This window comes from Carlito syrichta, unplaced genomic scaffold (genome assembly GCF_000164805.1).
Source record: "Carlito syrichta isolate Samal-C Ts95f unplaced genomic scaffold, Tarsius_syrichta-2.0.1 Scaffold302225, whole genome shotgun sequence".
In the NCBI taxonomy this organism is placed as follows: Eukaryota; Metazoa; Chordata; class Mammalia; order Primates; family Tarsiidae; genus Carlito; species Carlito syrichta.
Genome location: NW_007246321.1, coordinates 117,619 through 261,797, shown reverse-complemented (window position 1 = coordinate 261,797; position 144,179 = coordinate 117,619). Strand labels below are relative to the sequence as shown.

Below are 144,179 nucleotides of genomic sequence, written 5' to 3'. Positions count from 1 at the left end.
GGCGGGTCTCGAACCCGCGGGCTCAGGCAATCCATTCACTTCAGCCTCCCAAAGCGCGGGATTACAGGCTGAGCCACTGAACCTGGCTATTTCTTATTTTTTAATAGCAACTTTTAGTTCATACATTCCTCAAGAGCAAAAAAAAAATTTTTTTTAAAGTGTGTTTTGCTTCCAAATATATTTTATACAAAAATTGAACTCCAAAGTCTATGTATAGGAGGATATTGTTTATATCATGCCCTACTTGATATAACATATGTGCCCAGTTGTATGTCTTTGTATTTGAATCAGGAAGTAGTGGAAATGAAAGAGAGGAGACTGAAAAGCTACCAGACTATGTGAGTTGAATCAGTAAAGTTATTTCATTTACAAAATATGAGTTGATACTTTTTCTTTAGATATAGTTCATTAAATTTATAAAGCGTGATGGACCTGTTTGTTATTTGGAACTCCATGGGAATTCAGTTTCATGTCTAATTATTACTACCCCTTGTACCTTAGCCATTTCACCTGCTAATTGGTTAATATTATGATGCATAATTATGGGGTAGTGAATGATGCACTAGAAATTCCAGTTTAGTGAAGCCATGAAAGCAGAAATTATCTTGGCAGTTAATATTGCAATCTGTTCATCTTTCAATTCTCATCAATTTATCCTCAAAGAAGTTGACTTGGAATATTTATTATTATGGATGTCTTCCTCCAAGATGTGTTATATCTCACCTATAAAACACTGATTTATAAATGGTTGCTTTCTGCCAAATCACATGTGACCTGACATCATCTGAGTTTCAGATTAGGAAGGAAAACACATCAATGAAAATGCATGTTAGATAATAGACAGTATTTGTATGCTGTGTACCATTAGAATAATTTTTTTCAAAATAAAACTAAGCCATTTGTTGTTATTTTCATTGCTTCTCTCTGGAAAGGGGATTTGTGAATTCAACTTGGTTTCCCAGTGGATTAACTGTTTAATCTTCTCAGAGTGTTAAAATAGTTTTCCTGTGGCTTGGGCATGGGTTGAAGCAAATGACAGCCAACCCAAAGGGACAGTTTTCGTGACACCACACAATTATTATGAGATCTTTCTAAATGTTTAAGAATTATGTTTGGTTCTTTTTCCTTTTGGTTTTACAATTATTAAAAATGTGTGAAGTTGGTGTAGTAGCATATGCCTGTAGTTCCAGCTACTTGGAAGGCTCAGATGAGGGGTGAGGGAGATCACCTGAAGCCAGGAATTTGAGGCTGTAGTGTGCTACAATTATGTCTGTGAATAGCCACTGCACTCTAGCCTGGGTAACATAGTGAGACCCCATTTCTAAAAAAATTAAAACCCAAAAAATTGCATGTTAAACATAATTTCTAGAACCCCTGTAATTATTGACAAAATAGATTTTAAAGTTTAAAGGGACCTTGGAGGGATGAGCTGGTTGAGGCCTCTTTTTTGAAATAGTTGTGGCAATAGGGACCCAGAGAAGTTGAAAGTATTGCTTGAGATCACATCGCTAGTAGCTCAAATCTTCTATTAATTAGTGCTGTGGATTTTCTAGGACTTCATGTCTTGCTAGCAGACATTTCAGAAATATTTTTTAAAAAAATAGTTTTAATCATGTATAGAAGTTTAGTTTCACATTTAGTTGAGATTCCCCCACCCCCAACCCATTGTTTTGACTTTATTCTAGTATCTTAATTCTAGGATCTAGACCAATGACTCTAACAAGGACCTCTCAGAGGAAAAGAGAGAAGGACCCTAGAAGTAGAAACCCAAGTCCACATTTTGAGGTTTCTGTTATATTAAAATACAAAGAACTGTCAGGACTGAGTTGTAAAAATAATGTAGGCTGTTTACAGCATTTACATATAACATTAATGTTTCTACAACAACCACAGAAATGCAGTTTATATGTAGGCTGATTTGAAAATAATTTTAAATGGGTAAATATAAATTTTGTTTTGGTCAATTCTAGACCTGGGGCATGTACCTTCCCTGTTCCTTTCCACTTTGGCTCTTAACTTTTTTTTTTAAACTCCAACAGACTAAAGGATTATAGCACATTCCATTAATAACAGCTTCACTACAGGGAAGGTGGCTGGATTGTGAGGTGGGGGTGTTGTGTGGTGAGGCATATTTATTGGGATCTGGAATGCAAGATGGAAGTAGAAATATGAGCAATTAAACAATACCCCCTTTTGAGTGTTACATCATTAGATAAGTGGTTTTTAAGTTTTTAAATGATGTTTAACCCTTCACATCCTTATTTCAGAAGAAAATAAAGAGTACAACACATTTTGATTGTAATGGAGGCCTATCATCCAAAAAGTATCCTAAATCCTATCTCCACACAAAGCTTTTCTAGATTACTGTTATGTAGAGAAATTTCTGCCTTTTGGGCCTTAAACCTTCCTTTTTTTTTTTTTAAGAAGACACTGATGTATTGACAGCATTATTACAATGGAACATTTGAAAGACATTGGGGGTTATTAGCTTGAAACAAGTAGATATCTAAATACCCAGATTGAAATGAAAGTCATTCAGGATTTAACCTTGGGGTCAATCTACTTGGGTTACTATTCACCTCCATCTACTTCTTCAGTAAGAGGAAAGAACCAAGAAAAATGTTCAAACTGACTGTGGAGAGGTAGGGATCATGGACCCATCAAGGGGCTCAAAAATCAAGAACTCAAGGTTTATTTCTCACTCTTTGAATCTATTAGTATGTGGTAAGGTTTTAGTTTTTAAAATTGTATTTGAATTATTCTCAACTTTGGAGAGTTGTGTCTGTCATGAAGGCATAATAATCTCATAGATCTCTGAATATAAATGAAGGAATTCTATTTTTTCAGAGTAGACATTCACATTCTTTGGTATAGCTACAAAGTCAGCAAGGAGTTGTGCTGAATGGGACTTTATCTTTCAACAACCTGGAACAAGAGACTTTGAAGAGAGTCAAGCTGTAGTTTATTATGATGTGGCATATTGATCACATGGTATATTAATAAGGCATAATTCATCTGTAACCACAGTTGTATTCCTTCTAATCTTATTTACATTTTTGGATTAAAGTTAATTCATTTATTACATAATTATTGAGTGCCAACTGTATATTGGAATCATATACTCGTAAACTGGAGGCATGAATGCAATTGAAGACAATGTGACGTAGTAGAATGTGCATTGGATGTTTGGAAAATTTTTGGTCTGGATGCTTATGCCTGATACACTCAGTCTTCCCTAGGCATTTCTCTACATCAGTGGATTTGGGAAAGTATCAAAAGAGGCAACCATGTGAAAGCAGTTGAAAAATGGCTTTTACACAAATACAGGTAGTAATATCATTAGGTGAATTTGGTATAACCATCTGTTATGGTTTGAATGTGGCCCCCAAAGTTCATTTGTTGAAAACTTAATCCTCAGTGCAACAGTATTGGGAGGTGGGGCCTAATAAAAGGTGACTGATTCAAAAGGCCTCTTTCCTCAAGAATGAATTAATGTCTTTATCAAGAAAGCAAGTTAGTTATCTCGAGAGTTACTTTGTTATGACAAGTTCAGTCCCCTTTTGCTCTTGTGAGCATGTTCTCTTGCCCTTCCACCTTCCACCTTTCAGTGATGCAGCAAGAAAGACCTTGCCAGATGCAGGCTCCTTGACTTTGGACTTCCCAGCCTCCAGGTCTGTAAGAAATAAATCTCTGTTCATTATAAATTACCCAGTTTGAGGTAGTCTGTTATAGCAACATTGATTGGACTAAGACCAGACATGAGAATGTTGGTCATATTTCAAACTCTAGCAATTGAGTTAGTTTTTCTCTGAGGTATAACCAATAACTTGAATTTGCCAAGTGCTTCTTGGTGTTTGTATCTGTTCTTTTGCTTCTTGAGTGTCTATAACTTACAGCACTATAAATTATATAGAAGTATATATAAATACTTCCAAAAACCTTACCCTACCTAGCCTCCTAGTTTTCGTTTTGCTTTCAGTATATAAATCACATGCAAATCCTGCTCTATGCTACTAAACTCTTCCTTTTATAATTAGCAGAACCTACCATTTTTCTTTCTTTTTCCACACAGGCTTTCAAAATGATATAGGTTTAGTGTTTCTTAAAGTTACTATCAGCACTTTGTGAGAGTAACAATAATTTTGAGTTCTACTTTCTATAAGGTGGTAATGTAAGAGGATGGTGACTAAATTGGATAATGAAAATGTGACTTTTCCTAATACCATAAGAGAGGGATCAGCAGTAGCGGGACTCTGCCAGGGTGGGGGTTAGGTAGGGTTGGGGGGTGAGTTGGCATGGGGCACATAACACCACTAAGGGACCTGATCCTAAACCAGGAGAAGTGAGGACCAGTTGGAGGCCCAAACTTCACCTGTGTGCAGACTACTTATACACTTAGTCCTGACTTGTACCCCATATCTTTATAATAAAGTTAAAATATTTTTAAAATGTGAATTTTCCTTCTGAATTAGATTGCACCAGATTTTTAGAACTATTGTTAGTGTTTTTCTTTCGCTTTCTCTCATCATTGTCAACAAGCCTCTAAACTAGGCTATGGATTAAGGAGCACTGTAGGGGTAAACTGAGTATAAGGAATAATAAGTAATACATAATTTTTCATTATAAATTTACTTTTTGAATAATTTTTTTTTGCTGGGACCTGAAGTTGATGGGGCAGTTTGTCTGCAATACTTATTATTGATGGAGCTTATATGAAGACTTAGCTGAAGGCATTTTAAAAGAATACTGATATTTAGAATCAGGAAATAGATATTGTAAACCTGTCTCATTATCTCAAAATCAGCTTTCAATTTCATAAGAGATTTATTTTTAATTTTTTTCTATTATTGAAATAGGGTAATCACACCAGAAGAATTATCAGGGAAAAGATAAAAAAATATCATAGTTTACCACCTTAATATAATTACTATTAGTATTTCGGTATGGTATATTTCTTTTTTAGTCTGTTTTCATATGTGTACCTACTTTTTTTTGGAAATTGTTGTAATCAGCATGTAGACATCTTTTTGTTGCTTGATGTTTACCACTTTAGAGTATAGCATAAGAATTTTTCTGTCTTTACATTTGGAAAGGACATTTTGAGTAACATGCTAAATATTGTACATCATCTGCTTTATTTCAGTAATTCAGAACGATATGTATTAAATTCAGCATATTAAACAGTAATTCAGTTGACAAGCTTTTATTCTTTAATAAGAGCATTGCTTTTATTTTCTAAGAGTTGTGCTGTCTTCCATAATTCTTGACAATGTTTTCATTTCTACCAATGAGCACTGACTACAAAAGACTATTTTTCTAGACTTGAAAGGTAGAGGGTAGTGCTGCTCACCCAGAATATATGGTTAAGTGTTATGGTATTGAGAATACTTTTCAGTACTTGTACTATCATCTATCTATCTATTTATCTATTTATCTATCTATCATCTATATAGATATGGATATATAGATATCATTATACTGTTTTAGGATAATATAGACATTTGCCCAACACATTATTCCAAGCCAGTGGTAGTAAATCAAACACAAATCCATAGCCATTCCATGTTATTTGAAAATCAGTGCATTTCTAAGGTTATTTTGCTTGTTTTCACCTCAGTTCAACACAAAATATTTATGTTTTTTAGTAGCCTGGTGGTCACCTAGTTTCATTCCTGGTTATTTGAACTGGCATTTAAAGTTTCTTAATCTAAATGTGACATCTGTGACATTTTCAAGCATCAATACTTATAGGCAATACAATATGAGGCTTTTAGATTTTAGTTGGCCAACTTGCCCTTGGGTTGGGAACAAATTCCATGTGTTCTTGATTATATTCTTAACTATTTTTTGTTGCACAAGTGTAATTGGACCTTCTGTTGCCATTGTAACAAATTTGGTTCTTGTCTTTGAGTATAGGTTTCTTTAAATTAGCTTTAATTCTTAATTTTTAAATTAACTTTCCAGAACTCACTATAATTTTTTACAGGCATGTGCTCTGTGACTGCAGCTTTCCTTTGAACCCCGTTTTCCTTAACCTTTTTCAGATGGTGTCCTTGCTGCCCTAGATGGGCACCCTCAGTCCCTCTTGAGTTTCTGGGTCAGTCCTAAATAAAGCCACACGTAAATCACAGCCATAGTTTTTGCTTCACCAACCCATTCGTCTGAAATTTGTTAAGCTGCTCAAAACTTATTATTGATTGTTCCTGTGCTTTTAAGGTCATAACCCTCTCTCTAATCTTCTATTTTATTTGCTCACTCTTGGCATCTGTCTTGGCTTCCTTATTTATATCTCTTTTCCCATTTTTTGAATCTAAACCCACTTGATTAAGTGAAATTGTTGTAAGCTCCCTCTCTGGAAAGAGAAGCTTGTCCCCTTTTATTCCAACTGGGTTCTCCTTCAACTCACTTGGGCCACTCATAACTAGGAGCTGCCACCAGATTGATTCGATTTGTGCAAATGGGCTGACACTGATCTAGCCTGGGTCACCTCTGGACCTTGCTTCAATTGTGTGTCATTCAGGCCTCTGGCCAGGCCAGTTGTTTAGTTTTCTCTTTTGTCCCACATCAGCCAGGAGGCCCTAGTTTGTTTTGAGTCTGAAATCACCTGGGATCAAGATGCTGTGGTTTTGGTATGGGTCTCAGTTCGTTTTCTGTTGCTATAAGAAAATACCACAGAGCGTTTTTTTTTCTTTTTGAAGAAAAGTTTATTTTAGCTCACTATTCTGGAGACCAGGCACCGGCATCTCATGGAAGCCTTCTTGTGTTGTAGCATGATGGAGGATATCACTTGGCGAGAAGGATGGAGTATGTCTGCTCAAGTCTCTCTTCCTTTTCTTATAAAGCCACCAATCCCATCATGGGGGCTGCACCCTGATGACCTTATCTGATCATAATTCAATCAACATATGAATCTGGAGATAAAGTTTCTAACACATGACATTTTGGGGACATACTCAAATCATAGCAGTATGAGATTTACATGAAACACACACACACACACACACACACACACACACACACACACACACCTCAAGACATAAAATCCAGTAAGGAGATGAATGAATTTCCTTATATGAATAAAATATATTAGTGTTCATAAGCAAAAATAAATTAATATTGGTTCTTAATATCCATTGATGAAAAATATTTTTAAGTGGTCTCTATGACATTTGGTTAAAAATGATATATTGGTTTGTCAAGAAATTTTGAGGTTTTAAATCTTCATTTATGACTCTTTTGATTGTCATTTTGAAATGGAAAATTTTGGTCATTAACTTCTGAACTGTCCCTACCTTTGCATTGATATGAAAATGTTTTTGTTGGCTTCTGGTTTGGTTTTTTTGGTTTCTGCTGTGGCCATACAATATATGCACAGTGACAGCCTGGCATCTTACTTTTGATAAAGCAGCCCATGGACTGTGTGCTGGACTAGGCTACTGGTACACACTTTGCTATTGGTCAGTATGGGACTAACACATCTAGGTGAGTCAGTCATTGCTTTTCTCATAGCAGTGTCACTGGCAATGGGATTGGATGTGTGAAGAGACTAAGGGCACCAGTTCTTGAAATCAGTCGTCCTGGCTTTTTAGTTCATTCCTCCTATCAGCCATGTATTCTAGAGTAAAAGTGTCAGGGCTCTATGGCAACCATGCTACCTTTGTATCCATAAAGAAGCTGCTAAGTACTGATTGATTTCCCCTCACTTTCTAGTTTCACATTCCTATTAATTTTATCTCTTCCTCTCATCTTCATCTCTTCCTTAATTTAATTTAATTTTCTTAATTTAATTTTTATTTATTTTATTTTTATTATTTATTTTCTTAATTTTATTTTCAACAAGCCTGGCTTGTTGAAAAGAGTGTGAACTTTAGAGTCACAAAGATTTGAGTAAAAAAATTTCAGGACAATCACTTTATAAGCCTTAGATTTCTCATCTATAAATAAGGTAAATACCTATCTTACAGGATTGTTAAGATTGTGAGAATGTTGTTTAGAAATGCTTGTGAGATTTTTTTCTTTTTTAGTTTTGCCTCTCCTTTTCTTCCTCCTCCTCCTTCTATCTCTTATTTTATTGTCCTCCTCTTCTCTCCATCTTTCTCTCTCTCTCTTTTTTTGGGAGTCAGGGTCTCACTCTGTCACCCAGGCTGGAGTGCAATGCCACCATCAGAGCTTATTGCAGCCTCGATCTTCTGGGCTCAAGTGACCCTTCTGCTGTGGCCTCCTGAGGAGCTGGGACTACAGGCACATGCTCCCATGCCTGGCTAATTTTTGATTTTTTTGTAGAGATGAGGTCTTACAATGCTGATTAGGCTAGTTTTGAACTACTGGGTTCCAGCAATCCTTCTGCCTTGGCCTCCCAAAGTGCTGGAGTTACAGAAGAGAGCCACTGCACCCGGGCCCTCCTTCTTTCTATTTTCCCTCTTCTAGGTAATGTCTAATGACTAACCATAATTTCTTTTGTAATGATTTCAAGGTAAAAATATCTTTTTTGATGAGCCCTTCTTTATAAAACTCCACTTTTGTCAAGGTTGATTTATTCATCTGTGAAGTGGCAATAATAAGAGTACTAGCATCCTAGGATTGTTATAAGAATTAATTGACAAAGCATTCAAAATAATGTCTGGCATATTGTAATCCTTGATAAATGTTGGTTGAGATTAACTTGCAAAACTCTTATTTCTTTAACAGTGATTCTTTTAAGTCTTCACATATGTGTGTCTCTAATGATGAAGAAAAATTATAGTAGTACATTTATATTTGATAATACATGACCTTGGTATCACCAGCTGAAATTATTCACATTGAATTTGTATGATAGGATGAATGTCTTGGTTGGTTGTTGATGAATATGTTGAGTTGTGAAAGTCAAGGTTGAGATGATTATACCCTTTGGATCAGTTTGAATAAAACATTTTCTTATCTTTGTCCTCAGTTGGTATGTATATTAATGGAAATACATTCCTTTCTTGTTTATCTTTAAGGACATAGGGGATACTTATTGGTTTCCAGCTGCTTACCTGACAAGGTAAGCTGAAAGGCATGTTAATCCTTAAACTTCTTAAATATGTTGCTTAGTATATAATTAACCTGAGCATACCTTTACATATACTAGTAAGATTTTTACTAAGAACCTGAAGGTGATTACACACACACACACACACACACACACACACACACACACACACACACACACTTTATATATAAACTCTAAGGGAGCACTTCATTATTTCCATGTAACATACCTATTTTGAAGTAATTTTTAAAGATTAACTGAGCCGATAGTTCCTTTGCTAACTTAACAAAGACATATGATAATGTTTTCCTTTCCTTTTTGTAATTATGAGATGAATCATACTGCATATTAAAATTTTTAAATGTACCATTGTTAAATAAGAAAAAAAAATCAATAAACAAGTATTGGTGACCTTTTTCCCTTAGGATTTTACCCCCAAATTGGGTCTTCATTGTTTACACAATATTAACTGCTGAATCCTTTGACTAGATGACTACTTTTGTTTGTATTGAAAAACAAGTTTCTGAGAGATAAGACATCAACAAATGAAGTCTGAAGCTTAAATGATCCTGAAAACAAATTTCACTTTTTAAGGTAAACCTGTTTAGAAAACAAACTTGATTGAACTGTTAAAACAAATACCTTTTGTGTCTTTCACAGAAGTTGGTTTACTGTGAAATGAAGCACTGTAATGACAGGTGAACCCACCCACAATACATGTGGTAGAAAGTTAAGTTATGTGTTGAGAATGACTAAGAGAGCCTTTTTTAGTGTCCTTGACAAACAGAATAATCATCCAAATATAAGCTGTTAAAATAATGAACACAATGGTAGAACTAGAATAATGTAATTAAGGATAAATAGCCTTCGAAATTATCATCATACTGCATAACAGATGCTTATATATTTGAATTGTTTTCTGTACATTCTCATGAGAACCATGTCTCTATCTAAAAAAAGATGCAATAACAGTAATTTCTGTTTCCAAAAGAAACCATCTTTGTGCCTTTTTTTCTTAGACTATCAAATATATTTATTTGCACATTATACAATTTTTCTTTTACAGTTGAATCTTTTGTAATGAACTTTGGTGATGAAAATAATGCTGTTGGACTTTGAGTTAAAATTCCTTCTGTTTCACTGACTCCCTTTGAGGTGGCAATGGTGTAAAAGTAACCCTGTGGAAAAATGTTACACCTCTCTATGACTCAGGTCCTTCTGTGTGTGAAGTGGATAATACTTTTGTTGAATACATTAGTAGCTAGTAAAAAATATAAAAAGAAAGCTATTGCTCCAAGCTCATTGTAAGCACAGTGGAAGTTATTTAATTATTCTGATAGCTAAATAAATAAATTTCTAAGAATAATAAGTAGCTTTAATCCCTGACTTTTCCAATTCAATTCAACTTAGATCAATTCAATGCACTTCAGTTTAGTTCAGTTCAATTTATTAGTTATTGAGCCCCACTACTAAGATCATGTATACTCAACACACTGCTAGGGATATGTGAGATGAAACAGATATGGATTTGGTCCTTGAAAAACTTAGTCCAGTTGGGAGAATCCTGCATGTTTATACAAGACCTGTTATTTCTTCCATGATACCTGCCAAAAGGAAGTATTGAACATATTTATGATAAACTATTAGAGAGTTTACCCCATAGCCATTGTAATCACATTAGCCACTTCCGTAAACCTAAAAAGTCTCCTTATTTTCCAAAATAGTAATGTAAATTCTTTTTAATAATTTGTCTTATGACATCTAATATTTGCCATCTCCTAATGTTTGACATTGCCCCATTAGTTTATTGGGTTTCTCTTCTTCTCCTCCTTTGTGTTTATCACCTCTGATGCTTTCCTAATTTTCATGCTTCTTCCCTTTTTAAAAATTTCTCTCCATGAAATTTTTACTGGATATATTTTCACTGGATATATTAAATGCAAAGACTTATTGGCAACAGTTCATTTACTTGTCAAGGACATGAGTACACGCATACCTATATGCACATGTGTGCAGACTCACCCATAGTAACAATATCCTTTTCTCACGCAGATGGTTAATAACATTCATTCACAGTCGCCAGCTTGGATCTGAGGGAGGTAGAAAGTTTATATGGAAACTTCCTCAAAATATTTTGTTTCTAAGAATATGTTGAATACAATGTAAAACTTCTTTGTTAGTTGCTTATCTTCTTCTTATATATCCTTTTCATCAATCCCTGTATCTTGTGGGTACCAGGCTATGTTTTTCCTCAATAGACTGATGATCCATTCTGTCATTCTAAGACCCAAATTCTCAAGGCATGTTAAGCATTTAATATTGGTGGAGGTTTTTTGTTTTTTGTTTTTTTGAGTTGTAGTCTCACTCCGTCGCCCAGACTGGAGTGCAGTGGCCGCTCCCGGCCACCGCAGCCTTGAGCTGCTGGGGCTCCGGTGATCCTTCTGCCTCAGCCTTCTAAGTAGTTCCAAGCGGAACTACAGGCGCACGCTACCACACCCGGCTAATTTTTTTGATTTTATGTAGAGATGAGGTCTTGCCAAGTTGCCCAGGTGGGTCTCAAACCCGTGGGCTCAGGCAATCCACTCACCTCAGCCTCGCAAAGCGCTGGGATTACAGGCTTAGCCACGGAGCCCGACTGGAGCTTTGTTGTTATATCTTGCATAGACTTATACATGTCCTTGACAGCTCCATTTTTTGTAACCAGTCTTACTTCTGTTAGATGTATCTTTTAGAGTAGCCAGCTCTGTTGTAAGAAAGTGGCAGAAACCTGATTTTCTAAGAGGAAAATGGGCTTTGGCATTAGGATGCTTGTTTGAACCTGACTCCTTTCCTAGTTTTTAATCTTGGGTGAATTGTTTAATGAGACTGAGCCTCAGTTTTCTCATCTGGGAACATTATATTGATAATATATACCTCATAGAATTATTGTCTTTGAAAAGTGTTTTTTTCTGACTAATTCTACCATATTCTCAACATTATACTGCCTCAACATGTGCAAGCATAATTTTTATTGTACGATAGTAGGCTTAGTTATAGATTTGTAAACAGTTGTCTTTAGTATCTTGGATTTTTTCCCCCTTTCTCAGGCAGTGGACTGTGAATTATTCAAGAGCAAGAATAGGCTCTTTTTATCTTTTTTGTCATTACTTAACACATCAGCAGGCATATCAGCTCAAATCTTCAACACCAGAGGACAAAAATATAGCATACTTCTGATTATTCTTTTGGGGACTTTAGTCAGTATGTCAAAAAACATTTGATGCCCCCTGGTGTGCCAGAAAGGGTGTTCTGGGTGTTGAAGATGTACATGTGAGCAAAACAAGAGTTTCGACTCTCAAACTGCAGTCATTGGATGAATATAAGAGACAAGAAATATTTTTAAAAACTTCAAATATTGATACATACTTTGGAGAGGTCAAAGCAAACATATTTGATAGCAATTAGCCTTGGTTCAGGGGAGACATATTTGATAGCTATTAGCCTTGGTTTTGTTGAGACCTGAATATTGAGAGGTAAGCCATGGGAAGATCTGAGAGTAAAAAAACAAGTGAAAAAGTGCTGAAAAATAAGCTGTTATATTAGTGGAACAATGAGAAAAGCAGTGTAACTAGATATAGGAAATATAAATGAAGATGGAGATACATTAACTTAGAGAGATAGGTAAGGAGCAGATCATTTAGTTCAGGTTGGAAATGCTGGAGTTTATTTTAATTTTGGTAAGGAACCTTTAGAGTGCTTCAAGTAGAGATCTGATATGATCTGATTTACATTTCAGGAAGTTAACTCTTATTACTAGGTACAGGGTAGACTGTATTGTAAGGGTTAAAAATGGAAGTCAGAGACTAGTGCGATAGCCATTAAAAAAAAACAACAAAAGAAAAGAAATCTGTTATTGTGTTCCAGAAGATGGAGGTAGCTGGGCTAAAAAAAAAAAAAAAAAAGGCAGTATAAGTGGTGAAAGGTAGATGTTGGAAGATAGAGCTATTAGGACTTGTTACTAAAGGGTGTGATGAGAGAGAAGAAACAACTAGATTCTCAGACTTGGAGCTTTGAGTGGATACTGACTTTTTTGGGTGTGTGGGATCAATAGTTCTATATTGTCTGTGTTGCAATTGCTGTGCATATTGGACACCCCAATTAAGATGTCGAGCTAGTTGTTAAATATATGAAATTGGATCACAGGGAAAACGTTTGGTCTGGAGGTAAACTTTTGAGAGTCAAGTCAGCAGCATCTAGATGATTGAAACTATGGTACTGGATGCATTCACTTGTGTAGAGCGAAAATTTAGAAGATACTTGTGGGGAAAGAGTGCTGAGATACTCTAAAATTTAGAGGCTAAGAAGAGAAAATCTAGTCAAGGATACTGGAGAAGACCAGTCAGTAGTGAGGTAAAAAGAAAGTAGTGAAAGCATGTTGTCCTAGAAGTTAGTTTTAAATGTTATTGAGAAGTCAAGTAAGATATGAGCAAAAACTGACCATTGCTTTTGGTAAGAGTTAAATTAGTTGTAACTCAGATTTGAGCTACTTCAGTGGAGTGCTTGATTGTAATAGGTTAAGAGAGAATGCTAGGTGAGGAAGTAGAAACAGTGGAATCAATAATGCTTTTAATCTGGTAGATCTGGGAGTAGTAAGACAAAGTAGTCCCCTGACTACTTTTTTTTTTTAATGAGAATGGTTTTAAGGAGGGCAAGGAACTGTGAGATTATGGTGCTGGATGTAGTACCTATTAGAATTTGAAGTTGCCAAGAATGCTGATGGGACTACTAGTGGTAAAGGGAAGATTGTGGACCTGAGATCAATGGATGAGGCAGTGTGTCAGGGAATAGCAATAAAGGATTTTGAAGGATAGTGGCATCTGATGACATATGCTTCAAAGATGGGATATTTGGAGGAGGAAAGAGAGGAGATAGGTTGGAAACTGTACTAGGGAGCAAGAAGAAACTCACCTCCTGGCACTGACTTATGTGTGGTGTAGAAGAAAAGTAGACTTACTTGAGAGTACGTCAGTAAAAGCCATTTTGTCAGGAGATGGGCAGGCGAGGTTTTAAGTTTAGGGTATAGGTGGGTTTTGTAATAAAAATAGCTAATTTAAAAAAATTTTTTTTCACAAGACTAGTTGCAAAAGTTAGCTATTTTTTTTTTGAGTTGGAGTCTCACTCTGTCACCCAGACTGGAGTGCAGTGGCCACTCCTGGCCACCGCAGCCTCGAGCTGCTGGGCTCCGGTGATCCTTCCGCCTCAGCCTTCCAAGTAGCTGGAACTACAGGTGTGCGCTACCATGCCTGGCTAGTTTTTGATTTATTGTAGAGACGAGGTCTTGCCAAGTTGTCTGGGTGGGTCTTGAACCTGTGGGCTCAGGCAATCCTCTCGCCTCGGCCTCCCAAAGTGCTGGGATTACAGGCTGAGGCACCGGGCCCGGCCTAACTATTTTTTTAAAACTGTAAAAGTAATATTTGTTCATTTTGGAAAATTTATAAGAATTTGACCAGATAAATTTTTTTAAATGTTATTTTATTTCTGCACATTATATTTTAATACAGTCTTATATTACAGTCATATATTGCTTAACCACAGGGATATGCTCTGAGAAATGTGTTGTTAGGTGATTTTGTTGTGTGAACATCATAGAGGATACATGCACAAACCTAGGTGGTATAGCCTACTACAGACCTAGGCTATGTGGTATAGCCAGTTGTTCCAAGGCTACAAACCTGTACAGTATGTTGCTGTTACCATTTGTAACACAGTGGTGTTTGTGTATTTAAACATAGAAATCTATGGTGAATACACAGTACTATCATCTTATGGGATCACTGTTTTATATGCAGCCTGTCATTGACTGAAATGTTTTACAGCACATTATTGTATTTAAGTAATATAACCAAAAATTAAATCCTTTTGTATATATAGTTTTCCTTCATTTTATTCACTTCACTTTTTTTTTTCAAGAGCATTTCCCTAGACCATTAAGTTATCCTTCCAAATTTGATTCCTAAATATTGTATAACTGGTTTGTTGAGTGGGCTAAATTTGGTAGGTTACAGCTAGGAAATTTTGCTTTATGCTTCAATCAGAATTTTTCTGATTTTTTTTTTCTTTCTAATTACTTGGGTAGATCCCATTGCTTTCAGATTACTTTCAGCTGTAAGAATGGTCTCATTTTTCCAGAATTAGAATACTACCTAATCGAAACCAAAAATACCCAATTTGTTGTTCTTTTTTTTCTATTCAGTTCAGTCCTGACTGGAGACTTACTGACGTACAGTGGGAAAAGGGGCTCTCTTTGCTCATCTTTGTCTGCCTCAATTTACTCTTCCATTCTCCACTCAAAACAGGGAGTGAGGACACATTTGAGGAAGAACACTTTTTTAAAAAAAACTTAGTGTTCTTAATTATTTCCTCAGTGTTCTTTGTCTTTTTGCTCTCACTAGCAGTCACTAAGCCCTTGGGTTCTCTGGAGAGCTCCCGATGGCAGCTTTCTTTGCTGCCTCTGTGATGGGAGTTCTGCTCTTCACCTGACATCTTGGGAATCCCATGGCTTCTCTTCCTCATACTCCCATAGCCTCTTACAGTGAATGTCCATTTTCCCCTGTAGTCAGCTTTCCTTAGCAAAATTCCAATGCAATGGCTTGTTTTCAGGCCTCTCTCGTTTTTTGTCCATTTGAACTATAAGAAGTATCACATATCAATGACTTGTCAAACAGCAAAAGTATAGCCTGCATGCTCAGTTCCTGTCCTCTCACTTTCTTTTGACTTACTATGTTCAGATTTTTCCAGGTGAGAAGCAGATACCATTTATCTGTGTTTATTTATACATCTGAACTCTGGAGAATACGTATCAGATTTTCCCCAGAACTCTCTCAACTGTCAACTCTGAGATGGGTCTGCTGTCTATGAGATGAACATTCCTGAGGTGGGACACTCCTGAGTTGTTCAAAAGTGAGATGCCAGAATTATCTTTCAGGTCTTCAATTTATTAAAGTAAAGAAAATCCTGGACTGCCCCATCATTTGACTTGATGGGGGACAGATGTTTTACTTCCTTATACTTTGGAGAGGAAAAGAGAAAACTGTGTTCTATGTATTTCAGAATTCTTTCAGTATATCCCCACTATGTATCTTTAGCCTTATCTTACATAGCCTGAAGATGAGTGATAATGGCTGATAGTTGAAGGGCCAGTTTGGCCACCTCTTGGTAAATCCTGTGGGAATGTGTCTAGCAATTTTTCTTGAAACTTTTAGTTGAAATTATGAGACAGTTCTTTCCTTATCTTGTATAACTGCTGGTTTTATTATATGAATTAATAGTTCAAGTGATTTCATAGTAAATATTGCTGGTCAATATGATTCCTTCACATAGGAGTGTCAATCAACCCTCAAAGGAGTGGCAAAAAAGGAATTCTTTACACTATAGGTATGGAAATTAGAAGACCTAGGGCTCAGTCATGCTTCTTACAGTAACTAGGTGAGGTACTTTGGGCAATTCACATATTTTCTCTTGGCCTCATCTTTGAACTGAGAGAGTTAGTCTAAAGGATCTCCTCCAAGATTCTTTCTGTCTCTAATAATGATTCAGTTCCCAAGATATTTCTACGGTTAGAACTACACTGTCCAGGAACTTGTCAACAGATTACCTATGGAAATGGAGCTTTCAAAATAGAGCCAGTACTATACAATAGCATTTCATGTCAAACCATTCCACTCCTTTCATTAATTTCTTCATCATTCACTTAAGAACTCTTACTGTTTACTTGTATAATCCAGCTATTGCACCAAATTCACATATAATGTCGATACTGTGACATTTTTTCTTAAGAGAACACACACACACACACACACACACACACACACACACACACACACACACATACACAGAGTTTGAGAAACTGCAGTTGAGCAAATAGCAAATAAATAACAAATGCAGATTCTAAGTATAGTTCCTGGTACATAGTATTTGCTTAACGAATGTTAATTCCTTATTAAAACTAAGGACAATTAAGCCAATTGGACACATCTGGGGGCTGCACTAATTGTGCTATATTAATGCTAAATTTTTGGTGATTTGTGGGTATTCTTAGTACATTGGTAATATAACACTATCATGTATCATCATTATTTGTCATAGATATTTAGCAACTTCCTCTTGTTGCAAAACCAGATCTTCCTTTTGCTTATTAATGGCTGATTCTCGCCGATGCTACTGTAGATGCCTGAGTATTCACCACTCTTTGAGGAACATTCTGAATTAAATGGTTTCAGTTCTATTGCTTCTGTAGTTTTCTAGTATTTCCCAAACACTCTGATGTTTATGTTCCCAGGTGAAGTATCATAATCTGATATTAGGAACAACAGAAAATGAACTCAGAAAACTGTAGGAAGCCGTATGTTGTATTCATATATCAGTTATCCAAGTAAGAGAAGAGGCATTTGCATTTTTGGAGGAGATTTAATAACAATGTTGCTATGTTTTTCATCACTTGACATGTTACTTCACGTATGTGGATCATTCCTACTGAATTATTAACTGGGAAGGTCTCAAACTGTTACTAATCATTTCTGTCCAGATATAGATTAGACCTTACAAAATCAATGTTTTCTGGATGCTCTTCTGTCTATAGCTACCCTTTGCTCATTTAAATGACTGAACAAGAAAATGCTCAGAAATCAGACCAAGTTGGATTTCCACCAATACAACTGAGGTATTAGACCTTGTCATTCTATGTTTGTATAGATGTGTTGTAACTGTCTTTTATATCTAAACAATTTTTTCCTCATTCCCTTTTCCACCACCCTAGTTCAGATTTTAAATTACTTAATACCTGAATGAATATGGTGGTGTCACAATGATGTAGACCAGTAAGGTATGACCATTCCATAGAGCAAACATTTTTTCCCAGGGTGATCTGACCTCAAGTCAAGAATTACTGAGATTGTTTTGTTGACTGTGACCTTTCTAGAACTCAGTAGGTAATAGGATGAAGGAAGCAATATCTTTTCCTTGTACACTACATTTGCTAAGTAATACAAAGAAGCCTCACATAACTCTTCCCTTACTGGTTAAAAAGTAGCTAACTAATATTTTCATTCCTTATCTGTTTTATATATAATATAAATAGAATAAAATTTGCTAAAATCTAAAAGCTGCAATTGCCAATACCTTTGGTATTAGAAAATATAATCACAACTGAACAAAATTGCATCCACTTGAAAATTTTCTGTCCTTTTCACAAGATTTTGGTATTATTAGATGTTATAGTCATACTTTTTTTTTTTTTTTGAGTTGGAGTCTCACTCCATTGCCCAGCATTGCCATGCTCATGGCTACCCCAGCATTGACCTGCTGGGCTCAGGCTATCCCTCCGTCTCAGCCTTCCAAGTAGCCGAAACTACAGCAGCATGCTACCATGCCCAGCTAAGTTTTTGATTTATTGTAGAGATGAGGTCTCGCCAAGTTGCCCAGGCTGGTCTCAAACCCCATGGGCTCAGGCAATCCCCTCACCTTGGTTTCCCAAAGTGCTAGGATTACAGGCTTGAGCCATAGTACTTATTTTTTTTTAAAGGTTCTATTCCCACAATTTAGTACAGTAATACTTTTTTTAATCACTCTTTCCCTTACCATTGAATCTTCTGATACTTCTGATACATTTCTTTGTTTTCACGTACCCTCTAGTTGCCAAATTCTGCTGCTTCTTTCTCACTAATGTCTTACATTTTGCACTTTTCTTCTTGACCCACTCCTAGCTATTCACATGACCTTCACTATAGTGCTGATCTTTACTATTTAATGACTGAGTTATTGGTATAGTCTGTTAACTAATGATAGTAATAACTAGCATTTATATGACTCATTGCAGATCAAAGAGTGAATCCCATATTTTCTTATTTGAGTCTTTTAATTAGCTTATTGTTATTTGTATTTTAAAGATGATAACACAGAGACTTTGAGAATATCAGAGAATATTAATTAAAAGACCAGGAACTTGACCCAGGTCTTCTGAATGCCAGTCACATCTTCTTTCTATTATGCCTTTTTGTTATGTCTTACACCTTCTCCAATTCCGTATTTCATTGCTATCAGATTATTCTTTCCTAAAGTATCACTTTGAACACATCTTTACTGATCTCTTTGTGTTCTTGTCCCCGTATATTTCTACCCTTTGAAGTTAGGCCAACTAACACTTGCAGATTTATCATTACCCCAGACTCTAGGACAGAGCCTGTTCTTAAGCACCTGACCATCTTGAGCTCCAGTGGCTCAGAAGGTAAGCATTTTCTTGCTTTTTTTTATTTTTTCATCTCTAGTGCTTAGTATTGGCATTAACTTTTTTTCCCCCCCCTGAATGAATTAAACCTTTATTGCTGGCCCTTCAATAACTCAATTCCAGGAACTGAACTTTTGGCCCAGCCTTGTATTACTATTCCAGTAATTTGTACTCTTGGCTGGTTGCTCCCTGAGCCTTAGTTACCACCTTTGTTATTGCTTAGTTCATCTTGAAACTTTCCCTTGAACTAATATAAACAACAAAACAACACATGTACCTGAAAGAAGTGGCCCAAGGATATGATGCCTATATTTGGGGGGAAAGCAATCCAAACTGAGGGAACAGCAAGTACAATGGCCCCGGGGGTGGGAAATTCCCTAACATGTTTCAGAAATAGAAAGCAGGTCAACATAGCTGGAACAGAGAGAAGATGACATGGTAGGTGAGAATGGTACCGTGAGGAAGACAGGTAACAAAATGGGAAGCTGAGATGTGAAGCCTGAGGGATGGCCGCAGATTGGAAGGGACAATGATAAAGTGTCTTTTCTAATGACAAGGTTGTAAAAGCAGATGAAATAATGAAAAACTGAAACATCAGAGAGCTAAAATTTTTTATGTGTTAAAGAGAAACACATTCTCTAACGGTCTTTTAAATTTATGTTCTGATTTTAATTAGTTATGAGAACAAAACAAAACTGACTTAAAGGAATACCAGGAACTCAACTTTATTGAAAAGCCTAGTTTCTTTCTTTTTTTTAATTTGGCTTGGAGTCTCACTCTGTTGCCCAGATTGGATTGCAGTGGCAGACTTCTGGCCACCATAGCCTCGACCTGCCAGGTTCCTGTGATCCTTCTGCCTCAGCCTTCCAAGTAGCCGGAACTACAGGCATGCACTACCACACCCAGCTAATTGTTTTGATTTATTGTAGAGATGAAGTCTTGCCAAGTTGCCCAGGCGGGTCTCGAAACCACAGGCTCAGGCAATCCACTCACCTCGGCCTCCAAAAGTGCTGGGATTACAGGCTGAGCCACCAAGCCCAGCCAAAAAAAAGCCTAGTTTCTAAGGAAGATATTCAATGTTTTTCAGGTGTGTCTAGACCAAATTTACTAGACTTGTCCTCAGATAAATTATGACCTCTAACAGTCACTCACAGCATTGTGAGGCAGAAAGTGGTATACCCCTCTGGTGTTTTCTTAGTCCCAGTCTGATTCTGCTTGCCTTTTCTTTTCCTCCCTAATAAGCTCATTCCATAAAACAAACAAACAAACAAAAAACAAACCCCCAAACCCCCAAAACAAAATACGTGTTTCACAGGATGTTTAGTACAGACCCTTGTGTATCATAGGCAGTCTTCTTTATTTTGTTAATTACTAGGTTGCAGTATTCAAAACAGTGATTAATTCATGAGATCTTCAATAAATATTTGTTGATTGACCCTATACATTTTTGTATAGTCAAAATCAGGCCTTGTGTTTGACTCTCCCATACCTGCTAGCATTATGTTTCTGAGGCAGACTGTATCTCTGCTTATATTTCCACGGGTTACTTAACCTCATATTCCTGAAGTTGTTCTCTGCCTACTGTCAGGCCTACCTATGCTTACCTGCCTGCATGCATGGATTTTTTTTCTATTGTATGGTGCTGCTGGGATCCCCAATTATCCAGAGCTGGTGGATCTATTTGGTCTTTAGGTCTTATGTTTAACTGGGTGAGATGTTTACCAAGACTATAATTCTTTTTTTTTTTTAATTTTTTTATTTTGAGTCAGAGTCTTACTCTGTTGCCCAGACTGGAGTGCAGTAGCCGCTCCCGGCCACCACAGCCTTGACCTGCTGGGCTCCAGCGATCCTTCCGCCTCAGCCTTCCGAGTAGCTGAAACTACAGGCGCGCACTACCACGCCCAGCTAATTTTTGATTTATTATAGAGATGAGGTCTCGCCAAGTTGCCCAGGCGGGTCTCGAACCCCCGGGCTCAGGCAATTCACTCACCTTGGCCTCCCAAAGCGCGGGATTACAGGCTGAGCCACTGAGCCCAGCGGACTATAGAATTCTTTAAGAGCCATTTAAAAACATTTTAATTGTTTTCTAAAAAATGATGTTCCTTCTCTTTGTAATACATGACTGTCAATCAAAGATCAACTAGATCTTTTGACAATAAAGTATCAGAGACAGTGATGGAATAGCAGTTAATGGTTTCATAGTGAGCATTTTTGGTCTTTTTTTTGCACAGCTCTACTTTTGTTACTGAACAAATTGTGAGGAAAGAGTAAGAAGGACAGTTGGGTAAAATATAATCTTTATATTATTGTCTCCAGTAATAGGAAGAATAATTATGCCTAAATCGCTGGGTGAAACATCTTGAATATAGAGAATGATTTTTAACGTTTCTGCTAATAAATAAAGGAAAAGAAAAAGATCAAGTCAGATTTCCTTGTTTTTAATCTAGATTACATCTAAAATTTTGTGAAACTAAAACATATATTTATGCCCATTTTGTAGGTATTGGTTCAAAACTTTTATTAGCTTCACAGTAGATTTATTATTTTTGTTTTATGACATTTTGTTGAGCTTATCTTTCAGAACTGTAGACCTCATATTATATCTTTTTATGGGAAAATAATTTTATGAGGTAAGTATTTACATTTTAATGTAGCTTTAATTCCATATGTCACATTTGATGGTCTGTCTTGTTTTTATGACAAAAAGGAGGAGGTTACCCTTATCATTATCTTATGATATGTGTATGCTTTTTTAACTCCTATTTTCCAATCAATTTTAAGTAATTTTAATTAGTGATTCCTTGTTGGACTTTAAAATTATCTGTCAGAATTGACTTTGTTCATCTAGAACAAAGAAGATGTGACAGTAGTCACTTGTCTGGAAACCCTTCTTGTCCCCAAGGGACCTTTTTCAAGTATTCCACCTGGTCAAAGAGACTCAAAGGATTAGGTGTTGATGTTTTGTTTAAGTGGAATAGCATTCAGTAGGTAAGGGCAGGAGGGAAGAATTGACCAATTGTTTCTTTTTTCTTTTTGAGTCGGAGTCTCACTCTGTCACCCAGGCTGGAGTGCGGTGGCACGCTCCCAGCCACCGCAGCCTTGACCTACTGGGCTCCGATGATCCGTCCACCTCAGCCTTCCAAGTAGCTGTAACTGCAGGCGTGCGCTACCACGCCCGCTAATTTTTTGATATATTGTATAGATGAGGTCTCGCCAAGTTGCCCAGGCGGGTCTCGAACCCGTGGGCTCAGGCAATTCACTCACCTCAGCCTCCCAAAGCGCGGGATTACAGGCTGAGCCACTGAGCCTGGCTGACCAATTGTTTCTAAAATGGGAGTGAGAAACTGGGCATGCAATATAAGCAACTAATTTATCTACTTAAACTAGAAATAAAGATTTTTAGATACTACAGTGTCAAGATAACACTTTTCGTTTTTCTTTGTGGCAACTTCTCACTTGCCATATTCTTTTTAAAGAATAAGTTCAGTTAGATAATCAAAATTAGATAGATGTTTGGCCTGAAGATAGAGGAGGCATTCCTAAAAGATTTGCCATATTAATGGCAAGACAAAAAAGAAATACAGTAAAATAGGTGATTTCAGATTCAAATTTCAAAACCAATGTATAGGTCCTCCAAAATGACAGAAAGATTAATTCATGTTTGTTTGTTTTAAATAAGATATTAATTTTGCCAGGCTCGGTGGCTCAGCCTATAATCCCGTGCCTTGGGAGGCTGAGGTGAGTGGATTGCCTGAGCCTACTGGTTCGAGACCCGCCTGGGCAACTTGGTGAGACCTCATCTCTACAATAAATCAAAAAATTAGCCGGGTGTGGTAGCGTGCGCCTGTAGTTCCAGCTACTTGGAAGGCTGAGGTGGAAGATCGCCGGAGCCCAGCAGGTCGAGGCTGCGGTGGCCGGGAACGGCCACTGCACTCCAGTCTGGGTGGCAGAGTCAGACTCCAACACACACACACACACAAATATATTAATTTTTTCTATTTTATAAATGTCTAAGAATTTTTCAGCACACTGGTAAACTATATAAAATTTATTAAAATCTAAAAGTAGTTTTAGGGTAGCATTTTAAAGCAAATTAAGCATCATATCCTGGGGGACTTGAGGTGGGACTGAGGCAGTTTGGAAGAGTTGCTGCACTAATTATGGCAGATACACTAATTATAATACATATATTGCCAATTAATTTTCAACAAATCCTTTTCGTCCTTTAAGAGTAGGCCTAAACAATCATCCATTTTGAAATTTTTTGCCATGGGTCATCATTCTTAGTGACTAGTCAAACATTTAAATATCTTGTGCAGAATGTCTAAACAGGCAGGAGAAACATAAACTTTCATTTTTATGGACATGTTATATTGCCATGTGCTTGGGTTGTAGAAGTGTCTACCAACATAACATTAATGATTATACTTCCTAAAAATATTTTTTTTCTGACCTTAAATTTATTGTATGCTCTTTGGACATAGCAGGATACATGCTATACTTTCAGATCAACTTGAATGTACTTATTGAATTGCTTCAATGCATAATATATTGTGATGAAGTAAAAAGAAGCAGTATAAGGCATAGCATTTCAAATTTCCATATGCATTCTAGTCACCTCTGCATCTTGTTAAAATGTATATTTAAATTTAGTGAGTCAATGGTAGGGCCTGAGACTGCATTTCTAACAAGCTCCTCAGTTGATGACCATGTGATTGGTCCATAAATAGTATATTGCTGGTGCATGAGTAGGCTGTAAGGTATAGACTATATCATTAAATACCTGACATTCTTATTGAAGAATTCTTGCTTACCCACATGAAATATTTAAATAATATTCATGATAAGAGGTGATTGAGAGCTAAAAGAGGCATGGACAACATCTGGACTAAAAGGTGAAGGGAAGTTGAGAACATGATGGACAAAAAGCAATTAGGGATTGCTTCATGACAACTGAAGAGTTTAAGTAGGCCTTGAACAGAGGCAGGACTTGGTGGAAAAGCAAAAGGAAAGGCATTACAGAAAAGAGGAGCGGTAGCAAAGAGAACAATTAGTCTGAATGAGAGTGGTGACTTTTCAGGAAAGGAAAAAGCATTCTCTTTCTTTCCCTCTCTCTCCATGCCTTTGCATGGGATGGGGGAGAGAGAGGAAGCTCTGTAATTTGCTTAGTTTTCCAATATGTAGACGTTGTTTTGTTTTGTAGCTATTTCTGTTATTTATTTCTAGTTTAATTCATTGTGGTCAAAGAAAAAGTTTAGTATGATTTCAGTTTTGTGGAGACTTGTTTTATGGTCTACCATATGATCTGTTTTGGTAAATGTTACATGTGCACATGAAAAAATATTAAAGCTACAGTGGTTGTGTGTAGTGTCCTATACGTGTCAGCTAGGTCAACATAGTTAATAGTGTTTCTTTAAGCTGCCTATATAAAATTAAAGTTGGGTTATGGGGTAAATAACCTGTAGAAGAGACCCAAGCCATGACAAGCTGCTGCAGCTATGGTTAGGATTTAACAAATCTGTTGTTTCTAAGCTTGTTTTCACACCAGTACAGGACAACTGATTATCTTCACCTGACCCCTGGGGAGGAGGGGGGGAAAGCCACCCTACAAGGCTGATAAACATATTCTCTCTTAAACAATGGGTCTAAGACTGCTTGAAGACAAAAGTGAAGGTTGAAGGACAAAAGCAGCTTTTATCTCCAGGGACCCACACCTCTCTGCATACCTTCCTCCTAAACTACCTCCATGTTGACTCATGACCCAGGGGTAGTAGCTGACTGTTGCAGGACTTGCTTTATAGCTATCATCTATTGCAAAACCTAAGGATGGTATTTGAGATATTTTTCGGATTCTGATGGACTTGAGGCCCCAACCAGGCCCAGAACACCAGGAAGCAGCTCCACCCATCCCCCCTCCCAGAAACTGGTTCTGCAACAGGAAGACACCCCCATGACATCATCAACCAATCAGCAACCCCTGTCCTCTCTCACCTCCCCCCCCCCCAAGTTTACTTTAAAAATCCTCTCCTCTGAATTTTTGGGGAGGCAGATTTGAGTAATATCTCCTGTCCTCCTGGGTCAGCTGCTTTGAGATATTGAACTCTTTCTCCGTAGCAGTGGCTGCATCAGCTCTGGTTTTGCTGAGCAGCAAGCATAAGAATTTATGCTATAACATTTAAACTTTTTATGTCTCTACTAACTTGTTTTGGTCTGCTTGCTTTATTAGTTACTAAGAGTAGTGAGTTAACATTATCCAACTATAATAGTAGATTTATCAATTTCACCTTTTTTTCTGTCAATTTTTGCTTTTAAAAATTTGAAGTCATATTATTGAATGGAGAGGAATTTTCTTGTTTTATTGATCCTTATGTTGGTTTCCTACTTTTGCTATAACAAGTTACCACAAACTTAGTGACATAAAACAACATAAATTTATTATCTTACAATTCCGGATATCAGAAGTCCAAAATAGGTTTTACTGGGTCCAAACCGATGTTCTCCAGGGGGTCTGGGGAGAATTCCTTTCCTCGCCTTTTCTAGTGCTGCAATCCTTGAATTCCTTGACTCTCTTTCCATCTTCAAAGCCAGCAGTGTAGCTTTTGCAATTTCTCTTTACTTCCAGTTTCATATTTCTCTTATATGACTTGCGACTAGATCAGGCCTACAGGAATAATGCAGGATAATCTTTCCAACACAAGATTCTTAATGTAGTCCTACCTGGAAAGTCCCTTTTGTCATATAAGATAACATATTCACGGGCTCCAGGAATTAGGACATGGACATTTTGGAGTTGGGTTGGGGGGGGATATTACCACGATTCTGTTATCATTATGAATTATTACTCTATGTATTTAGTAATATTTATTGCCATAAATTCTACTTTGTTTGCTTTGTGTTCACTGAGCTTCTTAAATCTCTGAATTTATGTCTTTCACCAGTTTTGGAAGTTTCTTGACCTTTATCCTTTCAAATACTATTTCTGCTTCATTCTCTACTTCTAGGACTCCAATATTATGTGTATTATGTGTCGAGAGAATTTCTGACTTCCCTTATGCCCTGTTCTTTTCTTATTCTGTTTTCTCTCTGTGTTTCAGATTGATTATTTTCTATTTTCATCCATTTTATATATTTTTTCTTTGTCTTTATTTAATATTTAATATATTTGTAAATTATATATATATATATAATGTTATATTATAAAATCCTTACTGGCTAACTTTAGATATCTTGATAATTTGTAGATTTGTTTCCATTATCTTTTTTTATCTTGATTATTGGTCACGTTCTATTCTCTCTTTATATGTCTTGATGTTACTGACTTTATGCTAGATATAATATGTAGAAAACCAGTAGAGGGAGATTTTTGTTTGTTCTTTGAAATGGAGTATGGGCTAAGAAAGACTGAGAATCATTGTGAATAGTATGGAGAGGACATAGGATACCAACTTGTCACTTGTGAAGAAATTGAATAGGGGAATGTTCGTTGAAATAATTGCTAGAATAGAGCCACATTGTGAAGTTTTCTCTAGAACCTGCTGAGACATTGAGTAAACTGTAAGATCTTAAGCAAGTTACTTAATGTCTTGATGCCTTAGTTTTCTCTTCTCTAAAATGAGATAATTATGGTATCTATCCCACAGAATTATGGAGAGGAAGGACTAAATGAATATTTTTGACAGCATGGTGTATGATATGTGTTGGCTATTATTTATTGAGAACTGATGAGGACTGAAAATAGGCTATTGGATTTGGTTACATAATAGTCATTAGTGGGTTTTTTTTTTTTATAATGGGTTTTCAGAGATTGGAGGAGACAAATGCCTGAGTGAAGGAAGTTTAAGAGAGAATGAGGAATTAGAGTCATTAAGAATAGACCATTGTTTTGGGATGGCTATAAAAGGGATTAGAGAAATCTGGTAGCCAGAGGGGTACATGAAGTTAAGGGATACATTTAAAATATCTTAACAATAGTAATTATAATTATAATAATCTTCACAGTAACTATATAAAGAAGGTACTATTTTTACCCTCACTGTAAAAATCAGGAATGTGAGGCATAAGGAGAGGAATATAATTATAAAATATTTGTATGCTGAGAATGATTTAGTAGAAAGGGAAGAATTGACAGTGTAGGAGCTAGAAGAGATCATCCTAGGAGCAAAGTTTTCAAGTAGGTGAGAAATGATGGAATGCAGCCTACAGGTAGAGAGATTGACCTTTGATAGGAGCAGGGATTATGCATTATTTTAACTGTACTGAAATAAAAGTATATTAGTAGATTTGAGAGTGGGAAGATTATGTTTTATTCTGGTAGTCTGTACTTTATTTCTGAAGTAAGACACATGGGAATTAGCTGAGAGTAAGGTGAAGGTAGTGGAGGAGAAGCAGTGAGTGAGTGAATTAGTTTGCGATATGAATGAGTCTTTTGGTAGTGCTGAGGGCCCATTTGAGTTTGCGATCATAAACTTAAAGTGGAGATTGTGGAGGCAGGAGAGAAAAGAGAGGCAGGAAGCTCAACGTCTTTGAGAGGGAACAAAAGATGAGTTAAATGATGAAGCCAAGAAAGGAAGAAAACAGTTCTTTTCTTTGAAAAGCCTAAAGTCTACCTGCCAAATTAAATGATACACCCGTAAAAGGATACGTAAATAAGCGAACGATGAATGTCAAATGACCTAGACCACAGGCTTTGTCCCTTCAAGGAGTAAGTGAACACTGTGGACAACATGGGTGGCTTTAGTGGGAGGTGAATATTATTTGGGCATTAAAGCATGTGTAAACGCCAATAGAATAGAGAATCATTTTGCATCTCCCTTGTTCCAACATTGTGCTTTCTGAATTCAGAGTCTTTGAATTCCTTATCTATTGATTCTACTTCCTGTGGAGTAGCACTGATAGAGAAGCACTGATTTGCTCATTTCTCTCTGAAGATAATACAGTGTTACAGTTACCCATAAATTTTGTATAATCACATTGTGATGACCTTGAGATGCCTTCATTTTCATTTTATGTACCAAATATGTTACTTGAATATTTGTTGAAACTTGGAAATATTATTTTGTTGTGTTTTTCAGGAGAGGGATGGTTTAGAGAGTGGAGTAATAGGGTTTTTTGATTTTTTACAGACTATGTTCTGTTTCTTCAAATTTCTGTTGGAATTTATAGAAGTGTTTTTGAATATTTTAAGCCTTCTTTGGTAAGCAAGGAAGGAAATATGCCAAGACATGCTTTACATATGAGCTGAAGGGAAGACTTTCCTGTATACAAAATGAAATGTTAGTCACACATATAATGATGGGTTTGTAACTGTCCTGTGACTATTTTGCCTATTACTGAGTGAATTTATTATTTTTCTTATTGCCTTTTTTTTTCTTATGGCCTAGTTAAGAATGACCAACTTCATGTTTTCAGTCATTTCAGTGAACAGGCAGCCTTCTGTTTTGAACAGAGAAATGTCTGTTGGTAAGAAACATGCACCGATAATGTAGGGCTGTTTTTAGTAGTTTGTTTTGGAACTTTACATACACTTTTGTACAGCAGCTGCAAGGAAGAGTGTGTATAGGTTTTTGTTTCTTAAATGTTAATGTAAGGAGTATTTAAAAACCTGTATGAAACTTTCAACAGTGCATTATTTGATTATTACTATTTAAATATTTTCTGCCTTGTATTTTCATTATAAGATAGCTACAATTTTATATTAGATACTACATTTGCTCTACAAAAACAAAATTATTTTTACAAAGACATTCTTAAAAATGTTGCAGTTATTTTGGTAAAGATACTTTTTGGAAAATAAAATTGTGTATCTTTTTCTAATTAATCTCTTACTTTTAAAAAATAGCATGTAACATTAAAGAAAAATTAAAAAATAAACTCTCAACTATATTTTACCACATAGGTAGCTTTAAATTCTTCATTACATACTTTAGTGACTATATATATATATATATATATATATATATATATATATATACACATTTTTTTTTAGTTTGAAAAACAGAAAAGTCCTTAGGAAAATTTACTTTTCATTGACAGAATCTGACAGAATCTGTTTAACACTATGCATTTGAAAACTTTGTTAGTTCAGTAAGAAATGTGCAATATTTGGAATAGTATGCTTATTGATGAAATAGTATGAAGGTATCACCAATTTTATACTCAATATTCTAAGAAAAATAATTTCTAAAATTTCATTATTTTCTTGATATAGTATTTATATAGAATTCAGCTTAGGAACATGGAAGAAGTTTCATTTACTATTAAGCTGTAGAAAACATGCTTGCAGAATTGTTGATGTGTTTCTACATTGCTACCTATATAATGAAACATGATGCTAGTATTACATTACTAGGACTAGGTGGCATTTATGCTAAGTAGTTTATCTTAGCATGAGGGAAAGAATAATTTTTATATTTAATAACCTGAAATCACTATTATGTGATGTTTTCCAACTTCTTTTGCAAATGATTTTTGGTTATGAAAAAAAAGTAACAACTCAGATTGTCTTTAGCACTATTTAAGATAGTGAAACTAATATCCCAAACATGTTATTCTGTATTACTTAAAACACGTATTTCTAAGGAGCTGGAAAATGCAGTAATTATTCCATATGACTTTAAAAAAATCAAGTCATTATTTTTTTCTAATCTTATTTGTTAATAAGGCCAGAAGGATATGGTAGTCTTTCATCATAGGTCAGTAGCTCTCATATGTTTGGTTGTGTAAAAATCTCCTGGACCTGGGCACTGTGGATACTTGGGAAGCTGAGGCAGGAGAGCCACTTGAGTTTTGGAGTTGGAGGCAGTAGTATACTATGGTGGTGCCTGTGAATAGCCAGTATACCCTGACCCGGACAACATAGCAAGACCCAGTCTATAAAATAAATAAATAAAAATAAGAAAAGAGTCTTTTGGGTGCTAGATAAGTTTGTGGATCCTTATAACCTCTAGAAATTCAGGCAATTTATGAATCTGTGTGTGTAACAAGTTCCCAGGTGATTATGATGCATCTGATCCTTTGAGAAATTTTGCCACTAGCAGTTTTTCAACATTTACTAAATTCCATGAATATTAACTCAACATTAACTAAACTTTCAACAGACTTAAGAGGAGTAAGACTTTGCTATTAAGCTGTGATTGTTTTACTTACAAAACTTACATGAAAGTATTTTAGCATTTTAATAGCTCTGAAAATTAAAATAATGAGTGTTCATGTTTTGGATTATAATAACATTATACATTAGTATAGAGGACTACGGTTTATTAGTCACTATTACATCTGCTGCCATCCTATCTTTATAACAAGCCTGTAAGGTAGGTAAAACAGGTATTATTACTTTCATTTTATGCACTGGGAAACAGGTTAATGAAAGTTAAGTGACCTGCCCCACATCACGTAGCTAATAAGCAGATTAATTTGACTAGAACATGTCTTGGCTCCTAAACTGGTGTTCTTCCCATGATATCACACCATACAAGTTATTTAAAATAGAAGAGTTCAAAAAGTAATGTGTATGTGTACAAATGTTTGTGCAATCTGATCACACATATGTATTTATATGTGTATCAATAGGCATGGTTACGTTTTTCCTAATGAAAACATTTAATATGCTGACTAAATTTTGGCATGTCTTTAGGCAGGAAATAGGCTTTATCTTATAAACTCTACACTGCGAGTTCCATAAGGTTATGGACTACGCATTATGTAGCTTTGTATTCTCATTGACTATCCTTCCTCCTTTGTGCAAAATACCCAGGTGTTCAACAAGTGCTTGATAAATGAATGAATGGGTAAATGAATGATCTTTAGAGTTTTGTGTCTTGATGAATTTTTGATGTGTAATTTTGTCTCAAAGTGGAAAAGGCTCACTATTGGGCTTTTTATTTTTAAGTGAGGATGACACACGTTCTTGAATCACGAATACATGAAGTGTCAGTTCTCATAAGCAGATGGCAAATACTGCTTCATGAAGAAGCACAATAATCATATAATGGTTAGCATGCTTTTCTTGCAATGCGTTATATGATATTTTACAGTTTTTAGGTTATATATTGGTCTTTTTCAGCAAATATAATGTATGTTTTTGAGTTTAATTAAATTCTAAGTAGAGGAGAAAGAGGTTCCTCTTCTTTTAGAAATATCCCAGAACCTCCTAGTGAAAAACTAAAGAAAATGTTTCTAAACCCAACAGACTTTTAAACTACTATTACAGCTTTCTTCTTGACTTTCTTGCTAGAAAGAAATAGACTTATTCCTACTCTACCCAAGTGGTTTTGGTTTTGTAGAAAGATTTTTAATATTCTGCTATATGTTTAGTAGAGATACTTTTGTGTAATATAAAATTTAAAAAATTAAGTGCAGTTTTGGTAGGCTACCAATTTTGTTTTATTAGTACATTTGGTTTATCTGTCTATTGGGAGTAGGAAGGTTGAATGAATCAAAGGTATTCAGTCTATTTCTCTACATATTTGCAATTCATAGCTAGCTTGGCAAGGAAGTATATTGAATCAGTGGTTCAAATGAAGTTTTGGATAAATTGTGGTTTTCATGTATTTATAGAGTTCTCCTTTTTTTATATTACACATACTTGTTAAGTATAGTCATTGCTAATCCTGAAATCCCATTTCTAAAAGGTAAGTGTCTATCAAAATGCCTTTTCTTAAAAAGGATTTGAGAGGTGTTTAAGAGGAAGAAACACTTTAAACACTTATGAAGACTTGTCTTCAATAGATGTTCTGGGCACTGGTTTTGATTCAGTTTTTGGTGCTTAGCCAAACGTTCCTCCCATACACTTTCAAGTTCTTTCTGGCCACACTTTTGAGTTTGCCCGGTAAGTGTCTGTAGAATCATGGGAACTTGGCATTTACTGTTGTTGATAACTTTTTATTGTGAACACCCTTTAATCTTTGGCATACTAAAATTTCATCTAAAGCATTTTTCAGTCTAAAAATATTTTTTTCAAAAATTTTTTTTTTTTAAAGACAAGGGACTTCGGTAAAGAATTTGCTTTAAAAATTTAGTTTTCTTACTATTTCATTTTCTATCCTTTGTTTTTGACATAGAAACAACTCTCTACTCCAGCAACTATTCCTTACAGTGTTCTGTTTTTCCTTTCCTACTATATACTGTCTGGTCCTTTTCTGATTTCCATTTGACAATTAATGTTCTTTTGGGGTTCCTAGAGCATTTATGATATTTTTTGTGGTGCTATTTTATCTTGTCTTTTTTTGAGAAACTCATCTTTATGCATTTTCATAAAGTTTCAGATGAGAAACTCATCTGAAATGCAGACTCTCTGAGGACAAACTTTTATTTACCTTCATTTCTCACAAGTGCCAAGTATGGGGTGTTTTTGTTTTTTTTTTTACAAGTGAGTATTCTATAAATGTTTATTCTCTTGTATTAAATTAATTTTCTAGTATGGTTTACATTAATGTAATTATAGAAAAATAACTTGTTTCCAGGAACCTTTGTAAAACCTAGGCAGAAAATTTGCTTTGGTATAATTGGCCATTTTCTGCTTTAGATTTTTTTGGTCCTGATTTCTGATGTAGTTTCTGAACTACACATCTTAGTGATACATGTCTCTCTTTTGTTTTTGATTAGGGATAAGATAGTCACCAGAGCTTCAACCAAAATCAGCTTTTCTCTCTTTACCTAGTGATAGTGCTTGGCACAATCAATATGCTGCTGAGATTAGCAAGAAAATAGCAGCAGTTAAAGACTTTCCCCTTCTGGCATTTAAAAGATTCTGAACTCTCAACTCTCCTCATCACCTAAAGTAGAGGCTGAGCCTGAATAACATTCAGAAAATTGTGAACAGTAGAAAATAGCTTTCAAGCCTTAGGCCTAGGAATTTTCACAGAAACCAAGAAGAATACTTTTTTGTATAGTTGTTCAACTCTGCTTTGTTTCTTTCTGTATTACGTGTTTTCACTTATTAGCAAAATAGCTATGTCACTGTTGTACACATGAGGTATAAGTGGTAAATTGAATAAATATGTAAAGGATGAATAATGCTAATTCACCTCTCCTTCTTTGCCTTTGATTCCAGAAAGATTTGGAATACATTAATTGGGGTGGAGTAACATAAAATATATTTCGGTTTCTTTACCTTCTATTAAATAAATACTTTCTACCTCTGGTTGTCAGAAATGTGAAATCCATTTTTTTGAAGGCCTAATTATCAGCAGAGAGAACCAGAACTGGGGTGAGTAAAGGCCCAGACAGATGAAAGATGCCCAGGGCCAGTGATACACACTTGCTTTATCAGGGAGTATAAGGGCAAGTATGCCTGGTCTTAGCTACTCACCAGCTTTGGATTTTATTTGTTACTTGGGGAGAAGACATGTGGGATAACCAAATTAAGACATTATACATGTAGAGTGCCTCATATGTCTCATGTTTATTTGGTGTACCATGAATATTTAATGTATCAAGTGCCTCATTATATTTACAGTTTCGTGAATATTAGGTTTCCTTGCATATTTAGTGCCTCATGAATATACATTTTTCTTGGTCCTTCTGTCTTATCTCTGTTTAGGAATACATGTTCTACTTACTAACTACAGTGTGGCAAGGTATCTCTGGGGATTGGTTTCAGGACCCTCCGCAGGTAGTGAAATCTGAAGATGCTCAAGTTTCGTGTGTATTTGCATATAACCTATGCACATCCTCCTGTATTCTTTAAATCATTTCCAGATTACTTATAAAACCCAATGCAAATAAAATACTATGTAAATAGTTGTTATACTCTTTTTAAAAAATTGTATTTTTATTGTTGTATTTTTAAAAAAATTTCTTTTGAATATTTCTGATCCTTGGTTGGTTGGGTCCCTAGATATGGAACCTGGGGATACAGAGGGCTCACTGAACCTCCTTTTAGACTCAGTGTGTCTTATGAACTCTGCCTATATCTTACAAGCTACTTGCATACTAATTACTTTTCTTTGGTAGCATATCTTAAAGATTATACTTTTGTCTTATAAACTACATATTTATTCATTTTTATAGCAGAATTAAATATTTTCAAAAGCCAAATACACATCATAGGGCCTTTGCACCTTTGGTTCTTTCTCTGTCTGTAACATTCCTCCTCCAGATAACTGCATGACATCCTCTATTTCTTCGAGCTTTTGCACAAGTATCACTTCAAACATCATGTCATGATAGTGAGACATTATCCAACCACCATATAGAAAATAGCAACAGAATTGCTTCCTCAACCTTGACCCTGTAGTCCCTTTTCTGGCTTAGTTTTTCCCATCACACTGTCACTATTGGATATTCTATATACTGACCCATTAGAATCTAAGTTTTTTGAGGATAAGCACTTTATCTATTTTATTCAGTTCTCCTTCTTGAGTGCTAGACACATAGTAGTTATCCAATAAATATTTGTTGAATAAATGAATGACTGGAGGAACAAAATGATTTCTTGGAGATCCACTTAAAACAGTGGGACTCTTCATTCAAAATACCTTGGTCATAAGGAAAATGTGTGTCTGGAAAGGCTATAAAACCACTCTCCTGGCTGTTAAGGGACATTTTTATCATGTGGAAAAGTTAAGAATTAACAAACATAATTTCTTAAAGTATATCTGAGAGAAGAAGGATGATTAACTTTAGTTATAATTTTTCAAGCTGTGCTTCTCCAACAAATCAATGAATAATTATTGCAGTACTTACCATGTATTTTAACAAGTATTTATGGAGTTTATAGTCTTTCCAACAGAAGTACAAAGAATGATTTGAGACTAAAGAGCTTACATTCTGTATTGGGAAACAAATACATTCAAGAAATAGGAAAGGGTAATGAATGACAGGATAGGATTTCGCACAGAATAAGCCACAGAACCAATAAAGGCTGTAGGAGTGCAGAGAAGGAAAAGGTCAATGTGGGCTGGAATGCTGGGGAAGGTCACCATCTGGACTTTGGAGGACACGTTGGATTTACGGAAAAGGGAAATATATATTTAAAGGAGATAAGGAAAAAAGATGCTGAAGAATTATGTAATAGGATAAAGAGTTTGGCTTTTATCCTATTAAGTTGATGGTAAACCATTGAAGATTTTAAAATAAGGATCCGATAAATGTCTTAGAAATACAGAAATGGGTTTTGTATGGATAATGCATTGGGGGAGATGTAATGGCTCCAGAATAATATAGTTGGAGAAGGCCACTGTAGTAATTTAGGAGAGATGATGGTATTCTGGACTCAGGTAGGGTCAAGTGAGATTTTTTTTTGGTGTCACCCTTTATAAATATTTTTTTCTGAGTTGGAGTCTCGCTCTGTCCCCCACACTGGAATGCAGTGGCTGCGCCCGGCCACTGCAGCCTCGACCTGCTGGGCTCCGGTGATCCTTCTGCCTTAGCCTTCCGAGTAGCCGGAATTACAGGTGCGCGCTACCACTCCCGGCTAATTTTTTGATTTATTGTAGAGATGAGGTCTCGTCTGCCCAGGCGGGTCTCGAACCCGTGGGCTCAGGCAATCCACTCACTTCAGCCTCCCAAAGGCGCGGGCTTACAGGCTGAGCCACCGAGCCCAGCTATAAATATTTTTTGTTGGTTTTTTTACTCCCTCTTTTAACCATTGATACGCTTCATACATGTTATCACACATATTACACAGTATTGCAATTATTTCTTATGCTTCTATTTCCTACTAGTTCATAATTATCTTATGCCCCAGGCATCTAGCTCAGTGCTCAAAAAATGTAGGTCAAATAAATGAGTTAATGAACTTGGAAGCTGGGGATGCATCAAAGCTCTTTTTCCTCTTAAATTTAGCTCTCAGAATGCTTTAAGATGCCAGTCTTAAACTGGGGCATTCTTAGTGGCTGTTCATAAAATACATTAAGTGGTTCAGGTGGTTGGCTCAAAATAAAGAAATCTACATCTTGACAGGATCTGTAAAGGCAATTCCCCACATTTTAACTCTCTGAAGTGAAACATTTCCGTTCTGCTTCTTTCTCGGGTACTTTATGAGTTATTTCATTTCCTTCATCTTGGTTTTCATAATGAAATGAAAACATTTATATATAGGGAGTACTCAAATGCTCAAAATACAAATTTGATGATAAATAATGGAATATAGGTAAGCTTCTTGAAGAGAGAAAAAAAGCTTTTTAGTTTAGTGTTTTATCTTGGAATTTCTCAATCTACCAAAAGTGTTTCTTTGATGGTTCTTATATCACGGAAAATCCATAGGCATAACAGTTTGATCAACCCTTATGATTTCAGAGTAAAGATTAGAAAGAGTCACTGACTACAAGAAGCCTGAAAAGACAGACAAGATAAACGTGTCTGAAATGTATACTATAAATACAAAACGTTTGTATTTCTTTGGGCTCTTTAAGTACATTCTAATGATCTCCTTTCACCTCATTACAACCTATGTAGATTAGGTTAGATACTGTGTTTTTGTTTGATAGATGAGGACATGTATTGTTTTCCACCAGCAGCTTGTTTTTCTTATTTCTTTATATCTCTGTGCATGATCTCTTGTAAAATAATTTCCTTGTGACCTGTCATTTGATACTAAAGGTGACCACTTAAAGCCAAGATTCAATGACTGCTTTTCCTATGATAGTTTTAAAAATGTAGATATAAATTTCCTAGAACACTCTAAAGTGCCTATTTTGAGTATTGTATACAGAATTGCTGGTATTCCAGATACTAAGAATGTGTCAGTTACTTTGAGTTTGCAGATGAAATTACAGTTAGAAAAAGGCTTTTGGATTGGCAGTAGTGGGAAACTGCCAGGGGAAGCATGGGGCACACCTCATCAACAAGGGTACCTGCATAATGAACATTTGTATACCTAAGCCTGAATTGTACCCCACATCTTTAAAATAATAAAATTTTTAAAAAGGAAAAATCCTTTTTAGTTGTTAATTTGTCTTGTGGCTACATAAAAGTCCCTGGGCATACAATGTAAAGGTCTGGCAAAGAGTATTGTGTGAGTTTCTGTGGTTGAGTTAAAACCGTACTCCATACTAAAAAACTGAAAAATTTGTTCTTCAATTCTTCTAACATCATGTTAAGTCTGTAAGCGCTATCTTCAACTATTTATATCTTTATGGACAGTGCTTGTCATTAGATTATTTGTTGCCACTGTTCAATTTGTTATGGCCATGTGTGAAGAGCTAAACTCTCTTTGGGCCAGCGGATTTCAAATGTTAGTGTGCCATTATTTGGGGGAACTGATGAAGGTAGAAAACCTGGAACTCCACTCCAACAGTCTCTTTGACTTTCTGCAGTGAGGCCCATGAACCTAAATTTCACTCATTAAGCAATTGCTAGAGTACTTATGATGTGTAGTAGGTATTGTTCTGGGTGATAGGAACATGTCAGTACATTCTCTCTTGGAGCCTTCTTTTTACTGTGTGTGTGTCTGTGTGGGAGGGTGGTCACTGCTGGGAAAAAGGCAATCACATAATAAATTAGTAATGTAATATGTTAGAAGGGGATAAGTGCTCTGGAAAAAACAGAAGTGATTAAGGTAAATCAGCAGTGTGGTGTGTGAGGGTTAGGGATGGGAGGTGGGACTGCAAGTGCAATCTTACCCAGCTATCAATATTTAAAAAAAGCACTGCTGCAGGTATTATAAGTTAAAATGGCAAATTAATATGATTTCCCATCAGTTGTGGTTCTTAAAAGAAAAAAATCTTTTGAGTACTAACATTATGTTGTAAATTATAGAGACACAAAAGAAAAGTTAGTTCTTTTTTACCAGTTTTATTGGGGTATAATTTTCAGACCACAAAATTTGCCCCATGTAAGTGTATAGTTCAGTAATTTAGTAAATTGATGCAGTTGTGAAACCATCATCACAATCCAGTTTTAAAACACTTTTTAAGAAGTTCCTTTGTGCGTGTTTGCAGTCAGTCTCTCCTTCTACCCTCAGTCTTAGACAACCGCTGATCCTGTTTTCTGTCTGTATGGTTTTGTCTTTCTAGAAATTCAGCAAATGAAATCATACAATATTTAGTCTTTTGAGTCTGGGGTCTTGCACTTAGCATTGTTTTTGAAGTTCATCCATGTTCTTGCATGAATCAATAGTTTGTTCCTTTTTATGACAGAGTAGTGCTGCATTATATGACTATATACATTGTTTATTCATTCATCAGTTGATGGATATTTGTATTGTTCCTAGTTTTTTGTTTAGTTTGAATAACGCCTGGCTTTTCGCTAGTTCGAATTAGCACATGTCTTTGTGTAGATGTATGCTTCATTTCTGTTGGGTAGATATGTAGAAGTGGAATTACTGGGACTATAGTAAGTGCTTGTTTAGCAGTTTCCCAGAGTGCCTGTACCATTTAATATTCTCACCAGTGATGTTTGAGTATTTCAGTTACTCTGTATCCTTAACACTTGGTATTGTTAGTCTTTTTTATTATGGCCTATCCTGATGAATATGTAATAGTATCTTTTTGTGATTTTAATTTGTATTTTCTTGATGTCTAAGGATGTTGAACATCTTTTCATGTACCTACTGATAATTTGTATATATTCTTTGGAGAAATGTTTATTTAGATTTTTTTTGTGTATTTTAATGAGGTTATTTGTCTGTATATTATTAAGTTGTAAGAGTTCTTTATATAAGCTAGATATTAGACAATCTGTTATATTATTTATAAATATTTTCTCCCACTCTGAGAAAGTAGTCACCTTCTTTATAATGTCCTTTGATATATAAAAGTTCTTAATTTTGATTATGTACAAATTATCTATTTTTTTCTTATGTGGCTTATGCTTTTTATGTCATATCTAAGAATCCATTGTCAAATTCAAGGTCATGAAGGTTTACCCCTATAAGCTTATTTTCCATTCATATGTCTTCCCAAAGGCTATATTTTTAGAAAAGGAAAATAAACAGATGTGATCAAGCAAATGGATGGCAATTTCTACTTTTCAATTATAGTGACTTTAAACTAAAATTCTCTCTCTTTGGCACTGCTCCCTTCCATACCCTGGGCTTGAATTGAAAAATTTTCTCATGACTCCCCTCAGTATTTCTCCTTGTAGTTAACCAACTCTTAGGATGATTTCAGTAGTTAAAGATTGGAGTCAAATGCTTCTCAGGCAGCATGTTCTTGATTTTCTAGCAGTTTATGACCTTTTGCTCTTTTGGAAACACAAGTAATTTTCTATGTAGACTGATTTATATGCATGAGGAGAGTCTTATAATGTCCTCTAGTGCCTCTTTTCCAGACTTTCCTACCTCTATATTTGCTGGAAAAATAGAGTGATTACTTATATAGACTGAATTCTTTTAATATTTTTTTCTTTCTTGATATTCTATTTTTCCACTAGTGGAAGCGTCTTGATGTGACATTTCTCATTAAAAGCTAGGGACTGGTGTGAGAAGAGCAGAGGTGCTATCCTTCAGTATTCATGGGGGTACCAGGACTCCCACTTCCTCTTTAGAAAAGAGGCTGGAATGGAGATAAAGATTTCAGAGCTAGGCCAGGTGTGGTGGCTCATGCCTATAATCCCAGGGCTTTGGGAGGCCAAGGTGGGAGGATCACCTGAGGCCAGGAGTTTGAGACCAGCCTGGGCAACACAGAGAGACCCCGTATCTACAAAAAAATTAAGAAAACACGTTAGCACGGTGGCATGTGCCTGTAATCCCAGCTACTCAGGAGGCAAATGAGTCAGAATCACATGAATCCAGGAGTTTGATGCTGCAGTGAGCTATGATTGTGGCACTGCACTCCATCCTGGGCAATAGAGCAAGACCCTGTCTTAAAAAAAAAAAGGCTTCAGAGTTGTAACTGTATATAAGATCATTATGAGAAGGAAGGGAAATGACACTTGAAAGTGCCATTCAAATATTACCTTAACACCCAAGAATGTTTTTTGGCTTTAAGATGGGAGCTCTTCTACTCCACGAAGTATATTCCTGTGAAATGGAAGGGATTTAAGCAGTTTTTGAGGACTGAACTTCCAAAATCTTTAAGATCTTTTCAAGTCCTGAGACTGAATGAGTTAACAAATGTAAAACAGTGCCTGGCACATAATATGTGTTGCATAAGTGTTTGTGATCATTCTGTGAACCTACAGCATTTTCAAGGTTTCTGCTAATTTTGGATACCGATGCTGATTAGGTATATCAATAATGTTAGTCTGTAAAATGTATACAGAAAGAGCAAAATTAACAAAAATGCAGGCCAATGTTTTGTTTATGTCTAGTTGTTTGTAAAGAGATTTGCCAAAAGCAGTAAGCAGCATTGCTTGTATAGAACCTCATGTAGTTTCTTTACAGATTTGGCTAAAGAAAATGAAGTTTAAATTTGCAGAAATTCTGCTTTAAGAAGGTAAATAGAGAAAGATCACCATATTTGACACGAAGATGAACTTTTGTATTTCTTGCTCTGCCAAACTTACAGAATTGGCTTTAAAAAAGCGCTGTCTGGCTGTTGCTGAGCTTTGATTAGCATCTGAATGGTGGAATGAAAAAAGAGATGAAACCAAGCATTCAAGATGAGGATGCCTAATGGATTTCCTGCAGATGGGTTTAGTATTGTGGATACTCAAGTTCTGGAATATGCCTGAACTGATCTGGCTGACGACCACACTAGCTCCAATAGTGCTTGTGCTACTGTGCTGAGCTCAGTGTCATACAAGTTAAAAGCTCAACTACTTTTCTTATATTTCCCTGTTCTTCATCGACAAAGTTGTGTGGTTTGTTGTAAGGGTTAAAAGACATTATGTGAAGTAATTTACAAACCCAGTACAGTGCCAGGTCCATTGTAAATGCTCAACCTCTTGGTTTCTTTTCTTCTCACTCTACTGCAAGCACAGTAACAGTTAAAAGTTTATACCTTCTCTCTTAATCCTTTTGGGAAAGTATCAGAAATTTGCCTCAGTTAGTTTAATACTGTCTATCTTAGCCTGAGTTTCCTAGACAACTGAGTTCAGGAATGTATGCTCTAGCAGAAGTATAATCTCCACTGTGGCAGGAATGAGGGAAAAAATGAAGCAAGGCAAAGAATATGGGATAGCAAATACAAGGTGACATATAATTGAGTTGTAAACACAGCCAAGTCACTAGGGGTGCCTCTGGACAAGCCATATGGAAACTCTCATTTTGGAACAGTCTGTTGGAGGGAGAGAAGGGAAATAAAGTATCTGTTTTTTCTTCCTATCTCTTATCTTCATTGGTTAGCATTTGTCCCCTGCCATACTTGATCTGCTACTCAGCCCTTTTGGCACCTGCTGGAAAGTCAGACTCTGCAACCCACGGAACAGCCTTTCATCTGAGTCTAGAAATGGTGGGAAGTGCCAGGGCCTCTGTCAGTCTAGTTGGACCAGATCTGTTTCTAAATTGCTGCAGCTCTTGTACAAAGCCAGGAGCTTAGTCCACCCTCCAGGTGAGGTTAAGACAGGGACAGGATTAGGAGGTGGGGTTGAGGGATCTCAGGAAGACCAAAAACTGGGTTCCATACACAGCAGGTTCCTAATAATACTGTTTGTTTCTGAAACATTTTCTTTTAAAATGTTGATCCTTGTTTACATGGGCATCTAGTATAGCTCCTTTATAATATATATTTTCCCACAATCAGAATTTTATTTTACTGTCTCAGCAATGAGAGCCAATGCAACACATGGTGCTGAGTTATCTTAGGCCTTGAATGTGAGTGCACAGTACTGCAAATTCTGCTTGCTAATGAGAGCACCAACTACTTCCTTGCCCTGAGTTGAAGAAGTTCTGCTAACTGGCTTGCACTTCACTTAGACATTTTCACTGCTATTTATTTTACTTTCTGGCAAGCACAAATGATTGACTAAAGGTGTGCAAATGCTGGGTTTGCCACAAATAAACAAAGGAATAACGATTGGATTATGCATGCAAGTGTTCTCATGAAATCTTCTTCAATGAAATGCTGAGCAAACGGAGGGTAACCTTCTTCATGTACAGCAAAAAGCAGCATACCCATCACTGCAACCTGAGAGGACTGACCAGCAGTTGTATGAATAGGAGTTGGGAGAAATAATGGTTGAGGCATGTATGTCAGACTGTTCTCATCATTCTTTCATGAATACACTCTACTAATTCCCAGCTTTAACTAGTGATGATTTCCTTTCATGGAAAGTAACTTTTTTTTGAAACCACCACGTCCTGCTGATTCTTCCTTTAGGATTGACTGTATCTTATCCCCAGACTTGGGATTCTTTCCATCTTGATCATTCTCTGCTTTAAAAGACATACTGCAGTTTGTAGCATTTGATTTGACCTTTACTTCATATACTAGTGTTAATTTAATATATGTATTTACATACACATGAGTGTGACAGATTTGTTTTTCCAAGTACATTGTAACTCCTTGTGAGCCCCCAAATTCATGTTTTAAATCGCCTTTGTATCCCCCACTAAATTTAGTGTAAGACCCATCATAACAAGCACACTACAGAACCTACTGAGATAGTATCTCTTGTCAACTGAACTTTTGCTATCTGAACTCAATAACTGAAAAAAAATTCTGATAATTTTTGAATAAATCCTTTAGTGTCCAAACTTTTACTATTTGCTATCTAAAACTTAAGAATCAAATAGACTTGAAATTCCTTGCTACCAGAGTTTGCTGTAAGAACTCAGCTCAGGAACCAAATAGATTTAGACAGCATAGGATACTGTCCTTCCAGGTGCATGTTGTGTTTCAGTGATGGGATCAGCATGTGCTACACTGAGGCTCTAGCTACACCTCCTTCTATCTTGATTCCATTATAATAATTACACTCAATTATTATAATCATAATTACTCAAGTATAATAATCATACTGTTACCACTATTGTGAGGGCCATGACCAGGAAGGAAATGTGACCTAGAGAATACTCATAGGTTTGGGAATAAGACATGTATTGGCTTGAATTCTGGCTCTCTCAGGCACTTAGTTGTCTATGCATTACTTTTCTCATGTGTAAAATTATAAAATTAATGTCTACTTGGGATTCTTATTCAGATTAAAAATAATGTATATAAAATTACTGCCATATATAGGCCCTTGATGAATGAAAATTATTGTTCTTTACATCAATGCTATTAATCATCCCATTCAATATTGAAAAATGTATGTTTTTTCTTCTTTAAAGCAACCAATCAGCTCATTCCTATTGAATAACTTCTATGGGTTAGGCATTATAATGGTCTGACTCTACACATGTTCTTCTTGTTGATACTTTTTTGTAGTAGGTTGGTGTAACCTAAATGAAATTTATACCACAATTTTGTGATAGAGCAAGGTTTAGATCTTGAGTTTTCTTTGTTTTTAATTTTTTTCTTTTTCAATACTCTTTAGTTGGTTAAAGATTGTCTTCAAGAAAAGAAAAACTAATATCTAGTAATCCTGCTTGTCTCTACTTCTCCTCATAAACCTTAGCCCTTCACCTCTTTCTTGTTAACATAAATTGACTTCTATTGTCTGACTAAACCTCAATTTTCTCCTTCTATTAAATATTCTTATTTAAATTATTCACTGATATGAAAATGTAGGAATGAGCTGAATACCCATACTTTGCAAAAGTTGTACAGTGAGTGGATCACACAGCGTTTTTTGTTTGTTTGTTTATTTATTGCCATTTTGAGTGGTTTCTGCAGTCTTAACCTCTCTCATCTTCAGGTGGGAAGTATAGTGCTAGATATAGCTTAGGGGTACAGAGGAAGTGGTACAAAGAGATGAATCAGAGATGTGTTTGCAGTCCCCTAAAACACAGTTTGCTTTAAAGTGTTTATGGGAGAGAGACAAATGTATCAATTAAAGGGAAGGTGTGTAGTGTGAGTGGTTAGTATGGGGAAGAAGAGGAAGGTGTGAAGCCTTCAAATCCCAGACTACATGACCTCCCAGGGGCAGAAGGATAGGTTGTAGGGTAGAAACCATATGCAAGTCTTCAAAATATATAGGCATGAATGGGAACAAAATTAAATTATTTAAACTGCTGTGAATTAAAATTTTAAAAGATTTTTATCTTCATAAAAATAGATAACCTCAGAAAAAAGTGTCTTGTGCTCCAAGAGAGTGATGGGTAGAGATGTACTGAGGATACACTGCTTCTGGAAGAGGGCAGTCATTCTGTCAGTTGGCACCAGAAACTTGGCCTGCTCTGGAGCCTAATGGAAAAGACACCAGATTATGGTAAATGTGTCTGACCTTCCAAAGTTCTTTTATAGTTTAAATTGCTTCCAACTGTTATTTGGCTTTTGGAGATTCTACACTGTGGTGGAGATGGCAAGCAGACCCCAGTGAAAATAGATCCATGGGACCTATATTGTAGTTTCCAATTAGAACATGTGGCTAGTGCACCTTGGGACAATTATTTATCAATTTATATCACACATTGCTCCTTAAGGTTGTGTTACGGATGATTCAATATTGTCTTGTATTGATATCTAACTCTTGAATGGACAAAGCAAATTTCTGTATGTTAGAGATACACAGGAAACATTATGTGAACTGTGAAACATAAAGTACATACATATTATTTTGTTAGCTATTTGTTTGTTCTAGGACTTTCAGGAGACATCAATATGTATATCATTTTTACTATAATAAATATTAAGCAACCAAATACCTCTCTTGAGTAAATATTCGTCTTTTTGACAGATTTTAAATTTAATTTTTTTAAATTGAGGAAATGAACTGATAAAAAGTCCCAGTTCAAACAAACTCTAGAACACAAGTGTACTAATGCAAAAGTGACATAAATGCTATCTTAACAAATTAGCTTAAAAATTCCCATTTTATAATTCAAATAATTTTTACCTGTGGTTTTTTTTTTTTTTTTTTTTTTTTTTGAGTTGGAGTCTCACTCAGTCGCCCAGACTGGAGTGCAGTGGCCGTTCCTGCCCACCGCAGCCTCGACCTGCTGGGCTCCGGCGATCCTTCTGCCTCAGCCTTCCAAGTAGCTGGAAATACAGGTGTGCGCTACCAAGCCCGGCTAATTTTTTTTATTTATTTTACAGATGAGGGCTTGCCAAGTTGCCCAGGTGGGTCTCGAACCCACGGACTCAGGCAATTCACTCACCTCGGCCTCCCAAAGTACAGGATTACAGGCTGAGCCACCAAGCCTGGCTTTTACCTGTGTTTATACATGTTTATTAGAGAATGCATTTTATTTCAGTGAGTTTTCAGTATGTTTAGAGTTTTCCTGATTTTTTAAATAAGTGGTAATTTAGCTCTGTATTTTAACTTCTGTTATTATCTTGTAGTAAATGGTAATACAAAACATAATTAGCATAGTGAGTCACAATCTAAATTAACCAGCAGTTTAGTTGGAATAGGATTTTCAAGCCATTTTCTGTGTTCCTACACATAATATCTCTACATTAAGTTTTAAGATTTCTTGTCATAGATTTTTTTAGCATGTATGAGTTATATATAGGCTTAGCTGCTCTGAGATCCAAAACAACAAATGCTTAAATAAGATAGAAATTATGTTAGTCCTTAACTTGCAAGGACCCTGAAGTGTTGGGAACCTAGGCTCTATCTTGTTGCTTCGCTTTCCTTAGGACATTGATCTAATGTGTGTGAATGGGAGAATGTGCTCACTTCCTCCTCTCCTGCCCCACCACCACTGAAGACACTAATCTATTCTTGAGGGATCTGACTCCATGACCCAATCACCTCCCATTAGGCCCCGCCTCCAACACTGGGGATCAAATTTTAACATGAGGTTGGGGTGACATACACTCACTTACAGTGGAGTACATAATTCTTTCTTCTCTCCCCTCTCTTCCCTCCTTCTCTCCCTCCCTCCTTTCCTTCCTTTCTAGAAAGGATCTTACTGTGTTACCCAGGCGGGAGTGCAGTGGTACTGTCATAGCTCACCACAGACTCGAACTTCCGGACTCTAGTGATCCTTTCACCTCTACCTCCCAAAGTGCTGGGATTACAGGCATGAGCCACTACTCTCCATCCCATGCTCTTATCTTTCCAGGGACTGTCCTGGAAGTTACACACATTACTTTTCTTGCAGCTTTTTAGTCAGAACCTAGTTATATCCCCACATGCAGTAGCAAAGGAGATTAGGAAATGTAGGATGTCATTTACCCAGCGAAAATTCCTATTACTATGGAGAAAGGAAAACATGGATTTGGGGAGACATTTAGCAGTTTCTGCTGTGTGCACTCTATTTCCCATCCATGAAACATACCCACTCCCTCAGCAAGTTTCACTCATTTCATGGTTTATTGTGCCTGGGAGATGGGAAGTCACTTCTTTCCCCAAATCCTTATGTGGCTTCTTGTGGTTGGCACATCCAATCTGAAGGCTAATTTGTCTGCCATCTGCTAATTCTCTAAATATATATCCAATATACAATGGTAAAGTAGGGGTGGGATAACACATCCAAAAGACAGAAGTAGAGGAGAAGCAGGATAAGACACTCCATTTGGAAAAGGGGAAAATAGGAAACCCAATAGTTACTGGTACTTAGCAACTGTCAAATCCTGTGTGTAGGAATCATGAAGATTTTTATCTTGGCAGTAGAAAAAGGTCTTTGTTAACCCTCCTGGCAAGTTTGCCCAACTGCCCTTGGGGAGGAAATCACTTCTTCTCTTTGGTTCCTGGTTTTGTCCTTTGGGAGTTTCTTTATTGTCTGTTATTCCCCATGGTTAAATTTAGAATGGGCATTGGCAAATGTACCATTTTCTTGGTGATAGATCATTTTCAGAGCTGATTTCCTGCTGATGAAGGTGAAGGAGGCTAGGGTTGTCTTTGAGTTGGACAATCATAGTCTTTTACATTCCAAACTTTGTGTGTGTGTGTGTGTGTGTGTGTGTGTGTGTGTGTGTGTATGAGAGACAGAGAGAGAAAGGAAGAGAGTGGGGGGGAAGAGAGAGAGAGAGAGAGAGAGAGAGAGAGAGAGAGAGAGAGAGAGAATGTTTAAGCACTACTTTCCCTCAAAAACATTCTGCCTATTTGTGCAGATGACCACAACCACAGCCACTCATAGTTTTTTCTTTTTTCCCCCAGTTAAAAATGCTGGATTTTAATTGTTGGTGTTTGCGCTATGAAAATCCCCTAGTTTCTTAATTAACAACAGTTACCTTGATACTTAGGTGAGAACACAATACCTTTAATATCTTGATTTCTAGACTGGCTCCCATTGTCTGGCTGGGAACCTTTGGGGCGGGGGCCAGGATTACATCAGTTTTGGCTGTGTCTTCTGAACCTCCTGTTTTAATGTGCTAGTGTGGAATATAGAATAATCTGACCTTTAAACCCTGTGAAGCCTCACTGCAAACTTAGATTTCAAGCTACATGTGATGTGAACTTTCCTCCGTAGAGCAGAATTCTCTCCCACATCTGCTTGAGACTGCATAATTTAGGCTGAGTTTATTTATCTTGAAGGACTGTGTTGAAAGCAGCAAGAAGAAGCCAATACATACTAACATTCATATTTTTTCTTTTTTTGAGTTGGAGTCTCACTCTTGTCTCCCAGACTAAAGTGCAGTGGCACGCTCATGGCCACTGCACCCTCAATCCGCTAGGTTCAGGCGATCCTTCTGCCTCAGCCAACTACAGACACATGCCACCACGCCCAGCTAGTTTTTGTGATTTATTGTAGAGACAAGGTCGCACCAAGTTGCCCAAGCTGGTCTCGAATCCCCGGACTCAGGCAATCTTCTCGCCTCGGCCTCCCAAAGTGCTGGGATTACAGGCCGAGCCACTGTGCCCAGCCAGATTCATACTTTTTTCTAATGACGTCCCTTTAAGCTAGAGGCTTGGTTAGTACTTTCAAGGTACTAACTTTCAAGGTGACAATTTGACTAAATGTTTTGCAGTGGCATAGCAGGAGTCAGCAACTTTTCATTTTACTGTTTCTCACTACCTGCCGTTCCATCTCTAAGTCAGTGCCACCTATTGCAAGCTCTGTTAGAGTAACAGCTACTTCTGGCTCTCAAATTATGTGTTAGGAAATGGGTTGAGCTGTTCTAATAAAGATTCCAAATTATAAGCGCTTGATCAAACTGAAGTTTACTTCTTTTCCACATGACAACCCCGAACTGATAAATTCCATTGTGTTGGGGACCCAGGACCCTTCTATCTTGCCGCCCCACCATCCCTCAGGTGTTGCCCTTATTCACGTGATCCAAGATGGTTCACTATCACCACTCTGAATTCTCGCCAGTGAAAAGAGAGGACAAAAAGGATAGGCCCATCCTTTCCATTTAGGGATTCCACTGTTAGCATTGAAGAGATCTTGGCCATATGGCACATCTAGCTACAAGGAGGCATAAGATGTGCAGGGTGTCCAGATAAAATGTTACTAATAGCAACAAATTACATTAATAAGAAAAAAGGAGAGAATGGATTTTGGAGTACTGTTAGCAATTTATGCTACAAAACATAGGATACACATTTGGATCTTTAAAAACTAAAATAAAAACAAACCCCAAACAAGCAAACAGAAAGCTTTAAAAAAAATAGTTGGGTGCAGTGGCTTATGCTGTAATCCTAGCGTGCTTTGCAAGGTTAAGGCAGGAGGACCACTTGAGGCCAGGAGTTTGAGACCAGCCTGGGCAACATAGAGAGACCTCACCTCTACAAAAAAAAAAAAAAAATTAACCAAATGTATGGCACACACTTGTTCTAGCTACTCAGGAGGCTGAGGTGGGAGGATCCCTTGAACCTAGGAGTTCAAGATTACAGTGAGCTATGATTGCACCACTGTACTCTTGCCTGGGTGGCAGACAAAGACATTGTCTCAAAAAAAAAAAAAAAAGGAAAGCTTTTATCACCATATTGAAAATCAATTGTTGGATAGGATAATGGTAAAGTGTAGTACTCTACACTTGACTACGTGATATATAAATTTAACTGCCCCATAACAATTTAGTCTGCAATTTGCCTTTCAGATACTGCAGCGAATATGCTCATGTGCATTATATTTGAAACTGTGTGTTTAAAATTTAATTTCTTCACCTGTTAGTTTTTTTTCCCTCATTAATACTTAATAAGGCACAGAGTAGACTCAAAATAGCATAGAGTCTCAAGCTTTTCCAGTAAAGCTCCCCTAACTGCAGTGAGAAAAAATATGTAACATACTCTCAACCTAGAAGATTTTTTAGTCCCTAAGTCTTATATTAAAAAATTAATGTAAATTTTATATTCTCTGTTGTGTATACACATTATATAAATGTTTTGTTTTAATATAAAAATATTTAAATTATTAATTTTACCAAATGTAAACTCGACACTCCAGGAAGATGTACAGTATTTTTGTGTGTACTTTTCTTTCGCTTTGAAGCATGCCTCTTTGGGTATGCATGAAATAGTTGAGAATATTGGGTTGGGTTTATAAAACATACATTATATATTTTATTCACATTCATTCACATTCAGTGATGAGATTAAAAGATATCTGATACAGTTGCTGGTGTCAGGTGTCTTAAGAGCTACCTCCTTTCCTATATCCCTTTCTTATACTCTCAATTGTTGCCTCCTCAGCTGACTGCCTTCAAATAACTGATTCCTCATTCTTCAGGTCTCTAATAAAACGTCATACTTTCTGAGAAATTACTTTCTTAACTATGGTTGATAGACTCCAAGGTGTCACCAGTGATCCCTGTCTTCTGGTGGTCCTTACTTTGTGTAATCCTCTTAGGTTGAATTGAGTAGTACCTATGAATTGCTTCTAATCAGCAGAATATAGCAAAGTAGATGTCACTCCCATGGTTACATTATATGAGACTATTTTAGCAGACTGGAGCAAGAGATTCTCTTAGTGGCCTTGAAGTGATAAGCTGCCACACTGTGAAAGGGCCACATGGCTAGGACTTGAGAGTGGCATCTTGGAGCTGATAGCTGGTCATCTGCCAGCGAGAAAACAAGGACCTCGGTTCAGAACTGTAAGCAACTGAATTCTGCCAGCAATTTGAACGAGCTTGAGAACACTGTCCAGCTGTTGCCTTGATTTCAGCCTGGTGAGACTTTGAGCAGAGGCCCTTGCTGTGTCAGGCCTGGACTTGTGACTTACAGACACCTTTGAGATCATAAAAGTGTATTGTCTTGGTCCCAAGTTTATAGTAAGTTGTTACACAACAATAGAACACGTATATAGATATTAAGAGTCATGTGCTGCTTGAGAATAAAAAAATACACATTCCACATCCTCCTTTCTTCATGGGTGTGGCTGTCAGCAGCCTTGTCCCAGGAAGATGGAGTAGGGGAATACAATTCAGAATGGGGGATATAATACAAAACCGGGTCTACAATTTCAAATTCTATTGAGCTTTGCTGCCTGAGCTCGCCCTGTGGGCCACTTATTTAAATACTAAGTTGTGTCAAGCTACCTGACTTTGCAGTGTCTAGAAACCTAAGTTATTAGGAATGGCACTTTAATAAAATTCTAGTATATCTGTACAGGTAACATAAGATAGCTCTTTTAAAACAATAGACCTATAATCATTATTAGAATTTGCCTTAAGTGAAAAATACTCTGCTAGTTCAAAAAAAAAAGAAAAAGAAAAAGAAAGAAAGAAAGAAAAGCACATGTTTCTTTGATTCATTCATGCTACATTTCATTTCCTTTCCCTCAAAATTCTACCTATTCAAGAACCCTCTGAAATACCATCTCCTGACTTCCTGTCATGAGTATACTTTTCTTCTCTCTTCTTTCTTGGGATAATATCTTCATTTATTTTTACCTTAAAGCTTTGAAACTCAGAGTTTTATATCAGCATCACCTGTAATTTATTAGAAATACAGATCCATAGCTCCCACTCAGAACTTCAACATTAGAATCTGTATTTTTATAAGCTCTCTATATACAGTGTTTCATATATACATGAAAGCTTGGGAAGTGCTACACTAAGCCTCTTTCTGGGGTTTAACAGTATATCATGTTAAATTATAATTAATTTTAATTTTTTTAGAGATGATGTCTCGCTCTGTAGCCCAGGCTGGAGTGCAGTGCAGTCATAGCTCACTGCAGCCTTGAATTCCGGGGTTCAAGTGATCCTCCTGCCTCAGATTCCTGAGTAGCTGGGACTACAGGCATCCACCACCATTCCCTGCTAAATTTTTTTTTCATAGTGATGGAATCTTACTATGGTTGCCCAGGCCGATCTCAAACACTGGCCTCAAGTGATTTTCTTGCCTCAGCCTCCTGAGTAGCTGGGATTACATGTATTAGCTACTGCACCTGACTCATACAGTTATTCTTGTATTTTCCTGTATTAGATGATAAATTCCCAGATGTCAGGAACATGGCTGGTTTATTCTTTATTTCTCTTGCAGTGCCTAGCATGGTTATCTTAGATATAGGGGCATAATAAATTATTTGTTAAATTGAGTCAACTCTAAGAGTTTTTCTTCCTATTTTCTGAAAACCTTCAATTCGTACAGTTAGTTTCAAATGTCTGTTATTTAGGACATCATCTTGTTGTTGTAGCAGGAACATTTATAATCTACTTACAGACATTATATTTTGCCAAAAAGGGAAGCTAGTGGCTTAGACAACTCATGGTTGAAAAATCTCTAGTGACATTTTTATTCAATTTTCAATTCTCAAATTGTTTTTATCAGAATGCACAAATGTAGTTTCTAACTCTTTTACTATTCATGCTAATGGATCACATTTATCTATTTCCTCTGACCTTCAATTCAAGAAGAGGATTAAGTGCTTTCTGTGCATTTATCAAACATACTTTGTTCTCTAATGTTTCTCTAGTACATTCATACACTAAAATGCCTGGGAGAGAAAGCCAGCTTTCCTGGATACCTGCTCTTGCCCACTCGCCAAGGATCTTTTTTATTTCCCTCTGCTCTTGTATGAAAGGTACAGGCCAGAATTGTATGACAAATGATATTTGCATTCACCATTCCTGATTCTTCATGAAATTACGTAAAGCTCCATGAACGATATTCAGGTAGCTTTCTAAAAGGCAAACAGTCTGTGAAGAGTGAAGCAAATGTATAGAATTTAACTACCAGAGAGATAATTTCAGCTGGGCATGGTGGTTTATGCCTGTAATTCCAACACTTTAGGAGGAGAGAGGATTGTCTGAGCCCAGGGATTCAAGACCAGCTTGGATAACTTGACAAGGCTTTGCCTCTACCGTAAATAAAATTAGTTAGACGTGGTGGCACACGCCTATAGTTCCGGCTCCTTGGAAGGCTGAGGCGGAAGAATCACCTGAACCCAGCAGGTCCATGCTGTGGTGGCCACGATTGGCAATGATTGTGCCACTGTACTCCAGTGGGCAACAGTGTGACTTTGACTAAAGAAAATAAAATGATAATTTCATTGGCAGGTGATTTCCTTTCACATTCTATTATAAGAGTATGTGTCTGTGTGTGCTTGTGTTTAGAAAAATATGGTTTGTTAATTGCTTATTTGGAGGGGCTTCTGAAATTATTTTTTAAAAATCTGTTTGTATCCTGAGTCTTGTTGAGACAACTTCATAGTCAGTTCTTCCTTGCTTCACTTAGCTAGGATGACAATATAAGACATCAGAGTTGTTTCATTAAGCAAATTCAAATATAGTATAAAATTATTTTAAAAATCTAACAGCTAAATCTGTCAAATATGTTCCTTTGGAGTTTTTTTTTCTACATTAAATTCATATTGACAAAGGAAGATAAGAGAAATGAACAAACTTGGCCTCTGAAGCATGATTCATGTTTTTATTTTTATAGACAATCATATTACCTGTAATTGTTCTTAGAATTATCTCAACATGACACTTTTAGAATTTTAGAGCTTCAAGGGAACCATAGGATCAACTACTTCATCTCTCATCATATGCAGGATTTTTATCTATGACAATGTTTTTTAAACTTGTTTTTGAACTTCAAATTATTCTTTCTTAAAATAAAATCTTACAAATAAAGTGCTGACTCTGTTGTGCTTTAACAGAATGAGGAAAGAAAAGTTGTCTATTTCCCAATCCCAAATTTCCAACTCGAGGTAACTTTAGGCGGAGAAATTGAAAATCAAGGAATTGTAATTTTTTACAAAGCTGGATGAGAAGACCAGATTTACTATATTAGTTGAAATAATCTTCAAATACATATTTTTGAAAGATGGTTATTGGCATGTGTACAACAAGCTATGGACATAGTGAAGCTTGTTACTTCTGATGATACAGACGCTTGGTTTTCATAGGCCTGTTCTCAGAGGAGACCTGGTATTTCCTGGTGGAGCTTTTTATTTTTTTATTTTAAAGTTGTGGCATACAAGTCTGGATTGCATACATAAGTGGTTTGGTCTATATATGCCATATGCTTCATGTCACTCATGTGACTATTCTGAGTTCATAATTGCATAAGCAGTACTTCTGAAGATTATGATCTTGAAGCAATAGGATTTAATGCATTACAAATTATAAAGTATCTTTTTGTATTAGTTTTCCATTGCTGTGTAACAAATTATCAGACACTTAGCAACTTAAAACAAATAGTACATATTTATTATATATCTGTTTCCATGGAACTGTGTCCAGGCACAGCTAAGCTGGATCATCTGTGCAGGTATCATGAGGCTGCAATCACGGGCTCACTTGGGACTGCAGTTCTCATTTGGGGCTCATTGTCTTCTTCTAAGCCCATGTAGGTTGTTGGCAGAATTCAGTTCCTTGTGGTTGTATGATTGAGGTCCCCATTTTCTTTTTTCTTTTTTCTTTTTTTTGAGTTGGAGTCTCGCTCTCGCCCAGACTGGAGTGCAGTGGCCGCTCCTGGCCACCGCAGCCTCGACCTGCTGGGCTCCGGCGATCCTTCCGCCTCAGCCTTCCGAGTGACTGGAATTACAGGCATGCGCGGCCCCCATTTTCTTGCTAGCTGTTGTCTGGGACCATTCTCAGCTCCTTAAGTTATCCTTCTCTGTAGGTATTTCACAACATGACTATTTGCTTTCACCTGCAGCCCAGAAGGAGTGGGTCTGGTGTTTCACCTTCTTTAAAAGGCTCACTTGCCTAATTAGGTCAGGCCCACCCAAGATGATTTCCCTTTTAACTCCAAACCAACTGGTTAGTAACTGAATTGGAAGTAGTATCTCATCATAATTACAGGTTTCATCCACACTCAAGAGGCAGGAATTGTATATGGGTGTGGATCATTTTAAAAAAATTCTGCCCACTACATTTCCCTACAGAACTTAAGTGCTCCTTGTAGTCTCTTGCCTTGGCTTTGACCTGCCACTGTGGTTATTGGGAGATGACAGAATTAATGGCTTATTTTAGTGTTTGTGGACAAGAGTTATTTTTTCCTTGAAGGTAAAAATTGATATCAATAACTTATGATCATTACTTAGAATCAGAATCTTATTCTACCCGATATCAACCATAATTTTAAAATGTTATTTTTATTTCTAAAAAGTGGAGATGAAATGATGTCTTTTCCTCCCTTCACAGAGTGATTGTAAGCACAAATAATATATATCTAGGACCAAGGGTGTATTACTGTCATTATGGAGAGTCACAGTATCAGTTTTCTTATAGTGAAATAGTTTAATAAATATATGTGATTATTAGTGGTAGAATGAGGCCCTCTCCTTTTCCCAAAAAGCATATGTGATTTCTTTAGAAAGAACTTGACAGGAGGATGTTTTGAAACTTTATATGTAATTGGGATGGGAGTATAATAAAAAAAAATAGAAGTTATTAGAAACGTATTGATGTCAGAATGAAGGTTGAAATATCATCCAGTTATTACAGCTCTCATTCTGAGATTACATTTTCTCCTTTTCTCTTCCTCTCTTGAATCTTCCCACCTTTCCTTCAAGTGTTTAAAGTGAAGCTGGTGTTAATTAAATCTTTTTTTTAATCATGAGAATTTATAAAGGTAGTTTGAATGACCAACCAAGATGATACTTTTTAAACTTTGCATTATAATTTATTACATTTTAACAATAAAATTCACTACATATATTGCAAATTCTAGCTCTACCCAGATAAGAGAATGGGTCAATGACTTGCTTCCCCAATGAATGGGGAATTGTAGGGACTTTAGTGACTCTGTATTTGAGGTCAATATTGATTTCAGGAATGGGAGTGAAAGAGAGGGTGACAGTGGTAGTGCTAAAAAAAAAAAAAGTGGGGGGAGTTTTGGTATTTCCTGAGACTAATCTTTATCAGTTAGCATCTTGGCAGGAAACAGATGATACATTGAAACAAGATAATTGGAGATGATACATCAAAGCAAGGTAATTGGGGAGTGTGGTTGAGGTCAGGCAACATCGAAGGAAACTACCAGGGATGAGACAGTACTCTGGTAGTAGTAACAGTAGGGGATGGCTACATCAGTAGCTATTGGTGTGAGAAATGCCTGCCCGATAGGTGCTTTGTCCTTTGGTAGAGGGACACAGCCTACCAACAGAACCTCATTTCTCTCCTGCCCTACAGTGTTCTCCTGGTGCTTCCCATTGCAGAGCTTTACTGAAGCCCAAGGGCAAGAGTTTCTTGGTTGCAGCCCATGAAAGTCAGTCTCTCCCTCCCAGAGCACAAGGCAAGCTGAAAGTGGGCAAAGAATGAACCTGGAGGAAGAAACCAACACATATTTGGCAGAGATTTCTAGTATGCCTTTTGTGAGACTTTTTGTATTATCATTCATCATATGAGACTAGAGGATAATGTATTAACTGGATTATCTAATTAGGTGGTATCATCATACTGATAAAACTTCCCCAAATTTTAACAACTGTTATGTTGGTCTTTCTGCCCCAAATGAGTGTGTCACAACTAGGGAACAAATGCATGTCAAGTATCTTTACCTTTGTTTTTCCTGGACTGATTTTTCTCCCTTCTCAATCTGTAACATTCTAATCACTCCCCAAAACCCAGGCCAAATATAATTTCCTGCCTGCAGTTTTTCCTGTTCCTCCCCCATTTCTCCCTGACTAATCACTGTTTTGTTCCTCCATTGAATATAATATTGGCTGTATATTTAATTTTTTCCTAGTTCCCCTACCCCCACCATGACTACCTTCATCAAGTTTTTTGGTTTTGTTTTTAATACTTTTGCTTTATACACTGGCATTTAGTAGGTGTTCCACAGGGATTTGTTTACTAAATAAAGTTTTTGGAGGGCTTTGGGTTATAAATATGCCACCACATACAGCCACCAGCAATAACAGAAATTTTTTGTATACTTTTACAAAATGGGTAGGTGGGTCACGTCATTTAAAGTACTCTCTTCTCTCCCTCAATTTTTTGGAGGAGAAGCTTTTCTATTTCTAGGAGAAAGGCTAAAGAAAAAAGTCCCTTGGCTGAGCACAGTGGCTCATGCCTATAATCCCAATGCTTTGGGAGGCCAAGACGGGAGGATTGCTTGGGCCCAGGAGTTTGAGACTAGCCTGGGCAATATAGCAAGACCCCTTCTCCACAAAAAAAAAAAAAAAAAAAAATTAGCTGGGCATGATAGTGTGTGTTTGTAGTCCTAGCTACTTAGGAGGTTGAGGAGGGGCCCAGGAGTTTGATACTGCAGTGAGCTATCATCATGCCATTGCACTCCAATTTGGGAGACAGAGTGAGATCCTGTTTCTAAAACAATAAAAAGTAAACAAGATGAAAGCCCCAGGATTTCCGAAGGGATTAATTGCAGTCATGCAGAGGACTGAACTTTTACCTAAATCCAGAATTTGGCTATTAAAAAAATTTTTTTTGTCAGTCTGTGTACACTTTCAATGAAGTTCTTTGAACATGTGGTATTTAACAGAAGGAGTGGCACAATGTTATCTCCCTATGAGTGACACTAGTTTCTTCAGTTATGATAGAGCATCTCTCAGTATTCTGTATACTTACATGAACCATGGAGACAAAAGGTAGGATACATTGGTGTGGAAGTCAGAGGAAGATGATATAGCCACTATGGAACTGTTCTTGAAGGAAATAAATCTTTGTTTTTCTCAATGATGTTATAAACCCAAGACTGAGTAGCTTAATTGAGGATTGCAGCCCCAAGCATGGACTACATACACACTGTGTATTATATGTTTTAATTGAAAGTATATATGATTATGAATATCTTTTTATGTTATTGAGTAAGAATAAACTTGAGTCAGGAGGATCACACAGAGATGAGACAGTGGGATACATAGCTAATTATTTAGATTAGGATTAGATTTATGGATTGCTTTTAAAGTAATTTGTCATTAATGGATTAAAAAGTGAGGGTCTCCTATTCATCACTGTCATTCATAGAAGTATATACTTTCTAGTTCTGGAGCACACTATCTCACTTTATTGTTCTTATACTCTTCACTGAATTAATAATCTCTTTAATGGAGTTATCAGGGTGTGTTTCTTTCTTGAATGTCTTGAAGAAATACCTTTCTTCTCATCAACCATCATTGTAATTAAAGATTTATTTTTGGGAGAGAAATTTCTTTTTGTAGACCTGAGTTACTTATTATTTATGCAGTGCGTAATCTCTTAGGAAACAATTCAGCAAGGCCACAAATGGTCTAACAAGTTCTTATGGTGTGCCAGAAACTCTTCTAGAACAGAAGGTAGAGAGTTAAAGTAGGGCAGATGCTTCCTTGATGCGGTGTCTCCTAACTGGAATGAAGTAGAGGAGGATTAAAAAAGGGACCAGAAACCCTAGTGGCTCAGCTGTGGTGACAAAATGATAGCTGTTCTAATTTTGGGGAAATGAAAGGGAGGAATTTAATAAGATATAATTAATATTAAGAAATCAAATTGAACACCAGTGAGTAGCATCTAATGTAATGATCATTCCAGAACATTAACAAATTAGATAAAGAAAGTCAAGAGACCTGTACAGGAGATAAATTTATTGGTGTTCTATGGGAAAAACAAAGGTGTTAACGAGGTGCCAAGTGGGCTATCACAGATAGGTGTAAGTAAAAGAACCACACAGAGTGGGAATCAGGTCAGATTATTGAGTAAACTGGAGAACTACCACAATCTCGTGGGGATGAGATCAGAATAACTCAAACAAAAAAAGAAGGGACAGTTTACAAAGACATTTAGGTAATGGAAAAATTTGTCACATCTGTGAAACTGTAGATTAAGGACAACAGTACTTTCTAACCGGACAAGAAATCAGTAATGGCTAGTTGCAAAAAAGGAAGACATTTTGTGTGTTATTTCTCTTCTATTTATCGGGGAAGAAACTTGACCAGTAAGTGAACAAAAGAAAGGTTTATCCCTTGTGATGTTTTCAATAAAATAGGGAACAGAGGAATAGAAGAGGTGGGGGTATAAGAAAAGTCTGAAAAGTACAACAAAAACTACATGCATTAAAAAAATGTAGGTTTGATTGTCTGTGACTTTGCAGACTAATTTTAAAGGAGGAAATATGGGTGCCTCACAAGTTGTAGAAAGCTATAAATTATAATGGCATGGACGTATTTAGTTTTCTTTAGGTCAGCATTCCTTTAGTACCTACAAATCATTGATTAGTATTTGTCCACATTCTAGTCACTAACATTTAATTCAACTTAATTTAGTATAAGTATGGTACAAAGTGTACCATATGAATGTCATCCCCTACTTTGAAAAACATGTTACTCAGGAATTTAGTTCTATTCCTTTCTGAATGAAATTTCTTTACTGGCTATGTAGAGATTGAAAAAAAAAGATGGTAATATTGAAATGATAAAAATGTCTTTTTTGCTCTGACTACTCTGAGCTGATAAAAATAAGAAGATGATTGAGGCTTTATTATTTATTACTATGAAAAGGTTATTTTTGGGATTATGAGTTTTCTTTGTGAAAGGAGGTATAAAAGTATTCAGCTGGATGTATCTTTGCATAGCAATATATGATGTATATTTGTATGTATATGTGTACATAAATGCAGGTAATATTCACTGTTGTATTATACTTTTATTCCTGATGTAGTAATTTTACGTTTAATTTTCTTAAAGACTCAGCATATCCAAAGGATGTTTAAAAAAATATAGCACTAGGTTGAGGAAATCATGCATTCATTAACATGTTGTAAGGCCCAAACTGATTTGAGACGTTAAGGTGCCTTATGATGAAACTGAGTTGGAGAATTTTCAACAAGTACTGTAACGACAACACCTTTTAGCTATATAGGATTTCATTGTCACATATTATCTAATTTGTTAAAGATGCTATCATGTGAATGTGGCAGTAATAATATTTAGTAGATATTTTTTAGATAAGGAAATTGAGGTTGAGAGGGTGACTTACCAAAGGTCACAGCTAGTGTGTGTTAAGACCTGTGAAGGATCTGAGATTTTACTCTAGTTACAAGCCAGCAAGCTAGTCTGTACTGTTTCATGGAAACAAGACTCCTGAGTTGGAGACTAAGGACTTTTATTAATCAAAGTACTATAAGTAATATAAGGTTCATGTTGATTTGACCTGGTTCTCCATTCCTTCCCATTCTGTTGGGGTCACTGTAGATACACCTATTATATAAGTGCTGTGTGAAACATAGCTTGGGTATTAACTGCTTTTATAGTAAGCAGAAGCAAGCCAGCTGTTTGTCAGGTAGAAGACTTTCCTTATCCTTAAAGACCGTTTGCTGCAAACACAACTTTTGAGAAATGATCCATGAAAACAGCAATCAGGGTCTTGCATTCTTGGCATATCAGCAAGAGTGTGCATGGACACTAAGGTCTCATGGTGGATTGTCTCTTGACAACAGTATGTGGCAGAATTAAAGTGTAAACTCAGTTTTTGCTGAATTTCATGACTAAAATTCTAGTTGAAAAGTTATTGAGTATAAACCTTTCCCCCAAAGTATATTTACTTTTAATTTTTCTGTTCTGTCTAGGATACCTTGAAACTAGTCCTCTTGATTTATTTAATACTCAGTTACTAAAATCGGTTTTGGTTATTATGAAGGCAAAGAACAGAAAGCAGGCCCAATTTTAGGAAATGTACTGAATTCAGTCTCAGAATCTCCCTGATCTTCATTAGCTTCTGCCACAGCAAGAAGTCATGATGATGTTTTTATAAATGAAGTCCCTTGTTTGTATGGCTATGGCAACATTTGCTACAAAAGCTGAAGTAGTCAATAGAAAACATGAAGAAGAAAGGACCAGTGGTAGAACTGGTGATGGGTGGAGTGTGTGACAGGAAAGAAAGTAGTTTACCGTCACCTTTTAAAAGCCAGCATAGGGAGACTTTGTTTTATTTTCTTCATGAAAGATTAATTAAAATAGAATTTGAGGTCATGCTTTCTTTAAGTTCTGGCCCTCTCTCCAATCTTGAAGAGGTGAATCCACCCTCTCTCTCTCTAATCTACCTTCTAAATAAACTATCTTAAAAAAATGGAATTTGAACTTGGAAACAGCCTTAGAAATATTAAATTTAGGGTCCTTATCTTATGGATCAGAAAATTGAGATGTAGAATGGTTAAGTACCTGTTCTAGAACAAGTTTCTAGTGACAGAGTAAAGTGACATTAGTTAAATTATTGTAAATATCATATGCCTGGTTTTGGAATGCTCTCTCCTTACCTAGTGTAGTTTATACAAGTCAATCAGTAAACACTTGTTGATGAGTGAATAAACTATATTCTCTCTTCAAATAATCATTTAGTGGTGCTGAGACAAGAATTCTATTTTTATTCATGAATATTTTTCTTTGAGAAACAGTTTCAAATACATCTAGTTGTATGATAAAACATTTTTAAAAGCCTACAAGGCTTTGTATTTCTTAGTGTTGGTTGATCAAAATGTTAACATTGGGCTGGGTGTGGTGGCTCAAACCTGTAATCCTCTTAGTTTGGGAGGCTAAGGTGGAAGGATTGCTTGAGTCCAGAAGGTTGAGACCAGCCTGGGTGACATAGCAAGTCTTCCTCTCTACAAAAAAATAAAAAAATCAGCCAGGTGTAGTGGCATGTGCCTGTAGTCCCATCGACTCAGGAGGCTTGAGGCAGAAGGATGGTCTGGGTCCAAGATATCGAGACTGCGATGAACCGTGACCATATTGCTGCACTCTAGCTTGGGTGTCGGAGTGAGACTCCAAGTCTCCTCCCAACAAAAAAAACTAACATTGATCATTTCTTAGTGTTGGGATTAGATGAGTGTGTTCAATGGCCTTAATTTTAACATAAAAATACTAAGAAAGAAGGTATTTTAGGATATTCAAAGTTGTAAATATCAAATTCTTTTTTCAGTGTTCCTTTTGCTAGAAGGACTGGTATATTTCGTCTATGCATAATCTCAAGTAATAGTTTCGAAAGTGAGGTTTGTAGACGCAAATTTCAAACTTACCAATTATAAAGCAGGTGAATTTATTTGGTTTGGGATTTCACCTGAGAATTCTTGACCTGAGGGATCTGGAGAATTTAAAATACTAATTTTTGAAGGAGAATTGAAAAGGCAAACATATCTCTAACCTTTGGACTATAGTCACATTCAAATTATCTGCATTTAAGAGAGACCATCCCCCCTAGGTGGTAATTTCTCAGACCTGCTGAAATTGGCATTGCCTGGATCCAGTAGAAAAGGGTCCTCCCATATGCTGGCTTTTAAAACTATTCTTCTCCACCCATGCAAATGGTGGGACATCACGTTTCCAACAGAATCCTCCTCACCATTAACAAGGATAATAATGAGATGAATAGATGTTAGGAGATTAAGTTAGAGACACCCTGTGTGGCATTGGCAATCTAAAATTGTCTGTCATATCTGCAGTTCAAATGGCACTAGTGTTTGTTGTTGTTGTTATGTTGAAACGAAATTAAAAGTATATTAATAGTCAAGTAAGTTAGCCTATGGTTAGAATTACTTACTTAAAATTAATAAGGCACTGATTTTAAGCTGAAGCCCAGTGCTCATTTTCATTAGATCGTTGTGTGTGTGTGTGTGTGTTTTAAATCTATTTTATTACATTGGGATTTGTTAAGCTTCACAAAGTAGTAGCTGGCAGAAAACAGAGAGTGATATCTAAAGAGAGAAATGTTTGGGCTGATAAAGGAGTTGGGAATTGAGAGGTTGGAGAAGAGTGTTTACGAAAAAGGAATAATGTATTTGAAGGCATAAAAGCAAGAAAGAGCATAGCTTGTTAGTGAAACTGATTAAAATAAACAAACTATCAACATTACCACCCAGGAAAATCCTTTCATAAAAGATAGGGTATGGCAAAAGTTGAGGGATTTAGAGATGCATTGAAGGGTTATAAGTAAGGTAGTTACCTGATCAATTTCGTATTTTACAAAATCACTGACGTTGCAGTGTGTGGAACAGATTGGTAAGGGCAAGAGTTGACACAGGCAGACTTTTGAGGAGACTTTTGCAATATTCTAAGTAAGAGGTAACCATGACCTTAATCAGGATGGTGTTGATGGGGAAGAAAAGAACTTGGTGGGCTGAAGAGGTATTTCAGAGATAATTAACAGCTCTTGGAAATAGATTAGGCAGGCGGAGTAGGGAAGAGGGAGGAGAATTGACTTTGAATTGAGATTGTTTCTGGTTCTCCTTTTTCTGGCTTGTCAATAATAAAGATGGTGATTTCCAGAGAATTGGGGGTTTTGTTATGGTTTCCTCCCCATAACTGATGAAGTGAATTAGGAGAAGAGGAGTTTGGAAAGAATAAAATAATAATTTAGAGTAGCACTACTCATGAAGAATATGTAAAACCAGAAAGCTGAAACTGCAGCTCCTGTAGGCTATTTTTATTTATTTATTTATTTTTAAGGGTAAAATCTGAGAAAACTGCTAGACACATTCTAAAGGAGTTGTAACACATATGCTGTTTTTATAGCCCATCTATATAGTTTCTTACAAGAAATATTTTGTTGTGTATAACATCATTGTATATGTGTAAAAGTACATAAATATGATCTCCCCCCCTTTTTAATAATTCAGTATCCTGCTGTTAAATAGTGTTAGATCTAAAAGGAATCTTGGAAATTATTGTTTTCCTCCACAGTTGAGGAAATTGGAGCTCTGAGCAATCACATCTTATCTGTGCAGTGACAAATAATAGAACTCAGATCTAATGGTCACTCCAGTGCTCTTTCCATAGCACTTAGCTAGCTCCATGTTAGCTGTTATATTCCATTAAAACAAAAAATCGAAGCTGAAGATTTTAATCCAAGAAAAACACCAATATGACAGAGGAAAAAAATAATGACACAAATAAATATATTCTTTACTCAGCATTTTTTTGGGCATACAGAATTCTATTTTGGTTTTGCAGAAATTTCAGTCCCTTCTCTGTATTGTCTTTCCTATCCTTCCATTGACCTTTTATCTTGATGAAATGGAAAGAGTCAAAAGTTGGGAGATTTGGACCGAGGCTTGGCTTTATCTCTAATAAATAGATGAACTTTTGCTAACTCTATAGATGTGAGAGTTTTTTTTTTTTTAATAGAAAATAATATCCAGGGCCAGATTTCTTTAAAATGAATTTTTTTGCTCTGTCTTTATCTATCACCTATTATCTATCTATCTAGTCTATATTTATCTCTGGTTGTCTTGTTTTTCTTCCTTAAACTGTTTCTCTTTCTCTAAGGTAAGTAAGAATTAAAAAAAAAAAAGAACTTAGATACAGTGTTAGTGGTATGTATGTTCAGGATGGTTCATCCTGTTTATAGAATGAATAGAATAGGGCCAGATTTTGGGTTACTCTGTTATGAACATGTCACCATATTTACTTTCCCTCTTTGAAAATAGGCCTTGAAATTCAGAAGAGAAGACAGAACAGGAAGGTTTTGGAATCTGGAGTAGATGGGTGTGTATGTGGGTGGGTGTAGTGCTGTGGTTTTCCATGTGAAGGGAGGATAACTCATAATAATTCACTAGGTTTGGGAGAGAAAATTTTAGAACTTCAATTTGTATTTATTTTTAATCTCATTCTTTTCAAAATTCTTCTTTTCAGTATATACTTAACTCTCCATATCAATGAGTTCTATACCCATACATTCAACCAATTGTGTATTGAAAATATTCAGGAAAAAAAAAGATGGTTGAGTCTGTACTAAACATGTACAGACTTTTTTCTTTGCCATTATTTTTTAGACAATATGGTGTGACAATTAGCATTTACATTGTATTAGGTATTATAAGGAATCTGGAGATGATTTAAAGTATACGAGAGGAGATGTGTCAGTTATACACAAATACTCCATTTTTTATATAAAGGACTTGAGCATCTGTGGATTTTGATGTCTATGGCAGTTGTGGAACCATTCCCTCACAGATACTGAGGGATGATTGTATTTTAATAGTGGTACATCAGTATCATTTATGAACAAATGGATATATATTGTGGGAATGTGCTTAAACATGTTAAGCTGACAAAAAGGTAACAATCAAATAAGTTTAGAAATCACTGGTGAAGAGTTTGCAAAAAAGGTGACTCAAAGTTATCAGGACATCAAGGTACACATTATGTTCTTAATTTTTCACTTTTGCATAGCATAATGACTGGAAATGAAGAGATCGAAAACAACAACAAACATTTTGTTAGCAGAACTTATTTCACTGAGTATCTACCTCTTGCAGAGTTGAAGAAAAGTATTCACTTGGATAAATGTCTAATTTTAATATCATATTACTCATGATTTTTAGGGATTGTTAAGTAATTCATTGGGATTGTTAGTTAGACACCTCATGTACTGAAATTGATTCAGCATAATTCAATTTATTTAAACTTTTCAACTGAAGGGACAGTAGGTGATTACTATATTTTTAAAAAGCTTTGGCCAAGAATTTTAAAGTCCTATTTCTTGAGGATTTTTTTGCCACTAATTTAATTTTTTTCCTGATTATTTCTCACAGAATCAGACCACAGCTTGCCAAAGAGAAAATTGAAGGATGCCATATTTGTACATCTGTCACACCAGGAGAACCTCAGGTCTTCCTAGGGAAAGATAAGGCTTTTACTTTTGATTATGTGTTTGACATAGAGTCCCAGCAAGAACAGATCTACACTGAATGTATAGAAAAACTAATCGAAGGTTGTTTTGAAGGATACAATGCTACTGTTTTTGCTTATGGACAAGTAAGTATCATTATTTTTATAGGAGATATAACTTTTTAGAGGTGCCAATTCAATTATACTCTTATTTTTGTTTCTTAAGATTATGTTAAGGTTGAACACTCATATTTCTCTGTTCTGTTGTTTAGACTGGAGCTGGTAAAACATACACAATGGGAACAGGATTTGATGTTAACATAATTGAAGAAGAACAGGGTATTATTTCTCGTGCCGTTAAACATCTTTTCAAGAGTATCGAAGAAAAAAAACACGCAGCAATTAAAAATGGGCTTCCACCTCCAGATTTTAAAGTGAACGCCCAATTCTTAGAGGTAATAATCTACGTGTGTCGTTTGTTTCTTTTAAATTTTGTCCTTAAGACCATAAGTGCTTATGATTTTATACTGTTGGCTTCTAGTATAAAATTTTATATATAATACTCACTAAAAGTTGCTTGGGTAAATTGACATTAGATAATAGGTAATAAGTACTCCTTACTTGTATGCAATGATATTGGCATTTAAGATTATAAACTCTTGACTAATGTCCATAGAATAAAAGAACAATATATATATTTAATTTTTATTTCAGAAGCACTCTTTATCAAGAGATAAAGATGAGTTACTGTTGTACTTTAGACAGGCTTACAAAGTTCTGGGAAGTCAGTGACTAAAATCAAAAAGGAAGGGAAATATGTGAGAATTAACAGGATTAAGGCTGAGCACTAATCTGGCTGAAGAAGCTGGTATCCCAGCAAAGGTAGACAGGTGTTTTGATGAAATTTCCAAAGGTTGGGGCAGGTTTTATTAATTTTGGACAGTCTAGTCTGATGGAAAAGACATGACCAAAAGAGGACATCTAGGATTTAAGTGATATTGCAGCTAGGTGGATGGTGGTAGAATTCTGGGTTCTGGTTCAAAGAATGTTCTAGTCTATATCACCTGATCCATGAGCTAATCATTTTGGTCACTGATGAAACATTTTATTCAGTATTTCTGAGCAAAAAATAGAAAACAAATTAATACCTATTTTCTTATTGCTGGTTTTAATAAATATTTCCATTTAAATAAAAACCAAGGAGAATATAACTTTGTGTTCCTACTAAGAGGAAAGTAAATGATGGTGGAAAAAGAAAAGAAACAGTATCTTCCATCATCCCTGTCATCTTCCAAAATGTTGTTAGGCATTGTGACTTTAAAACATTTTCATAGAAAAATAGATGTATGTATCCTCTTCTAAGGAACTAGCTGGATCTTATTAGTTACTATTGATATCGAAACACTAGTATACTTTCTGGTCTTGCAAATATGCCAAGCATTAATTTTTAGACACATTAAGAAAGGTTGCAGGGGAATAGAAAATATATTTTTAGCTCAAGTAGTAAAATTTCTTAAAATATTCTCAAAAGCTTAAGATTTGTCTACATCTGGCACATATTTCTTAGGAGTTACTTGTATTTGTAATATTTGCTAATCTCTTGCAAAGGATTAGTAGATCATTTTAGCTAGTCCCCAACCCATTATTCATGATTAAGTCATTTTCTGTCCTTACTTTTGTAAGTAAATGTGGCATTTACTTGTATTTGTAATAACAATTGCCTTACTCATTTTTGTGTTATGTTTTGAAGAAATACATATCATTTTGAAGAACTTTAAAAATATGTTTGGAAGATAACATTATCTAATGTGTATTATGGCAACCATCAGGCAATTTCTGCTAAAATTAAACTTCTAGTGTTTCTTTTTGATAGCTCTATAATGAAGAGGTCCTTGACTTATTTGATACCACTCGTGATATAGATGCAAAAAATAAAAAATCAAATATAAGAATTCATGAAGATTCAACTGGAGGAATTTATACTGTGGGTGTCACAACACGTACTGTGAATACAGAATCAGAGGTAACATTTATGTTGTAGTTCAAACAGAGGACAGTGGGCTTTATTTAAATAGTCAACTTTGCTGGTAGTCTGCTTAAGATCGAGATATGACATTGTATCCCTAAGCATAACATGGAGTTAAAATCTTGTCTTCTTTCCTTATATTTTAAAAATCAGGACATTATTATAAAAATGTCAGGATTATAATAAAGTTAGTAACTTTATCATAGCATCAGAAAATTGAAGGCTATGTATGAATAGTTTTTGTTTACAGCTATAGAGGGTTAGACAATGGTGAAGGATGAGATCACCTTTTGTGTTTTTATCTGTAACATATCTTGTTCCTAAAGAGAGATTGTTAAGAAAAATTACACGCAAAAATTCAATGGGAGATACAGAAGAGCTTGAATAATTCACGTTATTGCTCAGTCTGTTCCAAACTGTTCTACTGTAACAGTTTTGGAATAGAAGTTGCAAATGTCAGCAAATGGTGAACAATGGAATCTCAGTGTTTTCTTCTACTTAAAAAATAATACACTATTATACTGAGAAGTTCAGCTCAAAAAATGCCTGTAACTAAACTAGTAATATAAAAATCCACATCTTTTACATCCCTTAACATGGTGGTTTATATCCATTATCTCAGACTTTAGATTGTGTGATATCCTGTTTAAATATTGTTCAAGTAAAGTTCTTTGTTCTTCTCCTTTTCTAGATGATGCAGTGTTTGAAGTTAGGTGCTTTATCCCGGACCACTGCTAGTACCCAGATGAATGTTCAGAGCTCTCGTTCACACGCCATTTTTACTATTCATGTGTGTCAAACCAGAGTGTGTCCCCAGATAGATGCTGTGAGTTATTAGTTCTAATGTCTTAAACTTTCAATTTTTATCTCCTACAACTACATGAATCCTGGGAGAATATATTTGATTCAATTTGATTAAATACATTCAGTTTGTTTAATCATTCCTCCTCCTGATTTATTCTTCTGATTCTATTTAAGTTGAAGTTGGCCAACCATGAAAGATTTTGAAATTTAAAAATGAATATATGTCTGCAAAACCAGAAAGCATGCCATGGCCATATAGTGATGGATGAAGTCACTTGCTATAGGATTTTTGCTTTTGAGGATTGTGTGCTGTAGGTTTCCCTTCATCAGCATAAACACAGTTTCAGTTGATAATAGTTGGGCCTAATCTTCCAGCTTCTTTCTGACTTTAAGTTTCCAGTAACCAGCAGTAATTTTTGCATTTATATTTATTTGACTACAACTATGTTTCTTTGGCTTTGCTCATGTATGTAGATGGGATGAAGGCAAGATGGGGTTGGAGGATATTTAGTGTCACATTAATACATTATTTTCAATTATTTTTCTTAACTTTAGGACAATGGTACTGATAATAAGATGATTTCTGAATCATCTGAGATGAATGAATTTGAGACACTGACTGCAAAGTTCCACTTTGTTGATCTCGCAGGATCAGAAAGACTGAAGCGTACAGGAGCTACAGGCGAGAGGGCAAAAGAAGGCATTTCTATCAACTGTGGACTTGTAAGACTAAAGTTTTTTTTGCTGGGAATAGATCAGGGCTTTTCTATTGTCTTTTTCTCTTTTATAATACATAATCCAAATCCTTCAGGCACTGAACTGAGAAATGAAAATTGCAGTACACTTATTAGTCGTGCTCTGAGTCTTTAATCTCTTCACATTGTTGCTTTTTTCTTTCCTTTTCTTCTTTTTTACATTGCAGGTTTTCTTCATGTATAAGTTAGTTGGACTAAATTTTACGATATATGCAGAAATTTATATATAAGTTATTTAAGTTTTTTCACATTTAAAAATATGTAGTCAAAATCAATATTTAATACTAGATATTTCAGCCAGGCATGATGACTCATACTTGTAATCCCAGCACTTTGGAAAACTGAGGCAGGAAGGTTGTAGGAACCCAGAAGTTTGGGGTTGCAGTGAACCATGATTGTGCCACTGCACTCCCACCTGGGTGACAGACCGGGACCCTGTTTCTAAAAATAAATAAATAAATAAAATAAAATAATAAATAATAACAATAATAAGTATTTCATGGGCTAAGACTTTCAAAGTAGATTTAATGCTATTTAGTTAACATTTAAAGACAAAAGCCATTGCTGTGTTTTTCTCTTTAGGCTCTTGAAGTATGTTGAGACACATCTAGTGAAGTTTCAACATGGCTAGTGCTTAAGACTTGCCTCTCTGGAAAAGGAGGATTAAGACAAAGTATGATCCTGATGCCACTGCCTGAATGATCTTTTGGAAATTATAATCAAATGTTTTTTACTAATTATTTTTTCAAAATGAAAATTTTTCTAGATTATATTAGGAATTAACTTTAATATCATGCCACCTAGTGGTGTTTTGATTGGAAAACTTTTTGTAATTGAGTTAGCATAAAGTGTCTGTTAAATGGAATAAAATGTTTTAGAGCAAGTTTTTATATAATAAATCTTTTCTTATTATTGTCTTCATTATAAAATTAGACATTGGTGCCTGCATAAAGGTAATGGCGTCCCTAAATTTCTGTAATGCCAATAGCATCAAGAGGTGTGGTTTCTGCTTTGCTTTTCTCTATCCTAAAGCTAGGGCTCCAAACGTATAGTCTTTTTCTTTTTTTTTTCTTTTTCTTTAATCAGTGCTCAATATTTGCTACTATATGATTACGACCCTTCTGTGGTGGAATTATTAACTGAGGCAGACTAGAGAGAGCCAGACCTCCCAACTACAATATCCATCTTGATGCTCCTACCACATTGTTGAGTGTTTTGTAAAAGGGTGTGACCTTTTAATATTAATATTTTGGATAATGCTGATCCTGTAGGTGCTAATTTAGTGACAGTAAAAATAAGCAGTAGGGTGGTAGGAGTGACTAATGAGTTCTATCATTTGATTTAGCTTTCAAAAAATTAGATGTTTAGCACATAGTTTCATTGTATTTCTAAGGACAGCTTTACTTGCATAGGAATGCCTTGTTCAGATAAATCATACTGGACTTTGTGTATTGTTTTGAATTTCTTAGGAGAAAAAATCATGGTGGTGCTTACATTTGTGCTGTTAGGAAAAGACAAAAGCCATTGCTCTGTTTTCCTCTTTAGGCTGTTGAAGTATGCTGAGACACATCTAGTGAAGTTTCAGTATGGCTAGTGCTTAAGACTTGCCTCTCTGGAAAAGGAGGATTAAGACAAAGTGTGATCCTGATGCCACTCCCTGCATGATCTTTTGGCCCTAACCGAGATGCGATTATAGATGTTTCCATTACTGAAGGCTAGAGGGATTAATATTTTGGATAATGCTGATCCAGTAGGTGCTAATTTAGTGACAGTAAAAATAAGCAGTAGGGTGGCAGGAGTGACTAATGAGTTCTGTCATTTGATTTAGCTTTCAAAAAGTTAGATGTTTAGCACATTGTTTCATTGTATTTCTAAGGACAACTTTACTTGCATAGGAATGCCTTGTTCAGATAAATCATACTGGTATTTTTATTGTGATTAAAGGAGACTGATTTCCCATAAGGAACTATATTGCAGCAAGAACTATTTAACTAGACTTTTTTCTTCACTGAATTGAGAAGAATTTGCAACACATATTGACGATTTTCTGGGGACACAACCTGGTGCTTTGATAATTCTAGTGATTGTAGTTGTCAATCTTATAACATTTCTATTTCTAAAGAAAATCTCTGGCCTGGGCGCTGTGGCTCAAGTCTATAATCCCAACACTTTGGGAAGTTGAGATGAGGGGATTGCTTGAGCCCACCGGTTCGAGAACAGCCTAGGCAACTTGGCAAGACCTCATCTCTGCAATAAGTCAAAAATTACCCGGACATAGTAACGCGCCTGTAGTTCTGGCTACTTGTAAGGCTGATATGGAAGAATCACCTGAGCCCAGCAGGTCAATGCTGGGATGGCTGTGAGCGTGCCACTGCATACCAGCCTGGGTGATGGAATGAGACTCCGACTCAAAAAAATAAAAAGAAAAGAAAAGAAAAGAAAATCTGAATAAGAGTTTAAATATTTGTAAGTTATAGGTATGTGTGTGTATATATATATAAATTTTGATTGATGTCAGTTACAAACGTAAAATGAAAACAAACAAATGTTCTTAATTCTGTCTCCATATTATTTTCTATAAGCTGACTTTATTTAAAAGTGTTAAAATTAGTAAAATTGTATCATTTTGTTCTCTTTTTCTTTTTTTAGTTGGCACTTGGCAATGTAATAAGTGCCCTGGGAGACAAGAGCAAGAGGGCCACCCATGTTCCCTATAGAGATTCCAAGCTAACAAGATTACTACAGGATTCCCTTGGGGGTAACAGGTATGCATAAATAATTATCTTCTATTCTGAGTTTTGATTATTCATTATTTTTAATAGTAAGCTTGTCAGGTGATTTATAAGAGCTGCTTTTATTATAAAGCAAATTAACAGGATGAGGAATTAATCCTTATACTATTAAGAAACTAAAATGTGTGAGTCCTTTTGTGTTATTTCACATAATCCTTCTAGCATCCCTTGAGGTAGGTATTATTATTATTAATCCTATTTTATAGATAGGAAATTGAAATCCAGAGAGGTCAGGTAATTTATTCAAGGTTATTTAGCTTTTGCATGAAGCCCACAGTATGTGGACTTTCTACAATGTCATAGTTTCTGCTTTAAATGCTTAGCACAGAGTAGATACCTAATAAAATTTTGTTGAAAAAAATAAATGCTGTTTTCCAAGTAAGTACAAGGTAATTTAAATACTATTGATAACTTTTTTCACAAAGTCTTCTAAAAATTCAAACTTAAAAAAATTTAAAAATATTAACTGAATAAAATTCAGATTGCCGGTCATTAACTTTGCTAATATAAGTTACTTTTCCTTTCCCATACTTTGCATCATTCTGATATGCTTCATCAGCTGAACACTTCCTTTTGGTGATGTTTGTCCCTCTGTAAACTTGTTGATTTTGCATGTAGAAACATTATTGGCGTTTACATTTAATCATAGCACAGTTAACAAGTTACAAACAACCACAGTGCATCTATTTTACATTGTTTTCAGTAGTCTCTTAAATCATGTTTACTGAAAAGATCATTAGATGCTATGCATTGAATCTGGTACTTAAACTTGCAAATATTCGTTTTGAACAAATATTATTCAATGTATTTTGGATAATAAGTTTTGTTTTGTTTTTTTGAGTTTGGGTCTCACTCTGTTGCCCAGGCTTGAGTGCAGTGGCATGATCATAATGATCACAGTTCACAGCAGGCTCGACCTCCTGGCCTCAGGTGTTCCTTCCACCTCACCCTCCTGGGTAACTGGGGTCACAGGCATATATCACCATGCCTGGCTAATTTTTTTTTTTTTTTTGTACAGACAAGGTTTCACTGGTTTTGAACTGCTGGGCTGGCTCAAGCAAGTCTCTCACCTCGGTCTCCCAAAGTGCTGTGATTACAGATGTGGATTTTGGATAATCTATTTAGGTTTAAAGTCAACTTGGTTTAGAAATAAAGTTTTGTTTTCTAGAACTCAATCGTATCATTTTTATGTTTCATTCTTTTATGTAGTATTGGCATTTGTCTTAACTCATCTCTTCCAGTATATCCTTTTATGGATATAGTTTTTCTTCCATTATCTCATATTTCTTACTACTAGTCTATATTTTTAGTCTGATCTTCAATATCAATCTGGGTTTTATAACAGAATGAAAATTTTTGTTTCTTAAGCCAAATGTAAATTTTTACAGGTTTTCTAAATTGTATCTTTTTCTTATATTTATTTTTTAACTATAAAGCAAAGCAGAGATGTTAAATGCCATCCTCTTACAAGCTTAAATACTTTTGAATATTTTAATACTTTTGAAAGTTTGCTTGCCCTGTAGGCAGCCTAAAATATTCTCACTTTGGATCTTTAATTCCTGTTGAGTTTTAGACAGGCCACGGCTAAGTAGTCTCAGATGTTCCTTAACCATTTCCTTAATGGGTGGTAAACCCTCAGAGGCGATGACCCCTTCTAATTCTATCATTAGTGTGCCTCAATTCTTGCTTAAAATTTTGGCATTTCACTTTTATTCTAAAAGAGCTGTACTTAGAGAGAAAAATATTTTTATATTTTGAAGTTTATACAAATTAAATTTAAAATTAGATCAAAGTCATTTTTGAGAATAAGCTTCATATATTTATGTGAATAATTTAGTGTCTTTTAAAATCAAATTTTCTTTTTAATATGTATAATGTCTAGTATAACATTAGAACAAGTTTACAGCAAAAATACTGGAAAATTCAGAAGAAAAGTATAAATCATGAATAAATATCAATTATATCTCTAATAGCTAGAAATAACTACAGCTAACATTGTGATGTATTTCCTTCCAGATGTATAGTATAATATAATTTGGCTTGTAAGATATAAAATATACAACATAATAATGTATTTAGATGATATAATTTCCTTTAAAACAGAATTGTGGCTTTTGGTGAACTTTAAAAATAAACAACTTTAATGTTTTCTTGGAATTTTCTTTTCTTTTTTAAAGACAGAGTCTCAATCTGTTGCCCAGGCTGGAGTGCAGTGGCATGATCATAGCTCACATCAACCTTGAACTCCTGAGCTTGAGTGATCTTCCTGCCTCAGCTTCCCAAGTAGCTAAGACTACAGGCACATGTCATCACACTTAGATAATGATTTTTGTTTTGTAGAAATGGAGGTCTTGCTGTGTTGCTCAGGCTGATCTTGAACTCCTGACCTCAACAGTTCTCCAGCCTCGGGACTACAGGCATAAATCACCACTCCTGACTGAGTTTTTCATAATATAGTTCTAGAAATTTATATTTTTTGGGTTTTATTCAACATATGATCTTTTCCCTATATAGTTAATCTTTTAAAAACATTTTTATTATAAAGATGTGGGGCTTATTTCAGGGTTAGGTATATAAACATTGATCATGCAGGTACCCTTATATAGTTAATCTTAACCAGCTCTTCTCATTCCTGACTTTCACCATTCTTAAGCCTTTGATCTTAGTGCTTCTCAAAATATTTGTGAAAGGTGAGTCCCTCTCCTCTTTGCAGTTTGTGGTAGATTAATATTGTTCATGACCATACTGAACTTTACCCCATTTGTGACTCACCAAGTGAATTTGAAAACACTTGAACTGGTCTACACTCTGTTCAGTGAGATGAGTTCATTGATTACAGTAGGTTCAAATGTTGTATGTTTCTAAATTTCTTACTCACAAGTTCTGCATTGTTTCAAAAATGTTTTGTAAAGATATGAGAGATAAATGCATATGCTTATACTTACTCAAGGTATTATGAGTCAAAGACAGATAATATAAAGCTATTTTCCTCAATTTTACCTAAGTAAAAATAATTTGCAGACTGGCACTGGATTGTGAACCACACTTCAAGTTGCCCATTCTCTAATCAGCATCCATAATCCTTACTCTTACTGAATTACTTTATTCTCTTCATCAAAAGAGAGGACTAGAGAAGCATTAATTATCTTAACTTTCTGACCCCCTTTGGATATTATGTGCACATGACACACACCACAAACAATGATTAATTACCGAGTATGGTCCAAATGTTATATGTTTAGAAGTACGTTGATGAATACAACTTGATTATCTCTGTTCTCTAAGAGTTTAGGGTCTAAGAGTTGGGGTCTACATAATTTCAATATAATAATAAAGTAAATATAAAAGAGACATGCAAGGGGTATGAAGAAGCAGAAAGGATACAGACAAGCTGAAGGTTGTATTCTTGGACTAGATGTGACCTTGACTCTTGAATAATAATAGTAAAAGTTGACTCTTGAATAATAATAGTAAAAGTAAGGGTGACAGTAATCCCAGCAATTTGGGAGGTGGAGGCAAGAGGTTTCATTGCCTGAGCCCTGGAGTTTCTGACCAGCATGGGCAACTTGGTTACAATAAATCAAAAAAATTAGAGTGGTCTGTGATGTGAGTCTGGAGTTCCAGCAAACTGGAAGGTGAAAGGATCACATCAGCCCAGCAGGTCGAGGCTGTGGTATCTGTGACTGTGACACTACACTCCAGTTTGGGTGACAGAGCCAACTCAAAAAGAAAAAAAAAAATCACCCTTACTCATATTCACAGAGTAAGGGTGAATATGAATAAGGATAAGTGAGCAAGAGTTGATAAAGGAAAAAAAAAAGTGGAATGGGACCCCTGTTAAAAGGGTCCTCATGAATGCTTTGCTGAGATTATTGTGGAAGCATGGGCCTTTTTAGAAGGCTAAGATTAAGACTGGCAGACATTGGTTTTCTACCAAGATAGGTAAATTAAGCTTCTTAATTGCAGTTCCTCAACCTTTTTTAGTTAGTTTGTGAGTGTCCATTAGAATCTCCATGTCTCCTTCATTGATAACAAAATTAGTAGGAAATATTAAGCATTTTACTCTTTTATTTTTAGTTGCTAAAGCAATTTATTATAACCCTAAAGTGATGTTTCTCATTTTTCCTGTGTAATCTGGCAGGAAACTGGGGCTCTTATCATTCAATCACAAATGATGTTTTATTTTGTGAAACATAAGGATATACTAAATACTCTTCTTGTTTAGGTGTGATTGGACATTTTATAAAATTCTTTGCTGACATCAAAAGTCAGGATGCAAGTAATTAACTAAAAGGGATACATTTTTAAAAGTACTGAAATAAGTAAATAATGAAATAAATGTTTTTTTATTTTCAATTTGTCTTATTGTAGTTAGATTAGTTTTAGAATTACTATGTACACTTCAAAAATTTTAATAAAGAGGTAAGAAATAAGTGTACATGCTTGGACTTTCTCACAGTATTATGGGTCAAAGAAGAATAATATAAATTCATTTCCCCAATTTTACTTAAGTAAACAAAATCTTTTTTCTTTAAAATAGTCTTAAAGCACAAGGGCTTTTCAATTTGCTTTAATTTTTAAGTTAATGGCATCAATCTTTTGATATCCTGAAAAGAAGATATTATTCAAATGACAGGAATTTAAAAAAGATTATGTTAGTGTTTTATTTGCAAGCCTAATTATTATTTGTAACTTTCAGCCAAACAATTATGATAGCCTGTGTCAGCCCTTCCGACAGAGATTTTATGGAAACGCTAAACACTCTGAAATATGCCAATCGAGCTAGAAATATCAAGAACAAGGTGATGGTCAATCAGGACAGAGCTAGTCAGCAAATCAATGCACTTCGTAGTGAGATCACACGACTTCAGATGGAGCTCATGGAGTACAAAACAGTAAGCTAATGGGTTTGAATTTGCGTTTTTGTGATGTTTCTAAGGCTGGCATGTTATGAACACAATGATGCCTTTTTGTGATGGCTTGCACATATGTGTCTCTAGTCTTCCCTGTGGAGGTAGTCGTTAACAATGTTCAGTCTAACCTAACAATTATATGTTCAAAAATCTTCCTACCCAGCCAATTTCTTTAGTAACAAATACATTGTGGAGGATTGGGGTTAGGGGATCTCCTTTGGGGTTGGTAAGATAAAAGGGCTCTTGGTTGTAGAATTGCACAGTCCTGGAGTTTCTTTAAACAAAAATCTCTGTATATTTAAGACTCGTCAACCAACAAGGAAATATTTTCCTGTTCTAGGGCAAAAGAATAATTGACGAGGAAGGTGTAGAAAGCATCAATGACATGTTTCATGAGAATGCCATGCTACAGACTGAAAATAATAACCTGCGTGTAAGAATTAAAGCTATGCAAGAGACAGTTGATGCATTGAGGACCAGAATCACACAGCTTGTTAGTGATCAAGCCAACCAAGTTCTTGCCAGAGCAGGTATGCATGTAGGTGGGATGAGTGAGAGATTAACTTCTGGAGGGCAGAGAACAGTCTTTGTGTTCACCAATTACCTAGAATAGTTGAAGTAGAGATGCCAGTATGTGTGCATACAATTTGTGGTTTCAAGTTAAATACTTAATTAAAAAAAAATAATAAATTCTTACATAAACAAAATGTGCCCTTTGTTTCATATCTTATGATCTGTCACATGATTAAGGGTAGAAAATTTGCTGTACCAACTGTGTTTTAAAAACTTATTGTTTTGCTTCCAAACTTTTTTCTACTGTTTTGTTAAAGTGTTAATTTAAAGGGAATTTTTAAATTTTATATTCTATTTTTTCAGGTGAAGGAAATGAAGAGATTAGTAATATGATTCACAGTTATATCAAAGAAATAGAAGATCTCAGGTATAGTTCAGTTCTGTAACATGTAATACACTTACTTGTTTTGGGTTTTGCAATTTTGTAATATTTCTATCTGTTGAGCTTATTGTTTTGCAGCTGTTCACAGTGATATTTCAGCCCCTTGGACTAGTTAACTTTAGGGGACTAGTTACTTGCCTTTCCTATAGTGTCAAAATCCGAGCTACTTTTCTCCCTTCTCTTTCCATATTATCTTCCCATGTTATTCTCCTACTTTTATGATTTTACCCCTCATTGGACACCTCCCTAACCTGACATAAAGAACAGTCATAATTGATGTTAATGAAGTTATGTTAGTGCCTTTTCTTCCTGTGCCTCTTTTCCCATCATATTTGGAAACAGATCAGTGTCTACAGGTCATCTCCAATTTTTGAATCTCCCATTCCCTTCTACTTCTTTAACTATTATGTGTGAATCATTGCATCCCTACCAATTTGCCTGCTTCTCTCTGGGAATTCATTCACATTTTATGCAACATGGCACACATGCTCACTATATGTCAACAGCATGCCATGGGCTGGGGGCAAGCACAGCATAAACAAAGAATTCACAGTCTAGATGTAGAAACATATGTAGTCACATGTAGTAAATGGAATGACAGAATTTAGCTAAAGGTATGCCCATGCCTGGGGTGGGAATGTGAAGAAACCAATGGACCTAGATTGGAGGGATAGGGATGGAAAAGAAGGTCAAGTCAATTATATTTTCAGGTTTCATGATGAGCCTTGATGACTGAGCTGTTTTCTCTTGAAGTAAAACTCCAGTCAGCTCCATGAAGGTGCATCTAAGTAGTTCAGACCTCACTTCTGCTACCCATATGCAGAAAATAACCAAGTAGCAGGAGAGATCATCACACAGTTTTAACCTTCACAATTACCCTAACTCTTCCCCATTTTGTTTCTGTGTTTTCTTTCCCTCTCTTCTTCTGGCTATTCTAGAGGTTCTCAAACTGACAGTACTCAAAAAGTACTATCTCCACTGTTTCTGGCTCCACAAAGCACACTAGACCCCTAAAACATTCCAAAAAGTGAAAACAAATGAGAAGACATCCTGCTATGGCAATAGATAAAGTTATTCAAATATAAATTTTTCTCTATGTTTGTATATGTGTGCATTTGTTATCTGTAATATGTATATATGTTATATAATATGTTTACATATTGCATATATGTGTATTTATACATTACATATATAATTTATACGGATAAATGTATATATTATATAACATATATAATATAAATTTTTATATTATGTTAAATTGATATATTACATATACATTTCTATAATACATAATTACATATATATTTAACTGTAAAGTACATGTATATGTAATTTTTTATGCTTCACTTTTTTGGCAGAGAACTTTGTGGGGTGTTGCATCCTGGTTCTCCTCAGCAGCCAACTTGGGCGTGCCGTTTTATCCTGCCTTGGCAGTACTCTTCCCTGCCCACTGCCAAAAATTTGTTCATTCCTCATTTTGTTGACCCCATCTTTACCCTTCCTTGAGACACAATTGATATCTGTTTTTTAATATCTGAAGATTTCTTCCTGCTCCCAGGCTGCTTCTCTTTATCTCTTTTATTTCCTTGGCACTTGCCAATTATTAAGGCTGATTGCTGGTTCTGGTTCTTGTGCTCTGTTTACTTTCCTCCCTTCTGTTATTCTAAGGTTGTACCTAGGCTTGATCTCACTATTGGACGAATGGCTTGACTAGTGTCATTATTTCCTAGGAAACTGCCTGGATCACTTCCACTCCTTCTAGTGCCTAAAAACAGCATCTATTATATTCCTTCTTCAAGATCTTAAGACTTTTTCTTAAGCCATTTAGAGAACAGAGATGACTCATGGGTTCTGAGTTCAATCATTGATCAAATCTTTCCTCTTATAGGTTAATACCTTGTTTCAGATTCCCAACTTGTCTTTGATGACTCTTTAATTGGGTGTGTCCCACCCCTGGGGAGTAGTCTTCTAGAATTCCAGGACTATAATTTACATATGGGATAAACATAAATGAACCTTGAATTCAAATTGGATTACTTAGATTGAAATTTAAGCTTTTAATTATTAATAATGTGTGTAACCTTGGGCAAGTTACCTAACATCTCAGAGCTTTAGTTTGTTCATTTGTATGAATAAGATAATACCTGTTAATCTCACAGAGTTATTATGGGGCTCATATAAAAAACTAAGATATATACATTCTTAATAAAGGTATTGTAAAGATCTAAAGTGTTATTATTATTTAGGTACAAGTTCTCACGTTTTGTTTTTAACCTGCTAAATCCTACATTCAATTCATATTTCTATCAAAATTTGGTCTTGGGAAGATATTTATTCACAGCTCTTAAACTCAAGGCAAATTTATGTTGATGCTTTGCCACTTGGGAATATTCCTATTTTAAGTCTTATCATTCTAAATGTAAAATAATAGTAGTTACTTTCAGCAAATTTATGTGACACATTGTTAATGAAATAAAAATAACTAATCCTCATATTTTGGGGCATTACAATTTTTGTAGAAATTTTAGAAATTTAAATATAGAAAGTTTGAATATAGGAAATAATAAAAAGAGAAAATTAAAATCATGCATAGTCTCATAATTCCAAGAATTGATATTAGCATTCTGGTCTATCTCTTCAATATTTTTTCAATGCACACTTTAACACAATTGACATCAGTGTGTATATACTGCTTTTTTATCTATTTTTTTGAAATATATGCTAATATATTATGAACATTTTTAAATGTTAAAGATTTTTCTAGATGATTTTTACATGGGTTCATATAACACTATTTGGTTGTAATTGATTTATGTAATCCTCTGCTTTGAGATAATTACATTGTTTCCAACTTTTTAAATAAGAATAGTTATTATTTTTAAAATACAATATTAGTCAGGTGACTTTTGAATTCATGTTATCATTGATTCTTCTAACATTCCTAGGGAAGTATATATTTTCATCTCCATTTTACAGAGGGAAGGAGCGGAGGCTTTCAGAGACTAATGGTCCAAGATCCAGTGAGTGACAACTGAAATGCAAGCCCTCAGTCTGTTCCTTCCCAAGGAAGTCTATACATTTCCACTCATGCCTCACTGCTTAATCTTCTATTAAATGAAATGAAAAAAGTAGCAAGTGGGTGGGTGAGTGAGTGGAAAGAGAGTTGCTCCCTCTATAGCCTGTACAAAAGGCAGGTTCTGTTAATGTAGCCTGGAGTTTATGGAGGTGATACCTAAGGGTTTCAGCCTTTATTAGCACTAGTATTAAAGAAGCATTGGCTATGCACCTGCCAAATGCAAACTTTTAACATTGGGTAAAAAACACAAATTAAAAAATTTTTTTAAAGAGACTCACAACATTTATTATATAATAATAAAGGAACTATTTAAAATATAGGTCATTATTTTTAGCCGATTTATTATATTTTTATTCATTATTATGTACTCAAGATTTGTCTTGGAAATGAAAAATATAGAAAAATGTAATATATTGCCTGTACTTTTCTATTATTTGATAATCATGAATTTTGACTTTGAATTTTTATAGTTAAGCTGAATTTTTATACTTAGGCTATCTTTTTTTATTTAAAAAATGACAGCATTATATTTAGAATTTTCTTTAAAACAATTTTTAAGTCTTTTAATTAACATAGAAGTCTGTACACAGTTATTTAACCCTCTAAAAATACTGTAATTTTTGTCCTGCTCGGATATGACCTCAGATCTATAATAAAAGAGTTTCATTGAAGAATGCATGGGACATTCACCTGAAACACATATTTACTGATTTATGTACACTCTGTCTCCAGCTGGTTTTAAGAATATCATGAATAATTTTGGTAGACAATGAAGAAACAGAGATGACTATGCCTTCCAGAGATTAGTTGTGAATAGTCTACCATCTTTCTCTGAAATATTTGAACATGTGGCAGAGGTGCTTAGCATAGTATTGAGACAGAGATAGATGATATTTTCTTCTTATACTTCTGTCTCAATTACTGTTATGCCAAATTAACCTTGAAAATATTTTATACTGAAGTAGATAATTGTATTCTTGATGGTTTAAATAAAATAGAAATTTAAAATAATTGGCCTGAAGGACTCTCTGCATCCCTTTTTGTCTCAAGAGTCCATGCTCTTTTAGCATTTCATCATTTTGTGATTTCATATATTACTATCAGAATGTACATTATTCTCCTGTCTTTATTAGGACCTCTTGAGCAAACAAAAGAATGTTTTCAATGATCAAACTCAGGTTTCCTTGGAGATACCGTCTTTTCCCACGCCATATTCAGGAGCCAGATGTCTGTCAGCCAGTTTGGGACAAATTTAACTAACTATTCCTTATTAAAGTTTGGAAATGCTATTATTGTGTAATGAATGAGGAACCCAACTAAAGGGAGCATGCTGCTTATGTTTTTTTAAGTTTAAATTATGGGTTTACAAAGCAAGGACGACTGATTCTCACTGGCTAGCATTCAAGTAATCGAATTATTGCTGGCATCTGAAGATACAGAATTTTTTTGAGCACTACATTCCTTCAAATTTATAATTATTCAATCCGGAAACTTAAAAAGTGTCCTAAACAGTAACTTGTAAGATCACTTATTTTAAAAAGTTCTATCTTGTAGCAATGTTGAAATGCGTTTTGGAAATCTTTTTTAGCATGCAACACAACTTATTTAAAATGTTCCTGACTTATTTATAAAGAAAAATCATAGAAACAAAATGTGGAGTGCTGATTGCCAGTAGCTGAGGTAGCGGGGGTGAGGGGAAGTTAATGTTTAATGGGTACAGAGTTTCAGTATAGGAAGATGAAAAGCTCTGGATGGTGATGATGGTTGCACAACAGTGTGGATTTGCTTAGTATTGTAGAACTGTACACTTAGAAATGGTAGCGTAGTAAATTTTATGTTATGTAATTTTTAACCACAATTTAAAAATACTTCAATTTAAATATATTTTTGTTTGCTAGGGCAAAATTATTAGAAAGTGAAGCAGTGAATGAGAACCTCCGAAAAAACTTGACAAGAGCTACAGCAAGATCACCATATTTCGGTGGATCATCAACTTTCTCTCCTACTATACTATCCTCAGACAAAGAAACCATTGAAATTATAGATCTAGCAAAGAAAGATTTAGAGAAGCTAAAAAGGAAAGAAAAGAAGAAGAAAAAAAGGTAGGGTTATAAAATCACTGCTATATGAATTTTTATTTTTTTCAGGATATTTTAATTTGCAATTACAATGAGTATACATAGTCTCATAAGTATGTTAATACATGAATAAATCATTATATTAGCTGACAGTTACAATTATACACTTTTTAATGGTTTATCTCTACTTATATGTAAGAAAAATAAGTTTAATTGTAATAATATGGTAATTAATTTTCTTTAGAACATGACAAGGTAAAATTACTATTAAAATTTATTTTATTATTTCTTCAAATAGCTGCTTTTGCATTTCCATTCATCTTGCTTTCTGCAAAGCTTGCTGCCATTACAACTCAGTGTTTTCATTTTTCCCCTCATTTTCTAATACAATTAAGTAGTCTCATGGATATTTTAATTCCTGTCTAGATTAGTTTAACGAAAAGCTAAACTAATCCGTCATAATGTCATAATGTCATTTGGTCTCTTAAGTATTTTCTGCAGGGCTTCTAATTTGATTATGTGAAAATGATTCATACTATTTCAGGTTTTCTGAATCTTATGACAAAGAGTTACTCAGCTTTTCACCACTGCTCTAGGTTTTCTCTTCATTGCATCCAGATAGTATCTCTGAAATCAACCGGATGCAAAAGGGAGGAAAAAAATGAAAATTTTACCACTCGTAATATATGAGTGGTTAAATACTTTTAAATTCTTTACATGTTTATACATTGATTCTATGGTGCAGTCAGATTACTTACTGAGATTGTATTTTGAACATGCCAGTCAAATTAAATTTAAGCATTTTTGGCTAGATATTCAAAAGAAGGCAAAGCCATTTTACTTGCCACATGGTTTACATGTCACAGGAGAATGCTTTGTAGAATTGTTGACATTTAGTCTACCTGCTGCTTTGCCCAGTTTATTTAGAAATTTGTGTAGACAGCCAGGCATTTCTTCCTTGAGCAGTCAGTTGATCAAAGGCATTGGAAGTTTAAATTCTTCAAATTAACTCTGCTTTGTGTCCTTGAGTTAAAAAAAGTAAATAAAACAAGGAATTACACATTTATGGTTAGGAGACATTGCAGTTGAAATTGCATTCTTGAGATATTAATGTCTTAATAGGTGTTTTTTATGGATGACTGATTGTGGCAGCATTAATAAATGTATAATGATTAGCTCTCCCCTTATGGAGGGTAATTAAAAGTGAAATAATGGTCATAGGATTATTGAAACCAGTGTTACCCGACTTATTGCTTGAATGAACATGAGACTTTTGCACATGACTTATCATTTACTTGTAAAATCCAATTCTGTAGCTGGTCAAAATGTCAAATCGTATGACTTGTTTCTAAGGGTCAAGATTGTTTGTGTTCATGAATTATAAGTAAGTATAAGCAAGGGTTATTTTTCAAGGTCATGAGATGACTCTACTCTTTCTTTCTGAGATAATTTTAGAGATACAGCCCTAGTCACCTGCTGGATATGAATAATAAAAATAAATAGGGATCTCAATAGAAATCTAGACTATTTTTGACATTTTATAGTAGTAATAGGTCCTCCAAATTAATACCTCAGATTCAGATTATTTTGGTGACAATGCATAGTAATAAGCACTTTTGACTGATAAGTAGTACCAAAGGAAAAACACTTTATTATTAAGATGTGTCCTTGTTGCTTTTTTATGGAACGCCTATCCATTGTAAGGTTAACAAAACTTAAATAAAACAGCAGTTATTATTATTATTATTTTTTGAGTTGGAATGTCACTCTGTTGCCCAGACTGGAGTGCAGCAACCGCTCCCGGCCACCGCAGCCTCGACCTGCTGGGCTCCGGCGATCCTTCCGCCTCAGTCTTCCGAGTAGCCGGAATTACAGGCATGCGCTACCATGCCCAGCTGATTTTTTGATTTATTGTAGAGATGAGGTCTCGCTGCCCAGGCGGGTCTCGAACCCGCGGGCTCAGGCAATCCACTCACCTCAGCCTCCTAAAGGCGCGGGATTACAGGCTGAGCCACCAAGCCCGGCTACCAGCAGTTATTTTAAAGTAAAAACCTGTGACTAATTCAGTGATGATTGTGATTGTGATAATTATTATGATAAAAATAGTTGATTTTAATAATAATAATAACACACCATATGACTGGATTTAAACCTAAAAGTCTAAATGAAGAAAATAAGTTATTGCTTAACAAAAAGTGACATAATTGAAGATCTTCTTGGTGATATAAACACAATATAACTATAAAAGTTTTTAGAGGCAGTTTATAAATTTTTATTACTACATATAAAAATTTATAGAATAATAGAATTTGTCTTACCACACTATAATCAAATATTGTTTTGGATTAAAAAATGAAAACCAAGCCTGTTTTACTCAGTTTGAGAAAACATTTTGTTCATCACACTTAGATCTCAGTAACTGTTAGCTATATGTAATGTAAATTCCTGTTTTAAAAATGTGTACAAGTTTTTATTTAGCCAAAGAATTTGCTGCATGTTGAATCAAACACACAAAAAATAAACCTAGAGTTCCAGAAATGTTTAGAATAACAGCAGCTAAAATTAGTGTTTAGTCTTCAACAGGCGCTCCTTTGAGTTGAGAGCTGCTACTGTATTAGGATATACTGATTATGGCTGAATTGCATTACATACTTCATGTGTATCTATTTTATTTATCAGAGCGGGCATGGCAAAATTTGGTTCTGCCTCAACCTTGCACATATAGTAGGTAGATTCAACTCAAAATTTGTTGTTTGGAACTTGTAATTAATTTTTCTCTAGTAAGTGTTATAGATAACATGGTGTCCAGATTACTCAGTGCACTCACACAAAATGATTTTTGCTCATTTTATAGTGTGGTAAGAAAAATTTAGAAGGGAATGAGAAAAGATAAAAAAGAGGAAAGCCAATCTTTGGGGGGAAAATGTGAATTTCTGCTTCAGCCATTCATTCTTCCTGAACTTTTTTCCGTGTCCCCATGCTGTTGTGATCCATTCCTCCTTTATACATTCCAGCTTTCATGAAATTCTGCCCTACCATGAAGTACTTCCAATTTCAAAAGTATCTTCTTTCTTCTCTCATCTCTTTAAACTCAAATTCGGGACAAAGCCATTCAATTAAAGAAATTCATGCAAGTTGAAATGACTGATAACCAATAAGCTTCCTTTCTAGGGATGCTTGTAATTTTGAAATAGGATATACAATAATCCAAACAGCAAAATTTTAGATCGCATAATCTAATGAAGAAAAAAAATATCAAGCAGAGTAGGAAAAATTGTTTTACCCTCTTGTGGCTAAGAGTTTCTAAAACCTGTCTGGAGTTTACTTCATCTTTGGGTTCCTCTCTCCTAAGGTGTTCTGCTTTCACACCTGCTTTCCTTTCCTTCCCACTGAATTCACAGGTTCTCTAGTATCTCTATGTCTTTTATTTTGCTTTGGGTTGTAGTGGCTACAGGGACTCTGTCAATGTAAGAGTTGGTAGAAAGAGTGGCAACCGGGTCATTTTTATGTCAGAAGCTGCATTTTGTTCAAGGAAAGTTTCACCTTCTTCTGCATCAGTCTTTATCAGAACTTTAACCAATAGCTGATATATGAGGTTTAAAAGTTTGCTTTTCTAACTTTTTGTGTTTATTTTCTGTTGAGCTGTAAAATATTCCAAGGGTGTAGATAATCGGAAAATAAAGGAGTATTCGGGATCATGGATGTCTTATTGATCTGGTTATCTGTCTCTGAATAATTGAATGGACTAGGTTACATATCTTTCAGTTATTCAAATGTTAAAATGGTTGGCAAGATTTGTCATTCTCTCTATCTTTTTCTCTTTAACTGTAGAGGAAGCATTGTAGGGGAACTAAATGAAATAAAAGCTGAACTCCTTTAAGTTATGGAGAGGTGTCAGATGATTTGTTTGTTCTCTGTTTCTCCATTGTCTTTTTGAACTATTGATTGTAGTGATTTTAAAAAGGCAATGGGGAAGGCACCTAAAGTTTATCTACTTGTTAGCTCATGTCAGTCATATACTTTAATATACCTCTCTTGTGTAAGGTAGAACAAAACAAAACAAAAACTTATATTGAAAATGGAAAATTTGAGTTCTTTACCAGGGAAACATTCTAGCTCATTATCATAAGTAGAAGCCTAGAGTAGACATAAAACTTGTTTGCATTTTTTTGTGTATATGGGTAAAGAAAATTTACCACTCACACATTAAGTTCCATAGTTTTGGATATCTAGCTTTAAATGACTTACAGTATATAAAAAACTCACTCAGCTCTCAGACTGCACTGTATTTTTGTTTAGTGGTGTTGGGTTGAAACTCTAGAAACACAGATTTATTAGATATTGACTTTACTTTTCTTTTTAGTAACTATACTAGATCATTTGATCCCTTGTGAATATTATCCTGTAGACTTTTTTTGTCAGAAGGATTGCTAGTCTCATCTTCTAATAACAGTATATATAAGTTGATTGTGAAAAACAATCACAGACCAACAAGTACAAATTTAACTATAAAATTAAAATGAGAAGAACTGGCTTGATGAAATAATTCATACTTCTGACTCCGTCTCCATTTTAAAATATTGATCATTCTGACAAATATTTTTAGGATTCTGGGCAGAAGTGTGTTATCAAGATTGCCAAAAAGGCTGGGCGTGGTGGCTTATGCCTGTAATTTCAGCATTTTAGGAGGTAGAGGCAGGACAATTGCTTGAGCCCAGGAGTTCAGAACCAGCCTGGGTAACATAGCGAGAACTTGTCTTTACAAAAAATGAAAAAAAAAATTAGCTGAGTGTTGGGGCACGCACCTATAGTCCCAGCTACTCAAAAGGCTGAGGTGGAAGGATGGCCTAAGCCTAGGAGGTTGAGGCTGTGGTGAGCTTTGATTGTGTCACTTGCACTACAGAGCCGGTCCCCAATTCAAAAAATAAGTTTAAAAAAGATTGTTGTATGTTTAATCAGAGCCTAGCACATCTGTCTTTTTGTCTACATGACAAATATTGGTATATAGTACGTTCCATTGAGTAAAGATTCCCAAGTTTTTATGTTAATTATTCTTTAAATTATAAATAAAAGACTTTAATATTTATAGTTTATTTTATACATTTCTGGTTAAAAACAATTTTACTAATGGAAAGTACTACATTTCCCCCCCCCCCCCCTTTTTGGCCCCTTTTGCCTTAGTTATGCCCTTTGGTAGTTAGTTCATAATAATTAGTAGAATAAACTCTTTAATCCCAATATTGTGAAGTTTTATTTTCAATTAATAAAATTACAGTTTTTCGCTGATACCATAACAACCATATTCATTTGCCTGTAATACCATTTCATGTATAAATTTGAAATAGGGTTTATTTTAAGCTTTTTTTAGATTTAGTGATGCTTACATGTAGTAAATTAAAACAGAAAATAAGTTTTTAAAAGTAGTATCCTAGTATGTAGTATTGTTGGTATTTTCATATTATGGTATAAAGGCATTACTTTGTGAAAGTTCTTTTAATGATGTTATTTAAAAAGTCTTCTGTTAAGGCTTATAAGGAAGAGAATATCGTTGAAAGTGGGCATTTTGGGGGGAAGCTGAGATAATTGATCAATTTTAGATTAAAAAAGCAATGACATCCAAGCACCCCTAATATATACCAACTTATAAAAATTGAAACTATGCATTTTACTGATTAATAATTTCAACTGATAGTCTATATGTTCCTCTTAGATATAATGCTGCTTGATATTCTACTTACTTTTTATTCATACAAATGTATTGCCTTTTTACTGTGTATTGTCCTTTGATAATATCTTTTAAAATTTATTTTAAAGTCTTCAAGCTCATGTATCATTTTTACCTTCTTATCACTTTCGCTTTTTACTGTCTGGTTTGTCCTTCATTGGCTTGGCCTTCCAATACTGTGCCTCCTGATTTTGAAGGCTACAGAAACTTGAGGAAAGCAATCAAGAAGAAAGAAGGTTGGAATATTTCCCAGGTTTTTTTTTATTAAACTGTCATTTAAATACTTAGTTGCCATTCACAAGGAAATGTGTTATAGAATTATAAATTGTTTAAGACTGGATAAGCTGGATGCTCCTAAAAGTATTGATGCTTTTATAACAATAACAACAACGCTGTGACATATTTTTAAAAAGTACTTTATGAGACTAAAACCTTCACTAGATACTTGAATTAAAATTCAAGCAGTTTCCTGTGATTTCAGAATAAACTATCATAATTGTAATGATGCCTTATCTTTTTTAGGCTAAAAATCACCCTAAAACTCCCTACCATTTTATTTATTTAAACAAAATCAGCAATTCTTTGTCTTGCAGAAACTTGTGATCACAGTGGGAACTGACATTTTGTTGCAGCACATGCTGTCTTGGGTGGGCTTCTCTCTCTACTTGGTATAATCTTTATTGGAAAACAACATTAAAATGACAACAAAGCAAAAGTAAACTGTGGCCTTATGACAGATAAGATTTAGAAGGCATTCTGAAGATTTAAATAGAAAAACATTTTTTGCCTTTAACATTGGTTTGAAGTAAACATCAAAATCAGTATAGTCTCTCTTTTTTTTTCCATTTGAAACTTGAGCAAAATTTGGAAGCATATTTTCATTTTACTGATTTGGAATCTGATTTTTAAACCAAGGATCAAGTGATATTTTACTTCTTTTTTTTTTTTTTGAGTTGGAGTCTCACTCTGTCGCCCAGACTGGAGTGCAGTGGCCGCTCCCGGCCACCGCAGCCTCGACTTGCTGGGCTCCGGCGATCCTTCCGCCTCAGCCTTCCGAGTAGCCGGAATTACAGGCGTGCGCTACCACGCCCGGCTGATTTTTTGATTTATGGTAGAGATAAGGTCTCGCCGCCCAGGCGGGTCTCGAACCCGCGGGCTCAGGCAATCCACTTACCTCAGCCTCCCAAAGGCGCAGGATTACAGGCTGAGCCACCGAGCCCGGTGATATTTTACTTCTTATCAGAACTTTTCTTCATAGATTTCCCTAAATAAATCTCCAGATTATATAGTCAAAATTATTAATTAAATAAACCAGTTTCAAAATAATATTTAACTATTTTAGAAACCCTACTTTAAAAATTAAGCTCCTATTTAAAATAAGGACTCAAGAGCTTTTACTATGCAACTAGTTATAATAAATATCTTGCTTTAAATATCTTAAAGATTAAAATTTTACTTTTAAAAATTATTTTATAATTTATATTTTATAATTGTATTCTGAGTGCTATATAGTATTCCAAAGTTTCTATACTTATATTCTATAAGTTCATAAGTGTTTTAAGAATTCTATACTTAGAATATAATTCTAGTTGTCTGTAGGTCACACTAGAACTCATCTAATCAATACATATTTAAGATAATGTGTCTACTATCTGAACTAAACCATGGCATTACAATTGTGAGATTTCTTCTACTTTGACAGATCAAAATAAAATTCATCATTAAAATTGTGTGTGGAGGCATTTTATCACTTTAAAATATTCAAGTCCTTTACATGTACTTAGTAAAGAGGGTTTATTTCCAACTTTGCATGATCTGTAAAGGACAGAAAAGCAGAGGAGTTTGGTGATTCTAGGGCAATGCTTTTCAGACATAGATGTGCATACAGGTCTTCTGGGGATTTCAATAAAATGTAGATTCTGATTCAATAGGGTTAAGGTGAAGCCTGAGATTCTGCATATCTTACAAGCTTCCATATCTGTGAACTAAACTTGCAAGATTCTAGAATACTGGTCCGGGATCCAAGATCCCTGGCTTTAGGCCTCTTGAGTGGATTAACGTCTCCTGGCCACAGTTTCCTTTTTTGTTTGTCAAATGAAGGACTTAATTACTAATGCTCCTCCCAGCTCCCAAGATTCTGATTCTATAGAAAGTGCAAATTTAAATATCTTCCTTTGCTGCCTAGATAGGTATTTAAGGTATTAATTTGTGTCAGATTATCAAGGAAAATTTGAATATTTGAAGTAAAATAATTATAAGTACCAACTTGTATTTTAAAAGCTTCAGCCTTAAATGTGATTTGTAAAGGTAAATTAATAATGTAAAGTTATGGCTGCTGATTTTTCTGCATCAGAAGTGGCATGGACAACTTATATGAATTAACTTAATACATAAGTGAAAGAAAACTTTTGTTAAACTGGTTGTTGGCGACTTAAAGGGAGCAAAAGGATGTGTTGATTCCAGTGTTTGAAATAAGGCAGTCTTATGGCCATATACCTGAGCAAAAGGGGACTTGAGTTGGAACTTGAAGTTATGAAGGAAGTGACAATAATGAAAATTGTATGCTGCAACAGTCAAGTGAGAGAGGGAGACTATATTGGGGAAGAGATTAGGAAGACCTGATGGGAGATGTCTTCCTGACACATTTTCCTTAGCCCTACATTTTAGGCTTAAGCTTCAGGCATAGCACTGCTGGCCTTTTACTGCGATAATCTGATGGAGGCGGAACTTTCTTCGAGATTTTCAACTTCAACTGCATGATAATGGAAAATCAGCAGTCTTGGTATATTATAAGCAACCCAAGAGAAGCATTCAGTATATCACATACGATTATTTCTTGTTTGTCATACAAGTTCTTCCCAGGTGGTTTCTAGTTTTCTTCAAGTTTGTTTTTCTCTAACAAAATGATCCAACAACACTCATGGAACCCTGTGACAAGTTACCTGATTTCTTGTCGGTACTATTACTTATACTTTCTTCTCACTCCAGAAATATGTTGTCTTCTATGCATCCTTATGCATCTTTCAATTTGTACTATTCTGCTTCAACATAACTAGTACATGAGACACATAGGCAAATTCAAACAGAGGTGCTTATGAATAGTAACAGGGATTGATTTATTTAACCAACACTTACTGGACATTTATTATGTGCCAGGCCCCCGGGCAGTAGGGATGTAATGCTGAGTTGAACAGATGCAATCTCTTCCCTTATGAGGCTTATAGACTAATGGAAAAGACAGACATTAAAGAAATAATAACATAAACAAAAATGACAAACTCTGTAAAGTGCTCACAAGGGAAAAGTATTTATATTCGTATTGTTCTGAGTACAAAAACATCTAATCTTGACACTAGGTGCCTAGAATTAAACATTGCAGTTAAACACTTATATTAGGGCCTAAATGAGATTAATTTTTTCATAGACACTAAAAATAAATTAATGTATTAGAAAAATTATTTAGTATGATAGAATGTATGAAGGAAGCGATCAATGTTAGTAAGATATTCTGATAGCTTTTAAGCTCTTTCCAGAGGAATTTTACTTGGAGAATATTGTCTTATTCAAGTATTTTTTTATTCTTAATTATTTTAAAACGTATGATAGTACAAAAAGAAATCTTTTACACATAGATTAACTTAAAGTTTGCTTTCTTAATATTATTTAGCCTAATTAAATATATGAGTCTAGAAAACAGAAGTGTAACTTCTGGACATAATTTAGGTTGTTAAACGCAAAATGATTTGAGTGCACAAAAACTTTGCTCATTGTAGTCTTCTGTCTTCTCAGGGCCACCAGGTCTGAATTAATTTATTTGTCTAAGCAGTCATAAACTAAACCTAACTGACAGCAGTGTGTAGTTATGGCAGTAGGTACTAGGTAACTGAAGAGGAAGGCTTCCAATTATATGGTGAATCTTGTGGCAGACACTAGAATTTTCTGTTCATTCAAAAGGCAGCCTAAACGCCAGGCAGATTTGGTATGCAAAGACCTATTCTGTGAGACCATAATGAGGTGCTCTAGGGTGGCCTTAGAAAAAAGAGCTTGTGACATTACCAGGAGACCTGAGCATGCTGATGGATATGGCCATTGCAGACAAACTTACTGTGGGCAGATTTATTCTGGATCTTTAAATTTACACTTAAGCTTATTAGGACGTCAATAAAAATGTAGTTTTTATATATCTTTGCATTTATGTGGGAGAAGTTTTATGTGTTCAAAGGAGAAAACAACCATGTGTGATTTCCTTTGAGTTTAAACTGCACTGCAATATAGTTAATAGGCTGTCATTGTGACTAGTTCTTAGCAGTCTTGTGAGATCTTGCGCTTCGGGATATAATCTATTCCTCACTGTTTTCTAAAAAGTAAGTTTTTCTCCAGTGATATAAATAATGACACTATTGGTTGAATGGCAATTTCTATTTTTCTCTGAAGCAACAGACAGGATTGCTTTGTTCAGTCAAGTGACCAAGTTTTTAAGTTCATTTTCACAAATAATGTATAGTTTTTAAAAATCTGAGAAAGTGAACAATTTTCCTCTCTACTTTAACACTATACCGTTATGTTCCTTTTTTTTAGTGTGGCTGGTAAGGAGGATAATACAGACACTGACCAGGAGAAGAAAGAAGAAAAGAGTGTTTTAGAAAGAGAAAACAATGAATTAGAAGTGGTAAGTATGAAAAAAATGAACTTGTAAACTTTAGTCACTGGATTAAGTTGTCTTAGTTGCTGATAATTTACTAGTTTATATGTAGAAAAGGGAAGTGGTTATCATGCATACAGTTTAATCTATTTCCTTGAGGATTTCTTTTCTTCAGAAATGTGAGCTGTAAAATATTGGCAACTTTTAATCTTGTGTTTTGTGAAAGCATTGTGGGGGGTGCTGGAGGAAGGGATAGGATACTATGAGAGATGAAATAATTTTTGATTTAAGACAAAACTGTTATGTAGTAACCTTAAATTCTTGGAATAATTTTTGCACTGATGAAAAATACTTTTTTTTTTTTTTGAGTTGGAGTCTCACTCTGTCGCCCAGACTGGAGTGCAGTGGCATGCTCCCGGCCACCGCAGCCTCGACCTGCTGGGCTCCGGCGGTCCTTCTGCCTCAGCCTTCCAAGTAGCGGGAACTACAGGCACACGCTACCACGCCTGGCTAATTTTTTTTTTTAATGTATTGTAGAGATGAGGTCTTGCCAAGTTGCCCAGGCGGGTCTCGAATTTGCGGGCTCAGGCAATCCACTCACCTAAGCCTCCCAAAGCGCGGGATTACAGGCTGAGCCACCGAGCCCGGCTGAAAAATAATTTTTTTTCATGCTTTCTGTACTTTGTACTCCAACAGTCTCTCTTAATGAGGTGATCAGTTTGCTTTGCCAATGTTGTGCTATTAATGGTCACAAATCATTTTAGGAAGAGAGTCAAGAAGTGAGTGATCATGAGGATGAAGAAGAGGAGGAGGAGGAGGAAGAAGATGACATTGAAGGGGGTGAAACCTCTGATGACTCAGATTCCGAATCAGATGAAAAAGGTACTGGTGCTTTAGTACAGGGACAAAAATGCATCTTGGGACAGAAAACTCTTATCATTCTTTATTTCATACTTGATGAAAGCAGCTTTTATGACTACCGACCTACATATGCCCTCCAAGGCTCATGAGCTAAACAAATGAAGATTTTTTCTCTTATTGTATTTAGTCATTGTGTGATTTCCATTCCTATCTAGTACATATAGTATTTGTTGTCTTTGACCAAAGTGAACACTCTTTATCTTTTTCACGTTTTGATTTATCTAGGAAATCTTCCTAATAACTACCAAGTAAATAAAACTGCTTAGATATAGATCATGGTTTTTATGCTCTTGTTTAAAAGCTAGAATTATGATATTTTGGCTTATTTCCAGTATTTTTATTTTCTTCTCTTATAAATAGCCAATTATCAAGCAGACTTAGCAAACATTACCTGTGAAATTGCAATTAAGCAAAAGTTGATTGATGAACTAGAAAACAGCCAGAAAAGACTGCAAACACTGAAAAAGCAGTATGAAGAGAAGCTAATGATGCTGCAACATAAAATTCGAGACACTCAGCTTGAAAGAGACCAGGTGCTTCAAAACTTAGGTAATAAAGTTCAAACTAAATTATCAAGATGAGTTTTTGTCTTCTCTTCTTCAAGAAGAAAAAAAAATTAGAAGCCACTTTCACTGTTTTTTTGTGTTTTTGCTTTTTTGACAAGTCAAATCTATATCTTTTATTTAAGAATTATATATGGCCTGTAAGGGACTTTCTGGCCACATTTGATGTTATTTTGTCTTATGTTAAGTATTCTTCTTTTTTTATATTGATATCTGTCTAGACTATCTAATTATTTTATCCAAATTTGTGGCTAATTGTTTTAAAGTCTTGAGTGATTGAAAGGCATCCTGGCCGTCTGAGGTGTGGGAGTTTGGAAAATAGTTCTTCTCTAAGGTCATGAGTTATAAATCTGTGAAATAAAATCTGTCTCACAAAAAACAAATACAAATATCCTTTGATCACTTAGGCTCCGTAGAATCTTACTCAGAAGAAAAGGCAAAAAAAGTTAGGACTGAATATGAGAAGAAACTCCAAGCCATGAATAAAGAACTGCAGAGACTTCAAGCAGCTCAAAAAGAGCATGCAAGGTTGCTTAAAAATCAGTCTCAATATGAAAAGCAATTGAAGAAATTGCAGCAGGATGTGATGGAAATGAAAAAAACCAAGGTATTGATTGTGTTTTTCATTAAATTTTGATGTTAAGGATGCTTGTGTCATTTGGGACAAAAAAACAAAACAAAACCCAAAAACCCTATTATGACTCTTTCCATATTCAATAAAAGGTAACAGTCTAACAAATGATGCCCTCCTTTGGCAATTAGAAGTTATGATAGTCGTCTCTTATCAGAGTTGCTAAAATTCATGCAGTTAGACTTTGATGGTTATTTCTTCTCATAAAACTCTTAGACAATGTTAACAAAATATTTTAAACTTGCAAAAAAGCATAGATAAGAACATAATCAACACTATATCCACTAGGTATAAAATACTGAACCTTACAAATGTGCACTAAGCCTCCTCTATATCCCTTTCTGATCAATTTCCCATTCGCCACGAGCTTACAGCTGTCTTGAATTTGGTGTTTATCTTTCCCATGCATAGAAAGCACTAGTTTTATTTCCCTAACCAAAGATAATTTGTGAGTCCTGATATGTTATCTGTTTTTGTTGTGGGATCACTTGTTCCTAACATCTGGCATGAAAATCAACATAGTTTCCTTAAAATAGTAAACATGGAAATGACTTAGGAAGTACCATTATGCATCACTTAATGACAGGGGTATGTTCCGAGAAATGTGTTGTTAGGCAATTCATTGTTGTGTGAACCCCATAAAGTGTATTTACATAAACCTACACAGTATAGGCTACTACACACATAGGCTACGTGGTAAAGCCTGTTACTCCTAGTCTACCAACCTGTACAGCATGTTACTATACTGAATACTATAGGCAGTTGTAGCATAACAGTAAGTAATTGTGTATTTAAACATCTAAACATAGAAAAAGGTACAGTAAAAATACAGTATAAAAGGTAAAAAAATACTATACCTGTACAGCTTTTTGTATAAGCTTATTCTATGTTTTTTTCATTTTTATTTTTAATATTTTTCCTTATTACACATTTTCATTAGAAACTAAGACACAAACACATACACCTTGCTTTATCATGATTTGCTTTATTGTGCATCACAGATAATGCATTTTTTACAAATTGAAGGTCGTGACAGCCCTAGACTGAGCATATCTATTGGTACCATTTTCCCAACAACATGTGCTCACTTTGTGTCTTTGTGTGAACATTTAATGGTAAACTATTTTAAATTAAGATATGCACTGTACATTTTTAAAAAATATAATATGATTTCACATTTAGTAAACTATAGTATATATAAACATAACTTTTATATGCACTGGGAAGCCAAAAAGTCTGCGTGATTTCATGCTATCGAATGCAGTATTGACTTTATTGTGGTAATCTGGAACCAAACCTACAAAGTCTCCAAAGTATATATTTGTATGGTACACTTTCCATGAATGGAGCTTACATGACTTTAAGCTGCTCTGGGTGAGTCAGTAAATGAGTGCTGAGTGAATATTAAAGCCTAAAATGTTACTATACATTGCTGTAGACTTTATAAATATCACACTTAGGCTATACTAAATTTATTTAAAAATCGTTTTCTTCTTTCAATAATAAATTAACATTAGCTTACTGTAACTTTTCAACTTCATAAACATTTCAGGTTTTTAACTTTTTGACTCTTTTGTAATAACACTTAGGTTAAAACACAAATTCATCATACAGCCATTCAAAATAATTTCTTTCTTTATATCCTTATTGTATAAGCTTTTTTCTTCTTAAAATTTTTTTTAAAAACTTACATTAGCCTACTAGGCCTACACAGGATCAGGATCATTAATATCATTGTCTTTTACCTTCACATTCTGTCTTAAAGGTCTCCAGGGACCTACAAGAACATTCTGCAATGTCTTCTGAAGGACCTACCTGAGGCTGTTTTACAGTTAACTTCTTTTTTAGAAATGAGTATAAGGAGTATACTCTAAAACAGCTATAAAAAATATAGTATAGTAAATCCATAAACCAGTAACATAGTCATTTATTATCATTATCAAGTATTATGTACTATACATAATCTTAAGCGCTGTACTTTTATATAGGTGGCAGTTCAGTAGGTTTGTTTATGCCAGCACCATCACAAAACACATAAATAATGCTTTGTGCTATGATATGACACTATGATGTCTCTAGGAAATAGGACTTTTTTAGCACCATTATAATTTTATCAGATCACCATCGTATATGTGGTTTGCTGTTGACTGAAACATTGTTAGGCACCACATAACTGTAGTTAGATTACTATGTTGTATAGTTACTGATAACAACAATAGCTAAAAATTATTAAGTGCTTATTATGTGCCAGGTACTGTTGAAAACACTGGTATAGATATTAATGCATTGAATTCTCACAAAAACCCAACGCTCTGGAAATATTATTTTATAGATGAGAAAATCAAAGCTTCGAGAGGTAATTTATTTAAGGTCACACAGCTATTGATAATAAACTAAGTATCAAAATAGAACAACAGAACATTGACTACGAAAAGCACAAGGCACTAAGCTATTTGATGGCAATGTATTAGAAATAGAAATATATCAATCTGACAAAAATAAGAATCGACCATTTAAAATGTGCAGCATGGAACTTATTTAATGAATGTTATGATAGAGTAATTACAACAGGTGTATATACCTGATATTTTAGGTTCGTCTAATGAAACAAATGAAAGAAGAACAAGAGAAAGCCAGGCTGACAGAGTCTAGAAGAAACAGAGAGATTGCCCAATTGAAAAAGGATCAACGTAAAAGAGAAGTGAGTGGACTTTAACTCTCAGTTGTATAAGAATGTTGTACATTGAAAAATATTGTATAATAGATGGAGGAAACATTTCTGACAACTGTGACTATTAAATGCTGGTTAAGGACAATAAATAAGCATTAATTTTTTAAAATGTCATTTATTTGAATATGTGAATTATAGTAATTCAATATGAAAGTTCACAAAAAACATTGAAATATTATAAATTTTATTTGAGATTTGTTTTCCAGATGAAGAGATAAAAGTAAGTGGCAAAGAATGACTGGCTATCTCTAGGATTACCAAGATGCTAGTTGTAGTGTGATATAAGAGAGCTATTTTAGGATGTCTCTGAGACAGTTTTATCACTAGAATTTCTTATAAATGTTCCTGGAATAATAACTGGTCTTCACTATAAGAGACTTTTCTAAGAACTATTAAAAATTATTTGCCTCAAGAATTCTACATCTATGAATTTAGACTAAAATTTTTTTTTAAAAATTTCCATGTTTTAAAATCTTCACTTTAGGTTTACTTATAACTGAAAAAAAGTTAAAACAAGCAAGCTCTTTGACAGTAGGGAGAATGTTTCTATGTATTATGGTCCATCCCATTTTATAGGTTGTTATTCATTCATTTAAAATTAGAATTTGAAAACTGTATAGTTATATGAAAATGACTATGATTTAACATTAAATATAAAGTAGCATTGAATAAATGTATGCTTGATTGCAATAAGGGAAAAATTGAAGGAAGCATACTAATATGCTAACTGTAGTTATATTAGTGTTATAGGTTATTGATCTTTTTTTCCCTTTCTTTCCAAAGTTTTGGCAATATGACTATTTCATTAAAATGAAAAATTATATTTATGATAACTTTTCTCAGAGAGGCCATCCCCTCTCCCCTTCCCAATATTGGCTAGATTTTAGCTGCTGTTCCATTTTTCATGCTCAACTTCTTCTATATCTCCCTGGAAAAGATACAAGCATAGAGCATAGATATATATTTATATATTTTAAAAAATCTACTTTGGGAGGCAAAGAGAAAGCTTAAGGAGATAGAGAGAAGAGAGTAATGAGGTAGAAAAGTAGATACTTTGACCAGATGAGTTCCATATTTATGACTATAATTCCTTTTCCTTTTTTTCCCCAGTACACTACGGTATTTTTATAATTAATGCATTTGCCACATTAAATTCCTGGACATTTTAGATTTTGCTTATACCAATATCATTTTACTGAAATCACACTCTAACATACTGCTTTTTTTTTTGTTTTGAGACAGTGTCTTACTATGTTGTCTAGGCTGGCCTCAAACTCCTAGATTCAAGCAGTGCTCTCGGTTCAGCCTCCTAAGTGGCTAGGATTACAAGCACATACCACCACAGCTGGCTCTTTTCCACTAATTTTTTTTAAAAATTGAGATGTAGTACACATATCATAAAATTCATTGTTTTTAAGTATACAATTTAGGCCAGGTGTGGTGGCTTACAGCTGTAATTACAGCACTTTGGGAGGTGGAGGTGAGATGATTGCCTGAGAATGTATTGGTACTTTATTCCTTTTTATGGCTATGTGAATAGAGCACATTTTGTTTGTTCATTTATCAATTGATGAACATTTAGGCTGTTTCTGGTTCATGGCTATTTATTTTGTTTTAAATGAAAACTTTTGAGCTGGATGCAGCGGCTCATGCCTGTAACCCCAGCACTTTGGAAGATGGAGGTGAGAGGATTGGCTGAGCCTGGGTTTTCAAGACCAGCCTGGGCAATTGGTGAGACCTGGTCTCTACAATAAATAAAAAATTAGCTGGGGGTGGTGCTGTGTGCCTGTAGTTCCAGCAACTTGGAATGCTGAGGCAGAAAGATCACCTGAGCCAGCAGCAGGTTGAGGCTGTGGTGGCTGTGAGCATGCCACTGCACTCCAACCTGGGCAACAGAGTGAGACTCTGACTCAAAAAATAAATAAATAAATAAATAAAAAGAAAGAAAGGAAAAATTTGTGGATCCCAGGAATAACTTTTCTTCAGGCGTATGCTACTTAATTCTTTATTACTAATTTACATGCTATATAAGAGATTAGTATTGAACATTTAACTCCTGGGATGGAACTTTTGGATATTTTTATAATATATAATGTCTATATTTTATTATAAAGATGTGAGGCTGACTAATCACATGCAAAGCTAACATTCAAGCTCCCTTTCTCTTGTATGTGTTGCTTTGTATACATATTGATCTCTTTTCTTAGTTGTTCCTTGTCATCTGCATCTTTGAACTCTAGAAAACCAAGTATGATATTTATATGCCATATACAAATATAAAGGTATATTTGTATACCATACACAAATATGAATGAGCTTAAGATTTGGTTCTAATTGGAAGAAATTTAATGTAATAACAGGTTTTAAGCTATATGTTAATTTCTGTAGTTTATTCATTTTTTTTTTTTGAGTTGGAGTCTCACTCTGTCATCCAGACTGGAGTGCAGTGGCCGCTCTCAGCCACCGCAGCCTCGCCTTGCTGGGGTCCGGCGATCCTTCCGCCTCAGCCTTCCAAGTAGCTGTAACCACAGGCGCGCGCTACCACGCCCGGTTAATTTTTGATTTATTGTAGAGATGAGGTCTCGCCAGTTTGCCCAGGCAGGTCTCGAACCCTCAGGCTCAGGCAATCCACTCACCTTGGCCTCCCAAAGCACTGGGATTACAGGCTGAGCCACCGAGCCCGGCCTACTCATTTTAAAAACATTTATTACCTTTGTTTTTATGTTAGTCGTTGTGTTGTGGAAGGCAATGAGGATATGGCGGTGATATGTTTTCTCAAAGGATTTTCAACTAATGAGATAGGAATATGCATAAACATTAAAAGGATGATCTGTTTGAGTTTGGTATATAAAAATGAGGGTTATTCATTATATAACAGGGTTTAAGTGCTAGGAAAAATGTTTGCAATAAAGTCCGACTCCTAAGCTTTTTCATAGAGTTGAATAAATGGTGCAACTAGAACTAGGATGTCTATTTCTTTTTAGTCCAAATGTTTTTTCCTAAATTATATCCCTATAGAATGACTTGAAGTAATACATAATTAGTTATCTTTATCATCTAGAGTACCTAGTAGCAAATTGGTCAGCAATATTGACATGTTTCATTGTCCATTTACCCACCATAGCAATATTTCCAAAGTTGTTATAAAGTATCAATGCAATTAATGCAAGTTCTCCCTATATTTTAAGCAGTTTATAATTATCATACATATTGTAAGATGACTACTGAAAATATTCTAAGCTATGCTTCTTCCTGTTTGTCTCAGCCAGCAACTAAAATAAAAAAACGAGGCCATATTTGTAAAACATTTTAGAAAAGTACTTGACATAGTAAGCCCTATATGAGTGTTAAATAAAGGTATATGGCACAGAAATAACTTTTCATTTTTCAGATAGGGATAGCTATATCAGTATGTATTTGTGTTTGTTAGAGTAAAATAGCTATATCTGTACTAATGGATGTAAGATTGTTAACTTAGATTCTGCTAAGAACTACAAATTTCCAGGGGGTAGGGAAATATGTTAATATAGTGTTAGTAAGGAAGTATTGTATCTTTCAGTTTACTGTTTCAGCTTATTCAATATTATTTTATAGCATCAACTTAGACTTCTGGAAGCCCAAAAAAGAAACCAAGAAGTGGTTCTTCGTCGCAAAACTGAGGAGGTACAGTAAGCAAGTTGACCATTTGGAAAAAACATTCTGACTTTGAGATAAATTATGTATTTCTATAGACTAAGAGAATGAGTTGATGTTTGTTGCTATTTCAGGTTACAGCTCTTCGTCGGCAAGTAAGACCCATGTCAGATAAAGTGGCTGGGAAAGTCACTCGGAAGCTGAGCTCATCTGATGCCCCTGTTCAGGATGCAGGTTCCAGTGCAGCTGCTGTTGAAACAGATGCATCAAGGGCAGGAACCCAGCAGAAAATGAGAATTCCTGTGGCAAGAGTCCAGGCCTTACCAACACCCGCAACAAATGGAACGAGGTCCACATAATTCTATTGCTATCAACATGATCTTTGTGGGCATTAATCCTGAATCTTATACTTTTAAAAATGAAAATAAAATAGCTCATTATTTGTCAGTAAACAATCAAATAAGTGCATAAGTAATCATGTTTGTCTGTCTTTATGTGATTATAGGAAAAAATATCTGAGGAAAGGATTGTCTGGTCGAGTATTTACTTCCAAGACAGCTCGCATGAAATGGCAGCTCCTTGAGCGCAGGGTCACAGACATCATCATGCAGAAAATGACCATTTCCAATATGGAGGCTGATATGAATAGACTCCTCAAGGTGTGGAAAATAGAAAGTAGATATGCTCCCTCTTAGCTGACTGTTAATTTTACTCTCTCAAATGTGTTCCCTGTGTACATTTAATACTTACCAAGTTCTTTTTTGGGGGGTTTTTATTGTACTGTGTATTAAATATAGATGAGCATCATTTCTTAAAATCCAACCTGTTTTCTTAATAGCAACGGGAAGAACTCACAAAAAGACGAGAGAAACTTTCAAAAAGAAGAGAGAAGATAGTCAAGGAGAATGGAGAGGGAGATAAAAATGTAGCTAACATCAATGAGGAGATGGAGTCGCTAACTGCTAATATAGATTATATCAATGACAGTATTTCTGATTGTCAGGCCAACATTATGCAGATGGAAGAAGCAAAGGTTTGTAATTTTAAAATGTCTTGTGGCTTAATGAAAAATATTTTGTATTGTTTATCATTAAACACCCTTGGAGTATTTACATGGAGGAATTTTCTGTTTACTGGTTTAATCTGATTCTTAGGTTGTGTAGGCATACTACTCCCTGCCTCCTCTCCAGCTTTCTCTGCTGAATTTGTGATACAATTTATTGTTTATTTAACACATGAATAATTCTTACATTCTGCCTTGAATTCTTAACTGTTTAAATGTGTCGTGTCTTTTAAATTAGACCATATGTTTCTTGGCACAGGGATCATGTATTATACTTTTCTGAGCAGTCTCATTGGCCGTACTAGCAAATAAATTCGTGAAACAATAGACTTTTGCCTTCTGTTTAAATACATTCAGCTCAGAGTGATGATTATAGTAATATGTTGGTTTGATGCAGGAAGAAGGCGAGACATTGGATGTGACTGCAGTCATTAATGCCTGCACCCTTACAGAAGCCCGATACCTGCTAGATCATTTCCTGTCAATGGGCATCAATAAGGTAAAATTTAACTATCTAACTACTAAAAACCTTAGTTTTGACTAATTCCTTGTAGTTTTGTTTATCTTTCTTCATTAGCCCTTTTCTTTGTAATTAGGATTCTTCTTCCTAATTGGAAAGTATTCCTTTCACCTTTCTCTAGAGTTAAGAAAAGTCAACAATATAGATCAATTTCACTAGCTTGTCATCTATTATGCTTATAGATTAGAACAGATAAACAACTTAAAGAGAAAAGAGTTTCCCTTTTGCTTTATGAAAGGAAAATTTACAAAAAAATTCACGGAGTACAAACAAATTTGGCATCATAGCTGGTTTAATACTGATTCTAAAGAATCAGTTCAAAAGAAAATCAGAAAAGAAAAAAAAAAGTTGTACCATCCTCTTCTTTTGAATGTAAATGATTTAATTTGTCACCTGTAAAAAAATTCTACCCAAATGTTGAAGGTGTTAATGATTTCTGATTTACTTTTTTTTCTATGTTAGAACTGTGCTAGCCTCTTTATATTCTGTTCTTTCACGTAATCTTCACAATGTGCCAGTATGTAGGCATTATTTATATCATTTTGCATATGAAGAAACTGAGAATCCAGAAAGATAACATCTTGGACAGGTGAACAAGCTAGTAAGTGGAGGAGTTGGAATGAATCGAGATCTATTTGACAGCAAAGTACATATATCATATCTTTTGCTATTTATTACAGATCTTTGTGTGGTAGATTCTGTTTTGTGTGACCTAAGATAATTTTTTGTTGTTGAAGGGTCTTCAGGCGGCCCAGAAAGAGGCTCAAATTAAAGTACTAGAAGGTCGACTCAAACAAACTGAAATAACCAGTGCTACACAAAACCAGCTTTTATTTCATATGCTGAAAGAGAAAGCAGAATTAAATCCTGAGCTAGATGCTTTACTAGGCCATGCTTTACAAGGTAATTTGAACTAAATTTTAGTTAAATGATATTGCATGGTAATTTTGCTCTTTGAACATGCTATATTACATCTCTTTCATCTATGGCTTGATTGAATAGATGCTATATTTACTTAATACTTTTAATAATTATTTCTTTTTTTATTTGCATGTGTAAATTTGGGGAAAGTAATTATTGTCATTTCAAGAAATGATTACCAACTTAAAATGGCTTACTTAACCTTATTAAGCAATTAGTTTGTATGGGTAAAGAAAATCAACCAAGTTTCTGAATTGGTTATTGAAATTACTTAATAATATTAACCATGTTTCATTACTTTACTCTACATATCTAACTGCCTTAAAATAAATTTATATGTGTTGGCTATGGCATCTATTCTACATATCTAGTAAATGATATATAATCTTGGTTTATGTGGGAGTTCTTAACATTGGATCTGTTTTGATTGGAGTATTGCTTTTTGTTTCCTTTTTGCTGTTATTTACACAGATCTAGATAGCGTACCATTAGGTAAGTATGTTTAGCTTTCTGTGTATCCTACAGCTGCATGAATTACTAATTGTTCATGTACACTAATTGTGGTACATCTTATTTAAAATTTTTTATTAGCAATCAACTGGTTTTTGCATGATCTTTTTGGAAATGTATCTATGACCACAAACATACTAAGTCTTTTATCTTTATGAATATTCTTGATTTAAAAATTCTTAGATGTTTAAAGAAGTATACTTTTGTTACTTGTCTTTTTTTTTTTTTTGAATTCCAGTTTTGGCACCAGATTTATAAACCCTCTGAGTTCTTTCTCTTTCTTAAAGAAAAAATTGGAATATATGTTCCTTAAAATTTGTAAAATATATCTATTAACTTGCATCTATTATTTTAACCTCATAAATAACTTTCTTTTGTATATATCTTTGTTACATATTTGTATTTGATATATATTTGCTATATTTTAATCTATTTCATTTTTTATGAAATTAGTCACACTTTTTAATATTGTAAATAACAAAATTATCCAATGGATTTTATCTGAACAGGTTGAAACAATATTTATAATATAGCATAATATTTTTAAGTTAGAAAGGGCTTCTGAAATTATCGAGTACAGAGATTTTCAAGTTTTTTCTCCAGCCTTTACAACAATCACATGAACGACACCCACACATTGGTAACATCTCTGCCACTTCTTAGTGATAATGCACATGAAAGACCCAGAGTATCAGGGAAATTGTATTACTCGCAATTTGTCCGAATGATTATTTTGGGACAATTTGTATTTAATTAAAATTATTTAAAAGTCTCATCAATTTCTAATTACACAGTTGTCAAAAGTTTACTAGATGCAAATACTTAAAGGAAAGTAAAATAACTGAAAGATGAAATATTACTATCTCTCTGTTGTTAGAATTAATAGATTCTATGAATCTGCATTTATTTTAAATAATAAGATGTTACACAAATAAGATACATGACCTATTTGATTTTTTAGATGTTTATGCTACATGTTAATAGCAAAATAATATTTCCTTGAGATGAGCTGCACAATGTATATATGGAAGGCTATTACTTTAAACTTCTCAAGCTATGACAAGATCAAGTAGAGAGAAGTAGGGTTGATTAAATGGGACCATGTTAGCCTGTTCAAGAACCTGACATTGTAATGATCATTTTTCCCGTTCCATGTGTTATCAAGCATGTTTCTTTCACATCCTCTCTCCATCTCCTTCTCCCTCCCCTTCCCTTTATTCCTTCCCTACTCTGTTGTCACTCCTCTTCTTCTTTCTATCCTGCTCTTCTTTCTCTTCTTACTTCTTCGTCCTCTCCTCTTCTTCTTCCTCCTTCTGTTCCTCTTCTTCATCTTCCTCCTTTTTGTTCTCCTCTTCCTTCTACTTGTTCTTAGTGTCTCAATTTATAGTAATATATGCTGTTTTTCTTTTTAACTTGGAAGAAAAATTCTTTGGTGTCCTTTTCTGCAGAAAAATATTAATCTGCTAATTTGATGAGTAATGCTACTTTTTACAACTTTCAATCATATAGTTTGAAGAAGAGTCAGGAACAGAGTGTAGAAATTCATTCAGCGGATGCAGCCTGGGACCCATGGTAGAAATTTGCCCTGGGGGTTTGAGCTCTATCTAGACTAGAGTAGCTGAACGAAAAGCACAGGAGAAGAAAACACTGGAATTTAAACCCACACAAGCTACACAGCCTTAGATATGAGGGGGGACCCCCCCGAAAACCTGAAGTATCTTTTCTTGGAGGGCAGCCCCTTGTAGTAAATTTGGAATTTGTTCGTCCAAATCAAATGGCCAACCAAAGTTTTTACCTGGAAGTTTTGAGAAAGTTGCGTCACGATTTGTGGAAGAAATGTCCCTAATTGTGGCAAACAGGTGACTAGTTCTTCTGTCATGACAATGTACCTGCCCACACCGCACTGAGTGTTCTGCAGGTTTTGACCAAAAATGCCCTAACCCCCCTATTCACCCAATCTCCCTCCAAGCGACTTTTTTTTTTTTGGTTTCCCTAATGTAAAAAGTCCTTAAAGGGAAATGTTTTGTCAGTGTGGAAGAGGTGAAACAAAAAATGGCAGAAGTACTAAAAGTCATCAAAACCAACAAGTTCAAAAACAGTTCTGAGCAGTGGAAAAAGTGTTTAGGTGGGTGTATTGAATCAAACAGAGAGTAGTTTGAAGGTGACTGACATTTAAACATGTAAGAACAAATACATACTTTTTAATAAGTGAGTTCTTATTTTTTGAGTCCGCCCTCATACATTGGTTTAAAAAACATGTATTTAGCTCTCCAGTTTTATCTCAAACGTTGGGCTGGGTGCTAGGATTCAAAGATGAACAAGATGCTGATCTTATCCTTATGGACTTGATGTCCCTGCTGAGAGTGACAGACTTTGAACAGATGATGATACATTGCAGTGCAGGCAGTACAGAAGTCTATATAGAGTTATGGGAGTGCAGAACAGGGACACTTAACTAGAATGAAGGCGTCAATACAGGCTTTCTGGAGGAGATGACATTTGAGCTGAAACACACATGAAGAAAAGGAGTTATCCAGGAAAAAGACAAGGTTGAAGGGGGTCCAGAGAAGAGTCATTCTGGGCAGAGGGGCAGTACAAGGTAAGGCATGAAAATTTAGCCTCACTTTTGCATGCATGAGGTTCACAAACAGGTTGAAACTCTGAAGTAACAACTTCACAATGTGGAACTTAAAGCTAGAGGATGAGTCTGGGCCAGCACCCCATGCTAACAGGATTGTACTTTTGTACCTTTTGAAGGACATCTTTATTTTCCTGTACCTGTGTTGGGATTCCTAAGTAATCCCTGTCTTCAGAGATTTGCCAGAAGACTCATGAGACTCAGCTTGTAGTTGTAATCATGGCTAGGATTTATGAGAGCATTGTCCATAAGGGCAGAAGACACAATGGGCTCTAGAGAACTCCACATCCAGGCTTCCTTATACTCTCTCCTTCCCGTGAGAGATCACACAGAGTACAAGTCTTCCCCAGGAACAAAACATAGCCATATGTGTGCAATGTTTATGTTCAGGGAAGTACATCAAACATTCAGTGCCCAAGGGTTTTTTGGGGTATGGCCACAGGGATATCTTCTGTCTAGCACATAAACAGAATTCCAGACTCCCAGAAAGAAAGTAATTTTTTGGACAAAAAGTCTAAGTTCAGTGAACTTCTCTACTGGCTAACTGTTGACTGGGGACACTCCAATACTAACTTTTCAGATGTCAACCAAAGTCCAGTTTTGCAAGCAGGCCTTTCTAAGGAGAGCAGTCTCAGGGCTACTATGCTAACTCTTTTCTGTACATTCACTTTCTCTCTCTCTCTCTCTGTCAGAAATTTAAATATACACAAATTCTTAACTTTATTTTTTATATAAATAACAACTTTGAAATAAGACTTTAAAAATCCAACCATTTAATTAACTTCTAGTGAAGCAAGACTGTGAAACTGTACACTTAAGGGCATTTGGGAATTTTGCTCTGATTTTGGCTTTAAAGCTGTTATGATGAGCAAAGAAGCTGGGGCCTTAGCTTGGGGTTCTGTTTTCAGAGTTAAGAGTACAATAGTGAGGTTATGGTGTGACCTGCTGCCCAAATAACCATACTGCTTCAGATCAAACTTGGTCCTGAAAAGGGGTATGAGCTGATGACTATCTGGGTGGGATCCTCTGTGCTCTGGCCAGATTGGTTATGTCAAGATATAATTATCTCTAAATAAGGCAAGTTAAATGGTTTTGACTAAACACTTACATGATGTTTAACATTTGGTTTGTTATTCCCTACAAACAAACAAACAAACAAACAAACAAAACAAAACAAAACTAGATAATCTTAGCCTGCTTTTATAAATGGGAAAACAGAGGCTAGATCTGTCATTTCTTTATAACCCCATTTTCTTTATTATCAACTAATTCAGTTACCTTAACTCAAATATTCTGCCCTATCGAGTAAGTCCTTAAGCCCCCCTAGAATGATGGGCTTTGAGATACATATTACTTTCAAGATCATCATTTTCTTCACTTCAGAAAGAATACTCCATTGTGTGGGCCCTAGATGGGGTTCCATTTTAGAGAATACAACAAGGTATTACTGAATTTTTATTAAGGTGTGGAAGGAAGGAAACATATATAAAGAGAAAGTAATTATTAATAATTGACTCATGTTGCCACAGTCCTCCTGCATGATATAAAATTAGAGGTTAAAAGGAGATGAATCTTATGCATTTTTATTAATATACATGGTGTTCAAAATATTGTCTTTAGATTTGTAGAAAGATTTTATAATAAAATATATACTTATAAAAACATGTAGCTATGTTAGAGGCTGGCTTGCATTATAAGTAGTTTTTCTTTCCCTGGTTGTTTTATTTTTTACTGACTTTCTACTAGTTTTATTTGTTTAATTTCCCCTTCTTTACACTAGTTGGCTACAGTGTAAAGCAGTGGTTTATTTGTGTTAGTGTACAGAGCCGTTGCATGCAAACCTATTGCTTTCGTCTCTGTGTTCATGTGAAGAGCTGCATGTTGATGTGTGACTTTCAAACACCTTCACACACACACTTTCTCTTTCTACTTGGAGATAAAAATAAAAAATGTTAAAAATAAAAGTATTTAAATATGTTGGCATAACTCATATATATCAAGTATATTTACATTTTCACAGTTTTCTTGGTTAGTTCAGTACATTAAGGAAAGCTCATGTAGCATTTACTTTAACCTTGTATTTTAATTAGAGGATTTTTGTATGTTTGGGTGGTACAGGATAAATACGTGACTCTGAAATACATACATGCACTGAAATAAATTCATGATCTTATTCCCATTCTATGAATTTTATTCTTCCATGTTTTACCTTTCAAACCCATGCTTTTTCTTTTTGAACATATTTTCCTCATCCTAGAACATATAATCAAAGGCATTTCTTAGAAATATTTTTATATAATTCTATCTATTTAGATTCTGCTACTAAAAAACAAAGTGCCCATACTGAGACATTGAGCTGCTGTTTATAACAACATAGAGATTGCAGTCACCAATCAAACTATGACATATGGATAGCATTTACATTTTGAACATTTTTTTCTTTAGAAAATGTAGAAGATAGCACTGATGAGGATGCACCTTTAAACAGCCCAGGATCAGAAGGGAGGTAAGAGAGCTTTTAGGAATTTAATTGTTTGACTTATTTCTATAATATTTTTAAATACTTTTATCTTGTATCTAACAATTGCCATAAAACAAGTAATTTTGAATTTAAGGGCTAAGTGAACGGCACTAGAAATAGTAATATGGAAACCAAACTAAGTTATACTTAACCATCACAAGTTTTAAAATAAAAATACTGAAACATTTGAGAAAGTTAAATTAATTATTTTAGATTAATTCATTTTGATTTTAAATATTATCTTTCTGTGTTTTCCATGGGTATATAAAATATTTTTATAATTATAAATACAGAGGACATGTAACTTTCTATAATAAGTTCCCATTTAATCCTATACTTAATTATTTATTTGCATACAGCACACTGTCTTCAGACCTCATGAAGCTTTGTGGTGAGGTGAAACCTAAGAGTAAGGTAAGGAGAGTTTAAAATGTCAGGTAAACATTTTTTCCACTGTTTTTTGTTATCACTATTAAATATGTAGGCCTCAGATTAGATTAGCAGGTAGGCATATGTTTATAAAAGCTCGTCAATGTGTAAGAAATGTAGTTCTTTATTATATTCCCCTTCAAGTAGTAATTGAAAAAAAAATTATGTAAAAAAATTTCTCCTTGGTAGAACTTGGGCTTTACTGTATTCTTGTACTTTTCCCACTGGATAAGATATAGTTATGAAGGCTGATTCTTAAGCTGCTGATTAACTAAATTGTAGACCCTGTAGTGAAATACAATATAGAACATTTAGATTGGCAGGAGATTTTTGAAATTTTAGCATTCTAGTATGTTCTCAAGTGTTTTTTTTGGTTATTGTTTAACTGAGCCTTGAGGCGGTTTAAATTGTAAGCCAAGTCTTAATCATCATGTATTAAAAACTTGTGAGGTTATAGTGCGTATTTGTAGGGCTTTTAAAATATAAACGATATATGCTATTAAATGTGTGATATCCATGGTAAATTTCAGATTGAGTGTGGTGGCATTTTATACTAGATGAATTAACTAACAATCTTAAGATATCTGAAAAACAAAAGAACTCTTTCAGTGCTAAGTAAATATTGTCCAGTGAATGGATTGCATCAGGACCTGGGAAAATAATACTGTGGCAAATGAACAACATAGATTTAAGGCCCACAGTGGTTAATCAGGTAATGCAAATGAATAATTTAACTATATATACAATAATGAATGGGTGATCATTATGATTACCTGGAGAGTACATGCCCTGTCTAAAGCAAATAGCCATTATCAAATTTTGCTTGTTTTTGCCAAATGGGAGTATGAGTCACAGGCTACCAGATCCTCTGTTTTTTCAAGAAGTCTTAAATATGAATTTTTATGTAGAATTTCCTGATCTATAAAACACTAGGCAAGTCAATCAAAAAAACAGCTCCACACTCTTACGCACAGTTGTTTAGCTACTGGCTTGGCAATAAGTGGTTTGTGCTTTGTTATTTTAAGTGAGTAAGCAGAGGTTACCAAAACTCAAAGAAAACATTCTAATATGGTTTGAATCTAGTCCTAAGTGGAGAAGGGAATATCTTAAAGTACATTTTCTCTTTCAGGCCCTGCAAAAGTTAGTTGTGCCCTTGTAGGACACCAGAGAGAGGTGTGAAGTGGTGATCTTAAGGTCATCTCCTGAAAGAACCACTGTGGTTAGGAATTCCCGAGAAAAATTCCTCTTTGCCATAGACTCTTAGCAGTGGAGAGAGTTGACAGTATAAAAAGATGACTGCAGGGATTTTTCTTTCCTCAAGTTTTCTGAAATGCTACTGGCTACTTCTTTTGAACTGCAAAGATGTCTGAAAAGATCTCCTCTTATTTCTTTTTCACTAGTAAAAAAAATGAAGTTGATTATGTATTTTAAATAGGTATGTACCAGCACTGTGTTAAGTGCAGGGGACATAAAGTTGAATAAAACAGGGTGTCTGCCCTCTAAAGGCTTATACTCTGGTAAACCCCTTGGTTATCTGTTAATATCTCAGTGATATCAACAACCAACTCAGAACAGTAACAGGACAGTCACTTGATTTTTAAGAGTAAGGAGAGGAATCTCAACAGTGAGTTTGGATTCTAGGGTTATAACCTTTGCCTGCTGCCCCATACTGCTCAAAGCTGGTACTAGCTGGTGGGCAGATTAAACACATATTAAAGGTATCAGAGGAGAAGGGTCACCAAAAAATTGGAAAAAAATTTATATTTAAAAAGCATTTAAGCATGGGAAAAATCAGAATTTAGTTGAGCTCCCCTACAATTATCTTTTGGTTTAATTTCTTTCTTTCTTTTTTTTGTTTTTGACATTATATGTTGGGGAAGCTGGTAGCAAATGGGAGGATAGCACAGTGATATTGGTGGCAGAGTGCCTGGCTTTGAATCTAGCTTTGACACTTGCTAGTGGCGTGACCTTGGTCAAATTACTTAGCTTTTGTATGACTCAGTTTCTTCATTTATGAATTGAGATAATGATATTACCCATTTACCTGCTAATGTCATAAAGTGTTTAGAACAGTGCCCAGCACATACATATAATACAAATGTTGGCGAAAATTATGGCCTCTAAAGGTCTTATCTGGCTATAGCTCTGGCTTGTCACTATCTTACTTGCTATGTTTGACACACCTGCTAGGAAAAGACACGCTGTATGTTTTTATCTGTTTCAAACTAATATAAATCTCTGTTGCCTAATCATCTTCTATGCGGAAGTTTGCTCCTGATTGCTTTTCCTTCCATTCTTTGACTAGGCCCGAAGGAGAACCACCACTCAAATGGAATTGCTGTATGCAGATAGCAGTGAACTAGCCTCAGACACTAGTACAGGAGATGCCTCCTTGCCTGGCCCTCTTACGCCTGTTGCAGAAGGGCAAGAGATTGGAATGAATACAGAGACAAGTGGTACTTCTGCTAGGGAAAAAGAGCTCCCTCCCCCATCTGGCTTACCTTCTAAGATAGGCAGCATGTAAGTTTGGCCCAGCTACACTAACTTCTTTTCTTTTGGCTTAAAAAAAAAAGATGCATGTTACTAACTTCTTATTTCTGTTTTTAAAAATTTATGTAAATGAGATTTCTGTTTTTTAAAAATAATTTCTGTTAGGCATTGTCTCCCTTAATTTTTTGGACAATCAAAATCATTTAAGATGAAGTGTTCTTTGTTGAATTGCTTTGTCTTGTTCCTAAGTTTTATGATCATTCTTAAGGATTATAAGTTTTATAAAGATTGAGTTACGAATTGCAGACAAAACTTATTTTAAAACACCGAAACTGGATTATAGTTATACCTATAAAACCATTATTTATACGAACAGAAGCTTTAAAAACTCAAATTAGTTCTAAATCACCTACATCTTATGTTTAAGAGCCTGGTTGGGATAGTAAATCTTTGCAGACTCTTTTAAAGAAAAAAACAAATACCGATGACAAATTTGATACACTTCAAGTTTTCTTAATTCTTTACCTTGAGCCCATTGCATATCTGGGATGAATGTATGCCCTAAGTGTTTTTATTGATATTATTAAAGATTTGAAGGAATAAATATTTTCTTTCCCATCTATGATAATCTGAACAAAAAACTCTATTCAAAATGAATCTTGCTTAGAATTTTTCTTTATTATCTTGAGGACAAAGAAAAATGTTCCCACACAGGCCAGTGTTCCTGTGTACCACATGTGTATATGTATAGTTATATTTGATAGTTATATTAAAATTAGATCAGTCATTCACTGGTAAAGATTTTTAATGACATTTTCAAACTCTTACATATGATCTAGGAAATTATTTATGGAATAAATACATCTTTGCATTGAAGAAATTACTCCCCCAACAGTGACACACATCATATGACTCCTCAAATAATACAAAAATAACAAACTTTCCACCCTTAAATAGCTGTTTCCCATAATATTCTTCAGTTTATGAAGATATTTTCATTGTCTTCCATTCAGCAATCCCATCTGCTACCTTTTGTTCCAGAATTAATTTTAATGTTGACAGAACTTTCTTGCATGTGCCTGAGGTGGCCTATATAATTAACTATTAGATTTGCTGTTAGAGATTGCTAACCAGTATAGCTTATGGCTTCAGTGCTTTTGTAATAAGATGAGTAGAGAAGAAATGCTTTTGGTGAAGGTAGCGATATAGAACTGAGGGTAGATTTTAGGAACTCGCATGCGTTCAGCATTTAGTCTGTCCGATGTGTGAGACTTTTGGAACTTCAAGACTAAATCTGTGACTTGGAATCCAGATTCAGGTAATATCTTCTATTTGCCTTTTTTATTTTAAAAATGTATCCTTTATGACAGGTTGTAGAAAATGTCTTTTAGTCTCTGTTTTTTTATATTATATGTTAAGTTTTCATAAATTCAGATGCTTCTACATTTAAACATGTAAGGAATTTGTAATTCTTTACACACTTAAGAGTAGGTCACACACTTGTTGCAATAACTCTTATATGCCATTACTGCACTACTTTTACTTCATGCAGTAAAATAATTTACTTTAACCCTTATCCTTTAAATGGTGCAAAATTTCTAAAATGTGATTTCCTTAGATTCCAAAAATTAGGCACACAAGATTTAGCTATATTTAATTTTCACTTTAGACAGAAATCATGTAAACCTATTTTGGAGGTCTTGCTTGTCTAACTCTTTAGTTTCTTTTTTTTTTTCATATTAGCATAACTAGCCAAGAGTAGAAGAGATACTTTTATTTCAGTTAAAATTTATTACCACCATAACAAAAATTTTTGTCTTAAACCTGTGCGATGACCACTTATGTGCCGAATCCTGAATTGTACCCCACATTTTTAAAATAAAAAAATTAAAACCGATTTTTTAAATTACAAAGCAAGAATATTTAAGGCTAAAATATTTTATTATTGAAATATGCATAGATATTAATTAATACTTAAACACTTAAGTAAAATAATAGTGTAGGGTTTTTGTTATTGCTTGCACTATTTTGTGATTATGTCTAAGTATTAATTCATTAAATCTGATTGCTTCTCATATTCTGATATACTAATATTTTTGTTCTTACAAAACTATAAAGACAGTTTTTCTTCATTTGAAACAACTACCAATGAAATTTAAACATTGATATTTAAAATTATCTATTATAGCTATTTGGTATTATGGCACTGATGTTTATGTTCAAAGAAAATAAGTTTGCACATATATAAAAAGATTGCTGATTTAAAATTTTATAGTTGTCAAGGATCAATTGACTAAAAATAACTCATATCATATTTTTCTTAGTTTTATTTTTTGTACTCAAGTAATAGTCTTTCTTAAGTTTCAGCTATTAACCATTATAATTAATATTTTAGGTTGAACATGTACCAAAGTTATATGTGTGTATTTAAAATTAGATAATTAAAGAATCTTTTTCTATTTTAGTTCCAGGCAGTCATCTCTATCAGACAAAAGAGTACCAGAGCCTTCCCCTGTAACAAGGAGAAAGGCATATGAGAAAGCAGAAAAATCAAAGGCCAAGGAACAAAAACAGTAAGTTACTAGCGCTGTTTATGTTCCAGGCTGTATAAAATGCTTGGTGCACTTAGATGCTAAAGGACAATAGTGAAATTATTTTCCAGATTTAGGCTGGCTCTGTGGTTATGACTGCTTTGACTAGTCAAGACAATCAAGTCAGCTGTTGGTTAACTAAGTGGTCGTCTCATTTTCTTGGTCACACAAATACCTGTAAAAATACTTGAGCACATATCTCCTACCATGTTCACTTACTTATTTTTCAGTTACTGTGTATATCATTGTGAGAGTTAGTATACACAGAGGTAAGGCTTATTAAGTTTATATTTCAATAATCTTCTAGCAAATTTTGAAATTAATTTTGACTGTCATCTGATAAAACTGGCACTGATTTTACCACTTTAGAGTGACTGACAAAAAACTAGTTTTAATCACAGGGTGCGTTATTTGTGCCATTTTCTTGCTCTTCTCTCATGTTTAAATTGTTGATATTATCCTCAATTGCTTCTTTAGTGTGCTTTGTGATGGCTAGTTGACTTAGTGGTACATAATATAATCTGATGTTTTACTTAAATGAGCGTTTATAAGTTTCAACAACATAGTATGCAGTAATTGAATAAATTACAACCAGATACATTCTAACTCCCCCTGAGGTTATCTGACTTGTTGAATGTGACAAGTAGTTCTCTAACATGTCCTTGAGGCAAAGCATCTATCCCAATCTACATTCAACTATTAGTGAAACAAATTTCTGTAACATAAAAATAAATGTTCCTGTATTTTAAAATAAGTGTTCATATCTTTTCTATACCTAGCTGGACATTCTCATATCTGTGCCAAAATGTAGAGCTTCTACTTTGACCACTGGTTTAGCTGACTTGAATGTCGTAGAGCTTATTCTCCTAATCATCCTTTCTTCCTGTATTTAAAGATGTAATTTACCTGTTTCTGACAAACGGAATGTCTCAAAAATGATTGGGAAGTGGGAATGGAGCAAATAAGTAATATAAAAGCAAACGAATAAATCAACTGCATAGACAGGTTGATTGCAGTTCTCTGGGTCTGTTTCCCTATTAGTAAAGTAAGCAACTTGATCTCAACTCTGAGATCGAGTAATTTTATAGTTGGCTTGCCTTGTTTTCATACTGACTTCAGATTTTAGCAGGCAGAACCTTTTCTTTAGTGCCATCTTGTGGCCAATGTAACAAAATCCAATGAATTAAAAAAATTGTTCGGAATGATTTTATTATACACAAAAGGGAAAGAGGAAGGAAGGAATTCTCTAATGAAAAGTTTTTTTTGTAGAAGCATGTTTCTTATAACTTTTCTAACAAATCATAACCAATTAAAGCCACCTATTTAATGTTCTTTTTTCTTGTAGCTCAGATTCTGGAACTTCAGAGGCTAGTCTTTCACCTCCTTCTTCCCCACCAAGCCGGCCCCGTAATGAATTGAATGTTTTTAATCGTCTTACTGTTTCTCAGGGAAACACATCAGTTCAGCAGGATAAGTAAGTCATTATGGAAAAGAGCCCCAACTATATTTATACAATATTCTGAACATTTCAATACAGTCTGTAGAAAACTCCTAGCCATCTCTGTGTGGGAGATGAAGTCTGACTTGTGAACTCTTGCCATATTTTATGCATTTTTTCCAATGGGAAAGGAACCATATGACCAAAATTAGAAAGAATTATTTTCCTGCTGAACATTATTCCCTGTTTGCATTGCTATACTTTCAGCACTTGTCTTGCCTTTTCTTTAACAATAAAATAGAATTGAAAAATCTTTGAGACTACTTATAATTTAGATTTTCTGGAATTCTTTCACTTTTATGAGCCTACAGAAGTCTTCAATCCTGATAGTTTGAATTGAAAAGAGGCAACTTATTTTACCTTTGGCAGATATAGCAGCTTATAGAACCATTGTTATATGTGTAACATGTTATTGTCATTTGACTGTTGTAGACCAGTTCACCACAAAACTTTAGTAATTGTGATCCTGGAATAAAATGGAGAGGGTAGGATTGGGAGCAGGTTGTGAGGGAGGAGAAGTTGGGGGGATGGAGAAAATATAATTTTCATCAGATTTGAAGTGAAAAGTATTGAACCAGAATCTTTCTTGCAAGAATTCCATACTAACAATACTGCCATAAGGTATTAATTAACTCTGACTTGTCTGCTTGGATTCTGAATGATAACACTGTGAATGTATGTACTTGATATCTGCCCTCCTCTACCCCAATTGCTTTCTGCACTAATACCTCCCTGTATACATCAATGGTCTCTGAAATTTATAGGATGCCATTTAGGATCTGTCTGGCATGTTTAGATCTTATTAAATGGCTCTATAAACTTAGAGACACATTATCATTTAAAAAGAATTTTTAATTTATTTACTTTATAGACAAACTTTTTATGTATATTAGATTTTAATATAGTTTGATCAGTAGATATCATGTCCTTTAAATCTATCTAGATAGCTAAATTCTTTGTGTATTATTAAACAAAATATTCTTTAAACATTGTCAAATTATTTCTGTCATTAATTGAGAAAAGATGAAAAACCCCAGGAATATCTTTGGAAAGTCTGTTTTCACTAGTTGTAAATCGGGTCTATCTGAATTGCTAAATCATGTCTATCTGACATTCATAGTGATAAAATTTTCTGTCTTTTGATAATCTTGACAATCTAATCACAATTCCATATTTTCTACTGAACTATTTATTTAAACTACCAATAATTTAACTTTGTTGTTGTCTCTATAAGCTAAAACTTAGAATAACTGACCACTTTTTAAAACTTGCCTACCCTTTACATGTTTCTTTGGGACTCCTTTTTAAGGCCATATTTTACTAGCAAGATGTAGATCCCACACATTGTTTCTGGTTATATTCTTTGCTGATACTCACCATATCCTTTTTCTCCTCAAGCCTATTGTACAGTCTAAGTATATTTTCATAATAATCAAATTCACTGCCAATACTTGGCAGTTTCAAGATAGGGTTAATAGGAGTGACTTGCCTACTTTCAAAATCCCATTAAAGTCTCCTATCTATTACCAAAGGGATTTCCTAATCAAAATAACTCATACATTTGAGATTAAGTTAAAACCAAAGGTTATTACATTTTCATTGATTTTCTTTCTGTGCAAAAACATAATGTATTTGTGTAACTTCAACATTAGAGTCTAGACCTAAAGTAATAATTATCAAGATGCACAAAATTTATCAATAGTTATTGAAATGTAAAAAAAATTTCTACTACTAGTCAAATTAAACGGAATACACTTTGAAGTGAAATATTTCATGTCCTTGGTATTGTTAATTTCCAGGATCCAAATTTTAGAAGTGAGAATAGATTCTGTAGATTAATAATAAACAGAAAGTTTTTTTCCCCCAAAGTCTTGCTAGAAAATGTAAGAATCAATTCTTTTTTTAGAACGTGGCTCAGCAACACTTTAAACCTGCTAATATTCAGTGCAAATAGAAAAAGCAGGGCACTGAAAAGGAAATGTTTGCTTTATATCTGTTATTCATGCTGTTGATTTTGAGTCCAAAGTCAGTGTCCTTACCTGTTGGCATCTGTATTCTTTCTCCTCATAATTCTAACTCTTTCACTATAGGTCTGATGAAAGTGACTCCTCTCTGTCGGAGGTACACAGGTACTTTCTTTTCTTCCTTTCCCACATTCTGGCATTTCATTGATGTTCTAAAGTGCCTTCCTAGAAATTCTAAGCAAACCTTATTTTTGTTGCATGTATCGTTTGTTATAAATCATATAAATGTGCTGATATTTCTAAACATAATTTTAATACATTTTTTGTGATCATACCTTGTAGATTAAATAGTGGTAAACTTTTTTGTATGATAGCTTAAAAATTGTGAAACTTGTTTCTGTTTGTAATCTAAATCTATTTTTTAAAAGAAATTAAGATTTATGAATATTAATGTAAAGAAAGTGTGTTGTCCTCAGTGATTATTTCTAGTGCCTCAAAATGTGGAAGGTGGATGAAGTATTTTTTCTTGTTGGTTTAGCAACTCTAAGTAAAAAGGTGATGTGATTTTTTTAAAAAAAGTATATTAGGTAAAAAAGGATACTATCATCTCCCTAATAGAACAAGAAATAGATATCAAAGGAGTTTTTTTTTTAAGAAAAAAAAATTTTTTACTGATAAATACATTTTTAAAGATGTGTTACTTTTTTCATGTTATGGATTTTTTGGAGGGCCCTTAATGTCTCTCTCTCTCTCTTTCTCTCATTCCCTCTCATCATTATCATTTTGTGTTCTCCCTCTTTGTTTTCCTTGTTTTATGGCCATTTTGCTGATCATCAGCAGATCCTCCAGAAGGTAGGCAGGGGGAGGGAGTGGAAATTAATTTTATTCACAATATTACAAGAGTTTACAGGTTTGCATGAAACAAAAATAAGTGTCTCTTTAGCCTTAAGATCTAGTCTGTTGTACAAATTTGCAATATTTAACCTTAAACTTAAAAAAATTGATTTTAATATTTCAGAACATGAATAGATTGATTCTAATAGAAAAAGAATACCACAGATGTGTTTTTCCAATATCTGTATTTTCTATTATCTTTGGCAGTTTACATAAAATATTAGCTCTAATCGTCTGGATATTTAAGAACACGTTCAATTATCTAATCAATACAATGATATGTTTAACATTGAGATTATTTTTCTTCAAAAGACTGAGCAATCAATGATATTAAAATATATCAAAATGAAAAAGAGGCATCCTGCTTCCCAGAAAATAACTGTGCATACATAAATCACTGGGGGAAAATATTTACTGACTACTTTTGTAATATTATAACCTTTGACATTACAGAATTATGCTGGATGTTACATCATAAGGGAAGCATTTAACAGATTTTTAGGCTAAAGCTTGTAATCTGAATGAAGGAAATCTTTTGGAGACATAGTATTACACAACTTAGGGTACTGTTTAGTTTCTTTTTTCTTCGGATGATTTGCATCATTAAATGCACATCAAAATAGCTCTTATGTTGTAAAAATGAATTGTTTTCTTAACAATCAGCTTTTGGGGTATACATGCATATGTCTTTTTCTGTTTGAGAAGTAACAGCAACAATCTACTGTTTATTAGAATCAGATCTTTTCAATATTTGAAGCAATGTTTGTAAATTTGATGGCTTCAGTTTATATCTATGAGCTTTACATCAATAAGATTTCAAAATGGCAGACTCAGAGTTTTGGTGGGGAGGGTTTGCTTCCTTTTTAGTTTTAATCTGCTTAAATTACAAACAAGTTGCTCAGCATTAATTTCAAAAATCTCAAATGGATATGTATGCAGATAATAGCATCAAACGCTGTAATTATGTACCTAGAGATAACAATTCCTAGTACCATTTTTAGTGATGAGAAACTTTTTTCACTTTTGAGATCATTGTAATTAGACCCTAAAAATAAAGGATTTTTTCTCCTTGACTCTAAATTTACCTCCTTTAAATTTCTGTTCATTAGTCTTTCATCAGCCCTCTTCACCTATACTGCATTAATCTTACATATCTTTTTTTGTATGTATTACAGCCCTTTAAACATTCAGTCCTTTTAAACTGTGCTATTGTATTCTCTCTCCAATGAGTGTTCTTTTATCATTTCAGTAGTTCTAGTTACATCATCTGTTTCTTATATAATATTCTTCATTCTGCTTCTATTGTTTTGGAAAGGCTCCAGTTTTTCAATGTTCTTAAAATGTGCATCTAGAACCACACCCTATTCCAGAATGTGGCCTAGGCAGAATATAGCAGGTCTATTCTTTTCTTTCTCCTGATGTATTTCCTTCTGTTGAACAAATCATTGACAGTGAATAGGTACATAAATGAATTTTATTTCAGTGATTTTCCCCAGGCAATATAATAAAGTATCCAGTTCTTTAACATATCAATGTAATAAGCATTCCTCTCTCTAGGGCTAGGGAAAGATTGACTGGATATTGGAGATCTTCCAGATTGACAGTGATATTGACTAGGTGTGACTCTTCAGTCACCTATGAAGCTACTTTACTATGATAGTTCCATACTTACCCACCTTGTCCACAAGATCATTATTTGAGTCTTATTGTATGGGATTTATTGGAGTCAACCTCTATTGTGAATAGAACATTCCCCAATTTGCTGCCCATTAGCCTTGCAAATAACTTCCCCCATGCGTTTGGTGAACCCATGTTTTGCTGATGAGCATTGATTTGTTTATAATGATTTGTTTAATATACTCCTCTATGAGACTCAACAAGAAGTTTTACCTCTTTGTAATTTGTGAAATCCACTTTTTTTCCTGCTTTAAAAAAATCGAGTCTACATGTTTTGTCACTTTTATTGATTTCTTAGAGTACCACCAATGATTCTGCCTCCACAGTGGTGTATATTTTCAAAACTCTGTGATATGATTTAAAACCAGAAATATTTGAACTCATTGAATAAATCGCCATCGTCAGCTCTAACTTATCTGGGGCTCACATTTCTTTTAAATCATTTATGCTCCTTCCATCTTGAAGATTACTTCCTTTCATCAAGAAGATGGAAACAAAACAGTTTTGCTTCATCCCTGTCTTTGTTCTAATATTATGCCATCTGTTTTATAGAATGGGCATATTTCAATGTAATCTATCTTCCTGCTCTGAGTAAAGGTACACTTATCATGTCTTAATCCTTTATCATATTTAGCTTTTCCAACATAATTATTTTAATTCAGGACCTATCTTAAACTCCTTTAGGATAGGGCCAGTGTTTTGATAGTCTTTATTTCCATAGTGCATAACCCAGTGGCATAAAGCAGAAATGACCGAAATACTAAATTTATGAGAAAGTTCTTTAACGAGTTTCACCATTATTTAAAATTCACATTCTTTTTTTCTAATCTTCTTTGAGATTGTGAGTTTTTCTTAAAGTTTAAAAAAAAAATCTTTTTGAACCATCCTTTCTTTAAGGAATTTGTGTTCATGCAATTATGCCTATCTTCAACTTTTGTTTGAAATCTGCTTTCTTGGTATTTTAGACAGTATGTTATATTTCCTTTAAAATGTTCATTTTGACATAGAATTACACTCCAGTATGGATGGCAAAGAGTCATGTCTTCCAGTTAGTCATCATTTCTACTTCTTCTTTATTTGTCTGAATTCAGAATATTCAAACAAATCCCAATATTGTTTCATTGTACTTTGGAGAGATGAAGTTTTTACTAAGAAAATTTAGATGAATTATAGGTTTGCTCTTTGCAGAACGTAGCAGATGCCTATTAGTTGATGCCCTCCATCACTACTATTACCATTTCACACTTTTAGTCTTGGTCCTTTTACTTTAGAAAGAGGCAAGAGAACAGTGTGGATTTTATTACTAATCATTTATAAAGACTTCTTAGACACAGAGAAAAAAGTGAAACTAATTTCATGATATAGTCTCATGATATAAGTGAATCTTGGTTTGTTTGTTTGTTTTTTTCCCCACCTCAGGGGTATAATCAACCCATTTCCTGCTTCAAAAGTAATCAGAGCTTCTCCACTTCAGTGTATTCACATAGCTGAAGGACATACAAAAGCTGTACTCTGTGTGGATTCTACTGATGATCTCCTCTTTACTGGATCAAAAGGTGCCAGAAGTTATCTAATGCAGATATTTAATAGGTTTTCTTATAGAAAAATGATTAAGTTTTTAATATGCTCTAAAAAACACCAGATTATTTAAGACCAACAAGAATCTTCTGATCATCTGACTCAACTCCTGAACTGTATAAAATAGAAAATTATTGCATAGTTGAGAAGAAAGGAAACCTTCTGTTGATGTTTTGTGAATACAATGATGAGAGACTACATCTCCCTTGAGCATTTGGGCACTTACTGAGTGTGAGATCCTGGATTTTGTAATGCAGGTTACATATAAATCTATAAAAGGTCATTAAAATTTGCAATGTGATAAAGAGAATAATATGGGTAGCAGCCACCATTTCTTGAGCTCTTACTATATATCAGGGGCTATGCTAGCCACTATACTAATATATCTCATTTAATTCTCACAATAACCTCAATGACATACATGTTGCATCCTCATTTTACAGATGAAGTAACTCAGGATTCAAGAGATTTTATTATTTTCCCTGATACATTTGGCTAGTGGGTGGAAGAATCAGAATTAGAAACCTAGGTCTACCCATCTCCAGTCCTGTACTCGTAACTATTTTGGCACAATTGCAATCAACTAGAAACCAACTATACTACTTTGAAGAGTTATAACTATAGTCTATAGACTAAGAGATTTGGAAAAGGGAGAGATTATGTCCACCTCTGAGTAACAAGGAAAGCTTTGACAAGGAGGCATTTAGGGCTAACCTTATTAGATGACTTGGATATTGATGTGTAAGAATAACAAATCAAGATTATAGAATAACATAAGCAAAGACGTGGAGGTAAAAGTGGAGTATATTTGGAAACTACGTCTAGTTAGGTTGAAAGGTAGAATATATGAAAGAAAAGTGGTAGACAATGAAACTAAAAAGGTGAAAAGACAACGTGTAGGAAATTGGGGAGCTAGTAAAAGTTTTTTTAGCATTTAAGGATAGTCCAATTTTCACGTTAATTCTCAAATATTGTTCATGATCTATGAAAGAAGTATAAGAATCTGTCAAGAATCTATTAATTGAGAATAATGGTATGCAGTTCCCCCAATTTAAAAAAAAATATGTTCTGTGAAAATATTATGTTTTTCTAATGCTTCAAATTAAATGTATTTCTCCAGGATAACTAGAGACAAATATTTGACATGTCAGAAAAGCCAAAAGAATAGTTTTGTAGTTATGTTTTTTGGGTTAAAAATTTAAAAAAATTTACTTGTCACTGACCCTTGAAAAAGAAAGGTGTGTGTGTTTACTAGTGTGGAGAGTGTTGAGAGGAGGTAGGAGTGTTACCAAATAGAATGTTATTGAAAGGCTGATCTAAGACTGACATTTTAAACTCAGAAGCAATTTGAAGAAAGACTCTTCTGATATGACTATTCCAAAAATTTTAAATAATTTTTAAAATACTATGTGACGTATACATGAGACATCCTTGACTTTCATCCAATCCTTTACACCTACTTTGCCTTTGAACCTGCTGCAGAGGGTCAAGGATGGAGTTAGGATGCCTATTGCAGGTTACCTGAATAATTGCCATGCCATTTCCTTCTCATAGAAGAAAAAATTATTTAAGTGATTTTTATTGTTAAGAGAATTTAAAATAGTTCATATTAACAGTATTTTCTCTTTTTAAATTTGTTTTAGATCGTACTTGTAAAGTATGGAATCTGGTGACTGGGCAGGAGATAATGGCACTGGGAGGTCATCCCAACAATGTCGTATCTGTAAAATACTGTAATTATACCAGTTTGGTCTTCACTGTATCAACATCTTATATTAAGGTGTGGGATATCAGAGATTCAGCAAAGTGCATTCGAACACTGACGTGAGTAAATTAAAGACAACGTGAGAGATGAATAGGTCCTTTAAAAACATATATATAAGAAATAGGACTGTAAATACATTTTAATTTATACCTGTTCACTCACCAGAATATGTTAAATTATTTACATTGAAAACACAGATAAAATATGAGGGGGAAAAACTGTTGATAAATAATGTAAGAACCTAGTTTTAAAAACGATGACATAAACCATATTTGATCTGTGACCTGTTCATGTTATGTTTTCTTCCTCCTAAATGCTAAAGTGTTACATTTTCATGCCATTTATTACTTGAGTTAAATGATTTATATTGCTTTCTTCAAATGACCACCACTTCTTGGAAAATGCTGAAATCACCATTGTAGGCTATGAAGAAGTACTTGTATGCTTTAATTAACAAAGATTGAATAGCTGAAAGTGTTTTTTGGGCAAACTGCTTTGGTGTTAGTGCAGATTTCATAACTGCAGGTTATGCTGGATAATTGGAGGATGAGTTTATTTTCTCTGTGTGTTATCATACATCTTTAAAAATGTAGAACAAAGAAATGATTATTTTTTTCATGTAACTGATGAATTATCTTACCCAATCAATGTTGACGTGAACTCTGTAATATTTTAAAAAAGAGAAGAAAGCATAGGAAAGGTTAATTTTTACCAATTTGTAGAGATAGTAGTGATTATGAACTTTAAGTGCTAATTTGTAATTTGGAAACTACTTAATTATTCCCTGAACTGAATTCAAGTCTCTTGAAGAAAATTTTGTAGAAAAATTTGTCTTATGTTAGAAATGTGTCAGTCTAGTTGAATTACTAAAATCAGATTTGAAAAGATTCATTATAACCTAATATTTTAGAAGTTAGCTGAGAAAATGTTTCAAAGTTTAAAAAATATATTTATCATGTAGAATTTATCTGAGGAAATAGATATAAACCATTATTTAAGTCTTTAGCACATAGTAGATACTCCATCTGTGACTGGGTTAAAGTAAACAAAAAACTGTAAATAATTTAAAAAGGTCCCTAGTATCTTTAATCCAGAAAGGCAACTCTTATATACAAAAGGAATATTGGTAAACCTGGCCCACAGGGATCTTCTGGAAAATTAATTACTTTTGTGGCACTGTATAATTTGTTGATTTTTTAAAAAAATCTTTGACATTTAGTCCTTTTTAAATGATATTTTAATCAACTGTTACTCAGGGCCTGGAATTCCTAGTATTATAATAGACATACAATGTAAGTTTTAAACCTTGTCAACTTGTTTTATTCATTCATTTATTCACCCTTTCACCAAAGACATATTTATTTATATGTGCTAACTATGTGATAGGTGCTATGTTAGACACTGTGCATATGGTGACAAAATAACACAGTTCTTGTTGCCTACAGCTAGTTTCCTAGGAATTCAAGGAGACCTAAGTCAAACTTAAGTTCAGAAATGTGACTTTTTTTTTCTTTTTTCTTTGTTTTGTATCTGTTAAGGTCTTCAGGTCAAGTTACTCTTGGAGATGCTTGTTCTGCAAGTACCAGCCGAACAGTAGCTATTCCTTCTGGAGAGAACCAGATCAATCAAATTGCACTAAACCCAACAGGCACTTTCCTCTATGCAGCTTCTGGAAATGCTGTCAGAATGTGGGATCTTAAAAGGTAGAATTTTTAAGACAACATACATCTTGCATATGGCAAATACAACTTTGGTTATTAAAAACACATTAATGGTCGGGTTCAGTGGTTCAGCCTGTAATCCCAGCACTTTGGGAGGCCGAGATGAGTGGATTGCCTGAGCCCACGGGTTCGAGACCAGCCTGGGCAACTTGGTGAGACCTCGTCTCTACAATAAGTAAAAAATTAGCCAGCAGTGGTAGCGCATGTCTGTAGTTCCGGCTACTTGGAAGGCTAAGGCAGAAGGATCGCCTGAGCCCAGCAGGCCGATGCTGGAGTGACTGTGAGTGTGCCATAGCACCCCAGCCTGGGTGACAGAGTGAGACTCCAACTCAAAAAACAAAAACAAAATAAACACACACACACACACACACACACACACACACACACACACACACACACATCAGTGCATGTAAATTCTAATTTTTATAACTCCAGAAGTTAATGTGAAACATAGGCTTTTCTATTCAGCACAACACCTCTAATGTCTCTTCTATCCTCATTAGCAGACTCACAGTTTTCTCTTTTCTAAATCTCCATTGCTGGAGAAAAAACAATATATGGAGAAAAATAGAATTGAAACATTACAGTCTCTTAATATTTGTCTATCCTAGTTTTACTAGTACTTTTGAGATAATTTTTTTTGCAATATTATTTAATATCTAATAGCTTAATTCTTTAGATTATAAAATTAATTTAATGACTTTGATCATAAGTCTTTGCAAGGTTTTTATGAATATAAAATATGTGAACTATGAAGAATTAAAAAGATAAAATGGTTGAAAAATGATACATTGAAATGTAATATGTTGTGTCTTTCACTTGATGTTTATTTGCCATGAAGTGTGAACTTTTGTCCTTTAGCTGGGTTTTATTTCAGCTTCTTTTCTAGTTTTTAAAATTTTGGCAGCAAGATAACATTCATTTATCAGATAACTAATATTTATTCAGCACCAATGATGTCAGGCATTGTATCAATAATGTGGTAGGTACTGGTAGGAATAAAGACTAAGTAAGACAAATGTGGCATCTACCTTTTTTTTTTTTTTTTGCCTACTTTGTGTAAGTGAATTACTGTGTGTCTAGGGGCATCTACCTTCTTAGAGAATATCTATAATGGAGGATAAAGGCCATTAAACAGGCTATTATAGGATACTAATTTCTAATTCAGGTAGTACAGAGTGTCTTTCATCCAGAACAGATGGCAAATCAAATGGATATTTATTTGAAAAAGTTTGAGAAACACTGGTGTTAGAATTTGTAACATCTAAAGCATGTTAAAGTATACCGAGAAAGTATAATAAACATAATTTATAAATAGTTGAGTGAGAAACAGAGGAAAACCACAGTACTGAATACTGTGATAAAAACGAAATGTAGAAAATTAAAAACAGTGCTTGTTTAATAAAGTTAGAAAAGAGGTGAGGACTTAGATTATTCTTTAAGAAATTAAATTTGATTTTAGTAGGAGCACCACAGAGGAAGATGGTCAAAGTCATATTAGGCAGAGAAGATGCTAGTCTTTGAAAATCTGCACTTTTAAATTTGCTGAAAAGTTAAATCCTGTGAAACCTGTTTGATTTCAGCAACATAATTAAATATAGATTCATCTTAACAAAGAAACTAAGAGAGTAGTTTTTAAGAAATTGATATCCTAGAAACTAAATACATCTCTTTATTCCAACAGTTTAATTTGAGATAGGACTCTGAAACAAAGGTTCATTGTTATCCTCTGACACATTTTTCTACCAACCAGATATCTGCCCTGGTCATATTTATATCTTTATAATAATTGATGAAATGTAATAACTGATAAAATGGATCACCTATTTTCTGATGTACACATCTGTACATACATGTATGTGCATAGATATATGTATGTATGTACCTAAGTGTATATATGTATATATCTGATATGTGTATTTGTGAAAATCTGTGTGTCTGGTAAGAAAATAATCTTACTTTCTCTACATTGTTACTGATTTTGTAGTTACAGCAGTGATACAGTTTTATTCAAATTCCAAATTGGACCTAATAGTGTCAGTCCTATGTTTACCACGTGTTACACATTTATGAGATTAGGATTTATGTGGATTTAGGTTGTAGTTAAAATGAGCCATTTTTTGGACTTTTGTTGGTTTTTGTTTACCGCCTAAATGACATCACTCACCTTTGGAATAACTTAGTTTTTGCTTACTCGCTTTCTCATAGATTATGTTAGGTTGACCATTTTTGACTCTAATTTGATGAGAGTTTCATACAGGTGGAGTGAAATGAAAAAAGCTGGGCATGGGAGTGTGTACCTGTAGTTCAGCTTCTCAGAAAACTGACACAGGAGGATCACTTAAGTCCAAGATTTCGAGGCTGCAATGAGCTATGGTTGTGCCACTTCACTTCAGCATGAACAACATAGTGAGATTCCCATCTCTAAAAAATTAAAGCAAAGAAAAAGAAAATAAATAGTGAACAATTTTGTGAAAGAATGTAGATTGTTTATGTTGAAACTTATTCCCATCATGCTAAGAAATATTTTCAAACAAAATTATTTTTCTTTCTTTTTAAAGATTTCAGTCTACAGGAAAGTTAACGGGACACCTAGGTCCTGTTATGTGCCTCACTGTAGATCAGATTTCCAATGGACAAGATCTAATCATCACTGGCTCCAAAGATCATTACATCAAAGTATGTATAATAAAGTTTTTAAATTATATATTCACCTCTTAAATAATAACGGTGAAGTATTTGGACTTATCTAGGACCCCTTTCATAAAAGATAGATTGAAAACAAAATGAACAAGTAACACGAATATTAATAGAAAAACTTAGAAAATTGAAAGGACTTTAAAGACCTTTTTGCTCAGTCTTCCAATTAATACACATGTCTCATTATCACCATAGTTTATCCTGATGATATTATGGTCTTTAGAATTTTATGAAGTTAGCAGATAAGGTGAGGAAAGTTACATAGTTTGTTCCCAGAAATGTTAAATTTGAGACACAGACGACATTGATATGTAGACCAGCAGTCATTAGAAAGAGAAGTCTAGAGCTCAGAATAAGCTGTTACTAGAGAAGCATTCAAATACAAGCAGATTTTTTGAGAAGTTAAGAGTTAATGATGCGGCCAAGGGAGAGAATGGTTGACTGAGGACTGAGGCTTGGGGAATACCTATAAAAACCAATGGGAATAAAAAGAGGATACATTAAAAAAGAGGGGTAGGTAGAATGTACGCAAGTGCTTGTTCTAGAAACTTGATTAAGCAATGAGAGATAGGACAGTGACTTGAAATTAGAATAGTTAAGAGGAGAGAATTTTATATTCAGGAAACTTGAACATATTTATATGCTTAGAAAATAGGCTTGGTCAGGTGTGGTGGCTCACCCCTGTAGTCCCAGCACTTTGGAAGGTCAGGGTGGGAAGGGTTGCTTGAACCCTGGAGTTTGAGACCAGCCTAGGCAATGTTGCGAGACTTTGTCACTGCAAAAAATGCTTGGTGGTGTGTGCCTGTAGTTTCAGCTACTCTAGGGGCTGAGGTGGGAGGATCCCCTGAACCTAGGGGGTCAAGGCTGCAGTAAGCTGTGATCATGCCACTCGCTCTAGCCTGGACAACAGAGTGAAACCCTGGCTCAAACAAAACAAAATAAGACCAAATAAAAAGTAAAAGAAGAAGAAAAAAGAAAGAAAGAAAAAGGAAAAGAAGAGAAAAGAACAAGAAAATAGGGTTAGTGGAGAGGGAATGAGTGAAAAGAAGAGTGAAGTGGTAGCCCCTAGTAAGGGTGGCATGAGGAGTTAGAATCAGATTATAGATGTGAACATTGGAAAGAATTAAATATACTTTAGCCTCTGATAAAGAAGGAGAGGCTGAAAAGATATTTGAAGATATAAGGAAACTTTAGAATGAAGGGGAGAATCCAAAATGTTTATTTTTTGATTACACTAGCTTTTTCAGGAAAGCACAAGATTATTTTTGAAGAGAGTTGAGGGCAACTGAGGAAAGTGAAAAGGTTTTGAACAGCGGCATTGAGGAACCAGAGATGACCTCCAGGACTGTAGAGTTACTTAATAGTGGTTAAATTATATTGTTTATTTATATTTCAACTGGATTTATATGTGATATTTTTATTTTTGAACATAACATTTGTGTACTCATACATGAAAAAATCTGGTTGCCTTTCTTAAAAGCTTTACAGCCATGTACACATGTGACATGCAAGGAAAAGTAATATGAAATAGGTCAAGTTCATCCACAATGTCTTTCATACCAGGCTAATTTAATTAGCTTAGTATAGCATGCATAAAAACAACAAAATGAGACAATAAATAACATCAGGGTGCATTGGTTTGTGCCTGCAGTCTAGCTACCCGGGAGGCTGAGGTGAGAGGATCACTTGAGCCCAGGAGTTCAAGGCTGTAGTGAGCTATGATCCCACCATTGTACTCTAGTCTGGGTGACATAGTGAGACTCCATACCAAAAAAAAAAGAAAAAGAAAAAATTAACAAAACATATCATGTTTGATTAATGTACATGTGTATGTGTTTCTATGAATGTAAGGTGCTTATGTGTAAGTTAACAGGATAACTGCTCTCTGCTTTTTTTAGATGTTTGATGTAACTGAAGGAGCTCTTGGAACTGTGAGTCCCACCCACAATTTTGAACCCCCTCATTATGATGGCATAGAAGCACTAACTATTCAAGGGGATAACCTATTTAGTGGATCCAGAGATAACGGAATCAAGAAATGGGACTTAGCTCAAAAAGACCTTCTTCAGGTAATGCAAAACATTTTTATGGCATTTCAAAACCTCTCAGTAATCTGCATAAGGACTTGAAGAGCTTCTATGCAGACTTCTATTGTTTAGGGATAATCTTAATAAGGGCTTTCTCTTAAAGAATATTTCATCATCACCTACCAGAGTTACTAATTAGAAGAAGGGAAAACATTTACTAATATTTGCTAGATAATAGAAGAATAGACATTTTTAAGAGTTAAAAGATCTGGAATTGACCCACGCATGTGTTCATTATATAAAATCAACCTTGGGGTAGAGCAGCTGCAGTCTCTCATTTTGTTTTGCTTTTGTTTTACATACATTTATTCCAAAGAGTACCAAGATTAGCTAAATTCAAGAGTAAAATGAATGATTCCTTATCTACAAGAGCATTTTCATGCATCCAAGGGTGGTGGTTCTCTCATTTCCTACAAAATAGTAGTTGGGTTGAGGTGTTGAATGAACACATTCAAATATTGATATCGTTTTCTAATTCCCTGTGGAAGAAATTAGCTAACATGAAATTGTTCTCAATTGTCAAGTCTTTCTTTATGTATGTATGGGTATGTATGTATTCCATTGCGACCACTTTCCTGGTGGTAATCAGCAGATGAAAACAAAATGAACAAGTAACATGAATATTAATAGAAAAACTTGGTAACAGATGCATATACAGTATCGTATTTAAAATATTTTTAAAGACAATCATGATTGTGATTTTACACTATACATGTAAATGTATTTGTGCATATAGTCATATAACTATGTAATTATTGTTTGTTCATTGTGAAATACATAGATTACCTCTGGTCTTATACCAACTTCAGGTCTTTATATTCTCTACCAGGGGTTAAAACTAGTGATTTTATGAGGCAATCTTTATGGTCCACATACTAGGTTATAGTTCTCAAGCTTGTTTTATGAGGTACATTTTAAAGAAAGGTGAGCTATTTATTGTCCAAGAAGGGGATATAATGCTTGAAAAAGTCTTGTATGTTTTCAGGACCTTTTGGATTCTATAGATTATTAACATTTTAGGTCTTTATTACTGAGAACAATGATGATAATTAATGAGGCAAGTTACAGATTATTTACTTAAGTCACTAAGAATGTTTGCATAGAAAATGAACTCTTACAGTTTTCAGGCCATTCCAACTATTAAGTTTTATCAACAAAAATGTTCACGACTTATTTTGATATAAGAATGTCATTTTGGAAGTCTCCCCATATGCTGCTGACTTCTCCTTTTTCTCTCAGCAAGTTCCAAATGCACATAAGGATTGGGTCTGTGCCCTGGGAGTGGTGCCAGGCCACCCAGTTTTGCTCAGTGGCTGCAGAGGAGGCATTTTGAAACTCTGGAACATGGATACTTTTGTGCCAGTTGGAGAGATGAAGGGTCATGACAGTCCTATCAATGCCATATGTGTTAATTCCACGCACGTTTTTACTGCTGCTGAGTAAGTTTTTTTATGTAGTTTTTCTCTGTATTGGTTGCTTGTGTTCAGAGTTAATAAGTATTATAAGTTGTAAATATTTAGAAACATTGAACATATGAAATCCTTGTATTATCTTCCTTCTAATATTTGTTTAAGAAATCTTGTTTATATTTTCTGATGTACATGGTAGGCAGTGAATTCAGATTGCCCAGGTTCATGACAATACTGTTACTCCTCTATTAGCACTCTGTTTATTTTAGGAAGTTTGCTGCCACATCTTTCCTTGATGATTTCAATTTTTAAAAAATAATTCATGGATGACTAATTTCTAAAGATTTATATTTTCAGAAAGGCAACACATGTGCCATTCTTTGTATTTAGGACAAATCATTTTTAAAACTCTATGTTTCTTCCTTTTTATAAAGTATAAGTACATAGTAATAACATCTGCTTCCTCCCTCTTGTGGATGGCTGGATTGATTGATTCATTTGTTTATTCACAATGAACCTCCTATGCACTGGGCAATGTTCGCGGCTCCTGGGAATAGAGCAGTGAACAAAACAGATCCAAACCCCGGTTTATATTCTAATGAGAAGAAATGGAAAATAAATAAGTAGAATATGTTAGATGGTGACAGGTTGAGTGGTGAAAAATAAAGCAGGGAAAGGGGATGGGAGGTTCCTTGGGCAAGGTTTACAAAACAGGGTGAACAGTGAAGGCCTCACTGAGAAAGTGATACTTAAGAAGATGCTTGAAGGAGGTGGAAAGATGTTGTGACCATAAAAATGGTGTAACATGTGTGTAAAGACTTTGGAAAGAAAATCAAATGTAATATAATGTGAGGTGTTGGGCCCATTTAAATAAGATGTAATTTCTTATGATTATCTATCTAAGAAATCCCCCTATTTCATTTGTGTATCATTTGTTAATTAAATTTAAGCACTGCCTTGATTCAGTATATCCCAAATCCATAAACACCCTGATTCTATTTTGAAACCTCTACTTTATTTCCATCTCATTTCTTATTATTTGTGCTGTTTCCATGAAATCTCTACGGTACACCAAAGCCAATTTATTTTGTTTTTCTAAGGTGCTTACTTTTGATGCTTCACTGATGCAATCTTCAGGATGCATTACTTTCTTAAAAGTTACCACTTTTGTTTATTTCCTTGGAAACTTGTTATGTCCTTGATAAGTTATTGGAAATAACTTAATAGTACTCAAAGCTTGGGACACCCAGTGTAAGGCTAAGTGTTATACATCACTGAGGCTTAGGGATTGATGTTACTGTACTTACCTCTCATGATAATGGACTCATTTTTGAGTAATTAAACTTTTTCTCAGTTTATTCGAAGTATATCAGATGCAAATGTATTTGCTACATATTTTTAAAATCATAGGAAAATAGCCAATAAAATCAGAAGGCCCATTTTAAAATTAGTTCTACTTATTTGTTATTTAGCAAACATTTATATAGTGCTTACTGACACTGAAGCATCGTTCTTACTGCTTTTTAGGCATTAACTCATTTAGTTCTTATAATAACTCTAGAAGATAAGTATTATTATTGTTATCATTATTATCCCTATTTTACAGTGGGAAAACTGGGACACTTTATATAGTAATTTCATCATATCTGTCATTTCTGGATTGGTATCACTAATTGATATTTCTTGTAATTACTGGTCCAATTCTTCCTGCTTTTTTATGCCAAGTAATATTTTATTTGATGCTAGACATTATAATATTATATTTTAAGTATCTTGATTTTGTTTTATTTTGCGTTCCTTTAGAGAATGTAGGGCTTTGCTTGCCAGGTGGTTGAATTACTTGTAATTCAGTTTCATCTTTTTCAGATTTGTTTCCAACCTTTGTCATGTAGGTCTAGAATAGCCTTTACTTCCGGGTTAGTTAGCTCTTCTACCAAGGTTTTACTCTACCTTGGATTTCTACTGAATATCCAGTGCATTCAGTGATATCTCTCTACTATGCTAGTCAGAACTTGAAAATATCCTGTTCCTGCGTAAACTCTGGGATTGGTTCACTGTATAGTTCTCTGACAGTTGTTTTTTGTCTAGCTTTACAGTCTCACTCAACTGATGTGCAACTTGGCATTCACTCAAGGACTTGAGGGGAAATTTATATAGAGTTATAGAGTTCTTTCTCTGCATAGATCTCTTCTCTTCTCTACTTGGTATTGCACATTCCAGATTTTGTTTTCTTTCTCTTCAAATCAGTGATTCTGCGGTTCTCTGCCTGGATTCTCCCTCCCCGTGATGTAGTGTAGAAAACGTTTCCAGACAGAAAGCCATTGCTATCATAGAGTTTGTCTTCTATGTTTCCCTTTTCTCAGGGATCACAGCCCTGCACTGCTTGTTGCTTGGTGTCTGAAAACAGCTGTTCCACTTGCCTAGACTATTTCTCCTTCAAAGTTCTTCCAAGTCTTTCTTTCTCAGTAAGAATATCCTGACCATTTTATTTAAAACTGTAATCTCTCTTATCACCCAGTACGCCTAATCCTCCTTGTCACGTCCACTTTTTTTGTTCTATAGCACTTATATCTTCTAATATTCTCCATAGTTTAATCATCTATTATGGTTTATTGTCGGTTTCCTTTTGCTAGAATGTATGCTCTACAAAGGCAGAGGTTGTAGGCTTTTAAATTTATTTTTTGTTAAAAAAAAAAAAGGTATCCCAAGCATCTAGAACAGTGCTAGCACGTAGCAAGTTCTCAATAAACATTTTCTGAGTAAATGGTTGAATGAATGGTTACGATTATCAGTGTACATGTGCTGAGTGGGATGGAAATCCTGCCCTGACCCCTCCCTGCTCAGAAGCTTCCCTGTGACCTTCAGGCCATTGTGTCTGAAGACCTCTGACCTGATGTCACCTTATATATTGTTTATTGAAATAATATGCACAGATCCAGTATTAAGAGATGGAGCTCTAGGGCCAGAGTGGCTGGGTTCAAATCTCGGCTCTGTCACTTTGCAATCTGGGCCTCAATCTGTTCCTCAATAAAAAGAGTATCATAGCAGTATCTGTCTTTAATGATAGTGAAAAGGAATACATATATATTAAATGTGTTAATGTATACAAAGGGCACATAGTAACAATGCCTGTCACGTAGTAAGGTCTTGATAATATGAGCTATTATCATTTTCATTGTTATGAAACATATTTGCTATACTTACGAGACAATGTATGTTTTTATTTGCATTTATTAAAGACCTAGTTATCAAATGTTTCCATGATAAGAAATTCCACGGGCTATTTATCCTTTGGCCTCTGTTCATATGTCCATTTTTAATTTATTGTTTTGTAGTGATCGAACTGTGAGAATTTGGAAAGCTCGCAATTTGCAAGATGGTCAAGTCTCTGACACAGGAGATCTGGGGGAAGATATTGCCAGTAACTAAACATGAAAGAAGACAAGTCATAAACTGAATACTGTGATAATACTCTCTATGTTCTATATGGAAAATGTTGTCCTGCATTTATTAGACAAAAACTTATGAATGGGATTAACTGGAAAATATATCTGAATCTAACTGCTGACTATAAATGGTATTCTCATAAAATTGTGTATTATCCTGTGTGCTTAACTTTAAGATCTACCAATACATATAGATCCTAAAATTGATAGCTGCTTTATTTGCACTTTTTATTGTGGCTGAATTTTTGTGCCTAACTATATCACACACCTTTAAATTATTTGAATTATAAGATGTCTGCTTTTGCAACAGTCTGAAGACACACCTGGAATACAATGCAACCCACTGTTAACTCATTCATATAGTCTATTCAAGTGATTCATGTGTTTAAACATATTGGGAATGTTAGCCAAATTGTGGTCTGCTTGTCAGGTATTTGTATTATCTATAGAGGGTTTCCAAATTTCAAAGTTCATTTAATAGAATGAAAAAAATAAGAGATGAGAATATTATTAATGACTTTGTCTAAAGTGGAATTGACCATAACCTACTAACAGAGAAGGTTTAACAGTTTGTGTTAAATTTTGGCATTTACTTAAACTGACCAAAGTTTTGCAGCTGTGCTATATTCTGTGCTCAGGACTAAAATGCTGTTAAATTGTTGTTGTTGTTTTTAGTGCTGTGCATATGTTCTGTGATGGGAAACATTTAATGACCTAGCAGAAATATATTTTGGTCTATTTTCCTATGGAGTTGTTTCTATTATCACCATTTAATTTCGTGTTTCTTTAATAGTAGTATTTCCTTCCTTTGTATCTAATTTTTTTATATGCTGCTAAATATATTTTAAATACACTATGTTCGCAAACTTTGGTAGCTATGATGAGAACTATTATCATCTGTGGTGGGAAAAGCTATGTAAATAGGTAGATTGTATAGAGAGATTATCTTGGGTTCTGCCTGTATGAATTTTTAAATGCTGTAGATTGGATTTTGCAAAAGGATGTACATTTCTGTTTGCTCAGAATATTAATTTGTAAATTCAGCAAGTTTAATTTTTATGTAGATGGTATAACATTTGAAAATACTGTGTCATGTGATTTTTTTCCCCCTGAAAATATTTGCTTGTAAATGAAAACTTATCTAGGGCTTAAATAAATGTGTTGCTATGAATTATTTTTATTTTATTGTTCTTTTTCTAACTGTAAGATACTGACCAGTGTTTTTTAAAACTTTGTTTTTTCCGTGTGAGATAAGAAAAAGGCTTGTTATCCAGCAATTCATTATGTTCCTTTCTTTGCTTACTAGACATGAAATATTCTTGAAAAGTTTAAACATTAACCCAATATTTATAAATCATGGAAACTCACTATTTGAAGGAACTAAATCAAACTATGCACTTTAGGGATTTGAACATAGATGACTAAACAAAAAATTATTCCCATAAATGTTAGGATAGTAGTGACCTCAGTCACCTAGAGAGGAGAGTGATGGATGGTGATTGGCAGGTGTCACTGCAGGTGAGTTGGGATGGTAGAGGGGGTGTGGAGGGTGCTTATGGATTCCTAGCAAGTTGTATTCTTTGACATGGGTACTAAATCTAAGCATCCATTTTACATATATATGTTAAACTGTACCTATGTTTCTCTGTCTTCTTTATGTATGTATTCCATGTTTCATAACAAAATATTTTTTGAAAAATATTTTAAGGAAATGATTTTCCTGTAGAGACAAAACACAGCTGTTAGGTAGGTGCAAAGGCAGTAGAAGTTTTGGACCATGAATTTTAAATCATTATAACTAGGCTCAAACACATCTTTATTAATCAAAATCAGAACCATTACAATCAACACATTTTTGCCAACAAGAAATACGTTTAATTCTGTAGCATAAAAATCCATGCTTTGGGATTCGATGAACTCTTGGGGAGCATTTTCTGCATCCTGCTGGTTGTCCCTGCAAAAAGTTGTTGAGATGCTTGAAGAAGTGGTAGTTGGTTGGTGAGAAGTCAGGTGAATATGGCGGATGAGGCAAAACTTCATAGCCCAATTTGTTCAACTTTTGAAGGATTGGTTGTGTGACGTGTGGTGAGGCATTGTGGAGAAGAATTGGGCCCTTTCTGTTGACTAATGCAGGCTGCAGATGTTGCAGTTTTCAGTGCATCTCATCAATTTGCTGAGCATGCATCTCAGATGTAATGGTTTCACCAGGATTCAGTGGAGCAGACCGGCAGCAGACCACCAAACAGTGACCATGACTCTTTTTTGGTGCAACTTTTGCTTTGGGAAATGTTTGGAGCTTCTTCTCAGTCCAACCACCGAGCTGGTTGTTGTTGGTTGTCATATACCATCCACTTTTTATTGCATGTCACAATCCAATAGGGAAATGGTTCGTTGTTGTTGCATAGAATAAGAGATGACACTTTGAAATGACAATTTTTTAAAATTTTTGGTCAGCTCATGAAGCACCTATTTATTGAGCTTTTTTACTTTTCTAATTAGCTTCAAATGCTGAATGACTGTAAATGGTTAACAGTGAGTTCTTCAGCAATTTCTTGTGTAGTTATAAGAGGATCAGCTTCAATGAATGCTCTCCATTGGTCGTTGTTAACTTCCAATGGCCGCTCACTATGCTCCTCATCTTGAAGGCTCTTGTCTCCTTTGCAAAACTTCTTGAACCACCACTGCACTGTGTGTTAGCAGTTCCTGGGCCAAATGTGTTGTTGATGTTGCAAGTTGTCTCCGCTGCTTTACGACCCATTTTGAACTTGAATAAGAAAATCACTCAGATTTTCTTTTTGTCTAACATCATTTCACAGTCTAAAATAAATAGCAAGTAATAAATCATTAGCAAAAAAAACAAAGCAAGAAATACGCATTAAAATGATGTATAACATGACCACATTTAAGAATGTATTCCAATATCAAATGGCAAATATCAACAATGCAAGAACCAAAATTACTTTTTGCATGCACTTAATACTTTATACTTTTGCCTCCTTCCCCAAAGGAAGGCACTATGCCAAGACCTGAGAGAGACTGTCAGGACAATTTTGAATTTCATGTCTTTTGCAGTATTTCTTTTTGCAGGACTATTGCTCAATAATTCATTCATTTAACAATTAATTTATTAAATAGACATTTATTGAGCACACACAGGGCCAGGTATTGGGGATAAAAGAAAATTCTTATTTGATGACCGAGATGACACTTACCCTCTAAATGGAGAGAGATAATAAAACCATCACTTACATAATAGCTGGTAAGTGCTTAGGTAAAGAAAGTCCGGGATGCTTAGCATCGATTATAGGCATTCCAATCTGGACTGCAAGTCCAATTAGAGGTCCTGAGCCCTGTGTTTGCTTGTGCAAAATACAAAACCTGGTGTCTATTTTACCTTTTAGATGCTGAGGCTCAGCGAGTTTGGCTCTGATAGAGACAGTCTTATTAAAAAAATTTACATTTTGAAACATAATATTGACCCCCAAAGATCCCATTCAGGAGTTTAAAATAACTGTTAAAACAGTTAAAATAGTGTTTCCTCAACTTAAAAATGAATCACTCCTCATCATGTATTAAATATATGACTTGGACCCCATAAATACAGAATAGCCTCTTCTTTTTGGGAAAGGAATGTTTCTTCTTTCAAATCCAACTCTTCACAATTTAACTGATGTGCAGTGACAAATATTTGCGAACTAATTCAGCTATATCTCACATGTCCACATTTATTTATTTAATTCCCAGCAGATGTGGAGTCTTTTATAAAAATTTAATTAAAGTTATCAATAGCAAGCTGGCCCATGCTGGTATTTGTTATTTTTCTCAAGTGTTGCCCATCAAAAATACTTCAGATTCTGTTGTCAACCTCAGAATAGGTTGTTTACTTGCTTTGTTGTTGAAAATTTCATTTGCCAACTACTGTGCCGATGCTGATAGTTGGGATTTTATATTGCAAACTACAGATATAAAATGTACAGATTGCTTTATAGGAGCATCATGATACAAAAATAAGAATTGTTTATTCTCCTAGTTTCTAACAGTGACAAGATGCTCAACCAATTTTAAAATATCATGACTGTTATGACATTAATTTCTCTTTTCTTGTGATGACAGTAATAATTGTAATAGCCAACATTTAGTGAGCATTTGCTTTTCCCTTTGTTTAATTGAGCATATCCTAAAGTGGGCAGAATCTAAGATGCCACTGATGATCAAAAGCACACAACTTCAGGATGTTTAATTGGGAAAAAATGTTGTGCCCCCTAGAATTGCAGAAATGTAGTACTACATACAGAGGGTGTTAAAAAGTGTATACACATTTTAAGAAAAGAAAAACTATATTCAAATTGTAATACTCAATGTATACCAATAACAAAAGAAGAATACAAGTCACGTTTGACTTCTGCAATTACAAAAGGTGTTCAAAGTGGTAACCATCAGCATCCAGACACTTCTGATTAAGGTGAACTAAAAGCAATACATCTCTTATTAAGCGACAACATCTCTTAAAATGTGTATACATTTTTTGTCACCCTCAACATTGTGGGGGTTTCTGCTAGACAGACAAAAGTAGTGGCAAATGTACACTGCATCATAATATGATTCTAATATGATAATATGATTCTAAACCCCTCTAATATACTTTAGTGAATGTTATATTTAGGGAAAGTAAAGACCACATTTCTCAGACCTTCTTTCAACTGTGTCCCACATTTAATCTGGCTTCCACCAAACATAGGAATCCAAAACAAGAGGTGGAAGGAGGAGGAATCGGTACTTCTGCGGATGAGTTTTAGAGATCTTTGTTTTTCCATTGGCAGCAATGATAATGTCCCAGGAGTTGGCTTCCAACTGTGGTGTTGAGAGACCAGGCATAAGGGGGTCTTTTTGTTGGTACCCAGCTGAGGTGCTGGTCTTGAAGTCACCTGGAAGGGCAGTAGCTCCCTAATTTCCCATTGTCCCTACTGTGGTGGAGGCAGTAACTTGAGGGCTAGGTCTGAGGGATAACCTAGCACCCGCTTCTCTAGTCCTTCTAAAGATTTCATAAGCAGTTATTTCCCTATGTTAAATTCCTTTCTGCTTAAACCAACCGCATTGTTTTCTGTGTTTATAGTTGCCCAGAAGTTTAAAATATGTATAATCTCTTTTTATTTGTGATTTGTGTTTTAATATATTTCTTTCATTTTTTTTCCAAATGCTAATTTCATTCTCAGAAGTGACAATCCTCTTTCCTCATTAATTTATGTAGTTGTTTTTACTTTGAAAACTATGCTTTTTAGTTGACAGGAGTCTTACCATGTTTGAATAGAATCTCCCAAAACACTATTATTTATTAAAATCATTGTCTTCTCTGTCCTCGGGCAGTTCTATTCTCCAGGGCCCCTAATAATCTGCTTTGTCTTCCACTCTCCAGTTGCTTGATTCCCCTTAGCTATGGTGTGTTGTTATGTTTCTTTGCCTACTTATGGTTCTTTTGACCCTGGGTGGTCAGGGCTGGCTGCTGGTAGGGTCACATGTTATCTCTTCTGATAGGCCTGCCATTCACAACAAATGGTGAGTCCTCTGATGATGCCCTGGGAAATTCCCTCTGCTCTCACTTGCCTCCTAGCCTGTAAGTGTTAGCCTTCTCCAGTATATATAGCTGCCTCAAAATTTTGCCAGGCTCAGAAGACTTAGCCCCCCTCCCAGGACAGCAGGCATTCAGGGGTGCTGCTTTTCCTTACAAATTTCTGCTGTCTCTGACAACCTTATTAAACAGTCAGACTCTCCAGGCTTTTGGGCCTGTGTGATGTTTTCTCAAGAGAGTTGGGAGTGCAGAGTGTCATAGATATATTTTCATGCTTTCTCACCCACTGCAACCATTCAACATCATCCATGAAAAATACCCAACAAGTAAAAACCAGGTAGGTGATGGGAAATCTGATTTTGGCTAAGACTGTATTCACCTGCATTACAGGAACCTGACTAGGGTGTTTATTGTCCTCTGATTGGGCTAATAGACAGTTTTTATAATTAGGAGTCTCTGCCAGAGGTAGGCAAATAGGGGTGTCTTTCACAAGCCTCCCCAGGAAACACAGGAAGTGACTGAGGAAGTTAGTGGTATAATTTTCAGTTACTTCAACTGAAGGATCCTAAAATATCTCCCTTATATGATGAATGCCTTATCCTAGCCTATTCCTCCCTTCTTTTCCCTAGGCCTTCCCCTTCTACCTCTTCCAAAACATTTATTTGCTTTTTTAAAATAACTTTTTGGAGAGACCTGTGTTGTTGTTATCAGAGAATCCCCACAGAAGAAAAATGTTCCATGAAAATTATTCTGATACGTGAGATGGAGGAGAGTTCAACTGCTTGAAATAGCTCAGCACCAAGAGAGGAATCAAGAGGACTCTGTAGTATATGTGGGGCAGAGACATCTAATTTATCCCCTACCAACCCTACCCTATTTCCTTGTGAAATAGAAGCCTGAGGATACCAGCTGAGCGCATACTACCAAGCCAGAGATTACATTCCCCACGTGATCATGCAGTTGACCATAGCCTTATGCTAACATTCTGGCCATATGATTTAAGTAGAAATAACGTATAAAACCTCTGGTCCTTTTTTTAAAGGAAGAGCTTGACCTTCACTTTCTTTTTCACCTTTGCACTAACTGGATATGAAAGTGATGATTAGGAACTAACCTCCAAGATGCAGATTAAGACAACACCTGGGTGATATTAGTACTGCGTGATAGAAAGATCCTGAGTCCTTATGTGGCCAGTTGAAACAGAAATTTCTCACTGTCTTGTAATCGAACTTGGAAGGTTGGCAATTTTTTTTCTGCAAAGGGCCAGATAATGAATAATTTAGGCTTTGTAAGTCATGTATTGCTCCTGACAGAATTCTTGTTTTCGCAACTGTTTAAATATGTAAAAACTATCCTTTCCCTGAGGATCATACAAACACAGGCTGAGCACCAAATGTTGCCCACCGGCTATAATTTCTCAACCCCTGGTCTGGATTGTTACGTGAGAGAGAAACAATGCCTATCTATTTGTTAGCCACTGAATTTAAGATCCTTTGTTACAGCAGTCTAACAAACATGGCATAAATTAATTTAAAATTCCAAATTTTAAGTACCACAATATTTCCTGTCACATGTGTCTTCATAATAAATCAAGCAATAAAAACTAGCTATTTACATAGGACAATTTGAACCTGATGGTAATATTAACAATTTATCTAGGACGAATAACTCATTATTCTATGAATAACAGAATTTTCTGATAAGAATGTTACTCAATAGAAATTTTCTTGTGTCATCTCTGGGGTCTGAGTGGGTGGCAGAAGCAGTCATTGGGGTAGGCTATCATGAAGGAATGGCTGTGGTCATTGACACTAAGACAGTGAGGGATCCACACGTGTGCACCAGGATGCTGTGTAATGGCTGTGCCTGCCTGCCTCCTTCACTCACACTTGATTGCAAAACATAAAATGAAATTCAAGTGTGAACATATGAAAGATCCCAAGTGTAGATCTCGTAAGCAATCTGCCGCCTTTTTGGATTTCGTAGCACCTTTGGACAACTTTCTATGCTAGGGATATTTTCACCTTATGAATTCTACTGTTCACTCTAGAAGGCAGTTGTTCATTTCCCCACTTCCCCTTGTGTCCAGGGTGGCATGTGACTTAGACTCTGCCCCTTAGAGCCATGGACAACAGACTTTGAATTGGAATCCAGAAACATAAGTGCTGGCACTTCACTGAATCCTTTTGATGGGGATGGTGGGAGCTATGGCTACTTTTCATGCAAGCAGTGGAAGAAGTTTATGTCAGAGTTCTTGGTGCAAGCCGTGTGGTTGTCTATGCCTAGCGGAGAAGGAAGCAACCAGTTGTAAGGTATGATTTTGGACACTGATCCTGACTGTGCATTCAAAGACCTTTCTCTGGCCACGCAGGGATTATATATGTTGCCTAATAACCTCCAGTAAATTCCTTTTCTGATGAAAATAGTGGAGTTGGTTGCTGCTATTTGCAGCTAAGACAGAGGATGAAGAGCCACTGGAAACTGAGTTTCCTTTCCCTGGAAATGACACAGCGAACAAATGACTATAGATCACTTTTCCTATTTCTGACACCTTCACTTTAAATATCTCCCTGGATTAATATATGCTTATCTATTTCATATTCCTATGAAAGAACCACAGAAATATCTCCCAAAGGAGTCTGAGATTCTAGATCCTTCCATAATAAATACATTTTTAAATTGAATGGATTATTAATATATTATGACTTTTTTCTTAAGTCTTGCCAAGGTTATCGTGTCCTTAGAGGACTAGCTGCTTGGATTGAGAATAATTGCATTTGCAATCTCTTGTTTAAAGTGCTTTTATTTTGTATTGTTTTCTTGCTCTATTTGATATTCAGTTTTCTATAAATAGGTTAAGAAAAACTTGTCCTTTTGTACCCCAAGTAAGGCAAAGCCTGTAATTGGATTTCTTCTTGAGTTCA

The 144,179-nt window shown here is 34.9% G+C and overlaps 1 protein-coding gene across 4 annotated transcripts; it reads left to right on the top strand.

The window, feature by feature from the left end:
- Window positions 1-64,949: 64,949 nt before the first annotated feature.
- Window positions 64,950-136,863, top strand: KIF21A (kinesin family member 21A). Of its 4 annotated transcripts, XM_021711385.1 has the most exons (37): window positions 64,950-65,169; window positions 65,295-65,477; window positions 66,896-67,045; window positions 67,740-67,874; window positions 68,408-68,575; window positions 71,257-71,372; window positions 76,099-76,294; window positions 76,653-76,842; window positions 77,189-77,252; window positions 82,242-82,445; window positions 88,344-88,382; window positions 92,725-92,815; window positions 93,553-93,670; window positions 94,070-94,258; window positions 94,680-94,879; window positions 97,497-97,604; window positions 101,229-101,297; window positions 101,402-101,616; window positions 101,773-101,926; window positions 102,106-102,300; window positions 102,728-102,829; window positions 103,588-103,753; window positions 104,243-104,263; window positions 109,365-109,425; window positions 109,800-109,854; window positions 112,175-112,389; window positions 114,825-114,932; window positions 116,296-116,424; window positions 118,539-118,577; window positions 119,250-119,264; window positions 122,403-122,539; window positions 124,205-124,385; window positions 125,865-126,029; window positions 128,609-128,726; window positions 130,646-130,816; window positions 132,074-132,273; window positions 135,579-136,863. In XM_021711385.1, exons 2-37 carry the CDS (start codon window positions 65,319-65,321, stop codon window positions 135,670-135,672), a joined length of 4,737 nt encoding a protein of 1,578 aa, XP_021567060.1. In that variant the 5' UTR covers window positions 64,950-65,169; window positions 65,295-65,318; the 3' UTR covers window positions 135,673-136,863. The 4 variants fall into 4 exon arrangements, with proteins under 4 accessions (XP_021567060.1, XP_021567062.1, XP_021567061.1 ...); XM_021711387.1 differs by lacking the exon at window positions 88,344-88,382; XM_021711386.1 differs by lacking the exon at window positions 119,250-119,264.
- Window positions 136,864-144,179: the final 7,316 nt, after the last annotated feature.

What these genes read in the sequence shown, in the direction of transcription:
- KIF21A (XM_021711385.1), top strand. Translation starts at nt 65,319, where the DNA reads ATGGGAACAGGATTTGATGTTAACATAATTGAAGAAGAACAGGGTATT. An exon ending in TGTCAATGGGCATCAATAAG is followed by an intron (nt 102,830 to 103,587) that starts GTAAAATTTAAC and finishes TTGTTGTTGAAG; the next exon opens with GGTCTTCAGGCGGCCCAGAA. An exon ending in CCTTCTAAGATAGGCAGCAT is followed by an intron (nt 112,390 to 114,824) that starts GTAAGTTTGGCC and finishes TTTCTATTTTAG; the next exon opens with TTCCAGGCAGTCATCTCTAT.